Here is a 144,179-nt window from a genome sequence, read left to right as displayed (position 1 = left end):
CATAACCTACCATCCCTCTTTCTTGACCAAAGCATCCATCAAATGTTTTGTTGCCTAAATGCTTGTTATGTTAATATATCTGTTTCCTTAAAATTTCAATATAACCACGCATACTCTTTTGTGGATGTTAATGGGTGCTTAAACATTCAAATTTGATATGTAGATCTGCCCATGCTTACACGTAAAGTGTTGGTAAGTCAAAATCAATTAAAAGTATAAGTTGGTTACCTTCCACTTATTATTTTTCATCTAATAAACGTTTTAAGTTTGACCGATAATTTTTCTTTTTTTATCCTTAATACTTTCTCATTTCTCAACGTATATTTTCCAAAATAAATTGCTAATTTTTCTCAACTCCATATCCATCGTTCCTCATTTCCGTATGAAAAAATACTTTTAAATTTAAAAAAATTGTAAAAAAGTTCAAGATATTTTAGCCGTTTAACTAAAGAACATTGATTCATTCTTTTACCAAATTTAAAAGTTTGTTATCAGTTTCAGCACTCTAAACATATATGTAATTGCTTATTAAAAAAATACAATTTCAACCAAACCCACCCAAACGGGCTCTTATTAAGGTGACATTGCCTTCTAAATTTTGAGTGTTCATAAAGCTACATCTAAAAGGGGAAAATTGCACTAATACTTGACCAAATCAAATTGCAATTGCATCAACATTGCCTTTTAAAAGAATTTATACTCAATAGTCGAAACTCAATTCAAAAATAAAAAAGAAGCTAGTCAGAATATTATAAATTTGATAAAAAACTGTATTTTTGTTCATAACTATTCAGTAATTCCTTAGTTGAGTCTTCAGGATCTTTTTTCGTTTTCATTATAAGTAGAGAACTTGAAGTGTTTACATTAAGAATTTTATAGTAAACCACATGTTTGAAGTACAATGCAACTAATTTTTAGTTTAGAAGAGAAAACAACATATATTTTACTAGAACAAGTGCATAGATAGTCGATCCTGGTACCGATATTTAAGCTTTGACCTAAGTTCATAAATTTTTATAAATTTAGCCATTTCAAAAACAACTTCAGACGTACAAGACTGAATAAAAACTACATCTAAAGTTACAAAATTTTGTGTGATCGGCATATTGATTGTGCAAGCAAACTTTCAACTTATACGTCTAAAAGTTGGTGTCAAGGACAAACTTCTCACATTTTTTTGTGAAATTGTTGGTCACATATATGAGTTTATGCATCTTATGTCTCTGAAATATCCTTCTTCCTCTTGTACGAAATTTTCTAGTTTGCGAAATACCAGAGTAGTTTATATAGCTAGTCTTTACCTTTCCAACAATATCATTTAATTTAAAACTTACTTTTCATATTCAAAATTCAAGACCCACTTCTTCAAAGTATTATACTTTAATTGTTATAAATTCAGATATATTATTATCCAACAATCTTTATATATATATATATATATATATATATATATATATATATATATATATATATATATATATATATATATAGAGAGAGAGAGAGCTTTGATTTCATTTACTCCATGGAATCTTGTATATAAGATATAGAAGAAGAAAACAAACTGTTCAATAACAGTCAAATGATTTAAACTCACTTTTCATATTGAAAATTCCATCCAGTTATTTAGTCTTACAATAGGGATGATTTTAATGCTGGTAACCTTTAATTGGTTGCGGATATAAAAAAATTTCAAAACAATTGCGCTTCAAATGGTGTTATGCAACTAGTTGCCCCGCAAAATTATTACAATTGTGCACTGCAAAGTGCTAGGGTAAACAAGTTCAAATATAAGTAGACACTCGGCGTAGTTTAAGCTCGTCAATGGCAGGAAAGAAGTAACGCGGACGTCCTAAGAAGCAACAAATCAAGGTAGATGACAAAATCCCAAAACTAAAAAACACAGGAGGCAGTTCATCAGCTTTCATGGAGTTCATTTCCGGAGCTTCAAAAACCCATTTAGGACCTGGAATCCTCACCCAGATCCCTTATGTTGGAGCTTTTGCATCGGCTAGTCAACAACAAAAGAGAGCAAATCAGAGTCTTATTCCCCTGCATGTCGACCTAAGGGGCAGTGTCACACTTCCACCTTCTCGTGATGCTACTGTTCCATTGAAGGTTAAAGAGCAGGAGGTTGGAAACCAAGCCCAAGTACCAGTTAATGTTCCATTGCCGGAAGTGACCAAGGAGTCCACTTGGGCTGGAGTACTCAATGGCAATCGATTAGCTGCTAATGGTTTGGCTTTGAACTACATCACCCCTGAGATTGTAAAAGGTAATCTAGTAGCTAATCCTGAGAAATCATAACTTGAGACATAAACTATGAAATGGAAGTGTGCCCTAATTATCTATGTGATTGGGGAAAAGCCAGGGTATAACTATATGCATAGATACATAAATCAAATGTGGAATACTGTGATTATGCCAGATCGTTACTCACACGATGATGGTTACTTCATAGTCAGGTTCCATTCCATAGCAGATATGAAGAAAATTTTGTGTGATGGACTTTACACGGTTAATAACAGGCCTATGATAATGAAACACTGGAGTCCATAGTTTGATTTTGACTCTGAATTCTTAACTGAGATCCCACTGCGGGTAAGGTTTCCTAAACTCTCAATGAACTGCTGGGGAGGTAACTCTTTGAGTCGTATTGCAAGTACAAAGAATTCCACTGTTTGTAGATGAGTGCACTGCTAAACAATTTAGAATCTCCTTTGCTAGAATACTCATTGAAGTGAATGTTGCCAAATCTCTCCCCAACAAGGTGTCAGTCATGGAAAACTCATGCAGAATATTTGAACAGACAGTTGAATATGACCAGAAACCAGATTTTTGTGAAAAATATTTAAAACTTGGGCATGACTGTGCAAAAACCAGCAAAGAAGAGGTCAAGGAGGACCATTAGCCCGGAAACACGAAACCTCAACCAGTGAGAAGACTTTCTACCACTGGTTGAAGGAGTTTGGAAGGAACAACTGCATTCAGATACTATGAAAGATATTTGGTACAAACCGAAGGCACTTAGTGTCATGACCCAAAAATCTCACCCGTCGTGATGGCGCCTATCTCAATACTAGGCAAGCCGACAATCTCAATAAACTCCCATATCTTTTAAGTTTAAAAACGTAATGATTAAATTCAGCGGAAGAAAATTCATAAATACATATATAAACACTCCCAAAACCCGGTGTCACTGAGTACATAAGCATCTAATATGAATACAAGTCTGAAAAATACGGTCCATAATAGTCTGAGACCAAATGCAGTAACTAAGAAGATAGGGAAGGAGAGGCAAGGTCTGCGAAACACGGCAACTACCTTAGAATCTCCGGAAAATCAACTGTACGAAAGAATCAACACCCGCTATGTCCGGGAACACCTGGATCTGCACACGAAGTGCAGGGTGTAGTATGAGTACAACTAACTCAGTAAGTAACAATAATAAATAAATAACTGAAGATAATGACTAGCTAAACAGTTATAGTTCACTTTTAGTAATTCCAGCAAAGAATAGACATGCTTTCAAATCCAGCAGTTTAAGTCAAATCAATTTTATACAGTTCAAGTTCATGTATTCCAGATATAAAATCTTTTAGAAAATTTCATAACAATGACAGATAGCAACTAAGTGCAACAACAAATGAAAAGCAAGTACAGCCTCTCAAGGCAACAGTCACTCAACTTGTCACAACAACTCAACCACTCGGCTCTCAGCCCTCAGCACTCACACTCGATGGGTACCCGCGCTTACTGGGGGTGTACAGACTCCGGAGGGGCTCCTACAGCCCAAGCGCTATAATCCGCACGGACAATTCATGTGTTGCACGGACAACTCACGTGCTATAATATCCTGCACGGACAACTCACGTGTTGCACGGACAACTCACGTGCTATAGTATCCTTACCTCACCGGCAGGCCCTCGGCCTTACTCAGTCCTCAACCTCTCTAGTCCCTCGGCTCTCAGAAATCACAAAGATCAACCCAAACAAAGATAACATAGTGTATCAACAAAAATCAAGAAGGACTGAGGTATGATACGCAAGTAAAATCATGACTGGGTACAAGACAGTAATTAGCAAATAATTTAATAAGTACGCGACCTCTGCGGGTCCCAACGATACTATCACATAGCCTAAGCAAGTTTTCTAACATGATTTACAGTCAAATTTCTTCAACACATAGAAAGCATATAGCTAACAACAAGTTAGTCAACTTTTCAGTTTCACGAGACGGACCAAGTCACAATCCCCTCGGTGCACGCCCACATCCCGTCACCTAGCATGTGCGTCACCTCAAAAACAATCACATGATACAAAATCAGTGGTTTCATACCCTCAGGACAAGATTTAAAACTGTTACTTACCTCAAACCGTGAAATTCTTATTCCGCTAAGCCTTTGCCTCGTGAATTGGCGTCCAAACGCCTCGAATCTAGCCACAAATAATTCGATTCAGTCAATAAAATTTATTGAAATTAATTCCATAAGAAAATGCTAATTTTCCATAAAAATCCGAAATTTAGCTCAAAAATCGCTCGTAGGGCCCACGTCTCGGAACCCGACAAAAGTTACAAAATTCGGAAGCCCATTCAACCACGAGTCTAACCATACCAATTTTACCAAAATCCGACCTCAACTCGATCTCCAAATCTTCAAATCTTATTTTCAAATCCCTAAGTTCAAATCCCCGATTTACACCTCAAAAATATGTAATCTAGTCGGATTATTCGATGATAATTCAATATTATGAAGTAGAAATGATCACAAGTGACTTACCTCAAGATTTTCCGTGAAAACCTCGCTCAAAATTGCCCAACCCGAGCTTGAAATGCCCAAAAATGGCAAAAGCTCGGAACCCCTCTGTTTTTGTACTGCCCAGGGGTTTCCGCTTCTGCGAGATTTTGTGCTCATCTGCAAACACGCTTCTGCGAGGAGCTGTCCGCTTCTGCGAAGCTGCCTCACCAAGCGCCCTTGCGCTTTTGCGATCAAACGCCCGCAGGTGCGGGGATGCTTCTGCGGCTACCTGCCGCTTCTGCGATCGAAGCCCCAACCACGCCTGGACGCATCTGCGATGGAAGGCTCGCTTCTGCGAGCTCGCACATGCGATGGAAGTTCCGCAGGTGCGATTACATCAGATGGCAGAAACCTTCAGATTTTCTTCCAAGTCCAAATTCGATCCGTTAACCCTCCGAAACTCGCCCGAGGCCCCCAGGGATCTCAACCAAATATACCATCAAGTCCTAAAACACCTTACAAACTTAGTCGAACCCTCAAATTACCTCAAACAATGCTAAAACCACGAATCATACCCCAATTCAAGCCTAATAAACTTTGAAATTTCAAGTTTCCACAAACGAAGCCGAAACCTATCAAATCAAGTCAGATTGACCTCAGATTTTGCACACAAGTCATAAATGACATAACGGAGCTATGAAAATTTTCAGAATTGGATTCCGACCCCAATATCAAAAAGTCAACCCCCCGGTCAAACTTCCCAAAAATTCAACTTTCGCCATTTCAAGCCTAATTCCACTACGGACCTCCAAATAATTTTCCGGATACGCTCCTAAGTCCAAAATCACCATATGGAGCTATTGGAATCATCAAAACTCTATTTCGGGGTCGTTTATACATAAGTCAACATCCGGTCAACTATTTCAACTTAAGCTTCCAACATGAAATTTATTCTTCCAAGCTAACTCCGAAATATCTTAAAACCAAAACCGACAATTCACACGAGTCATAATACATCGTAGGAAGTTATTCAAGAATTCAAATAGTTGAAAGGAGCGTAAATGCTCAAAACGACCGATCAGGTCGTTACACTTAGGTTATTGTTAAAGCAACTTAATACTGTTGAGTTAGAGGAATAATAACTAAGATGGAGTTAATCAGGCATAAGCTACAAGATACACAAGATCATTTGAACATGTGCTACTCTGATGAATTAGTAATTGAGGAGAAAATACTGCTAGAAAGTTTGGAAAATGGTCATTGATAGAAGAAAGTATCCTTCAGCAGAAATCCATAGCAAAATGGATAAGACTTGGAGATTCAAACTCCAAGTACTTCTCAGCTGTTATGAAGGAAAGAAAGCAAAGAAAAGTAATTGCAGAATTGACTAATGCCTATGGAGACAGACTCACTGATCAGCACCAGATCCAAGAAGAAGTAATTGCTTTCTATAAGTCTTTGATGGGCTCTACTACAGTTCGATTTCCAGCGGTGAATAGGCAGGTGATGAAATCGGGACCTGTACTTATGCATATGCAGCATGTGAGCCTATGTGCAGAGATCACTGATCAGGAAATATATGAAGGACTATGTGCTATTGGAGATGACAAAGCACCAGGAGTTGATGGTTATAATGCACTATTCTATAAGAAAACCTGGTCACTAATCAGTTTTGAGGTTTGTCAAGTAGTTAAGGAATACTTTCATTCTGGCAAGCTATTTAGAGCAATTAATTGCACAGCTATTATACTGATCCCAAAGGTTCCTAATCATATTAAAGAATACAGACATATTGCTTGTTACATAGTCCTGTATAATCTAATAGTTAAAGTACTTGCTAACAGGTTACAAAAAGTCATTGCTTCAATTGTTTCTGATACTCAGGCAGGTTTTATACCATGCAGAAAGGTTGCAGATAATGTCCTACTGGCTCAAGAGTTAGTTAAAGCCTATTCTAGGAAAAATATATCTCCAAGGTGCCTCATCAAGGTAGACATTAAGAAGTCTTATGATACAGTTGATTAAGGTACTTGCATCAAGTTGTAGAAGTACTGGGCTTTCCAGACCAATTCATTAAATGGATCTTAGAGTGTGTGTAAACTGTGAATTATACTATCCTCATCAATGGGGAGACTATCAAACCATTTGATGCAGCTAGAGGACTCAGGCAAGGAGACCCCACGTATCCCTTTCTCTTTGCCATATCAATAGAATATCTGAGTATGAATTTAAAGACACTCAAGCAGGAGAAGGCTTTTCACTATTACCCAATGTACTCAAAGCTAGATCTGACTCATTTGAGCTTTGCTGATGATCTCCTCTTATTCACAAGAGGGGATGCTACGTCTGTTGCTCTTCTACACACCAAATTTAAACTTTTTCAGAAGCTTCTAGACTTAAAGCAAACCTGGCCAAAAGATCAATCTACTATGGATGGGTTAACACTGAATTGAAGCAAGAAATATAACAAACTTTGGGATACAATCAAGGGTCTCTGCCTTTCAAATATTTAGGCATACTTCTTACCAGTAAGAAGCTTTTAGTGATGCAATGGCAACCACTTATTGACAAAATAGTGGCCAAAATATGTTCATGGACAGCAAATAAACTCTCTTATGCCGGTAGATTCCAATTGGTTCAAACTGTGATCTTTGGCATACAAGCTTACTAGGCTCAAATTTTTATTATTTCTGCTAAAGTCATTTAATCAATTGAAGCCTATTGTAGAAGCTATGTTTGGTCAGGGGTAAATACAATAACCAAAAAATCCTTGGTTGCTTGGGATATGATGTGTTCTCCAAGAGCTGCAGGGGGCTAAATCTGATCAACCTGGCTCTGTGGAACAAGGCTGTTATAACCAAGACCTGCTGGGAGCTGGTAAACAAAAAAGACAAGCTCTGGATCGAATAGATCCATAGCTATTATAGAACAGGTTTTTACTAGCATGGGAGTACCAAAATAAGCTTGCTGGATTGTTAGAAAAATATTTGAGGCAAGAAGCAATCAGAGACTTATTAGCAATAGGTAGGATCAACACAACACTCTTATCAAAGAAATGTATCTGCAATTACTAGGGACCCTGCCTAAAGTGCCATGGAAAGGCTTGATGTACCAGAATCAAGCAAGACCAAAAGCAATCTTTATTATGTGGCTTCAGGTCCAAGGAAGAATTCTTATAGCAGATAGACTACAGAATTGGGGTATCCAAATAGATGATACATGCTGCTTTTGCCAACAAATGCCTGAAATAAAGGACCACATTTTTGTTGAATGTGGATATGGCAGAAATCTATGGAACAGGCTCATGCATTGGCTTCAAATTCAGCATCCTTCTACAGGATCTTGGCCTGTCAGACAACAATGGATAGTAATGAAGACCAATGGCAGATCAAAGATGGCCAGGCTGCTCAAGCTAGTCTATACAGAATACCACACAACGTAGATCGAGCGAAATTCAAGGATCTTTGAACAATAAGCTACTGCATGGGAGGTCCTAGATAGGAGGGTGACCTGTATGTGCTATATTAGAGCTAAAGGCTATTCACTTGTTCTGCTAAGTAAATGTAAATATTAGTCATTAGCACTTTGAGAACAATTGTGTAAAAGAGGCTAGGAGTATAGGAAGTCCAGGTTTATGTGATGTTTTTTCAGCTTTTCTTCGAAGCAGGTCGTGCTGATCTACTCTGCTTTGTAAATATTTACATTGGTGGTTAATACAAAAGGTTTAATTACCAAAAAAAAAAAAGTAGACACACACTAATTATGCAAACGAATATTCTACATCAATTCTATTGCTAAATTATATGTTCATAGACGTTGTCTAAATATCTTTAAATATAGCAGCATACACAGAAATTTTGTAAGCAGTGTCAATATTTGAAGAAGTGAACAAATGAATAAATTACTGTCAAGGCAAGCAATGTCATTTTTTGTATTTTTATTCAATATTTTAATTTTATCTATTATTTATACATACAGTTTATGAAAAAATTCTGACGAAGCGATGTCACGTGGCACTGCTTCAAGCAAGGTGCGTACGCCCCTATGTAAGTATGGACTGAGTTATATCTTTTGTTTTTTTGGTAATGGGGGATTGTATATATATTAATAATAATTACACTGCAGAATACTGATTGTTAGGGGGATATTGTTACCCCCTATGTCAGACAAGTTTTATTACAAACCAAAATATTTCTAGTTACTTCAGTTCCTAAGATGTCTTCCCAAAATAATTCATTTGCAAACACCGGAGGAACTAGCAGCATTGTTGTTTTTCTGCTCCTTGCTTTGCTCATGCATCCACCACCCTATTATGTTCCTTGTAGTTGTGCTTCACCACTACCCTAGCCATCATTGGATAAACAAACTGCATTCACAAATAATAGAATCATAAGTGTTATTTCCTGTGATTAACATTCTTATTACCTCTGATGAGTCTGTGGCTACTTCCAGCGATGTTAGTCCATTCTATTATGCAATTTGAATGCCTTCAAGCAATGCAGTCAGTTCTTTAAGGGTGTTGGTTGTGTGTGGAATGTTCTCCAAATACCCAATGATCCAATCACCACTGAGTGTCCTAAAAATCCCACCAATTCCCCCTACCCCTGGGTTACCTTTAGCTGCCCTATCAGTATTTAGCTTGTAGTGCCCCCTTAGGGGAGGCTCCCACTTGACATTGATAGGGACTGTATCTTTAATGTTCCATGTGCATGCTATTGTGTAGAATTCAGTGGTTTTAGCAATGGTGTTCACAGTGGAGATGGGATATTTTCTATTGTTGAATATGTTATGATTACTAGTTAACCAAATGTGCCAAAAGCAGAATAGAAGGATAGCCTCCCAGAATATAGTATTATTGAAAGGCATTTTCCTAAGCTTGTTCCTTGTAGTGGGCGAGAGCTGGGCTGTGAAGGTTAGGTTCATTTGTTGGCTTTCATATGTGCTTTTTGAGGTTAGATCATGACATAACTGGATGGCATTTGGACAGTCAAAGAAAATATGGTTGCTTGTTTATAGAAAATGTGGAGCAGAAGCAGCATGCAAGGTTACGGTTAACCCCAATTTTGTGCAGGAAAACTCTTGTTGGAAGCCTTTCCTGGGTAAGCAGCCAGATGAAAGTTTAATTTTATTGGGTACCTTTAACATCCATATCCAACCGAAATTATCCCCTCCCCATTCTTCAGAGGCTTACTGTTGTTGCTAAGGAAGATGTAGGCTGATTTGGTGGTAAAGGAGCTGTCACGCCCTAAAATCACGTGACTGACACTCGGTACTCTATCCGCCCCAGTGAACCATCCCATAAATTAATACTCATCTATATGCTTAATAGAAGGATGCGAAAGCCTCTTCAAATATAATTATTTTAAGATATAAAACAAAACATGAATAATGTCTTTAAGTAAATATTTTTATTTAAAAGAAAACCTCATAAAGATAAAAGAAAGTTTCATTCATGCATGCCATATGAGTAACCATAGGATTACAACCCCAAAAATGAATACTACTATTGTCTATGGAATCTCTATGACACGGAATGAAATAGCCAACCAAGGCATAACCCGGAGGCTCAAAAGAATAATAATACAATAAAGTCATCCACGAATACAAGTGTGGAGTCTCGCCAAAAAGTGTCAACAGAAAATGTAGAGTTGTCCTAACCTCGCGACCCAAACTGCTCAGGTTCAGTCCCTGAAAATAAAAAAATAGAAATGTGGCCAAAAGGCCTAGGCTCCACATGCCTAGTACGAATCATGAACCGCTTCCCAAAAAAATAAGACAAGGCTTAAGAAGATATAAGATATCCAATAACAACTAATATAGGAAAGAAGCAGTTATATCAATTAACAAATTAGCAAATAAAATAAAATAATAAGGTAAAACATATTTCAAAGTCTTCCTTTAGCATTAATCATTACAAAATTATGTTAGATTTTTCATTTACCGGAAGCACTATACCATTACCGATACGGAAGAAAGTTAACTAGGTTATGTACCTAACGACAAGTATCATGTACCCCTACTTGCTCAGGTCGTCTCATCGTTGTGCCGCACGAATAGACTCAACCATGCTAATCGACCCCCTCATGGGAAGTACTCTGCCATAGTTCTCAACCGTAAGGTAGGTTCTACGCTTACATCGAAACGTGTAGTTTCATGACCTAACGAGGAAAAGTATCCAAGGTCAATTTAGGTGAACTTAAGTAACTCCCAAATCCTTTACATTTATCAATGATGATGTTCATAGCCAAATCAATTATTTGAGAATAGTTAAATCTAAGATATTTCACAACTCATGAATTTTCATTTCAAAAATATTACAAGTGTTATTCCTCCTTCATTTAGTTTTAAAATAAAAATAAAATATTTCAAGAAAATAATATTTATAGAACTTAAATATTTTATGATGCAAGAAATGGTACAATCTCAACTCGCTCGTCCCCACAAACTAGGACTCACATTTATAATTTCTATTTATTCCTGTTTCGATATGAGTTTGGAGAAAAGCTCCGAGGGTAGTAAGTTTCAACGTACCTCAAATTTCTTCCAACCTTACCCCAAATGATCCAATAATGCCAATGAGTCACAATCTACATATATGAACTCACATGATTTAATAACGCGTCACAACAATACTAACTAAGTGCCTAACACTTACGTCCAATTTCATAAGTTTAGCAAAAATCCCCCTTTCATCATTTGAAGGTCAATCCTTGAATTTTTGACTCCAACTCATTCATTAAACTTGTTATGGGATCTAGTCGTTCCACTAAAAACTCAAAATAACATCGTTCAAGCACGACCCAACACTATTAATCATCCCTACCAACCAACTCTTCAATTTCAAGACTAGCTTCTAGGGTTTCATGAATAGATGTTTAAATACAAGTCTATCTTCATAAATATACTCTACTACGTCTATGGAGTATAGTACATAAGATTGAAGTGAAGACATTACCTCTTTGTCAAACCCTATAACTTTGAAGATTTGAGTTCTTAAGATATTCTTCAAAAAATCTATAATTTCCATGTAATTGAAGAGTTAAGAGATGTATTTAATGGATCAAATCTACCAAGAATGGCATTAAATTCTTACCTTAAAGATGTATTAATGGTAGAGAGCTCCTTCTTCTCTCTAACCCTCAAGACAAAGTCCCAAATAAAAGTGATACTCTCTCCCCGAAATTGCCTTTAAAAAAAGGCTTTAGTTGTGGCATGCTGGGACCGGCGCTACTTTGGCACTTCACTGCCTTGTGCCTTAGCTCCTTCCATTACTTTCTTTATTCCCTTAGGTAATCAACGATAATCGTTGTTCCTTTGTTCCATTATTTTATTCTCTAGTTTCTCCACATAATTTCAGCATTTAACCAATTGTTTTACAATCAGTTCTTAAGAATCTTAGTCCAAGTATTCACTCCTTTGAAATTTAAATATTTTCCAAGTTATTATCTTATTTTCCCCAACTTCCTCTCGTGTGCATTAGTCCATGCACTTTAATAACTATAACTTAGTATTTTCCAATTGTTTGAGATGGCCTTGCTACACTCGTTTGGGTCCCTTTGACTCGAGATGATATAAATTATATTTTTAAGCTCAAATTTTGCTTGAATTAATTGTAAAAATTTATGAAACTTTATATTTTCCCTCACTTAAAAACATTCGTTCTCGAATGTCAAATTTTGGTTGTGTTAAAGTCCAAAAGCATAATCTCCAAGTCTTTTCTTAATCCTCAACACTTTACGGCTTGTAGAGTTTTCTGTAGAGTTTCCTTTGTTAATAGGCTTATCCTAAAATTTCAACCTGACAGCGAGCCATAAGAATATAATATAAAAAGGCCCACACGTCTCTACTCATCACAATTATATCAATAAATGTCTCCACGACTTCATATACATCCAAACACCATCACATAGTCTCTCTCGGCATCACAACAATAAAATCTATTAACATGAGACGAGTCTAATAACCATGAGAAATAGATGAATCAATTACATCATAAAATCGTACCGAATCCCAACGCATAAGTAAGATAAATAAATTGCTTACTCGCTCCATGGAACTAAAGCATGATAAACTCCAAAGTCAAAATTTCAAGGAAATAGTCATACCTGAAGTCGCGAACAAGTGAGGGTATTGGATTTTCATTGTTACACTTTGTGCGTCCTAAGGTGACGTAATGAATATGAGACTTGTTAATTATGATTTAAATAATTTTAAAGTCATAATATGGCTATATATGACGTTTGGATAGAAAATATGAAGTTTGGAAAAAATCAGATTAAAGTTGCGGAAAAACCGACTAAGGATTTGCCCTGTAACAGAGCTTTTTGAGAAATAACTTCAGTGTGCTATATGAGGTCTTTTAGGACATATTATATACAAAATTGAAGGTCTTGGAATATAGTTTCCAACGCACTTAATCGTTCATTCATATGACATCCGAGTAAAAAGATATAAGCGTCGGAATATGGGCGAATGAGAGGGTGTCAAGCTAGCACCTTTTGACTTTTCAAACGTTGATATATATGTCTTAACTCGTCTCTCTCTACATTTATACATAGAACCTGACCAGAGAACACCATAAAACTTATCCTTGAGCTCTCTAATAGTGTTTCAAATAAGATTATCATCCCGGGCACGAAATCAAGAAGCGATAACATTAAAACGATCCCTAAGACGTAAGTATCGCTATATCGCCTCTCTTTTTCTTTATAGTTTGAATTTTGGAAGGTACTTCATAGTTAAGAAAATATGTACTTTCTGTATTTAAGTGCTTAAATATCAAGAGAGGTTGATAAATTCATTTTGTAATAGTTAGAACTCACGGGACGGTGATCGGAAGCCGTGAGTTCGAGTTATTTGACTTGTAGTAGACTGTTTTGTGGGTTATTTCGTGTTGCCTTTGGGCTGTCTATTTTTCTACTGTTTAATGGAGTTTTGGAGGATAAATGGTGTGTAGAAACACCACATAATGATGGAATAGTGGGCTGGTCGTTCGTCGTTATATTTTTTAAAGTTGTTTGGCACTACTTTGGTTGTCGTTTTATGTATGAAGTGATTATGGCGTGTGGGCTATTTTGTGATATATTGTGATGGAGATAAGGTTGTAAAATGATGCTTACATGTTGTTATTGTTATGTTCTTGTTGTTGTTGGTATATGGTATTGGAGGAAGAGGGCCTAGTTACATGGGAGATGCTGCCCAAATTTACGTAAACGAGCTACTAGTTTAAGTTGAGGACTTAGCCTTTACTCAGCACTGATTTTGAATCTCCTTATGATGTGGTAGATTGGATTGAGTTGTTTGGAGAATTTCTTGGAAGGTATTAAGGACTCAACGGAGTTAAGGTATGTTAAGGCTATCCCTTCTTTCTTTTAGGCATGATCCAAATGATACAAACGAAACAAGCAAAATATGCAACTTTCATAAATGGCTCTATTCATAGAAATACTAGGGTTTCTATATTCTTGATTCCCCATGTGAATTATTATTATATCCTCTATTCATGGGTCTCAGAAATATACGTATTTGATAAAGTTTGTCCGAAAGGCATATTGATTTTATGATATTCGAGAAATCTTATTAACGTATTTCTTATGCATTTCATGCATTTATACGTGTACATTGACCCATGACCAGAAGGCGTTATATACGCGTATATTATATGTATATGGGATATGGGAAAAGGTTACGGCGTTATATACACACCACCACCTGATCAGCTGGTATACGTTGATGATTTTATCCACAGTGGCCGAGATGATATGATAGGATGCCCTTATAGGCTTGATGATGTTATGTACACATATACCTATGCATGGTATGGTATTTTATACGCACATGCATGGCATTATAAATTTTCATGATTCACAGAGCTATTCAAAATTTCAGGTTGAGTTCTTTACTCCATGTTTCTTTTATATCTTTTAAATACTACTGCCATGCCTTACATACTCGGTACTTTATTTGTACTGACGTCCCTTTTACCTAGGGACACTGCGTTTCATGCCCGCAGGTCCCGATAGTCAGGTTGAGAGTTCTCCTAGTAAGCTATCAGCTCAGCAGAAGGTGCTTGTGCACTCCACTTGCTCCGGAGTTGCCTATTTGGTCAGTATAATTTGAATATGTATTGTTTGGTATGGCGGGGCTCTGTCCCGACCTTTATGATATTTATGTACTCTTAGAGGCTTGTAGACAGATGTCATGTATGCGGATACTGGTATGTACTTATAGGCTAGTAGTAATATGTATAAGTCGGTATATCAAGTTGGGTCACCCTATATTGAGTATTTCCTCATGTTTTATTCTACTTATCTCACGACAGCCTCTCCGACTCAATTACCTATGACAGTATGATATGAAAGATACGTTACGTTGGTACTCGGTTGAGTAAGGTGCCGGGTGCCCGTCGTGGCCCATCGGTTTGGGTCGTGACAAAAGTGGTATCAGAGCGGTTCTGTCCTAGGGAGTCTACAAGTTGTGTCTAGTAGAGTCTTATTTATGGGTGTGTTGTGCACCACACTTATAAGAAGGAGGATACAGGGCATTTAGGACTGTCACTCTTTCTTCTTACTCTAGATCGTGTGGTAAAGCTAAGTTGTAAGAAATTCAAATTCCTAAATTTTATTTTATTCATTATACAATGACATTTACATTTAGAAAGACAGTTGGTAAGAGATTGAATGTGAATGTGAAAGAGTTTAGTCAGAGGAACTCGATTTTGGGTCATACTTATGATGAGTAAATGTAAGGCCTTCGGTAGATATGTGTGTACTATGACGCGTGAGCCTCTTGATAAGGAGCCCTAAGGCATAAATATCTATCTACCCTTATGATAAAAATCAACGAGAGAATCAGAAGGTAGATACAAGTTTCAACAAGTAAAAGAAGCTAGGTGAAGAAGGATATGAGGTACCCAGTTAGTGAATATTATCTATATTTACAATTCAAGCAGAGAAATATAAGCATTCTGAGTTACTTTCAACAATAACAAAGATATATTCACTTGACAATACCTATTTCAGTTATGCCCTGTGGAAGCTAACATATATAATTTAAGAGAAGGATGGGATATCACCATCCAACTGAGGTTAGAGTAACCCAAAATTGTGGATGGATTATTATCATTAGCTCACATTTCCGAGGGATATTGAAAATATGGTAATGGTTCTCCTTGTGAGACACCCAGATGGTGCACTCTAGAATAGTACAATCAGATATGAATACTAGAATGTTTAGAAATTTCAGAAGATTGGCATTGGAATCCTAGAAGGGATAAATATTTACCTTTGTATGGCTCTTGTCCCTAGTAAAGAGAGAGTGTTAGGTGACCCGAAGAGCTAGTGGGTTGAATCAAGGGGGATAAAAGTGAAAGAATGTTTTGAAGAAGTTTTCATAATGAGGTGATAGACATAAATATTATCCGAAAAATAAGAAGAGAGTAAATGAAGTATCATGAGTAAGATGTGATATATGGGTGATAACGGTAAATAAAAATATGACAGGACTACAGATTCTATAGTCAAGTGAAGGAAACGACAAGAAATTATAGGCCTTGAGACAATAAAAGAGTATAAGCCATAAAGTCATGTCCCCATTTCGATAAATGAGTTGGTGACTCAAACGTGATTACCAGAAAGAAAGGTTAGACCCCTGGAGTAATAGAAATTAGTATGGGCTAGTGAATTAAGATAAACTGAACATGAATTCGGGACCGAAGGATTTAATAATAGTTGACATCGTGAGAATTTCAGAGGTCGCATTCCGATGATAATTGAATGGACAACAGAATAATAACCTTTAAAGGTCATTCAGGAAGACGCTTCCCTAAAACAAGCACCGTGAGCAGAGTTAAGCTTAATGGACTAAGTGTGACAGTTACACTAGGTGTCACCTTTGTGTGTAAGGAATTAAATTATCCCTGGTACAGAAGGGTTACCGCAAGGCAAGTAAGAGTCCGTGAAGATGTGAAAAGATGCCAAATATGAAGAAGTGAAACATTTATAGGTAAATCTTCATAGCAATAAATGTTAGTACTCCCCTAAAGGGGGAAGATGGTGTGATATGGTATTAAGTCGAAGTTATGTGGTTAAGGTAACTATGAAATAGTAAAGGAAGAATGTGGTAGAAAGGTGAAAGGAATGAGATTGCATTTATTCATATCCTACAGATATAATACGACTCCAGAACATTATATAAGCATGACGACGGGGAGATGCAGAAAGGGTTCCATCACTAGATGTTATTGATAAATAAGTGCAAATGAACACCGGATACATAAGGAGCCAGTGTGCGGGGTAATTTAAGACAAAGGATATAACCCACAAGAGATTACACAGAATATAGATATGATAATGGACTAACATGTAGTTACTAGTTGATTCAAGAAGAGCCTAGCCATGGCTAAACAAGAGGGCACCGACAAATCAGCAGGTTGTGCAAGATAAACATAGCGAAACCTAACATAGGGAATCCAGTCTCGCAAATATGATGATATCGTAATCCTTGAGAAATATTCAAATAGGAGTTGGGGTTGTTTAAGGCACCGTATAAGTGTTACGAAAAAAACAAACGGTGCCACTGAGAAGACAGTCAAAATTTTCAGTTAAGAATCAACTTTATGAGCACAAGGGCGCAGAGGTAAGTAATTAAGGATAATTATAGGCGAGTAAGAACGTCAAAAAAATTCTTTCGGGTATACGATGTAATAAGCTCGCAGCTTTACAATATCAAAGGGTCTCTCTTAAGTACTACAAAGAAATACTAACTGAGGAAATAAAGAAGAAGGCTTCAACTTAAGAATAGTGATATAAGGAAGAATTGGTCTTGTAACAACAACCTCACAACAACATTGTATGCACTCCATAAGAAAGTGGCCCCTATCGTGGCTAATGAACAGTAAAAATAAAATCAAAAGATTATATTTGAGATCATATGAGTTACAGGAATTTTCAGTATTTGTGGGCAATGAGATAAGCCATGTATTCATGCAACAAGTGGCAGAACGACCATGAAAAGTAATCGCTTATGTTTAAAGACAACTAAGGAAGCACGAGAAGAATTATCCGACCCACGATTTAGAGTTAGCTGCGGTGATTCATGCACTAAAGATGTGGAGGCACTATTTGTATGACATTTATGTTGATATCTATATATATATATATACACATATACATATCATAAGAGCCTTCAATATATCTTCAATAAAAAAGAATTGAATGTACGCCAAAGGCGATGGTTGGAGCTACTAAAAGACTATGATGTTGATATTTTATACCATCTAGAAAAGGCAAATGTAGTAGCTGACGCCCTCAACCGTAGATCTATGGGTAGCATGTCATATTTACAGCTAGAGAAGTGTGGGATAGCCCATGAGATTCATCAGCTAGCTAGTCTTGGAGTTCGATTACTGGACTCAGGTGATACCGGCGTTACTATTCAGGACACGACAACATCCTCTTTAGTAACTGAAGCGAAGGAACGCCAGTATGAGGATCATGTGCTAGCTCATTACAGAGATACATCCCCTCAAAAGGAGAATACACCATTTGAGATTACAGGAGATGGAGTCCTCAGATATTGAGGTCGATTATATGTTCTTGTGATGACCCAAAATGTTATCTTTAAATTTAATAATTAATTATGTATTTTAAGATATCAAAAAGTACTATTTATCATTTCTCGACTTGCGTGCGTAGCACGTAAAATTTTTCGGTAAGTTTTCAGGTGAAAATGGATTAAAATGTGAATTAGATTTTAAAACACAACTGAGTTGACTTTGGTCAACATTTTAAGCAAACGAACTCGGATTAGTATTTTGACAGTTCTGTTAGGTCTGTATCGTGAATTGGGACTTGGGCGTATGCCCAGAATCAAATTCCGAGGTCCCTAGCCCGAGATATGTAATTCTTTTTAAAAATTTAAAGTTTAAGTTCAAATAGTGACCGGATGTCGAATTATGTGCAAATGACCCCGGAATAGACTTTTGATGATTCCAACAGCTCCGTATGGTGATTTTGAACTTAGGAGCATGATCAGAATTTTATTTGGAAGTCCGTAGTGGAATTAGACTTGAAATGCCGAAAGTTAAATTTTTGGGAAGTTTGACCGAGGGGTTGACTTTTTGATATCAGGGTCGAAATACGATTCTGAAAATTTTCATAGCTCTGTTATGTCATTTATGACTTGCGTACAAAATTTGAGGTCAATCGAACTTGATTTGATAGGTTCCGGTGTTGTTTGTAGAAATTGAAAGTTTCAAAGTTCATTAGGCTTGAATCTATGTGTGATTCGTAATTTTAGCATTGTTTGATGTGATTTGAGGTTTCAAATAAGTTCGTATGATGTTTTAGGACTTGTTGGTGTATTGGGTTGTGGTCCCGAGGGCCTCGGGTGAGTTTCAGATGGTTAACGAATCAAAAGTGGGACTTAGCTTCTGCAAAAGCTGCTGCAATTTTTCTGCTGGAAATGCTGTCAAAATCGGGCTGCCTGTCAAAATCGAACTCCCTGACAAAATCGAACTCCCTGACAAAATTGAGCTCCCTGACAAAATCGAGCTCCCTGTCAAAATCGAGCTCCCTCACAAAATCGAGCTCCCTCACAAATCTGTAAGTTATAAAAATAGGGGACTTCGTCCCATTTGCCTTTTTGACGAATTGGAGCTTGAGGAGAGGCGATTTTGATATATTTTCAAGGAAAAACATTCGGGTAAGTGATTCTAACTTGGATTTGGTCAATATACACGAATATATCATTATTTTCACCATTTAATTAGTATTTTGAGATTGAAATTTGAAAAATTTTAGAAATCTCATAGAAACGAATTTTTGAGATTTCGGTGTCGATCCGGAGTCGGATTTGAGTGAAACTGGTATAGTTTGACTCGTAATTGAATGGGTTACCGGATTTTATAAGTTTCGCCGGATTCCGAGATGTGGGCCCCACGAGCAATTTTTGAGCTAATTTCGGATTTCATTGAAAAATATAATATTTTCTTATGAAATTGATTTTTATAATTTTTGTTGACTGTATCGAATTAATTATGACTAGATACGAGTCGATCAGAGTCGAAAAATCGAGGAAAAAGCATAATACTTCATTAAATTGGAGCAAGTCGAGGTAAGTGACTTGTCTAACCTTGTGTGGGGGAAATTTCCCCTAGAATTGATATTAATGTGATTATTGAAATGTGTTGAAAGTCATGTACATGAGGTGACGAGTGTGTACACGGGCTAAATGTGAAAGATTATATTTTTAAATTGTGTAGATCATTGTTGCGCATTTATTAAATTATTTTATCTTGTTATATTCTTCATCATTGATCTGAGATATATATTTTAAATTTGTTTGACCTTTTCCTGCTAATTGTTTTACCTGTTTAATTGAAACTTGGTTTCTTTTATACTGTGCATTATTTAAAGGTTGATTTTCTTTAAATTAAATATTATTAATACGAAGTATTTGACATTTTTAAATTTGATATTGAAGCAACGTATTAAAAATTTGAAATATTATTTTTCTGAATTATTTATTCTTGAATATTTTCGTAAGATTTTTTGGTACTCATTGTGATGGAGCCGTGAGCTCTTTATTGTGGAAAAATATTATTGTTGGATTATTCTGGCATGAGCCGTGAGCACTTTATTATTGAAAAATATTGTTGTTGATTTATTGTGAAAAATTGAAATATTGGACAATTGAGGTACAAATTGTGATATATTATGATATTAATATGCATGCGGTGGTATAAGGTCTGGGTATTGAAACGCATGCGGTGAGATAAGGGTAGCTTGATACGCGTGGCTAGTAGGGGTGACTACTAGAAGTCATGCGGTGTGATAAGAGTGGCTAAAACGCGGGATGCTATTTCGGAAAAAATATTTTCTTTAAATAAATCGTGAAGGCTCCCGCGGTGATATAAGGAAATGAGATATTGTGAAATTATTTATAATTTGGGACTACGAGGCGGTACCTCGGTAGTGCCCTTGTTGATATTGATTTTTGGCCATAGTTGCCTTCGATTAATTGTTGTGATTTTCATAAAGTTGAAGGAAATTCTGTTTTGATTCCACGAGATATTATTTGCAATTATTTGGTGTCATTAAATGTGATATACTATTTGATTCATTTTCAATGTTATTTTATTTTACTATATTGTTAAATATTTTACCATGCCATTATTATATTCTAGTAGGGCCTCACCTGACCTCGTCACTACTCTACCGAGGTTAGGCTTGGCACTTACTGGGTACCGTTGTGGTGTACTCATACTACGCTTCTGCACATCTTTTTGTGCAAATTCAGGTACATCTTACCAGCCTAGACGTCAGTGAGTTACCTGCGCATGGAGACTTCGAGGTATATCTGCCAGCGTCCGCAGACTCCGAAGTCCCCTTCTATCTATCATTTTATGTTGCTTCCTTATATTTTATTTAGACCTTGATATATAGAGACATTGAGAATAAATTCTTAGAAGCTTGTGATTTATTTCTACCGGGTTTTGGGAGTTGAAATTATTTGAATTGTAGTTTATTTATTTGAGATATTTATTATTATTCCGCATTATTAGGCTTACCTAGTTTTAGAGACTAGGTGCCATCACGATATCCTCCGGAGGGAATTTGGGGTCGTGACAAGTTGTTATTAGAGCACTAGGTTCATAGGTGTTATGAGTCACAAGAAGGTTTAATAGAGTCTTGCGGATCGGTACGGAGACGACTGTACTTATCTTCGAAAGGCTATGGAACTGTTAGGAAATATTCACTTCTTTGATTCCTTATCGTGCGCCTTTGTTGATTTCAAAGTTCTAAACAATTGTCTTTCTATTCTCTCACAGATGGTGAGGACACGCACAACTGGATCTGATGATCAGACACCCGCGCCTCTTGTTGGAGCCGCAAGAGGCCGGGGTCGGGGCAGTGGACGAGCCAGAGGCCGAGGAAGACCATGTGGTGCAGCCAGAGCACCTACACGAACTACTGCACCAGAGCCACCAGTAGCTCCAGTTGGAGAGCAGGCACCTGAGATGCCTGTTACTACTCCTACACTTCAGTAGACTCTTGCCCAGTTTTTGAGCATGTTTGGCACTTTAGCTCAGGCAGGATTAATTCCACTTGCTCCTGCCACATCTCAGGCTGGGGGAGGAGCGCAGACGCCCGTCGCCTGTACTCCAGCGCCACGTGCCCAAGTTGACCATGACCCAGAGGTTATACCAGTGCAACCAGTTGTCCCAGCTCGGCATGATATAAGGACAGTAGTTTCAGAGGGGGAGCAGCTCAGGCTCGAGAGGTATAAAAAGTACCACCCTTCCACTTTCAGCGGTTTAGCTTCAGAGGATGCTCAGGGTTTTCTGGAGGAATGTCACCGTATCCTTCATACTATGGGTATTGTGGATTCCAGTGGGGTTTCTTTCACGGCATTCCAGTTTAGAGGAGCAGCCTACCAGTGGTGGCAGGCATATGAGTTGGATAGGCCCGCTAAGGCATCTTCACTCATTTGGACTCAATTTTCGGATATGTTCTTAAGGGAGTATGTTCCTCAGAGTCTTAGGGATGCATGGCGCGCAGAGTTTGAGCAGTTGCTCCGGGGTTCTATGACCGTGTCAGAGTATGCGGTTCGATTCAGTGATTTGGCTAGGCATACACCAGCCTTAGTTGCTACTGTTCGAGAGCGGGTTCGTAGATTTATTAAGGGTCTTCACCCTAGTATCAGATACAATATGGCCTGAGAGCTAGAGATGGACATCACATACCAACATGTGGTGTCAATTGCTAGAAGATTGGAAGGTATGCATACTCGGGAGAGGGAAGAGAGGGAAGCTAAGAGACCCCAAGATTCTGGAACATATAATAATTCTCGTGCCCCAGTTGCAACCCGTCATGGTAGAGGTTATGTGAGCCGCCCTATTCATTCAGCACTTCCAGCTTCTAGTGGTATTCCGGCTACTCCCAGACCTCAGGTTCCATATTATGCACCACCAGTGTCTTCTGTACCTCCTGTATAGGGTGCTTTCAGTAGACAGTCTAGTCGACAGGCCCGAGCCAATCCCAACAGCTACATCCTCTGAGGGCTTGTTTTGAGTGTGGTGTCACTCGTCATATTATGAGAGATTGCCCCAGATTTAGGAGGGGTGCATCTCCACAGATTTCTCAAGCCCCACCTATTCCACAGGGTCCTCAGGCTTCTCAGGCCATGATTACTGCACCAGTTGCCACTCCACCTACACAGCCAGCTAGAGCTGGAGGTCGGGCAGGTAGAGGTCGCCCTAGAGGGGGAGGCCAGGCCAAATATTATGCCCTTCCTGCTAGGACAGATGCCGTTGCATCCGATTCTGTTATCATATGTATTATTCCGGTCTGTCATAGAGATGCATCAGTTTTATTTGATCCAGGCTCCACTTATTCTTATGTGTCATCTTATTTTGCCCCGTATTTGGGCGTATCACGTGATTACTTGAGTTCTTCTATTTATGTATCTACATCTGTGGGTGAATCCATTATTGTGGACCGTGTGTATCAGTTGTGTTTAATTGTTATCAGTGGTTTTGAGACCAGAGTTGATTTATTATTGCTCAGTATGGTGGATTTCGATATTATTTTGGGCATGGACTGGTTGTCACCCTATCACTCTATTCTTGATTGTTACGCCAAGATGGTGACGTTGGCTATGCTAGGTCTACCGCGGCTAGAGTGGAGAGGTACCTCGGATCATGTTCCTAGCAGGGTTGTTTCATTTCTTAAAGCTCAACGAATGGTTGAGAAGGGGTGTGATGCGTATCTGGCCCATGTGAGAGATGTTAGTATTGATACTCCTACTATAAGAGTTAGTTCCTCTAGTAATGTATTTCCAGCAGATCTTCTGGGTATGCCACCCGACATGGATATTAATTTTGGTATTGATTTATTACCGGGTACTCAGCCCATTTCTATTCCACCATACCGTATGGCCCCAACAGAGTTGAAAGAATAAAAGGAACAGTTACAGGAATTGCTTGATAAGGGTTTCATTCGGCCTAGTGTATCGCTGTGGGGTGCTCCTATTTTATTTGTAAAGAAGAAGGATGGTTCTATGCGGATGTGTATTGATTATCGCCAGTTGAACAAGGTTACAGTGAAGAACAGGTATCCATTGCCACATATTGATGACTTATTTGATCAGCTTCAGGGTGCTAGGGTATTCTCTAAAATTGACTTACGTTCAGGCTATCATCAGTTGAAGATTCGGGAGCCAGATATTCCGAAGACTGCTTTCAGGACTCAGTACGGTCATTACGAGTTTCTTGTGATGTCTTTTGGGCTGACCAACACCCCAGCAACATTTATGCATTTAATGAATAGTGTATTTCAGCCCTATCTTGATTCCTTCATCATTGTGTTTATTGACGACATTCTGGTGTATTCCCGGAGTCGGGAAGATCATGAACAACACCTGAGGACTGTGCTTCAGATTTTGAGAGAAAGGAAGTTATATGCAAAATTTTCATAGTGTGAATTCTGGCTTGATTCAGTGGGATTTTTGGGTCATATAGTTTCGTGCGAGGGGATCAAGGTAGATCCAAAGAATATTGAAGCAGTGCAGAGTTGGTCCAGACCGTCCTCAGTTACGAAAATCCGGAGTTTCCTTGGTTTGGCTGGGTATTATCGTCGATTTGTAAATGGTTTCTCTTCTATTGCTGCATCTATGACCAAATTGACCCAGAAGGGTGCTCCGTTCAGGTGGACCGAGGAATGTGAGGAGAGCTTCCAAAAGCTCAAGACAGCTTTGACTACAGCCCCAGTATTGGTATTACCTACAGGTACAGGATCTTATACTGTGTATTGTGACGCATCGTGTATTGGTCTCGGCGCAGTGTTGATGCAAGACGGTAGGGTGATTGACTACGCATCCAGACAGTTAAAGGTGCATGAGAAGAATTATCATGTACATGACCTAGAGTTAGCAGCTATTGTTCATGCCTTAAAATTTTGGCGGCATTATTTGTACGGTGTCCATTGTGAGATCTACACCGATCACCGGAGTCTACAACATCTGTTTAAACAGAAGGATCTTAATTTACGGCAGCGGAGGTGGTTGGAGTTGCTTAAGGATTATGATGTCACCATTCTCTATCATCCTGGGAAGGCCAATGTGGTGGCCGATACCTTGAGTCGTAAGGCGAAGAGTTTGGGTAGCTTAGCATATTTACCGGTAGCAGAGAGGCCTTTGGCCTTGGATGTTCAGGCCTTGGCCAACTAGTTTGTTAGATTGGATATTTCCGAGCCGAGTTGAGTTTTGGCTTGCGTGGTTTCTCAGTCTTCTCTTTATGATCGTATCAGGGAACGCCAGTATGATGACCCCCATCTGCTTGTCCTTAAGGATACAGTTCAGCACGGTGATGCCAAGGAAGTCACTATTGGAGATGACGATGTATTACGGATGCAGGGGCAGGCTGTGTGTGCCTAATGTGGATGGCTTGCATGAGTTGATTCTCTAGGAAGCTCACAGTTCGCGGTACTCCATTCATCCGGGTGCTGCAAAGATGTATCAGGACTTGAGACAATACTATTGGTGGAGGCGGATGAAGAAAGACATAGTGAGGTATGTATCTCGATGTCTAAATTGTCAACAGGTGAAATATGAGCATCAACGACCAGGTGGATTACTTCAGAAGTTAGAGATTGCAGAATGGAAATGGGAGCGGATCACTATGAATTTCGTTGTTGGGCTCCCACGGACTCAGCGGAAGTTTGATGCAGTTTGGGTGATTATGGATAGGCTGGCCAAATTAGCTCATTTTATTCCTGTGATTACTACATACTCTTCAGAGCAGCTGGCTCAGGTATATATTCGCGAGATTGTCAGACTTCATGGTGTATCGGTATCTATCATCTCTGACCGGGGTACACAGTTTACCTCACGATTTTGGAGGGCAGTACAACGTGAGTTGTGTACTCGGGTAGAGTTGAGTACATCATTTCACCCTCAGACGGACGGGCAGTCCGAACGCACTATTTAGATACTAGAGGATATGCTTCGTGCATGTGTGATAGATTTGGGGGGTGCTTGGGATCAGTTCTTACCACTTATGGAGTTTGCTTACAACAACAGTTACCAGTCAAGCATTCAGATGGCTCCGTATGAGGCCTTGTATGGTAGGCGGTGCGGGTCTCCAGTGGGTTGGTTCTAACCGGGCGAGGCTAGACAATTGGGTACAGACTTGGTTCAGGATGCCCTGGAAAAGGTTAAGATGATTTAGGATCGACTTCGTACAACCCAATCTAGACAGAAGAGTTATGCGGATCGGAAGGTTCGCGATGTTGCATTCATGGTTGGTGAGCGGGTATTGCTCTGGGTTTCGCCTATGAAGGGTGTGATGAGGTTCGGAAAGAAGGGCAAGTTGAGCCCTAGGTATATTGGGTCTTTTCAGATTCTTGAAAGAGTTGGAGAGGTGGCTTAAAGACTTGCGCTACCACCCAGTCTCTCTGCAGTTCATCCGGTATTCCATGTTTCTATGCTTCGAAAATATCACGGGGATCCGTCTCATGTGTTAGACTTCAGTTCGGTTCAGTTGGATAAGGATCTATCTTATGTTGAGGAACCAGTGGCTATTTTAGATAGGTAGGTTCGAAAGCTGAGGTCAAAGAACATTGCTTCCGTGAAGGTTCAGTGGAGGGGTCATCCGGTCGAGGAGGCGACTTGGGAGACTGAGCATGATATACGCAGCCATTATCCACACTTATTCACCAGCTCAGGTACTTTTTCTAACTCCGTTCGAGGATGAACGTTTGTTTTAGAGGTGGAGAATGTGATTACCCAAAATATTATCTTTAAATTTAATAATTAATTATGTGTTCAAAGACCTCGAAAAGTACTATTTATCATTCCTCGACTTGTGTGCGCAGTCCGTAAAATTTTCTGGAAAGTTTTCAGGTGAAAATGGATTAAAATGTGAATTAGATGTTTAAAACACAATTGAGTTGACTTTGATCAACATTTTGAGCAAACGGACTCGGATGAGTGTTTTGACAATTCCGGTAGGTCCGTATCGTGAATTGGGACTTGGGCGTATGCCTGAAATCAAATTCTGAGGTCCCTAGCCCGAGATATGAAATTTTGATGAAAGTTTTAAAGTTAAAGTTCAAATAGTGATTGGATGTCGAATTATGTGCAAATGACCCCGGAATAGACTTTTGGTAATTCCAACAGCTCCGTATGGTGATTTTGGACTTAGGAGCATGATCGGAATTTTATTTGGAAGTCCGTAGTGGAATTAGACTTGAAATGCCAAAAGTTGAATTTTTGGGAGGTTTGACCGAGGGGTTGACTTTTTGATATCGGGGTCGAAATTCGATTCTGAAAATTTTCATAGCTCTGTTATGTCATTTATGACTTGTGTACAAAATTTGAGGTCAATCGGACTTGATTTGGTAGGCTCCGGTGTTGTTTGTAGAAATTGAAAGTTTCAAAGTTGATTAGGTTTGAATCTATGTGTGATTCGTGCTTTTAGCGTTGTTTGATGTGATTTAAGGTTTCAAATAAGTTCGTATGATATTTTAGGACTTGTCGGTGTATTAGTTGAGGTCCCGAGGGCCTCGGGTGAGTTTCGGATGGTTAACAGATCAAAAGTGGGACTTAGCTGCTGTAATTTTTCTGCTGAAAATGCTGTTAAAATTGGACTGCCTGCCAAAATCGGGCTGCCTGTCAAAATCGAGCTCTCTGTAAAAATCGAGCTCCCTGTCAAAATCGAGCTCCCTGACAAAATCGAGCTTCCTGACAAAATCGAGCTCCCTGTCAAAATCGAGCTCCCTGATAAATCGAGTTCCTTGACAAAATCGAGCTCCCTGGCAAATCTGTAAGTTATAAAAACAGGGGACTTCGTCCCATTTGCCTCTTTGACGAATTAAAGCTTGAGGAGAGGCGATTTTGATATATTTTCAAGGAAAAACATTTGAGTAAGTGATTCTAACTTGGATTTGGTCAATATACACGAATATATCATTGTTTTCACCATTTAATTAGTGTTTTGAGATTGAAATTTGGGAAATTTTAGAAATCTCATAGAAACGAATTTTTGAGATTTCGGTGTCGATCCGGAGTCGAATTTGAGTGAAACTGGTATGGTTGGACTCGTAATTGAATGGGTTGTCAGATTTTGTAAGTTTCGCCGGATTCCGAGATGTGGGCCCCACGGGAAATTTTTGAGCTAATTTCGGATTTCATTGAAAACTGTAATATTTTCTTATGAAATTGATTTCTATAATTTTTGTTGACTGTATCGAATTAATTATGACTAGATACGAGTCGATCGGAGTCGGAAAATCGAGGAAAAAGCATAATACTTGGTTAAATTGGAGCAAGTCGAGGTAAGTGACTTGTCTAACCTTGTGGGGGGGGAATTTTCCTAGAATTGATATTAATGTGATTATTGAAATATGTTGAAAGTCGTGTACACAAGGTGATGAGTGTGTACACGGGCTAAATGTAAAAGATTATATTTTTAAATTATGTCTATCATTGTTGCGCATTTATTAAATTATTTTATCTTGTTATATTCTTCATCATTGATCTAAGATATATATTTTAAATTTGTTTGACCTTTTCCTGCTAATTGTTTTACCTGTTTAATTAAAATTTGGTTTCTTTTATACTGTGCATTATTTGAAGGTTGATTTTCTTTAAATTAAATATTATTAATACGAAGTATTTGACATTTTTAAATTTGATATTGAAGCAACGTATTAAAAATTTAAAATATTATTTTTCTGAATTATTTATTCTTGAATGTTTTCGTAAGATTTTTTAGTACTCATTGTGATGGAGCCGTGAGCCCTTTATTGTGGAAAAATATTATTGTTGGATTATTCTGGCATGAGTCGTGAGCACTTTATTATTGAAAAATATTGTTGTTGATTTGTTGTGAAAAATTAAAATATTGGGCACTTGAGGTGCAAATTGTGATATATTGTGATATTAATACGTATGCGGTGGTATAAGGTCTTGGTATTAAAACGCATGCGGTGAGATAAGGGTGATTTGATACGCGTGACTAGTAGGGGTGACTACTAGAAGTCATGCGGTGTGATAAGGGTGGCTAAAACACGGGATGCTATTTCGGAAAAAATATTTTCTTTAAATAAATCGTGAAGGCTCCCGCGGTGATATAAGAAAATGAGATATTGTGAAATTATTTATAATTTGGGACTACGAGGCGGTACCTCAGTAGTGCCCTTGTTGATATTTATTTATGGCCATAGTTGCCTTCGATTAATTGTTGTGATTTTCATAAAGTTGAAGGAAATTCTGTTTTGATTCCACGAGATATTATTTGCAATTATTTGGTGTCATTAAATGTGACATACTATTTGATTCATTTCCAATGTCATTTTATTTTACTATATTGTTAAACATTTTACCATGCCATTATTATATTCCAGCAGGGCCTCACTTGACCTCGCCACTACTCTACCAAGGTTAGGCTTGGCACTTACTGGGTACCGTTGTGGTGTACTCATACTACGCTTCTGCACATCATTTTGTGCAGATCGAGGTACATATTACCAGCCTAGACGTCAGTGAGTTTACCTTCGCACGGAGACTTCGAGGTATATCTGCCAGCGTCCGCAGACTCCGGAGTCCCCTTCTATCATTTTATGTTGCTTCCTTATATTTTATTTAGACCTTGATATATAGAGACATTGAGAATAAATTCTTAGAAGCTTGTAATTTATTTCTACCGGGTTTTGGGAGTTGAAATTATTTGAATTGTAGTTTATTTATTTCAGATATTTATTATTATTCCGCATTGTTAGGCTTACCTAGTTTTAGAGACTAGGTGCCATCACGACATCCTACGGAGGAAATTTGGGGTCGTGACAGTTCTAATGTGGCAAGGTTGCGTCAACAGGTTATGGGAGAATCTCACTATTCTCGTTATTCTATTCATGTAGGAGAGACGAAGATGTATCATGATATCAGGGGAATATACTGGTGGGACAGAATGAAGAAGGATATAGCAGAGTTTGTTCCTTAGTTCCCTAATTGTCAGCAGGTTAAGATTGAGAAACAGAAACCCGGTGGATTATTATAGGCTATAGAGATTCCGACTTGGAAATGGGAAGTGATTAATATGGATTTCATCATAGGCTTACCTCGTACCCAACGTAACTTCGATTCTATATGGGTTATTATGATAGACTTACAAAAGCAGCCCATTTTCTGTCTGTCGGGACTACTTATTCATCAGAGGATTATGCAAGGCTTTACATTAGAGAGATAGTACAACTTCATGGTGTCCCTATATATATTATCTCAGATAGAGGCGCTCAGTTTATAGCTAATTTCTGGAGGTCCTTACAAAAGGACTGGGGACTCAGGTAAGTCTTAGCACAACATTTTATCCCCAGACAGACGGTCAGGCTGAACGTACTATTCATACACTGGAGGATATGCTAAGGGCTTGTGTGATGGACTTCAGGGGTAGCTGGGATGATAATTTTCCACTTACTGAGTTTGCAGATAATAATAGTTATCATTCCAGCATTAAGATAGCTCCACACGAAGCTCTTTACAGACGGAAGTGTAGGTCACCTATCGGATGGTTCGAGGTTGGGGAAACTAAGTTAGTAGGCCCAGAGTTGGTACAACAGGCAGTTGAGAAGATTAAGCTTATACGAGAAAGGCTATTAGCAACTCAGAGTCGTCAGAAGTCCTATGCAGATAATCGACGACGAGACTTGGAGTTTCAGGTAGATGATTGGGTATTCCTAAAGTATCACCAATGAAAGGCGTTATGAGATTCGGTAAGGAAGGAAAGCTTAGCTCTCGGTAAAATGATTCTTACATGTTGTTATTGTTATGTTCTTTTTGTTGTTGGTATATGGTATTGGAGGAGGAGGGCTTAGTTACAAGGGAGATGCTGCCAAAATTTATGTAAACGAGCTACTAGTTTAAGTTGAGGACTTAGCCTTTACTCAGCACTGATTTTGAATATCCTTATGATGTGATAGATTGGATTGAGTTGTTTGAAGAATTTCTTGGAAGGTATTAAGGACTCAACGAAGTTAAGGTATGTTAAGGCTATCTCTTCTTTCTTTTTGGCATGATCCAAATGATAAAAACGAAACGAGCAAAATATGCAACTTTCATAAATGACTTTATTCATAGAAATACTAGGGTTTCTATATTCTTGATTCCCCATGTGAATTATAATTATATCCTCTATTCATGGGTCTCAGAAAAATACATATTTGATAAAGTTTGTCCAAAAGGCATATTGATTTTATGATGTTCGAGAAATCTTATTAACGTATTTCTTATGCATTTCATGCATTTATACATGTACAATGACCCATGACCAGAAAGCTTTATATATGCATATATTATATGTATATGGGATATGGGAAAAGGTTACAGCTTTATATACGCACCACCACCTGATCAGCTGGTATACGTTGATGATTTTGCCTACAGTGGCTGTGATGATATGATGGGATGCCCTCAAAGGCTTGATGATGTTATGTACACATATACCTATGCATGGTATGGCATTTATACGCACATGCATGACATTATAATTTTTCATGATTCACAGAGCTATTCAGAATTTTAGGTTGAGTTATTTACTCCATGTTTCTTTCATATCTTTTAAATACTACTGTCATGCCTTACATACTCGGTACTTTATTTGTACTGATGTTCCTTTTGCCTCGGGACGCTATGTTTCATGCCCGCAGGTCCCGATAGACAGGTTGAGAGTTCTCCTAGTAAGCTATCAGCTCAGGAGAAGGTGTTTGTGCACTCCACTTGCTCCGGAGTTGCCTATTTGGTCAGTATAATTTGAATATGTATTGTTTGGTATGGCGGGGCTCTATCCCGACCTTTATGATATTTATGTACTCTTAGAGGGTTGTAGACAGATGTCATGTATACGGATACTGGTATGGACTCATAGGCCAGTACGTAATATGTATAAGTCGGTATATCAAGTTGGGTCACCCTATATTGAGTATTTCCTCATATTGTTTTCTACTTATCTCACGACAGCCTCTCCGGCTCAATTACCTATGATAGTATAATACGAAAGATATGTTACATTGGTACTCGGTTGAGTAAGGTGTCGGGTGCCCGTCGTGGCTCATCGGTTTGGGCCGTGACATTCATATCTTCCTCGGCCTCTCAAGTAGCCTCCTCGACATCATGATTATGCCATAACACTTTAACTAAAGCTATGTCTTTAGTCCTCCACATACAAACTTGTCTATCAAGAACTCAACCGATTCTTCTTCATAAGTTAAACCATTATTTATTTCTACTACCTCCGGTGAGATGATGTGAGCAGCATCGGGCATATACCCCCGTAGCATCGATACATGAAAAATATGATGAATCAAAGTCATCGGTGCAGGTAACTCTATCTTGTAGGCTACTTCACCAATCCTTTTCAAGATTCGGTATGGACCAATGAATCTAGGACTTATCTTATCTTTCTTCCCAAATATCATGTCGCCCTTCATTGGCGATACTTTCAAGAACACTTGATCACTCTCTTTAAATTCCAACTGACGTCGACGTACATCTGTATAGCACTTTTGTCGGCTCTGAGCAGTCTTAAGCCATTGTTGAAATAAGCCACCTTTTCAAAGGCATCATGTACAAGATCGGGACCAAGTAGCCCTACCTCAGTTGGCTCAAACCATCCAATAGGTGATCTACAACGCCGTCCGTACAAAGCCTCATAGGGAGCCATCTGGATACTAGCTTGATAGCTATTATTATAGGCAAATTCAACTAGAGGTAAATGTCCATCCCAATTCCCATCAAAGTCAAGGACACAAGCTCTCAACATATCCTCAAGCGTCTGAATAGTTCTCTCAGCATATCCGTCAGTATGTGGATGAAAAACGGTACTCAAATTGAGACTTGTACCCAATCCTTCTTGAAAGGAGTGCCAAAAATAAGCAGTAAACTAGGTCCATCTATCGGATATAATAGAAACTGGAACACCGTGAAGCCTGACAATTTTTTCAAGTACAACTTAGCATAGTAGCATACTATGGTGTCGTGTCAGTCATCTTTACCGGTAAGAAATACACCGACTTCGTAAGTCGGTCTACAATTAGCCAAATAGAGTCATGCTTCAAGCGAGTGCGAGATAAACCCACCACAAAGTCCATATTAATCATCTCCCACTTCCAAAGTATAATCTCAATATTCTGAGCCAACCCACCGGGTTTTTGATGCTCAGCTTATACTTGTTGGCAATTTAAACATCTGGCCACGAAGTCCGAAATGTTTTCCTTCATTCGATTCCACCAATATATCTCCCGCAAGTCTTTGTACATTTTTGTGAACCTTGGATGAATAAAATATCTCGAGCTATGTGCCTTGGCCATAATTTCATTACGAAGTCCATCAACATCTGGCACGTATAAACAGCCGTTCATCTTCAACACCCCATCCTCATCAAGAGAAAAAGCAAGGATATCTTTAGATTGTATACCATTTCGAATATTCACCAAATTTGGATCTTCAAATTGCTTAGCCTTTACACGCTCAATAAAAGAAGAATGTGCTATGGCACAAGCGGTAATCTCTTTAGCTATCAGTAAATGTGCCAAAGTACCTCCTGACTTTCAACTTAGCGTGGCAGCTACCACATTCGCCTTTCCCGGATGGTAATAAATGCTTAAATCATAATCCTTCAATAGTTCTAACCATCTCATTTGCCTCAAGTTTAATTCCCTATGCTTGAATATATATTGCAAGCTTTTATGGTTGGTGTATAATTCACAATGCTCACCGTACAAGTAATGCCGCTAAATTTTCAAAGCAAACACAACCGCGGAAAGTTCCAAGTCATGGGTCGGATAATTATTCTCATGGATCTTCAACTATCTAGAAGCATAAGCGATGACCTTACCTTTCTGCATCAAGACACAACCCAACCCAACTCTAGAGGCATCATAGTAAACCACAAAGTCACCCAAACATGTTGGCAACATCAACACTGACGTCGTAGTCAATCTAGCTTTCAACTCTTTAAAACTTTTCTCACAAGCATCCGACCACTGAAACTTTGCAATTTTCTGCGTCAACTTGGTTAACGGAGATGCAAGAGTAGAAAAACTTTCAACAAAATGCCGATAGTAGCCTACTAATCCAAAGAAACTACGGATCTCTATCGGTGTAGTTGTTCAGGCCAACTCTTAACCGCTTCAATATTTTGAGGATCAACTTTAATACCTTCACGAGATACCACATGACCCAAGAATGCTACGGATTTTGGCCAAAATTCACACTTAGAGAATTTGGCATATAACTCATGCTCCAAAAGCGTCTGCAACGCTATTCTCAAATGATTGACATGCTCCTCTTGACTTCGCGAATAGACTAATATGTCATCAATGAGAACAATCACGAACCTATCAAGAAATGGTTTAAAACCCTGATTCATTAGATCCATAAAGGCTGCGGGTGCATTTGTTAACCCAAATTTCATCACCAAAAATTCATAATGCCTGTAGGAGGTCCGAAAAGCCGTTTTGGGAATATCCTTCTCTCGAATTTTCAACTGATGATACCCCGACCTTAAGTCAATCTTCGAGAAGTACTTCGCCCTTTGCAGCTGGTTAAACAAGTCATCTATTCGACATAATGGATAATTATTCTTGATGGTCAGCTTGTTAAATTGCATGTCGTCAATCCACATCCTTAGAGAACCATCTTTCTTTTTCACAAACAATATCGGTGCACCCTAAGGCGATACAATAGGTCTAATAAATCCTTCATCCAATAAATCTTTCAGTTTCTCCTTCAATTCTCTTAACTCAGCTGGAGCCATTCGGTACAGGGGAGTAGATATCGGCTGCGTATCTGGCACCACATCTATCCCAAAGTTGATGACCCGATCTGGTGGAATACCTGGAAGCTCATTAGGAAAAATATCGGGAAACATATTAACAACTGGCACAAACTGAATGCTAACTACCTCCGCAGTTATGTTAGTGACTCTGAATAAATGATAAAGACATCCCTTCGTGATCATCTTTTTCGCCTTAAGGTATGAAATAAACTTACCTCGAGGCTCAACAATATTGCCTTTTCATTCACGAACTGACTCATTAGGAAACTCAAACTTGACCACTTTAGCACGACAATCAAGAATGGCGTAACACTTGTATAACTAATCCATCCCCATGATCACATAAAAGTCAACCATTTCTAGCTCAATAAGGTCTGTTGTAGTCTCTCGATCTTAAATTATAATCACACAGATCCTATAGACACGGTAGGCAATAACAAAATCTCCCACCGGAGTCGACACATAAAATGGTTCAAGTAGTTGTTCTTGATCTATCCCAAAATCTAAAGCAAAATACGGAGTAACATAGGAAAAGGTAAATCCAGGATCCATAAGAGCATAAGCATCTAGAGCACAAACAGTAAGTATACATGTGACGACGACATCTGAAATCTCTACAGTAGGGCGAGTAGGCATGGCATAGAAACGAGGATGAGTCCCCTGAGAAGTAACAGTTGTTTGCGGCAACTTTCCTGCATTGCGCCCACTATGGGACCTATTACCCTTAGGTGGGGGCGGTGCAACCGAAGTAATAACCATAGAAGGTGTCGGGTGAGCTCTCGAACCCTGTTGTCCATTAGGGAAAAACTTTTGGATATGACCCATCAACCCGCAACCATAGCACGGACCACGGGGTACCCTGGTAACACTAGACTGACGCTGATGAGAACCTATACCACTCTATGCCTGCTGTGAAGTACGGTGGTCAGTCTAAACGGGCCTAGACTGGTCTCCCTATATATGGAACTGTATGCCACTGGAGGGCTACTGAAAGTTGTTTGCATCCTAGACTGCGGTGGGCCAGATGGCCCTCTGCTGCTCTACCTCTTGCCCGAACTAGGCATTACGCTGAAAGTACCAAAAGTTCGGGCCTTTTTGTTCTACTCCCTGTTGGCCCTCTCCTCCTGATAAATCCTCTCGAGATCCATTGCTAGATCCACAAAGTCAGTAAAGGTCTTGTTTCTTTTCCACTAGCTGTATCTTTTTTTATGCTCATAATCAAGCCATGAGCAAAACGATTAATCTTCTTATCCTCGGTAGGAATGAGGTGGGGAGCATAACGAGATAACTTCTCAAATTTGATATTATACTCTAGGACAGTCATGTTATCCTGCTTTAAGGTATCAAACAATATCACAAGGGCGGCTCTCACTCCCAGTGGTAACCACTTCTTAATGAAGATCTTCTTAAACTCCCCCCAAATCATTGGAGGTGTATCCTCCGGTCGACTTTTCTCTACCCCTTTGAACCAAAGGTCAATAATGTATTTCAACTGGTAGGCTGCCAATCAAACCACTCGGTAGTCTTTAACTCCTAGCAAAGTAGTAGCTTTCTCAACTTCCTCCAAGAAGTCCTGAGGGTCTGCAGTAGGATCTGTACCAGTGAAAACTGGCGGCTCAATTCTTACAAATTTCATGGCCAATTACGCCATGTCCTCAACCCGATGGTGCTCTCAAACCTCTTTGTTGGAGTGCCTGAATACCCACTTGAAAGTTCTGTTGGGTCTGCATAGCCATGAGATCAACAAAAGTATCCATAACTTTTCTAATGTCAGTGAGGGTCTTCTCCAAGTGATTTGGTTTTGGAGGTGGAGCAGGTGCCTCATCAACTTCTTCCTCGTCCTCCTGGACCATCCTTGGAGCCATTAATTTTGGCATAGTCTGTGCTCCTGCAGCCTTCAGAGGTCAGCCCCTAGGTCTAACGGGTACTCCTCCCGAAGCCGCGTCGGTATAGAAGCAACTTCCCGGTTCATATTACTACCACGCATGTTCGCCATAGCCTGCAAATTGATATAGTGCACGAGTTAAAAAATATTTCTTAGATTCTGCTCTATTGCACAATTTCTAGAATAAGAAGAAGTGACAAAAAATTCTTATAATGTTCATGTTGTGGTGCACAACACACCAATAAGGAGAACTCTGTCAGACACGATTCCATAGACTTCCTAGGGCTTGAATCAGAACCTGGCTTTGATACCAAGTTTGTCACGCCCTAAAACCACATGACCAACACTCGGTACTCTACTAGACCCGAGTGAACCATCCCATAAATTAATACTCATCTATATGCCTAATAGAAGGATGCGAAAGCCTCTTCAAATATAATTATTTTAAGATATAAAACAAAACATGAATAATGTCTTTATGTAAATATTTTCATTTAAAAGAAAACCTCATAAAGATAAAAGAAAGTTTCATTCATGCATGCCATATGAGTAACCATAGGATTACAACCCCAAAAATGAATACTACTATTGCCTATGGAATCTCTATGACACGGAATGAAATAGCCAACCAAGGCATAACCTGGTGGCTCAAAAGAATAATAATACAATAAAGTCCTCCATGAATACAAGTGTGGAGTCTCACCAAAAAGTGTCAACGGAAAATGTAGAGTTGTCCTAACCTCGCGGCCCAAGTTGCTCAGGTCCAATCCCTGAAAATAAAAAAATAAAAATGTGGCCAAAAGCCCTAAGCTCCACATACCTAGTACGAATCATAAACCGCTTCCCAAAAAGAAATAGGACAAGGCTTAAGAAGATATAAGATAAGCAATAACAATTGATATAAGAAATAAGAATTTATATCAATTAACAATTTAGAAAATAAAATAAAATAAAATAATAAAGTAAAACATATTTCAAAATCTTGCTTTAGCATTAATCTTTACAAAATCATGTTAGATTTTTCATTTATCGGAGCGCTATACCATCACCGATACGGAAGAAAATTAACTAGGTTATGTACCTAGCGGCAAGTATCATGTACCCTATTTGCCTAGGTCGTCTCATCGTTGTGCCGCACGAATCGACTCTGCCATGCTAATAAAGTAGCACAATAGTACCCCCCTCATGGGAAGTACTCTGCCTTAGTTCCAAAACGTAAGGTAGGTTCTACGCCTACACCAACACGTGTAGTTTCATGACTTAATGAGAAAAAGTATCGAAGGTCAATCTCGGTGAACTTAAGTAACTCCAAGAACCTTTACATTTGTTACAACCCAAATTCGCATACCATAGATCACGCCGTAAGTTAGTCGACGTAAATCCAAGAATAGATTATCTTTCAGATGATAAGAAGTTAATCCTATTGGTCTTAAACGATACAAGGGTGTATAAGAGTGGTTAACAAGTATTAGAAGTTAAACGAATCAAGGATGTTGTAACCCGTATTTTCGAGTAACACTAGAGGTGATTAACTGTCCCAAGAGGTCTTGTTTTAATGTATTTGAATCATATAATATCTGTATCATAAGTCTTGAAGTCAAGCGGGTTATGAAACAAAAGTCGATAAAAGTTGTCGCAACTTAGGTTTATAATTTTACTTAAACTTTAGGTCAAATGTTACTGCATTTTTCTCCCAATGTGCTTGGAATTATGGGGTGATCTACCTATCAAATTGAAGATCTATGAGTCTAGTTTCCAACGTATTAAACCGTTTGTCGATACGATCTCGGAATAGAGAGATATTCGCGTTTTCGCGAGAGTGCGCCAAGCTGCTCTCTATGGGGCCCACAAAGGCGGTTTAAGACATATGGACATATATAAGATACCTCAACCCCGTTTTAAGTCATTATTTTTCAGTATATTCAGACTTTATAACCCTAAAAACAGTCTCTCAAGGTTCTCTCATGATCCAAAACCCAAACAAAGAGCAAACAACACAAATCAAATGTCGGAAATCCCGTGGCGCTAGTAAGTTTCTTATTCTTCTTGTTGTTGCTGATTTTTGTGTTGTTCCAGCTCGTGTGGGAGGTTGTTTTAAGTGTTTTATGTTCTGTGAATACACCTTCAAGTTTTTAATATCAACCCTAGGTGATTTCAAGTCTTCTAAAGTAATTCTAGTGCCGAAAAACCCGAATTAATTGCTAGTTTCGCTTCCTTGTTCTTGTGGAAGAATTGAAGGGATATTTCGTGGAAAATTAAGGTAAAATTGGAGTTGTTCTTTTTGTTTAAAGTTAAGGAACCTCTTACTCTATATATATATTTAAGATTATCGAAGTTGTGGCTAAGTCGTTGATGCTAGAACTTGTGAAATATATATCGAAAGGCTTGGTAGTAATGTTGTTAGTTGGTGGACTGTTTTGGAGGCTCAATATGATTATTAATGATGTTGTTTGGGCTGTTTGGTGATTTTATTGACTTGTGGGAAGTCATATAAATAGGGGAGGTGCTGTCCGTTTCATCGTAAAATAGGTTGCGGTCGATACATAATAGTTACGATGCTTAAACGATAATGATAGTGTCATTTCTCTTATTGTAGACTAAGGAGTCGTGACATTTGCATAGCTTGAGGTTGGGCAGTATATACAAGGTATGTGAGGCTATCCCCTTCATTCTTTTGCACGACTCCGATTGTACATAATGTAATGAACGAGCTCCCAAAGATACTCTACTCTTAGAAGCTAGCAGTACTTACATTGCTGCCCTTCTTATGAAACGATTGATATTGATGTTACTTCTCTTATTCTTATATTATCAATGTTGTTGGTAGTTTCTGATTCTTATAAGATTCTTGATGAAGAGTTAATCCTAATAACGTGTACGAAGGATACCGACCTTACGTCACTCCGAAAGGTTAAAAATGTGATTCCAATGAGTCCAGCATGTATCTATTTTACTCTATCGAGCCGCGCTATAGTCGGCCGGGTATGGCACCTATTGTGCAACCACTGATCAGTTGGGTTTTACCGAGCTCCACGTGGCCGGGTACGATTCTACCGAGCCCTATGATGGCCGGGTACGTTTTACCGAGCCTATTACGGCCGGGTACGATATGATGATGATGATGCCCACAAAGGCGTATGTTTTAAAAGTTTATGTATATATATATGTATGTATCATGTATTTCATGTCAGTAGCCCTCAGAGGTACCCAGATGTCACAGGTTGTATATTCCCTATCACTGTTTACATTATTGTTCTTACTTATGCTTTCCTGCCTTACATACTCAGTACTTTATTCGTACTGACGTCCTTTTTATTTGTGGACGCTGCATGTCGTGCTGCAGGTCCTGATAGACGGGTAGACGCAGCTCCCCCATCACAGTAGGCTATCCGGTTCAGCGGTTATTGGCAAGATCCCTTCTCCGGACTTGCCGTGGTCTTGGTATGCATTTTTGTTATAGACATTATGGGTATGTCGGGGCCCTGTTCCGGAAATGTTGTAGCACTTATGTTCTTTTAGAGGCTCATAGACAGGTGTCGACTCATGTATGGTTTGGAATGCCTTGTCGGCTGATTTTTGTTGTATAGTCTTTCATGGCACCATGGTAGCTCGTACCTTATATATAGTTTCTTGACAGTCTTGTCGTCCCATGTTACGTATGTTCATGACATTATCTTTCATTGTTGGATGTTCATGATCCATGTTTACCATTTATATTGGTCTTGTCGGCCCTTAAAGATAATAAGGAAGGTTAGATAAAATGTACGTTGGTGCTCGGCAAGTATGGCCCGGGTTCTAGTCATGACCTTCCAGTTGGGTCGTGACAAACTTGGTATCAGAGCAAGTCTGTCCTAGGGGATGTCTATGAGCCGTGTCTAGTAGAGTTTTGATTATGGATGTGTAGCGCGCCACATTTATAATCAGGAGGCTACGTGACATCTAGGGTTGTTACCTTCTTCCTGAATCTAGATCGTGCGTAGAGTTGAGTCGTAAGTGTTCATATCTAATATTCATCTTGTTTTCTTTCAACGATGCCTTCAACTAGGAAGCAAGCGATTAGTAAACGGCTTGATACAGTTGTGGGAGAGGGTAACATTCAGGTGCCTCCAGCCAGAGCAGGGCAAAGTGAGGCTCAGAGTAAGATGCCGTCTCATACCTCTCCGTCTCATCCAGAGGATATTAGGAGGCACCCAGTACATCCAGTTCCTCCGTCTGGCACTACAGACCATGATTTGCACAGTGCGGTGCAGTTGTTGACTAGCTTGGTTGCTGCTCAGGCTCAGAGGCAGAATACCGGTGCTGCTGATAAACCGGTTAGTGCGAGAGTTCGTGATTTTATTAATCTAGACCCTCCAGTGTTTACCGGATCAGACCCCAAGGAGGACCCACAAACATTTATTGATCAGGTTCATCATACATTGCGGGTTATGCATGCTAGTGATACGGAGGCAGTAGAGTTGGCTTCTTATCGGTTACGGGATTTAGCGGGTTTCTGGTATGATAGTTGGGAGAGATCTAGGGGTCCGAACGCTCCTCCGGCCGTGTGGAAGGAATTTTCTGAGGCCTTTCTTCGTCACTACTTGCCAGTTGAGATACGACGAGCTAGAGCTGATAAGTTCTTGAACCTTCGACAGGGTAATATGAGTGTACGAGAGTATAGTATACAGTTTGATTCTTTAGCAAGGTATGCTCCCCATATGGTGGCCGAGATGAGTGATAGGGCGCATTTATTCGTGAACGGGTTAGGACCACATCTAATAAATGAGTGCACAACAGCCTCCTTGGTAGAGGGCATGGATATTTCCCGTATTCAGGCTTATGCCCAGACCCTAGAGGATCGTAAGCGCCAGCAAAGGACAGATAGGGAGCAGGATAGGGGCCAGCATAAGAGGGCGAGATTTGCAGGGTATTCTGATTAGTTCAGAGGCAGTATCAGGCCCCAATCTTCGAGGAGTTCGGCGCCACCTGTAGCTAGTGCTCCTCCACAGTTTCAGAGGCCTCGGTATGATCGATTTACCTATTCTGGTTCAGGTCAGAGTTTGAGGGCATCAGGCTCACAATTTCATAGAGATACTAGTCAGACGAGACCCCCAACACCTCGTTGTGATCAGTGCGGCAAGGCCCACTTTGGACTGTGCCGTCGAGGTTCCGATGCGTGCTATTCTTGCGGACAGCGTGGCCATATGATGCGGGATTGTCCTAACAGAGGAGGTGGTGGTATGGCTCAACCGACTGGATCTGTGTCTGGTTCTTCCTCATCAGTTCGACCTCCAGCACAAGGTTTTCAACAGTCGACAGGTCGTGATAGAGGTAGAGGTTCAGTGCCGAGTTCGAGTGGTGCTCAAAATCGAACCTATGCTCTAGTAGGTCGACAAGATCTCGAGTCGTCTCCGGATGTTGTTACCGGTATATTGTCTGTGTTTTCTTATGATGTATATGCGCTAATTGATCCAGGATCTACCTTATCATATGTTACACCCTTTGTGGCTAATAAGTTTGGCATTGAACCTGAATTGATAAGTAAACCATTTGTGGTATCCACTCCGATAGGAGATTCTGTGATTGCTAGAAGGGTATATAAAGGTTGCACTGTGATGATTTGTAGTCGTCAAACCTCGGCAAATTTATTTGAGTTAGAAATGGTTGATTTTGATGTGATAATGGGAATGGACTGGTTGGCCTCATGCTATGCAAATGTTGACTGTCGTACGAAGATGGTTAGGTTTCAGTTTCCGGGTGAACCCGCCATTGAATGGAAGGGGAACATTGCTACGCCGAAAGGTAGGTTTATTTCCTATCTTAAGGCAAGGAAGATGATCTCAAAAGGTTACATTTATCATCTTGTTCGCGTTAGGGATGCGGAGGCGAAGCCGCCTACTCTACAATCAATCCCTATGGTTAATGAATTTCCAGATATTTTCCCAGATGAACTCCCAGGCCTTCCTCCTGAAAGGGAGATTGAGTTTAGCATTGATGCGTTGCCTGACACTCAACCGATCTCTATCCCTCCATACAGGATGGCCCCGGCAGAGTTGCGAGAGTGGAAGGCGCAGTTGAAGGACTTGCTGGATAAGGGTTTCATTAGGCCTAGCACTTCACCTTGGGGTGCACCAGTCTTGTTCGTGCGGAAGAAAGATGGGTCGTTAAGGATGTGTATTGATTATCGACAGTTGAATAAGTTTACAATAAAGAACAAGTATCCACTTCCAAGGATTGATGACCTGTTTGACCAACTCCAGGGTGCCAAGTATTTCTCCAAAATTGACTTGCGTTCAGGGTATCATCAAGTGAGGGTTAAGGAGAAGGATATTCCAAAGACGGCCTTCCGGACAAGATATGGGCATTTTGAGTTCTTGGTGATGTCGTTCGGGTTAACAAATGCCCCAGCAGCTTTTATGGATCTCATGAATAGTGTATTCAGGCCCTATCTTGATGTGTTCGTGATCGTATTCATTGATGACATTCTGGTGTATTCTCGTTCGGAGGCAGAACATGCGGGCCACTTGCGGATAGTATTACAGACACTTCAGGATCATAAGTTATATGCTAAGCTCTCTAAATGTGAATTCTGGCTGAACTCAGTAGCATTCCTTGGCCATGTGATATCCGATGATGGTATTAGTGTCGACACTCAGAAGATCGATGCAGTGAAGAATTGGCCGAGACCTACAACACCATCAGAAGTCCGCAGCTTCCTGGGGCTAGCAGGATATTATAGGCGGTTTGTAGAAGGGTTTTCCTCTATATCAGCACCATTGACTAAGTTAACACAGAAAGCTACCAAGTTCCAGTGGTCTGATGCTTGTGAACATAGTTTTCAGGAGCTAAAGAATCGATTGACATCTGCGCCAGTGCTCACTCTCCCAGAAGGAACAGAAGGTTATGTGGTATATTGTGATGCCTCAGGTATAGGTTTGGGGTGCGTATTGATGCAATGTGGGAAGGTGATTGCTTATGCATCAAGACAATTGAAGAAGCATGAAAAGAATTACCCGACTCATGATTTGGAATTGGCTGCAGTAATATATGCTTTGAAGATATGGCGGCACTACTTATACGGCGTCCATGTTGACATCTACACAGATCACAAGAGTTTACAATACATCTTCAAGCAGAAGGAGTTGAATTTGAGGCAGCGTAGGTGGCTTGAATTACTGAAAGACTATGACGTCGAGATATTGTACCATCCCGGTAAAGCCAATGTTATGGCAAGACGCTCTCAGCCGTAAGTCAATGGGAAGCTTAATACATATTGAGGCAGGTAGACAAGGGTTGACCAAAGAGCTTCACCAGCTGGCCAATATGAGAATCAGATTGTTGGACTCTGATGACGGAGGTGTTACTGTACAGAATACAGCAGAATCATCTTTGGTAGCCGAGGTAAAAGCACGGTAATATGAAGATCCTACCTTAGTAAGATTGAGAGAGGGAATTCAGCAGTGTAAGATTACAGCTTTCAAGGTCGGAGGAGATGGGACACTGAGATACCAGGGCCGATTATGTGTGCCTAGTGTGGCAGGGTTGCGAGAGAAGATTATGATTGAGATTCATCAGTCCCGATATTCTATCCATCCTGGCTCGACAAAGATGTATCATGACGTTAAGGAGCAATATTTGTGGGATAACATGAAGAAGTCTATTGCAGAATTTGTAGCCCAGTGTCCTAATTGTCAACAAGTAAAGATCGAGCATCAGAAACCCAGTGGATTGATTCAGAATATAGAGATTCCGACCTGGAAATGGGAGGTGATTAATATGGACTTCATTATTGGATTACCTCGCTCTTATCATAAGTTTGACTCCATCTGGGTGATAGTTGATCGACTTACAAAATCTGCCCATTTTCTACCAGTTAAGACAACTTACACGGCTGAAGATTATGTGAAGTTGTATATCAAGGAGATTGTTAGGCTTCATGGTGTGCCGGTATCTATTATATCAGACCGAGGAGCTCAATTTACGTCTAACTTTTGGAGGTCTTTTCAAAAAGGTTTAGGCACACAAGTAAATCTCAGCACTGCATTCCATCCGCAGACTGATGGACAGGCTGAACGTACCATCCAGACGCTTGAAGATATGCTACGAGCATGTGTTCTAGATTTCAAGGGGAATTGGGATGACCATCTGGCACTTATAGAATTTGCCTACAATAATAGCTACCATTCCAGTATTAAAATGGCCCTGTATGAGGCACTGTACGGGAGGAGATGTAGATCACCAGTTGGATGGTTCGAAGTCGATGAGACAGAATTATATGGGCCAGATTTGATTCACCAAGCCATTGAGAAGGTGAAAGTGATACAAGAGCGACTGAGGACGGCACAAAGCAGGCAAAAGTCTTATTCCGATGTCCGACATCGTGATCAGGAATTTGAGGTTGGTGATTGGGTTTTCCTGAAGATCTCGCCGATGAAGGGTGTTTATGCGTTTTGGGAAGAAGGGTAAGTTGAGTCCGCGGTATATTGGGCCGTACAAAATTCTTCGACGAATTGGACAGGTTGCTTACGAGTTAGAATTGCCATCTGAATTGGAATTTGTCCACCCGGTATTCCATGTATCTATGTTGAGGAAATGTATTGGAGACCCTTCTCGGGTCGTCCCTATCAAAGATGTACAAGTTACAAAGGATCTATCATATGATGAAGTGCCAGTGGCTATATTAGATCGACAAGTCCGCAAGCTGAGAACAAAGGATGTAGCTTCCGTGAAAGTATTATGGAGGAACAAGAATATAGAAGAAATGACATGGGAAGCAGAAGAGGAGATGAAGTCTAAATACCCTTACCTATTCCAGAGTGAAGATAACGAGGATGCCGGGGGAAAGAAGGACGCATTATAAGGTGAAACAGCTCCTATGAGGTAAGCAATAGCTTGTGAATACTCTTTTTTTAATACAAAATGGTGATATGCAGATAATGTACATATCCATAATGCTTTGTATAGTCTTGTAAGGCCATAGGTTGGGTTTAACTGCTTGCAAGTTTGGCTAGTGTCCATTTTATAGGGGAAACTCAGCCGGAAATCTCCGTCGGAATCCACGATGAGTTAGACACCCCATAAACCCTTACATTCGAGGACGAATGTTCCTAAGGGGGAGAGGGTGTTACAACCCAAATTCGCATACCATAGATCACGCCGTAAGTTAGTCGACGTAAATCCAAGAAGAGATTATCTTTGAGATGATAAGAAGTTAATCCTATTGGTCTTAAACGATACAAGGGTGTATAAGAGTGGTTAATAAGTATTAGAAGTTAAACGAATCAAGGATGTTGTAACCCGTATTTTCGAGTAACACTAGAGGTGATTAACTGTCCCAAGAGGTCTTGTTTTAATGTATTTGAATCATATAATATCCGTATCATAAGTCTTGAAGTCAAGCGGGTTATGAAACAAAAGTCGATAAAAGTTGTCGCAACTTAGGTTTATAATTTTACTTAAACTTTAGGTCAAATGTTACTGAATTTTTATCCCAATGTGCTTGGAATTATGGGGTGATCTACCTATCAAATTGAAGATCTATGAGTCTAGTTTCCAATACATTAAACCGTTTGTCGATACGATCTCGGAATAGAGAGATATTCACGTTTTCGCGAGAGTGCGCCAAGCTGCTCTCTATGGGGCCCACAAAGGCGGTTTAAGACATATGGACATATATAAGATACCTCAACCCCATTTTAAGTCATTATTTTTCAGTATATTCAGACTTTATAACCCTAAAAACAGTCTCTCAAGGTTCTCTCATGATCCAAAACCCAAACAAAGGGCAAACAACACAAATCAAATGTCGGAAATCCCGTGGCGCTAGTAAGTTTCTTATTCTTCTTGTTGTTGCTGATTTTTGTGTTGTTCCAGCTCGTGTGGGAGGTTGTTTTAAGTGTTTTATGTTCTGTGAATATACCTTCAAGTTTTTAATATCAACCCTAGGTGATTTCAAGTCTTCTAAAGTAATTCTAGTGCCGAAAAACCCGAATTAATTGCTAGTTTCGCTTCCTTGTTCTTGTGGCAGAATTGAAGGGATATTTCGTGGAAAATTAAGGTAAAATTGGAGTTGTTCTTTCTGTTTAAAGTTAAGGAACCTCTTACTCTATATATATTTAAGATTATCCAAGTTGTGGCTAAGTCGTTGATGCTAGAACTTGTGAAATATATATCGAAAGGCTTGGTAGTAATGTTGTTAGTTGGTGGACTGTTTTGGAGGCTCAATATGATTATTAATGATGTTGTTTGGGCTGTTTGGTGATTGTATTGACTTGTGGGAAGTCATATAAATAGGGGAGGTACTGTCCGTTTCATCGTAAAATAGGTTGCGGTCGATACATAATAGTTATGACGCTTAAACGATAATGATAGTGTCATTTCTCTTATTGTAGACTAAGGAGTCGTGACATTTGCATAGCTTGAGGTTGGGCAGTATATACAAGGTATGTGAGGCTATCCCCTTCATTCTTTTGCACGACTCTGATTGTACATAATGTAATGAATGAGCTCCCAAAGATACTCTACTCTTAGAAGCTAGCAGTACTTACATTGCTGCCCTTCTTATGAAACGATTGATATTGATGTTACTTCTCTTATTCTTATATTATCAATATTGTTGGTAGTTCCTGATTCTTATAAGATTCTTGATGAAGAGTTAATCCTAATAACGTGTACGAAGGATACTGACCTTACGTCACTCCGAAAGGTTCAAAATGTGATTCCAATGAGTCCAGCATGCATCATATATATGTATCTATTTTACTCTACTGAGCCGCGCTATAGTCGGCCGGGTATGGCACCTATTGTGCAACCACTGATCAGTTGGGTTTTACCGAGCTCCACGTGGCCGGGTACGATTCTACCGAGCCCTATGATGGCCGGGTATGTTTTACCGAGCCTATTACGGCCGGGTACGATATGATGATGATGATGCCCACAAAGGCGTATGTTTTAAAAGTTTATGTATATATATATATATATATATGTATGTATCATGTATTTCATGTCAGTAGCCCTCAGAGGTACCCAGATGTCATAGGTTGTATATTCCCTATCACTGTTTACATTATTGTTCTTACTTATGCTTTCCTGCCTTACATACTCAGTACTTTATTCGTACTGACGTCCTTTTTATTTGTGGACGCTGCATGTCGTGCTGCAGGTCCTGATAGACGGGTAGACGCAGCTCCCCCATCACAGTAGGCTATCCGGTTCAGCGGTTATTGGCAAGATCCCTTCTCCGGACTTGCCGTGGTCTTGGTATGCATTTTTGTTATAGACATTATGGGTATGTCGGGGCCCTGTTCCGACAATGTTGTAGCACTTATGTTCTTTTAGAGGCTCATAGACAGGTGTCGACTCATATATGGTTTGGAATGCCTTGTCGGCTGATTTTTGTTGTATAGTCTTTCATGGCACCATGGTAGCTCGTACCTTATATATAGTTTCTTGACAGTCTTGTCGTCCCATGTTATGTATGTTCATGACATTATCTTTCATTGTTGGATGTTCATGATCCATGTCTACCATTTATATTGATCTTGTCGGCCCTTAAAGATAATAAGGAAGGTTAGATAAAATGTACGTTGGTGCTCGGCAAGTATGGCCCGGGTTCTAGTCATGACCTTCCAGTTGGGTCGTGACAAACTTTATCAGTGATGATGTTCATATCCAAACCAACTATTTGAGAATAGTTAAATCTAAGATATTTCACAACTCATGAATTTTCATTTCAAAAATATTACAAGTGTTATTCGTCCTTCATTTAGTTTTAAATTAAAATAAAATATTTCAAGAAAACAATATTCATAACACTTAAATCTTTTATGATGCAAGAAATGGTACAATCCCAACTCGCTCGTCCCACAAGCTAAGACTCATATTTAGAATTTCTATTTAATCGCATTTCGATATGAGTTTGGAAAAAAGCTCTGAGGGTAGTAAGTTTCAACGTACCTCAAATTTCTTCCAACCTTACTCCAAATGATCAAATAATTCCAACGAGTCACAATCTACATATATAAACTCACATAATTTAATAACGCGTCACAACAATACCAACTAAGTGTCTAAATCTTACGTCCAATTTCACAAGTTTAGCAAAAATCCCCCTTTCATCATTTGGAGGTCAATCCTTGAATTTTTAACTCCAACTCATTCATTAAACTTGTTGTGGGATCTAGTTGTTCCACTAAAAATGCAAAATAACATCGTTCAAGCAAGACCCAACACTATTAATCATCCCTATCAACCAACTCTTCAATTTCAAGACTAGCTTATAGGGTTTCATGAGTAGATGTTTAAATACAAATTCATCTTCATAAATATACTATACTACATCCCTGGAGTATAGTACATAAGATTGAAATTAAGACATTACCTCTTTGTCAAACCCTAGAACTTTGAAGATTTGAGTTCTTAAGATATTCTTCAAAAAATCTATAATTTTCATGTAATTGAAGAGTTAAGAGATGTATTTAATGGATCAAATCTACCAAGAAGGGCATTAAATTCTTACCATAAAGATGTATTAATGGTAGAGAGATCCTCTTTCTCTCTAACCCTCAAGACAAAGTCTCAAATAAAAGTGACTCTCTCTCCCCGAAATTGCCTTTAAAAACGGCTTTAGTTGTGGCTAAGGGTGTTAATCGGGTCGGGCTGGCCCACTAACAACCCGGTTCGACCCGGTTCGGTAAGGGTGGGTCGAGTTGGCTAAGGTAGGGGTGTGTAGGACGGGGTCGGGGCTTTTTTGGCTACCGGTGCACCAGAACTAGCCCGCTAACCGTTCCAGCCCGGTCCAACCCAATTTATGTTTTAATTTTATTTTTTTTAAATTCTGACCAGTCAAAATAAAAAATGACCGTTGGGCAACGGTCATTGTTTGCACTTTTGACCATTTCGGTCTATTCCCTTACTAAAATAGCCCTTCCACCCCCTAATAATTAATAAATTATATTCTTAGCCTTTTAATGACTATAAATAGCCCCTCCCCCCCCCCCCACCCCCTTCTTTATCATTTTTTTCACAACTTGGTCTCTTTTTCTACTCTAATTCTCTCTTAATTTCCTTTTGATTATTGAATTGCTTATTTCTCTCAAGTTTTCAATTAATTAATATTTCAAGTTTTATCAATTATTTACGGTAGCCACTACAAATTACAATTATCAAGTAAAGTGTGGTTATCATTTTTGTTAGGTTCAAGTTAAATCATGCACCGTACTTTTAGAGTGGGTTCACATATTTGGGAATACTTTGAGGTGGTAGAAGAAAATGAAGAAGTTCGCAAAGTAGAGTGCAAGAACTGAAGTCGAGTCTTTAATGTTCATCGAAAGTGGGAGGGCCCAACTGATTTAAGGAGGCATATAAAGGGTTGTCGTGTGCGTCCTTTAGGACTTCGTATTTAAGTTGATTTGAGACAATTTGGGTTATTTTGAATTTGTTAGACTTATTTAAGTTTAATGTGTTAGTTTATAAGATAAGTTAATTTGAAGTATTATTATGCAATGAAAATATGAAATGAAAGCCTTTGAAATTTGATCCTTACATATTGGTCTTATTAAATAATTTTATGTAGCCACTTAATTTCAATTTTTAATTTTTTTGAAGCAAATATACCACTAGGTTGGTTGCCTAGTGGTGTTTTTATTAATAATCAAATAAAACAACGATGAGTCTGGAGGTCTCACAAAATAAAAGTGCGTAAAAAATGAAAGTACATGAAGCCTAATATCAAAGTCATGTGTAAAACACTCCTTTGATAGTACAAAAAGAATTAAGACCCATGATCCTTGAAAAGGCCTATCTGCACATGACTCGCAAAATATTCTTGAATAGTTGTCTCTCATTGCTTTCGATTGTGGGCATTGCACTTGTTATCTTGAGGATTAGGCAGCTCCACCTGATCTCTTTGAAAGAAATATAAGCTTGATAAGGATTGCTTTGTAAGCCGATTGCACGCAAAACCTTCCAAAATGCAAGTCCAGGTCAAGACAGTAATGGTGTTGTTGCGATTTTGGCTCCTTGTTACGCGTTCATGCCTGCTCCTTCTTGTTATGATCATATTGTTGGTAGCTTCCTCATGTGTGATAGATGTCCATTGTAGCTGATAGCTCCTCCAAATATTACTAAAATGATCCGCATAAAGCTATTTTCAAATTTTAAATTTAAAACTTTAAAGTTTAAAAGTTTGATTTTATGCCTTAAAATACTTATTTTATTATTTAAAAGTTTGCAAACACTTAAGTAACAATTACATTGAACAAGAAAATACAATATGTTAAAAAAAAAATTAACTCGGCCCGGTCCAGACCGATAAGCCCGAACCCGGACGGCCCACCAAAACCCTAAATATCCTTGCCCATTACCAGCCCGGAATCTCAGCCCGCCATACTAACCGGACAGGCTATTTTTTTCCATGTCCAGCCCGGTCCAGCCCACCCCATAAACACCCATAGTTGTGGCATGCTGGGACATGCGCGACCTGTCGCCTTCGATTTATCATGGACGCCAAGTTGGGCTCTACTTTGGCACTTCACTACCTTGTGCCTTAGCTCGTTCCATTACTTTCTTTATTCCCTTAGGTAATCAACAATAATCCTTTTTTCCTTTGTTCCATTATTTTATTCTCTTGTCTCCCCACATAATTTCAGCATTTAACCAATTATTTTACAATCAGTTCTTAAAAATCTTAGTCTAAGTATTCACTCATTTGAAATTTAAATATTTTTCAAGTTAATATCTTATTTTTCCCAAACTTCCTCTCGTGTGCATTAGTCCATGCACTTTAATAACTATAACTTAGTATTTTCCAATTGTTTGAGATGGCCTTGCTACACTCGTTTGGGTCCCTTTGACTCGAGATGATATAAATTATATTTTTAAACTCGAATTTTGCCGGAATTAATTGTAAAAATTATTGGAACTTTACAGGAGCCATTATGTGTCAGCCCCCAAATTAACTTGTAGTCCTTGACAGTGTTTGTAAGGATGAAGGTGAATTTGATCAAATTTATGATACTATCAGGGAGATTCAGGGAGATAGAAGAGATATTGCATGCCCCATAATTGTAGATAGTATCCACCTTGGCATTAAGGTAATTTTGAGTTAGGGGACCCTCAATCATGTCCTTGATGGTTGGATTGTTTGGAATCTAAGCATCATTAAGGAAGCTTACCCTGTTTCCTTTATGAACCACCCATCTGCTAGCCTTACTATATGTATCCCAACCCTTGAGGATACATTGCTAGATTAGAGATTTAGATTTTTTAGGAGTATGATTCCAGATACAGTGCTTGGAGATAAGGACTCTTGCCCAAAGGCTAGAAGTGTTATAGAAAATTCTCCAGGCAAGGCCAGCATGAGAGTCCTTGGTTTTGCAATCCACTTTCTGTAGACCCATCCCCCCATGGTATTTGTGAGTAATGACTCTATCCAAGTTAACCAGGTGGCTTCTTATTTGGAGTATTACCCCAAATAAAATTCCTTTGGATTCTGTCCATTAGCTTGATTGTTTTAATAGGTAGCTTGATGAATTGCATGACATGGCTTGATATGCTACTTAGGGAAACTTTGGCCAGAGTTACCCTTCCAGTCATGTTTAGATAATTTATTTTCCAGCCAGCCAGCTTAGATTGCATATTGTCAATTATGAACTGAAAATCACTACTGGAAGGTCTCTTGTGGAACATTGAGAAGCCCAGATATTTTCCAAAAGAGGTTGTAGCTTGAATGGAAAGTGCACTTGTAAGGTTCTCCATGGTGTCAGGTTTGCAGTTAGAGGATAAGAGCGCCCTAGACTTTGTGAGGTTGACTTGTTTCCCAGATGCTTCATTAAAGGACTGCAGAATTGTGGTAGTTGTTTTGCAGTTTCTGGTGTTTGCCTTTGCAAAAAGGGTCAGGTCAGCAGCAAAGACGAGATGGGATATCTTATGGTCATACCTACTGATGTTGATGGAAAGCCATTGCTTATCATAAATTGCACTGTCAATTAGCCTAGAGAGTCTCTCCGTGCACACGATGAATAGATATGGAGAGATGGGGTCCCCTTGCCTAATTCCTTTAGTTGGTTTGAAGGTGTCAGTTTTTCCACCATTTACCAGAATAAATATGGAGGAAGAATTGATGCATGATAGGATTAGCTTGGTTAGGCCATGTGGAAAATTGAAAGTCTGGAGAGTATCTCTAATGAAATACCACTACAGTCTGTCAAAGGCTTTATCCAAATCTATTTTGAGGATCATGTTGGCCTGATTCCCTCTCATCTTATCAAAGCGAGTGATGTATTCTTGGACAATAATGGCATTATCAGTTGCCCTCCTATTGGATAAGAAGCTGGCCTGGATAGGGCCAATTATATCAGGGAGGAGTGGTTTAATCCTATTGGCAATGACCTTTGTGACAGTTTTGTAGATGGTATTGCAAAGTCATATAGGTCTGAAGTTTTTTAGCATAGTGGCATGGGGGCACTAAGGGATGAGGCATAACAGGGTCTCATTCATGGTTTCATGCATAATATGGGTGTCAAAATATATTTACATAAGTCAATCACTAACTTCCCACTATGTTTAAGTATTTTTGATAGAATAAAGGATGTAACCCATCTTGCCCATGTGCTTTGAAGGCTTGAAGGAGAAAATAGCCATTTTAATCTCAATTTCCCTTAAGGGTGTGTCCAGGTTATCTCTTTGAAAGTTGAAAAGTATGTGGGGCTGTCCAACATGACTGGTTGTGTTGAGAGGGGCTTGAGTATGGGATGATGTATAGATGGATCTGAAATAGTTCAGGATGGATTCTTTTATTTCCTCATGTTCATATTGCAAATTCCCACTATCATATTTTAAGGACAAGATTTTATTTCTCCTTCTCCTATTGAGAGTAGAAGTGTGAAAGAACCTAGTGTTGACATCACCCTCAAGTAGTCAACTGACTCTTGATTTCAGTTTCCAGAAATCTTCCTCCTTTTTGAGGATTGAGTCAAGTTCTTTGATCAGTCTACCTTCTAGATTCAAAAGGAAGTCACTAAACTGATAGCTGGGAGATTTGTGGATTCCAGCTAATTTGGCCAAAATTCTTTTTTTTTGGAAGATATTGCCAAAAGTGTGTCTATTCCACTGGGTGACTATGTTATTGAAGGTCTGGGTTAATTGAATTAGAGGAGAGTTTGGAGGAAAAGCCTCAGTGATGATATTGGGGAAAGATGGGTAGCTAATCCACATGGATTCAAACCTAAAGACTTTGTTGGTGGTATTGACATAATTCTCTTGTAGCTTTATTTGCAATGAGCAGTGATCAGAGTGGGTCCTAAGGAGGTGGGATACACATGCCTCTAGGGTACTGAGATATCCAACAGTCATTAGCAAAGCATCTATCAACTCTCTCTAAAATTAGACTGCTCTTGTTTTTATATCTTTTATTTGTCCATGTGTATTTACTACCTTTGTATCATAGGTCTACCAGTTTTGCATTCATTGAGAAAGTTTCAAAAAAGGTTACTTCTATTAGGGTTGATGGTATTACCCCCAAACTTATCTCTAGCTTTCAAAACTTTATTAAAGTCATCTCCTACAAACCAGTTCCCAGATAATTCCTAGAGATAACAACTAAGTTTTCCCACAATAGTCTTATTTCAGTTAACAAATTGCTAGCATAAATAGATGAAAAAAGCCAGGGAGTATGAGAGGGTAATACCTTAACCATGGCATGAATACCTTGGGGAGCAGTGGACACATCAGCTACTTGCACACAGTCTGCCTTCCATATCAAAACTATCCAACTAGAGAAGCCTACTGTTAGGGACTGAATTAACAAGTCAAAATGCATTTCTTCAGTTAGCTTCTTGGGATCTGCCATTCTAATTTCTAGCAGCACCAGCATGGCTGGTTTATGCATTTGAATCATGGCAAGACAGTGCCTCTTGAAGTCAACACTGTTCCCATTCCTAATATTCCATATGATGTAATTTATGAGGGGGGTTGGTTTGGTGGGGAATTTTGTTCTCTGTGCCTTCTCTGTCCCATGAGGAGCCATCACAGTATTCTTCTTTTCCTTGATTTCTCATGCTCAGCACAGGGGTTAATGTCAACAGAGGCTTGATCACTCTAGGACTTTGGCGACATCCCAGACCCACTCCATACTTGGTCAAGGTCCTAGGGCATAGGAGAACTAGGATCTCGCTGCTCTCCACACTAAACTCTATCACGCTGATAGAGTCTAGTAGGAGTGAGTCCGTTCAGAGTGGTCCATACTTACACCTCCATGGTTATTTTTCCTTTTAATATTTATGATATGTGGATATAATTCCATAGTTTCGTACATTATGTGCCTTGTATTTTATATGCTTTAATGATAAATTACACTTTATTTATGCATAATGGAGTCTATTTTATGTGTAGGTAAATTGGAGATGAAAGTAGAGCAAAAGAGATACTTAACGTTGAAAGTGTGCTAGAGAACAGTGAAAATGAGAGACTTGGCAAGGCCAGCCAAAAGCCAGGCTGAACCAGGCGAGGCCAGCCAAAAGCCAGGCTGAACCAGGCGAGGCCAGCCAAAGGCCAGGCTGAACCAGGCTTTAGCCTGGCGAGGCCAGCCAAATTCCAGGCGTTAGGCTGGCGATGCCAGGCCTGAGGCCAAGTCCAATCAGAGTTTTGAAGACTTAATTCGTTCCGGGTTTGACTAGGACTCGGCCCACACATTTAGGATTTTTTTTACACATATAAATAGACCTAAAAACACCACTTGGAGGACGTTTTTTGCAGCCAGAGGCAAGAAGAGCTGGTGGAATCACCCCTTGGGAGTTAGAATCATCATTTCTACATCTTTACTATGTATTTTAATTATGCAAAATATTTAGGATATTGTTACCATGAGTATGAGTAGCTAACTTCCTAATCTAGTGTTTTGATGGAACCTATTGAAGGATGATTTTCTTGTTATGTTAATATAAATTTGCCGTAGTATTTTCTCTATTTGTTCAACTATATTATTCTTGTGGTTGATTGAAGGGCCCTCAATTAGCTGTGCCTATTTAGTATGTATTACTCGGGAGAGAGTGCATATTTAGGTAGTTGTTGAACAACATCACTCCTAAATGTATATGAGGGATCAATACAGAGGTTTAAAGGTGGATTTAGGGATAACGAAACCTTGATGTGATCTGAGTGAGCTGTACTTAATGCCAACTAGCGTAATTTGGGAGAATATTCCTAGTAAATTATGGCAATTACTTGAGAGAGAGTTACAACAGTTAGATTGCTCATGGTCGATAGGGAAGACTTAGGCAAATTTGTAGAAAACGTAGAAGAAAAGATTCCGACAATAGGGGAAATCACAACCTTAGATCATTCCAATTCTTGTTTACAACTCGTTCGTAGTTAGTTGTTAATTATTATATTTTCATTACGTAATATTTAGTTAATAAAACCCAATCTGTTACTTAAATATTTCTGAAGATTGATTGTGTGAATTTGTGCGAGTCTAGTAGCTGTGTTTGATAGATTAATTCCCTGTGGGATTTGACTCCGGACTTACTAGCCGGAATATATTTGCAACGACCGCTTAGTCCTTTTTATAAGGCATAGTTGGGCGTGATCAAATTTTGGCGCCGTTGCCAGGGAATTAATGGTGTTATTAATTGCAGCTAAAAAAAAGTGCTAGAATTCTTAGTGTAGTCAATTTTCTCCATTCTAAACCAAATACATTGAAATTTTAACATTTGTAGTCTTGGGTGTTACAGGTGCATGCCTAGGAATTCCTCAAGAACTGGTGAATTGCTTGAATCGATATCAAATCCTGAGAAAGTTTTCAATGTACTAAATCGTGCAAACAAGAGAAGCAAACAACAACGAAACTCGAGAGAATAAATCGAACCAAACATGGTTGACGGAATAGAAAATCCAATAAACAACAGAAACAATGAGAATGAACCAAACATTTGGGGTGTGATGCCTCTTGTACCAGAAACAACATTATATGATTGGGCACAACCCACCGCCGACAATCTGGCAACCGCAATTGCAGTCCCTCAGATACAAGCAGAATCATTCCAAATCACAAATAACATGATACATTTGTTGCAGAACAAGGGACTGTTCTCAGGGTCACACATTGAAGATCCTCAGCAGCACCTAAAGAATTTCCTGTTAATATGTTTAACGCAAAGGCAACCTAACGTAATACCAGATGCAATAAAGCTTTTGATGTTCCCATTCTCACCGACAGGAGAAGCTCACACTTTGCTTAATTCACTTCCCATAAATTCCATCACTACTTGGGAGGAATTAGTCAAGCAATTTTTGAACAAATTCTACCCACCAAATAAAACTGCCCAACAGATTGATGATATATTGAGCTACAGGTAGAGACCAATAGAAACACTACAAAAAATGTGGGAGAGGTTCAAGGGCATACTGGTTAAGTGTCCACATCATGGTATTCTAGATCATATGTTGGGGCAGAGATTCTACATGGGACTGGCTGACAGCTTAAAGGCCAATGTTGATGCTTCAGCAGGTGGAGCATTTCTGAGTAAAACATTCGCCGAATGCAAGATCCTACTTGATAAGATGGCACAAAACTCAGGATGGATGACAAGAGCATCCACGATCACTCCGGTAGTTTACTCAGTGGCGTTGGACCCAAACAACTCTATAGCTGAGAATGTGGCCACTCTAATGGCACAAATGAGTATCCTCACCAAAAAGATTGATGAATCAGGCCAGAAGCAGCAGGTTCACATAGTTGACACAACTAATAAGGGATTATGTACACCATGCATTAACCAACCATATGTTTGCTCGTGGAGTGCGGAAGGTGACAACTACCAATATCATGAAGAATTGAATTATGTAGCCAACTATGGGGGACAGAGACAAGGTGGTCTGAATTGGGGTCAACATAATCAACAATATAGACCAGCGCAGCAGCAGTACAATAACAACAACAATCCTGGAGCTATGCGACCAATGGGTCAAGTTGCGCCTTACCAAAGGCAACAGGGCTACATCCAGCAAAATCAGCAGCTGGCTTATCAACAACCTCAACAACAACAGATTATGAGACCAAATGATGGGTTTACTAAACTTGAGGGAATTCTAGACAGCAACAACAGAATGCTGCAACAATTGATTGGGTCCACGGGAAAAATGCAATAGAGGGTAGACTCGCATGAATCAGCGATAAAGGGTATTGAGATTCAATTAGGACAGATTTCTATGGCCTTAAACAATCGTCCCCAAGGGACATTACCTACAGATACACAAGTTAATCCAAAAGAATAGGTCCCGAAATAGCTTATGGCAGTGAGTCTACGAAATGTTAGAGACCTAGATCTGGAGCAAAGGATGGCTCGCGAAAGCCGGCCTACTAAAACACTTGTGCCAGTACCCATCGAGATAGATGACTCAACAAGGCTAACAGAGGTGACGGTACAATATGTGCCAACTGAAACAATCAAAGAAAAAGAAGTCGCGATGGAAACTGAGTCAGAGCAAAAGAAGGCAGCAGATACAGTGCCAGAGCAGGTTTAAAATCAAATCACAGGAAAGAAGTGGCCTCCAGCACCCTTCCCCCAAAGATTGGCCAAATATCAAAAAGATGAGCAATATAAGAATTTCTTGGAGATGTTGAAGCAAATTCAGGTAAACATTCCATTGATTGACGCCTTAAAGGAAATGCCTGGTTATGCAAAAAATGATGAAGGACTTGATGTCTCGTAAGTTCGACTTTCAAGACTTAGCCATGGTTACACTGACTCAGACATGTAGTGTTGTTGTGATAAGACCCATAACTGAGAAGTTATCTAATCCAGGGAGTTTCACAATCACATGCACAATAGGCAACTATGCATTTGCTAAGGCACTTTGTGATTTGGGGGCAAGCATAAACTTGATGCCCTTGACTATCTACAAAAGGTTAGGCATTGGAAGAGCTAGACCCACGTCTATGTTATTACAGCTGGCCGCCTGGATAGTGAAGAGGCCCTCTGGTATACTTGATGATGTATTAGTACAGGTGGGGAAGTTTGTTTTCCCAGCAGATTTTGTCATTTTAGACTGCCGGGTTGACGAGGAGATTCCCATAATTTTGGGAAGGCCATTCTTGGCCACTGGGAGAGCCCTAATTGATGGTGAAACTAGAGAGCTAAAGATGAGATTGAACGATGAAGAGATAACGTTTAACGTGCAGAAATCTATGCGGCGACCCAGTAAGTTTGCTAACTGCTCTCTGATAGAAGTTGTTGATATGATCTTGGAGGAGGAAGATGAGACTCTGAATGCAAAAGACCCTCTAGTAGCATGCCTCATGAACTTAGAAGAAATGAATGGTGAAAACTTGGCAGAGTGGATTTTGGCCCTTGAAGGGCGATGGTACTGGAAAAGAGAACTCGAATTCGAGCCCTTACACTTAGAAGAAAAAAAAACACCTCCAGTTAAGCCGTCAATTGAAGAGCCACCACAGTTGGAACTAAAACCGTTACCGTCTCACCTCAGGTACGCTTTCTTGGGACCTAAATCCACTTTACCTGTTATTATCTCATCTAGTTTGTTAGATGTGCAGGTAGAACAACTTTTGTAGGTGTTAATGGAATGCAAGACTGCAATTGGCTAGACCATTACAAATATTAGGGGGATCAGCCCGACATTTTGTATGCATAAGATTCTACTGGAAGATGGGCACAAACCTTCCATAGAACATCAAAGAAGGCTAAACCCCAACATGAAAGAAGTGGTGAAGAAAGAAGTGATCAAGTGGTTAGATGCGGGAATCATCTTCCCAATCTCTGACAGTAACTGGCTTAGCCCAGTTCAGTGTGTTCCAAAGAAGGGTGGAAATGACTGTAGTGTCCAATGAGAATAATGAATTGATCTCAACTCGTACAGTTACGGGTTGGCGAATTTGTATGGATTATAGAAAACTGAACATAGCCACCCGAAAAGACCATTTTCCTTTACCATTCATTGACCAAATGTTGGATAGACTGGCATGGAGGTCTCACTTTTGCTTTTTGGATGGGTATTCGGGGTACAATCAGATTTCCATAGCCCCTGAGGATAGAGAGAAGACATCATTCACTTATTCGTATGGTATCTTTGCCTTTCGAAGAATGCCGTTTGGCTTATGCAATGCACCGGCCACCTTTCAAAGGTGTATGTTAGCCATTTTCACTGACATGGTTGAAGATATTATGGAAGTCTTTATGGATGATTTCTTTGTGGTGGGGGATTCGTTCGAAGACTATTTGCACAATTTAAGAAGAGTGTTGAAAAGATGTGTGGAGATAAATTTAGTGCTGAACTGGGAGAAGTGCCATTTTATGGTACAAGAAGGCACAGTGCCGGGGCATCGAGTGCCCAGTAAGGGTATTGAAGTTGACCATGATAAGGTTTAGGTGATTGAGAAGTTGCCACCACCCACTTCAGTTAAGGCATTAAGAAGTTTCCTTGGGCATGCCGGGTTCTACAGGCGATTTATAAAAGATTTCTCTAAAATTGCTAATCCTTTATGTAAACTCCTTGAAAAGGATCATTCTTTTGTGTTTTCTAATGACTGCAGGTTAGCATTTGAGGAGCTGAAAAGGAGACTGGTGACTGCACCAATCATCGTTGGGAGCAATCATTTGAGCTCATGTGTGATACGAGTGACTATGCTATAGGAGCAGTCCTGGGGCAGCGGAAGGACAAACTGGTGCACTCAATTTACTATGCAAGCAGAACGCTAAGCGATGCACAACTCAATTGTACCATGACTGAGAAAGAAATGTTGGGTGTGGTGTTTGCATTCGACAAATTCAGATCTTATTTGATTGGTTCAAAAGTGATTGTTTATACTGACCATGCAGCACTTAGGTACCTGATAGCAAAGAAGGAGTCAAAGCCACGCTTGATCCGTTGGGTTCTTTTGCTATAAGAATTTGATTTGGAGATCCGCGATAGAAAAGGGGCAGAGAACCAAGTGACAGACCACCTTTCAAGGTTGGAGGGAGCTGAAAAGAAAGTCAAGGTAGAAGATATAACTGAGACATTCCCAGATGAACAATTGCTAGCAGTGACATTGGAGGAAGTGCCATGGTATGCAGACATTGCAAACTACCTGGCAAGCGGTATTGTCCCCTATGATCTTTCCTCTATTCAAAAGAAAAAGTTATTTCGTGACTGTCACATGTATTATTGGGATGAGCCTTACCGGTTCAGGATTTGTGTTGATAACATGATCTGGAGATGTATCCCCGAGATAGACCAATCTTCTGTTTTGCAGGCTTGTCATGCATCACCATATGGTGGCCACTTCGGGGGAGTAAGGACCGCCACCAAAGTGCTGGAATCGGGCTTCTACTGGCCGACAGTATTCAAAGATGCACACTTATGGGTGAAAGGTTGTGACGAATGCCAACGAACAGGGAATATTTCCCGCCGACATGAGATGCCTATGAACCCAATTCAAGAGGTAGAAGTGTTTGACGTGTGGGGAATCTATTTCATGGGGCCTTTCGTCAGCTCATATAGCAACAAATACATACTCGTAGCTGTGGACTATGTGTCAAAATGGGTGGAGGCTGCAGCGCTCCCGACAAATAATGTTAAGGGAGTATTTGGCTTTTTGAGAAAGAATATATTCACCCGATTTGGCACTCCAAGGGCGATAATCAGTGACGGAGGCACTCACTTCTGTAATCGAGCCTTTGCAAAGCTGTTAGAAAAGTATGGTGTACATCACAAAGTTGCCACCCCATATCATCCACAAATGAGTGGGCAAGTAGAAGTGTCTAACAGAGAGATAAAGAGTCTTTTGACAAAGACTGTGAATGCTACAAGAATGGATTGGGCAAGAAAGTTAGATGATGCACTCTGGGCCTATCATACCACTTTCAAAACTCTGATTGGTATGACGCCATATAAATTGGTATTTGGGAAGGCATGTCACCTACCAGTGGAGTTGGAGCATAGAGCTTTATGGACACTACGACAGTTGAATCTTGATATAGAAGCTGTGGGCACAAGTAGAGTCACAGAGTTGCACGAGCTTGATGAATTTCGTTACCACGCTTTTGAGAGCACAATATTATACAAGGAGAGAATGAAAATAATGCACGATAAAAATATTCTTGAGCGGAGTTTTAAACTCGGAGATAAGGTATTACTATACAACTCGAGGTAGAGGTTATTCCCGGGTAAGTTAAAGTCTGGATGGTCGGGACCATTTAGTGTGGTGGAGATTCACCCCACCGGAGCCATAGAGATTGCTACATCAAATGAATCTCGCACGTTTAGAGTCAATGGGCACAGATTAAAACATTATTTGGGCATGGAAGATGCGAAGGTAGTGTTGGTGACTCATTTGCTCGAGCCACCAAGGTTAAGCGAGCATTAAGTGCAATTATCTGCGTCATGCCACGTCATTAAATCAGGCGCTTGTTGGGAGGCAACCCAATTCGTAGTTGATTTTTAGTGTAGTTAGAATTTTTCCTTTTTTTGTTTTGTTTTTAGGTACTAACAAGTTTGCAGGCGAGTTGGGCAAGTCGAACAGGGTTTCAGCATCACCTGACGTACACCAGGCACTGGGGCTGGCAACGCCTGGATCTGCTTGGCCTTAGGCTGGCGACGCCTGGCTAACGCCGGGTTCTGCTTGGCTTTAGGCTGGCGACGCGTGGCTAACGCCAGGGTCTGCTTGGCCTTAGGCTGGCGACGCCTGGCTAACGCCAGGGTCTGCTTAGCCTTAAGCTGGTAACGCCGGGCTAATGCTAGGTACTGGGCCAGGCGATGCCAGGTAAGTTATTTCGGCCCAGTTTTAGTTATTTTAGTCGAACCTCCTCACATTACATGCCCTAAACACTGAACACAATACAAACAACCCTAACCTCACTTAAACCAAAAACACATCAAGCTTTAGAAAAGAAATTCACAAGCACACACATCTTCTCATCATCGTTGCTCTCAACCAAACACACTGCATGAATTGCCCTCACCCACAAACACTCAACAACACATTGCCATAGTGGTCTCCCCCATCACCATTGAAGTCAAGTTTAGTCTTGCTATTCTTTTACACTAATCAGAAATTCTCAGGCAGCTTCCTCCTCTCAAAAGCTTCAAAGGTATGATTTAATCTCTTTCCTTTGTAATTTCGAGAGAGGTACAGGTATACAATTACACAAAAACATTGGTGGTTGTTCTTCATTGTGGTATTGAGTTTGTGTGCCCCAACCCCATGAAACCTCATAGGAATGGTGCTGCGATTATGAAAACATGTGGTAGTACAGAACCCCCAAGCCGATTTGGGAGGATGAGGCAATCCCTCATGTCCATAAGAAATCCCATGGCACTAATGCATGTTAAGTGTTTGATATAATGCCTCAATAGCATTCATTGTCCCCATTGGAGCCCGAGTCTCCGGGATTAATACACTAGTGTTATGAAGTCATACACCACGATAAAATCTTAAGTGTGGGGTGGCTCGCGGGTATCCCATGTATTGTTCTTTGATTCTAATATTAAAAAAAGACGAGGTGAAGTCTGAGTAACCTCGGAAAGTCGGGAAAAATTATATGTGTAGTGTGTAATGCAGTTTTATCTGACTATTGCTTATTTGTGTAGGAACAACGATGCCTCCCAGAAAAGACACAGGCAAAGCCAAGGCTACTTCCACTGCGCCGGCTAAAGTAAAGGTGACCTCAGCACCTCCCCCAAATAAGAGAAGGGGGGGAGGGGGGAGATACCTCCAATCTAAGTGGAGTACAAGCTATGGCAGCTATAGCAGCCATGCGTCAACAACCACAAGGCCAACGGGAGTTTGGCATCAACAGCATACCACCGCATACTAAGGATTGGTACAGGCGTTGTAGGCCTAAACATGTGCACCCGGAAGCAACTATCAATGAACGCAGCTTGAAAGTGAAGTATCAAGCAATTTGGAGGGGCATTTAGGATATAGGGTTGAGCTATGTATTCAAGAATTCTATGTAGGGTTTGATCCACAGAGTACTGAATAGTTGGTGCCGATTCGTGGACGATTGATAGATTTTTCACCCACGGCCATATGTAACTTTTTAGGTTCTCCGGATGTTCCTGTGGAGCCATTGGACCACTTCATTCGCCGGCATACATACAGAGAGTTGAGACACATGCTTTGTGGTGCCGATTCTACGGCAGCATGGGTCCGGGATAAGATAACTAATCGGCACAAGAGGTTTCCGAAGAAGAAGATGAGGGTGGAGGCTCAAGTGTGGCTTAAACTGATAAATGCACGGCTCCTGCCGTGCAATCATGACACACTCATTAGCCGTGAGAGGACCTATGTACTCTACTTCCTCATGACGGGTCAAAGGGTAAATGTGGGTCATCTGATCCGCTACCAGATGTTTATAGTCAGAACGAGTAAAAAGATCGATCGTATGCCATTTGCCAATTTTCTAACTCAGTTTTTAAGACACGAGGAGGTTGAGGAGGAGCCAGAGTTTGACCACACCATCGATCAGCCCCTACGACAAACGGACATCACTAGCCTCCGGCTGAAAGAAGAGACTGCCATGACATTGTTGACAAGTACCGAGCGCAATGCTCGGGATGATAGTTTTATGGCACATCTCTATGGGATGATGGATTTGTAGCTAAGGATAGGAGGTCGACAGGCCACATCTGAGGAAAGGACTGAATTGGAGCACCGGTACCCTCTCAATGCTCATGCCCAGCAACTGGTTGGGTTAGGAGATGGATACGGACTCCCCAATGATGAGGATATCAACACACCGGAGCAGTCTGAAGCTGAGCCAGAGCAGTCAGATGGTGAGGGAGATGATGAGGAGGAGGAGGAGGACGAACATGATGAGGAGTGGAGAGCGTCAGAGGATGAAGACGTTGCTTGATCAAGGAGTTTCTTTACACCCTACTCATTTTTCATGTTTTGTCATTTTGTGCATGCACTGAGGACAATGCATGATCTAAGTGTGGGGTGGGGACTTGTACATGGTTAATTTTAGTCATTTAGTTATTTAGTGTTAATTGTTTTAGTATGTGTTTTAGTAGTTTAGTAATTGATTTGGCTATGTGTTTTAGTTATTTATTGCCGTTAAAAGAGAAAAAAAAAAGTTGGACTCATCCCGACGATGGATCTCCCAGACACTTTTCTTGAGGGAAGTAAGTCAAAAGAAAATACCAAAAAGATTTTTTGTGTGCAGATAGTGTAGTAATTCCCCCTTGATTTTTCTTTGGGTCGCGGTTCTTTTCCAGGGGCTTTTAGTTGAACTAGGCGTAGTTAGTTTTGATTTTTAGGAGTAGGAACTACGAATCTATGCATTTAATTGTAGCAATATCTCTTAGCTTTGTTATGCCTTAAAAATAGTTAGTACTATAGTTGTGACGCTTAGGCTCGGTTTTTTACTCTCACATAAGTACCTTAAATCATAGATTCCTAATTTTGCTTAACTGCTTTGACTGGAGTGTCGATATGAAACCAATCATGAGTGAGTTATGCGCCATGCGTGTGTGAGTTTTGTATGTATTCTCTGCATTGCATTTGATGTCTAGAACTTGCCCTGTGTGTGTGCAAAGCGAAATAGTAGTCTTGTTCAGTCTGAGAAGTGATATAGGCATTTCTTTGTTAAGCCAGATATATATAGTTTACCCGCCTAAAAGTTATGTAACGTAGTTAACACCTTTGAGCCTGTAATCATATTTCTTTGGCAACCACACTACAAGCCTTACCCAATTGTTTGAATTAACCATCTATTTGAACCTTTTCACCTCTAATGAGCACTTGAATTGTTATGAACTTTGTAAAAGTTAAAGTATGGGGTGGTTAATTTGGTTTTTGAGTGAAACTAATGAAATAAGGAGAAAGGTGAATTGTTTTGAAAAAGTAAGAGCCGCTTGAATTGAAAAAAAAATAGTTGTATTGCTGGGAAAAAGAATATTCTTTGATAAGTAGCGACTCTTATTGTAATTATGCTTAAAGAAATATAGGGTAATATAAATTGAAGTGAAGGTGGAATGTTTGGTTGGGCATAAGTATGGGATGTGTGTTAAAGTATATTTATTAAAGTGCTTAAGGGAGGTGTAGTCACTCATATCCAAATGTATCCTACCCGACCCGCAGCCTACATTACAACCAATGAAAGTCCTATTTGATCTTAGACTAAATGAACTCAATTAGTAGAGTATTACACTACGGGCAAGCCTATGGTGCATCATTTGTGGCATATGAATGTTATTTCTGAGAGCGAGTGAATTTTGTCTATCTTGAGTTCCTATGTTCTTAAAATTCATGGTGTGTGGAACTAAGCTATTTGATTGGGTGAGGGCACATGATTCATAAAGGAAAGGTAATGTTGTTGACATCCATGTTAGAGTAAGTAAGTGAATTGTGAATAAGGCATGGTATTTGTGAGTCGAATCTTGAAGCGAGGATGTCACACTTGTGTGCTTAAACTATTTTAAAAATTCTTGGTGTAATGAGTTAGGAGAATTGCTTAAAAAAGTCGTATCTATAAGTATAGTTTGATTGCTCGAGGACGAGCAATGTTTAAGTGTGGGGTATTGATGTGTGGCTATAATTCCATAGTTTCGTACATTATGTGCCTTGCATTTTATATGCTTTAATGATAAATTACACTTTATTTGTGCATAATGAGGTATATTTTATGTGTAGGTGAATTGGAGATGAAAGTAGAGCAAAAGGGATACTTAAACGTTAAAAGTATGCTCGAGAACAGTGAAAATGAGAGACTTGGTGAGGCCAGCCAAAGGCCAGGCTTTAGCCTGGCGAGGCCAGACAAATTCCAGGCGTTAGGCTAGCGATGCCAGGCTTGAGGCCAAGTCCAATCCGAGTTTTGAAGACTTAATTCGTTCCGGATTTGACTAGGACTCGGCCCACACGTTTAGGGTTTCTTCTACACATATAAATAGACCTAAAAACACCACTTGGAGGACGTTTTTTGTAGCCAGAGGCAAGAAGAGCTGGTGGAATCACTCCTTGGGAGTTAGAATCATCATTTCTACATCTTTTCATCTTTACTCTGTATTTTAATTATGCAGAATATTTGGGATATTGTTACTATCAGTATGAGTATCTAACTTCCTAATCTAGGGTTTTGATGGAACCTATTGAAGGATGATTTTCTTATTACGTTAATATAAATTTGCCGCAGTATTTTCTCTATTTGTTCAACTATATTATTCTTGTGGTTGATTGAAGGGCCCTCAATTAGCTGTGCCTATTTAGTATGTATTACTCGGGAGAGAGTGCATATTTAGGTATTTGTTGAACAACATTACTCCTAAACGTATATGAGGGATCAATACAAATATTTAAAAGTGTGTTTAGGGATAACGAAACCTTGATGCGATCTGAGTGAGCTGTACTTAATGCCAGCTAGCGTAATTCGGGAGAATATACCTAGTAAATTGTGGTAATTACTCTGGAAAGAGTTACGATAGTTAGAGTGCTCATGGTCGATAGAGAAGACGACAGTTAGGCAAATTTGTAGAAAACGTAGCGGAAAAGATTCCGACAATAGGGGAAATCACAACCTTAAATCATTTCAATTCTTGTTTACAACTCGTTCGTAGTTAGTTGTTAATTATTACATTTTCATTACATAATATTTAGTTAATAAAACCCAATCTGTTACTTAAATATTTCTGAAGATTGATTGTGTGAATTTGTGCGAGTCTAGTAGTTGTGTTTGATAGGTTAATTTCCTGTGGGATTCGACTCTGGACTTACTAGCCGGAACATATTCGCAACGATCGCTTAGTCCTTTTTATAAGACATAGTTGGGCGTGATCAATTTACAGCGCTCTGTTGATCTCTTTTGTTATGTTCCCTAGCGGTGGTGCTTACTTTTCCCTGTTGGAGTCGAAAACGATGAAATTTCTTGGGATGATGGTTGAATAGTCACAAATTATAGAGTCGTCGTTGGGTCTTCCGCTATTGGGTCTGCGAAGAAGGTAATCGATTGTTAAGAGATGAAGTTGTTGATCAATGGGGGATCTAGGTTGGGATGCATGCTGCCACTGAGGGTTATCAATTGCCAGAGGTTTGGGCCAAAGGCTACCAAGGCCCTTTTCAGGGCCTCCACTGTTACCCTTGCTAGGTGCGCAGGGTTTTGGACGATTAGGGTCACCTACTGGTTCCTTATAGTGAAATTATAGGCAAGTCCCTGACCCTATAGTGCCACTTCCTGCCACGATGTCGGTGTGTGGTCTAGCGGCAATGGGATGTAGGTCATGATGGTGGGTGATTTTTGGGAGTTTTTCATTTTTGTGCTTCCTGGCCTTACCTCTTTAGGTAAAATTAAGGATTAGGTTAGGCGTTTGGTACATAATGGGTAATTGGAGTTACAAGTCAAATCAGATTCAGCAAATTGAGCGTTGGTATTTGCATCTAATACCGTGGATTTGTAATTAATTGTGAATCTGTTTGAGTGGACGAAAGGTGTCATGTCACTTGAGTTTGAGTGATTTCTCAAGTGAGGCACTTGAGTATCCATGAATTGTGGTGAAGATGATTATGTAGAGATCTCTGTTAGGGGATGAGTTGGGGGCGTGTATGTATTGGGATAGGTAGAATCATTTGGGCTCGTAAACTCCGATTAGGTATGGTTCAAGTAGTGGATTTGGTTGGGAGGTGGTGGCCCAATCCAATTTTGCTTGTCAGGTCAATACCTGATTTTGGGTTAGTGATGGGGCCCTCATTGTGTACAACTTGGGCGGGTCGATTAGTTGTATCCATGGCCGCCTCTTCAGACTCCGGTCCTGTTTTTCTTTTTGCGTTTGACTTGGATGAGACCTTGTGGATTGGACTATCGGAGTTTAAGAAATGGGTTTTTGTTTGTTATTCAGATTATTGAGCCGATTATTAATTTTAGAATTATATTGAAAAGTTTGAGTTTCCAGAAACTTACCAGAATTTGCATCGAACATTTTTACGTGTATCTTTTGTGATTTTTATTCAGGATGGTTTGCAATTTCTGCTTCACTACTTTGTGCCTACATGGGTTTTTTATTTGGTTTCCTTCTTCGTGGGAAGGTTACCGTCATCCATTCGTCCTTATCTTCTTTAGGACTACGCGTTTCAGAGCATTTTTGGACTTATTGTGATGGTGTTTTCCTTTCTTGCGTGTAATTGTAAGATTTAAAGGTGTGGCCAATTTTGTCACAACTTTTGCACAAGGTTCATTCCCTTTCATAGATCACTGCCTGTTTGTAGTCTCTGGTAATGACTAATATTTCCACCGAAATTTCAAGTGGAACCTGTATACATATGCGGGCATACCTCACTTTAGAGTGGAGGATGTGCAAGTATCAATTTTAAGTAATTTGCCAAGATTTCGACCTACCTTTTCCAGAATTTCTTTATCATAGAATTCTATTGGCAACTGTAGTAGGCGAATCCATGTGGCAGTGGAAAATAGTGTAGCTTCCTGTGGAACGAATTTTGGTTCCCATTTACGTACTAATAGGAAGTTCTCAGAGATAAACCATGGACCCAGGTGTAGTGCCTTAGCCGTGTTTTCCTCTAAACTAATCTTGACTATGAAGAAGTCCCAACCTAAATCAATCAAGATTAACTGTTCAGAAGGTTTTCAGAGGTGAGATAGCTTAGATCGGAAGTAATAGTGGGACATTCTATGACCAACGACCTTTATGATTACTGAAAATCGCCATGGATGGTATAGACGTTTCTTGTCTTCCTGGGATAAGGCTATTGGACCATCAACTACTTTGCCCCTATCATCTTTACTGTTTGAGGGGAGTTCCTCTTCATAATACTCGGCTTGGCTTGTTGCTTATTTATCTAGTAACATTTCTTTGTAGGAGTGCATTGTGGTTTCTTGCACGTCCATTTGGTTAATTTTATCTGGTGGTTCCGGTGGGATAATTGGCGGTGTTTGTATCCATAATAGATATTATAGAGGGAGGTGAGAGATTCTCTCTCTAGCTAAAAAAAATAGTACCACGGAGTATGGAGTGAGTTATATACTTAGAAGAATAGAAAAGACAGGAAAGAAAAATGTGTAACCTACAAAAATTGAAACATGTAAATATATTTTATGTTTAGTTTGATTTGATTTATATGTTTAACAAACAATTTGGTAAGGGTTGATTTTTTTAAATGTAAAAAATCAAATTAAAGAAAAACAAAATACTCATTTTAAGTTTCTTCTCTTTAACTGAAACTAAATTAAAGAACAACTCTCAAAATACACGTGGACACAAGGAATAATTAAAGAATTATTTCATGCATTTTTTGTCAATTTTTTTGAAAAAAATAACAATGTTTTATTTCAAAGTTCAAAACAAAAATAAGAATATTAAAATTCCACAACTTCAAATTTTAAGTTTATATACTACTATTTTGAAAACAAAACTAAATAGCGTGCTTCGGCAAGCTCCAAAATACACTTATTTTGAAAAAAATAGTTTTGGAGAATAATAATTTGTACTTGATTAATATCTTATTTTACTTTTTTAACTTCTGAAAGCACATTATTATGCCATTAAAATATTTTTTTTACAAGCTTGGACAAATACCTAACTCTGTAAAATAAGCAATTGTTAAATTAAAAAACATAATCACTTTTGGCTTCCTTGGCCAAACAGGCTATAAACATGCAATCGGATCACAATGATCAGATTTAGCATCAATTCACAGGGAGTTCTCAGTCGAATTAGTTAGCAGACGAAGAACACTGCCATAGCGTTTGAAAGAATTCACTGTCAAATTCTGAAAGATTTGAAAGAAAAAATGGGGGAAGACGATGTGCCGCTGGACGATAAATCAAAGAGAATGAGAGACCTGTTATCAAGCTTCTATTCTCCTGATCATCCTAATTCTAATTCAATGTCGCCCAAAGCTACGTCCCGATTCGCTACATTGGATACCATCAACACCACCCCATTCGACGCCGATCAATACATGAACCTTCTTGTATGTCTCTCATCCTTCGCATTGTTTTTCCCAATAATACTCTGTACGTTCCATTTTATATGATTGTTAATGAGTTTAAGATTGTAACTTGACGTATGCATTATGTTAGTGGTAATGGATGAAAATATTAAAGTAAAAGAATATATTACCCCTATTAATATAGAATATCTAAGAACATCCCAAACTGGAAGAGTGATATATAAATTTTAATGGAGGGAGTAATATGAGAGATGTTTTTTTTATGGTGACACATTTCTCCATTGTCTGTATTCTATTTGTGTAATCACAATGGTATAATTCCCTATACTACTATGTTTATGATCCCATGTAGAGTCCACTATATTATGATTCACAATACGTCTTTCTTTCGATGCACCAGGCTTCTGAAATGGAAGGGTGTCATACAAATAGGAACGGAGTAAGTACTACGAGAGGTGGTTTATGGTGACCCATTTTAGGTAGTATGTATCCCCTTTTTGTAATAGCAGGGTTAGAGTTCTCCGTACTACTTTGTGAGCATGTTATGATCTCATGTCGAGTCCATTTATCGCGATTCACAGTATGCCTTTAGTTGTACTAATCTGCCAAAATGAATGAGTGCCATATAAATTTGAATGGAAGGAGTAATGTGAAAGGTGGTTTGTACTGACCCTAATCACTATGGTATAGTTCCCTGTACTACTATGCGACCATGTTATGAGCCAATGTTTAATCCCTTTATTACGATTCACAAGAAGTCTTTCAATGTACCTATCTGCATCTAAGTGTAGCATACATGTAACCTTATCCAAAAAAGAAAAAAGGAAAAAGAAAAAAGGAAAAGAAAAGAAAGAGAATGTAAAATATATGTTTGGAAATAAAACTGTTGTAACTCTTTAAAGAAATGACATAAAACTTTATGTGAGAGCATGATTATTTTCCTTAACTTAATGTGCTCTTCTGAAAGACTTCCGGCGTAACATATGAAATGCTTATGCTATATTTTATCAGAGAGATTGTCACTAGTCTTTTTCTTTGTCCAGGAGTTAGCTATTCTCTTAATGATACCATCGTCCTTGAAAGGATGATTGACTAGATAATGTGATTTTTCTGCATATATAGGTGCAGAAGTCCAATTTGGAAGGTTTGCTTCAGAGGCATGTTGAAATGGCTGCTGAGATTAAGAATCTTGATACTGACCTGCAGATGTTGGTATATGAAAATTACAACAAGTTTGTAAGTGCCACAGACGCTATTAAAAGGTAAACCTTTTCTTTGGAAGTAGCTTTAAGATGTGAGCTATTTCATCATGTTAGTGGCAGATACTTGGGTACAATTGCAGCTGAATTCTAACTTAGTGCGTCGAGCTTTTTATGACATTATCGGCTGTGCCATGGTTCCTGAATAATTGAGAAGAAATAAGTAGCTTCGTCAGTTTCTTGCGTTGTTATGCTATCCTCAGATCGGATGTTGATATCACGATTGGCAGGGTTTTATTTTTTGTATTCTCTTTTGGCATGTTGGTGCAGAAGTTATTTAATGATTGCTTTTCAGGATGAATAACAATATTGTTGGCATGGAAACAAATATGGAACAGCTGCTTGAAAAGGTTTTTATTTTCTTTCTTTCCTTTCTTTTAATCGTCCAAAGAATTATTTGCTTTATTTGGTTTTACTTTTGACCCAGGAAATAAAAGATGAAAAGGAATTGTGTGTGAAGTATTAGATTTCTTTCAATTGTTTGCAGATAATGTCCGTTCAATCTAGAAGTGATGGGGTTAATACTTCTCTTTTTGAGAAGAGAGAACACATTGAGAAATTGCATCGGACCCGCAATCTTCTACGAAAAGTTCAGGTACTAAAGTGAGGTATTAAGCTTGAAGATTTGATTTGATGCATCTCTAGGGGTGTTCATATAGCACTCTTCAGAACTAAATGAATCTTGCTCTTTCTGAATATGGAAAAAAGAAGAAGCCATTTCGATTTCTACCCTCCTGATTTACGAGCTGGTTAATTATCGGATGTTTATGATTAAAGTAAGGGCATGATGGTGATTGGCAGCGAATCTGTATGTTAGTGTCCCACATTGGTTGAAAGAATTGAATGTTGTCTTCTCGTATGCTCATGGACAATCCTCAATTCCTCACTCCATGAGCTAGCTTGTCAGTTGAGTTAGACCAAGCCCATCTTTTTAACGTGGTATTAGAGCCAACCCATCTACATTGTTGTGTTTCCCAATGTTGGGCTCACATTTTTTTAAATAATATTTTTCATTACATAGGGGATAGGGAAGGGGAAGGGGGAAGGGGTGGCGAGAATCGTACGCACCCTGATTGTATGGAAGATTTTTCTATGTTCCACTTGTCCAGACTTGGGCATGCCGCATATTGGGGGGGGGATCGTACCCGCACCGATTGTATGGAAAATTTCCCTAAATTCCAGTTGTCCAGACCTGTGCATGCCGCATGGGTGGGTGGGTGGGGGGGGGGGGTGTTCCCACATTAGTTGAGGAAATGTGCTCCTTATATGGTCTTGAACAATTCTCACCCCATGAACTAGCTTTTGGAGTTGAGTTAGGCTCAAAGTCCATTTTTCTTAACATTGTAATTAGATTAAGATATTAATTGAAGAACAAAGGAATAAGCCATTTCGTACCCTGATGAAAAGTGGAACAAAATAGTCAGCCATTTCATATTTACCGCCTGATCTTTGGAGCTGGTTAATTGTTCATTCTATGTGATGACATGATTGTATGACGGGCATGAGAAGGTGATTGCCAATGAAAAGATTGACGAAGTTGTAAACTATACCTGATGTTAATGGAAATACAAAATACTCTCTCGGATCTTATTTTATATGACTCTATTTGACCGGAGTATAAAGGGCAGCCCGGTGCACTAAGCTCCCGCTATGTGCGGGGTCCGGGGAGTATAAGATGTTAAATTCACTTAGTTATTCTATTAGTATTAGTACAATGGAAGAAACAATAAGTTTGAGAGAAATTATCATATCACAATTAACATTTGTATAGTGAAATGTACTTGAATTCTTATTAGTTGTGAAAGGTGTATAGAAATAGTATGGTGTCAAATGTGTTGTGGCATCCCAAAATTTAAAGAATGTCATATAAATTGGGATGGAGAGAGTGCATTATTATTTGGCAGCAGAATAGACTTTTGATTCAGTCTCATCATATCACTTTCTTTGGTGAGATAGATAAATTTCAGTTTTATGTTTATGCTGCTATAATGTAAGTATTAGTCTGGCCATGACTGAGTGACACAGATTTCCTCTTTTTTGGAAAAGAGCAGTTCATATACGATCTACCTGCTAGGTTAGCGAAGTGCATCAAATCAGAAGCCTATGCTGATGCAGTAAAATACTATACAGGAGCCATGCCCATTTTCAAGGTTTGCAGTGATCCTTGGGTCCACATCTTTATCCTTTTCATGATATCATTGCATTTAAAAATCTTAGTTTTGCTGATGTTACTTATTTGTACTAGGCTTATGGGAACTCTTCATTCCAGGACTGCAAACGAGCCTCAGAAGAAGCAATCGCTATCATTATTAAAGCCTTGCAGGTCTGTAAGTGATCCAATTTCTTGGCTGGGAGTGGCCAGTTTATTCGGTGGAGGTAGTTGTAGTGTTTGTATAATTCCCATGCACCAAGTAGATCCCTGCGACTACTTTTGAAGGAGCATAGGGTAAACATAAAGTAGGAAAAGCAATTTTCTGGACATATACCCTGCTTATTTGGTTTTACTGTTAAGAAAAAACAGTTGGACTTCATGATGCATATTACTTTTTGTTTGCTTTTCAGGGCAAGGTATTCTCGGATTCCGAATCCATACAAGCCAGGGCAGAGGCTGTTATGCTCCTTAAGCAATTAGATTTTCCGGTCTGTATCACGCCTCCTCCTTTTCCTGCCGTGTCCATCTACTTCTTGTCTTCTGGTGCATGGTTCACTTTGGTCTTGAACTAATTTGAGATGAATTCTTTGATTTTTCATAAGAATCTCCATCTCTTTCCGTAGAAGCAAAATTTGTAACTACAAAGTTCCCTCATTCCCATTTTGTGTCACAGTCACTTTACCTTTTCGAAAATTTAATTTCTTTGATTATGACATTCACAAGCATTTTACAGTATCGACAAATAAATTTTTGGGTCTGTGTCATGCCTCATCCAGTAATTAATTGTGGATGATTAACCACAATATTCAGAGGGTGATTAACCACCCTGATATTCAGAGGGTAGTGGCGTCAACATTTTACCGTTATTTATTGTGGCAGTAATAAATTAGAGAAGCCAGCCTAAAAGTATTGATTAACCACTCTTCGACACCTCAAAGGGGTAGCGTGATGCACTTAGCTCCGGTAGCATGGGATCCCGGGAAGGGCCATATCATATTGGGTCTATTGTGCGCAACTTTACCTAACAATCTAGAATTTCGGCAAGAGGTTGTTGCCACAGCTTGAACCTGTCACCTTTTGGTCACACTGTGACTACTCTTGCTGTTGCACCTATGCTCCCCTTCAGTCTTCAACACCTAAAAAATTAGAATATGCTTTCTTTGTGTAATATACCACAAATGACTGCATTTCTTTTTTTGTTTTGTCTTTTCCAAGTAAAGGTTGGAGAATGTGAAGAATGTCTCAAATAATAGTAAAGGACATATCAGAACTTCTCAATTTATTTTGAGGCCTATTACTATGGTTAGAGACTTGAGATCAGGGAAAACACAACCATTTTGTATGCCGGTCTCATAACATGGAACATGTTGCAGGCTTCTGATAAATATAAATACTCCAATGGTAAAAGGGAGAAATAAAAAGAAGAGTAAACTCGCCCAGGTTCGGTCTTCAAGCTAGTGGGGACAGCTTGAGAATAACTATCCAAGTTTGTGTAAATATAAAGATTGAGGGCCATAAAATTAAGTGCATCCCTCTAGATTTAACAACTCTGCTATCCTATAATCTTCAAACGTGCAGTGCAATAAAGTGGATTGGAAGTTCAAACGTCTTGTTGTTGTGACTTTGCCTTTGGAATTATATGTCTATGTTGCAGGTTAATAATTTGAAGGTGCAACTCTTTGGAAAGTTAGAAGAGTTCCTTGTGGATCTCCATCTAGAATCTAAGGAAATAAGACATTCTTCATCAGACCTTGGTGGGATTCCGTTATCGCCTTCTTCTTGTGCTCATGAGGTATGTCAAAGCAATATAACTAATATTCTTGGAATTTTTCCACTTTAAACCTATCAAAAGAAAAAGAGAAGGAATGTAAGATAAAGAGTGCGTTTAGTACTTAAAAGAGAACTTCTAACATCTATAAACAATTAATAAACTTCATCTGGCATGACCGTCACATTTGTATGAAAGAGAATACACGTCACTGAGAGAGACGGCATCTGCTCATGCCGCTATCACATATTTCCGCTCAAAAAAAGAAATGTTATGTTTCTTTCAGCGTGTGTCAATACCAAAGAAAACAGATATGGTAGCTTAAATATGCTTCTGCCAGAAACCTTTGGAGTATCACTTATTTTTCTCCTTTCCAGTTCTCGTACTGTACTTGATAAATTGTCCTCTTTACAACTTTAGGCTTCCATTCGTGAATTTGCTGAGGCTGTCCGCGCTTATCGAGTTATTTTCCCTAATTCCGAACAACAGCTCTTTAGACTTGCAAAAAACTTAGCTACAAAGTATGGGTGCACTTCTCTTTTCCTCCACTTTGCTTCGTGGCTGAAATTGATCTTGCTTTCTGGATATTGTTTGTGCATAAATTTCTATATCTGAACAGTATAACAGAGCAACTCTGTTGAAAACTTTAGGCACTTGAAGCCACACAACAGCACATCAAGAAGCAGCTCGCTTCAGCAGACCTTGTCACCATGTTGCGTAAGTTCCAGTCGCCATTACTTCATCGTCACATTTAGTGTTGGTCTTTACTTTGTTTTCCATGTTAGATGCTTCTCTTCCGCCTTTCTCCAGGGATTCATAGCCATCATTATCTTTCACCATTTGCCATCTGCTATTTATGTAGCACTTGAGAAAAACACATCATTTCAACTCGCTCTATGCTTGGTTAGGTTTAGCCATATAGGACAGCAGGCTGAAGGTTTTAAATTCTCGATATCCTTCTTTGCTTTTTGTCAAAAAACGAACCGTTGTTGCTTTTCTCATATTACCATAAATGATACTGCCTTACAGGCCATCTTATGATCTTCCAACTTGCAAGGCAGCTCAGTCCTATTTGACGTGTACTTGTTATTATTGTTCTATCTTAGGCAAAGTCCTGTCCACTTGTCATCTCAGAAGGAGAATGATGTTTATGCAAGCTTTGTGCTCAAGAGCTCTTCTGGAAATGTTGATCCATACATGGCTGAAACACAATGTCTCTAGGGAGGATATTGTCTTCTTTTTCTTGGTTAATTTCATGCATGGTCACTAAACTTTATATGTTGTATCAGTAAAGTCACAAACTAATTTTTGTCTCATTAAAGTCACTGAACTATGTGTTAGTTGCGCAGAAAATACAATTTACTGAAGTATTTTTTGTGACTTTACTGATACAACAGGTAAAACTTAGTGACCATGTGTGAAATTACCTGGGGTTTGGTTGTTGGGATTGGAAATATTATCATATGCTAATGCAGAAGGACAATAAGAGAAGCTAATACCAAGAGGGACACACACTCATATTTTGAAGAGTTTGTGATTATCCTTTTTAGTTGATACTTTCTGTGTTTCTCACTTGATTTTGAGGATCATTTAAGCCTCAATTAACTCTTGATTCTTTTAGTCGGTTTTGTCTTATGCAAGTATTTAGCTTTTCAACTGTCACAAAAAAAAATTCTAGTGAAATGCTACTGTAACCTAGCTATTCAGTTTTGTCGAAGGTGTGCTTGCACCCCAAAGTGTGGTGCAATGCAAGATAGGGTCTTGCCTTAGCTTAGGTGGTGTTCAGCAAAGATGCCAAGGTGTTACAGGGTGCGCCTCAGCAAACCCTGTCAACGGCTACTTTTTTTGAAAGGTCAAAGTTTTATCAGGCTCATGTTCATGAAAAGGCAACACTAAACTATAAATATAGCCAAGAAAGCGAGTTCTTGATTGATTAAGAACATTGTGGATGAATATGATTGTAATTACTAAATAAGGTATATGTAATAAAAAATTTAGTACAAGAAAATCAGTCCACAAATCTTTATTTGTCCCCCTAAAAAATAATCTGAATCAGAATGCATCTTTGCATTTACATCAGAAATTTAAGGTGGTTTCCGAATTTGATTGACTCGGTTTTTAACTTCATTTATTTCTCTTAATTACAGTCTTCCAGTTCTTCTACCCTTATAATTGTTGTTTGTTCGCATGGTTATTGAGTGACATGCGTGTGTGTGTATAACTATTAGTTTTTCTTTATTCTGGACCTTTATTCACTGACTGTGCTTTATTTAAGCTTTGCACTCAAAACCTTCTACACCTCGCTTTTCTACCTTTGTCTTTGATCGCACTGGCTCTTTGTAGACACCACTTATGCACGTAGTGACTGCTAATTGATGCAAATTGTTCTTTTACACATATTTTTCCTCAGGGGTAATTTGGACAAATGTGCTTCTGATGGATGAAGTGCTGCCAGAGGCTGGTCTGCGTGATTTTACATTTGAGGTTGCTTATAATAGAAATGAACGTTATAGATTCATCTTGTTCGGCTGGGTCTGTTGTTACAGTAATGGGTTTGGTATATCTGATAACCCCTGTGTGGTTTCAGGCTGCTCATGTTGCTATCAAACAATATTTTGCTTGCAGATTTGGTCATCTTCTGCTAGATATTTCAGGTATATCTTTTTAAACTGGCACTGCTGGATAAAAAATCTAAAACTTGACTCATACTAAATATGTTAGGTTTTAGGTTTAAGAGTTATACCGGCATCTTTAAGAAGGATGTGTAAAATGGAAAACTATTAATTTGCACAAAGTAATCCAGAACCTCATTATTTCTTCTTAGATAGCTACTCTGTCCTATATTGAATCTTGTGAATCGTGATGTGATTTAGCAAAGTTTATTAAGAAGATAACTAAAAATAATAGATTATCATAAGTCTTTCAGAGGATAAAAACTGTTGAATATTCTTCAAAAAAAGTCTGAGGTCCATCTTATATGTTGTATCGTCTCAGATTCAGAACTTAATGCACAATTTATGACTATCTTTTTCTTCCTTTTTTTTATATTATTTGGGTTATTCCAAAATCTTAACTGCCCTTAGATGGTAAATAAGTTCTATCAAAGAAAATGACCTTTAATACGAAACCACTTATTTGACATGAGCTCTAAATTAGTCCGAGTTTGACTGTCGCTTTACTTTCTTTTAAATTGGCAGGTACTCTTGTAAAAGTCCATGATAATCAAAAGGGTGTAATTGAAGAAGAGTATCCTTTGCAGGCTGCCCTTGAGATCAGCAAAAATGCATTAGTTCAAGGCAGCATGGATGCCTTACTGGTAAAAAGTAGTTCTGTGGCTTTATATGAATTAAGAAGTTATCGTGAATCTCTGTATCAAAAAATTCATAAGTTGGTTCAAAGATCAAAGCTGCTGACCTTTTAGTTTTCAGTGGGACTGGTTCTTAAAGTAGTTGGTTTCTGATGATTGGTTTCGTTCCCTAGCCTCCATATTTCTTTTCTTTCACCATTTGATTCTACCCAGAGAATGGTTTAAGTAAGAATTGTAGAAAACATGTGGAATTGATAGATCAAAGAGGATTTCCGCCAAACCTGTGAATGGAGCTAAAGTGTTGGTGAATCCCTTGGGAACTAAACTGATTTTTATTTACAAGGTATAGGTAAGAATCATGTACCAGTAACACCGAGTGAGTTCTTTTTCACGTGGATTATTCTGTGATATGCATCTAGAGCTTCTTGAATAGTGGAGTACTGTGAACCAAAGTCTTTTACTGATGAAGTTATGTTACTACATGAAATGAGGGTGCATTAAAATTTTCTGCCGCTATAACTACTGACCTACTTCGGTCTTTGCTGTTATAAAGGGTCATTCTAAGTTTGATCTCAAGTAACAGACAAACAGTTTTTATTATGCCAAAATTGTCAGGAAGGTGACTCAACTGAACAAAAGACTTGTTGCGAAAATTACTGAGCATACCTCCGATTTTTATTTTTTTTGAAAAAAGCTATAAGATCAGAAAGTAGAAATGGGTAAAACTAGCACCTTGATTTCAGATACACTCTATCAGAGTGCAGCTTCTAGATTTCCAGTCAATTGTGTATTTTATTGTACTTTTACTTTGATTTTTCATATAACAGGATTTCCGTCGACTTCTTGATGAGAACTTGGAAGTGCTATCAGCGTTGACAGACTTGATCATTGATTGGGTGCAAGAAGGATTTCAGGAATTCTTCAGGAAGCTTAGTGATCAATTTCTCGTGCTTTCGCGAAAGAAATATTCAGCTAATCAGGACCTTATCTTTTGGGAGGGAATGCAGGGTGATAAAGTACTTCCTGGGCTTGTTCTTTTGCTGGCTCAACTCTCTGTTTTTATTGAGCAAAATGCCATTACCAGAATTAGTGAGGCAAGGAGTTGTCTAATCATTGCCTCAGTATAGTTCCCTTATCTGCCCCATCTAAATGAGCTTTTTGAATTTTTCAAATTTTCAGGAAATATCTCCTTTTTCTGGCAGTGGGTATCGGGGCCATGACAATGGTCCAGCTTTTGTTCCTGCAGAAATTTGTCGTATCTTTCAATCAGCTGGTGAAGAACTCTTGCAGCATGTATGTATCTGAATTCTGAACATTTTCGTACTTCTACAAACATCTCACTGTTATTTGTTTTACTGGTTGACTTTGCCAGAGGTGTATGGATTAATTTATTTGATCTATAGAGGAAGTTTACCATGTCTAGTCTTTGCTGTTTTCATGCTTGTATTTAGTAGCTTTGATACCCATTTAGGCCTTCGATGATAAACTTATGCCATATAAAAGGAAAACTGCCAGTCTTTTATTGGGACGGAGAGGTTATTGCAGTATACAAAAACAGCATTTCCTTTGTTTTTGTTTTTCTGATAAGTTGCAAAACCGTTATTCTTATTTCATTGGATTAATCACAAAAACAATATTTTTTTTGTTTCGGATTTATAAATTTTTTTCTGGGAATCAATTTTATGTCTAGCCTGCAAACTTTGTCAGTCATTTCCATTTAAATTGCTATTCTCCATTTTATTGTGAAAATTGGAGCATCTGAATCATTGAGCATACGATGCTAAATTTTTCTTATGAATTATGTTATTCATATTAAGGAAAATGAAGCTTGTGATATTTGTTTTATTTCCTTCGTTGGTAGATAGCTAATAGAGTTTAATCTTTTTTTTTTAATTTATAAATTTGAATTTAATTAGAGTTTAATTAAAAAAAAACTGAGTTTTAATTCTATTTCAATCTCCTGTTTCAGTATATAAGCTTGAAAACACGGAAGATACTGATTCTGTTGAAGAAGAGGTTTATAACCCCCAATTGGGTTAAGGTAAGCAGACATGGTCAGCTAGCACTAATCACTTGTAAGCGCATTACGATGATGGCTTGTGCTAATTTTTGCCCTACCTTCCTATTTCTATTCCCTCTTTGTATAGCATAAAGAGCCCAGGGAAGTTCATATGTTCATTGATCTGCTTCTCCAAGAGGTAAGTTCTGCGCGTTTCGTCTTCTCTTCCTGTTCCAAGATCAGGTTTTTGTAATAGGATATTGAAGCACAGAGGAGTGAAAAGTAGCACCTTTTAACTTATTTGACATACACTATAGTTTCTTCTCCAATAATAGTCAATATGACAATAGTTTAGTTGAAAACTTAACCTTTTTCCTGTTTGATCTCATTTCCAGCTGGATACAATCCTTAATGAAGTAAAGCAAATATTGCCTGAAGGGCTCCACCGTAAGCATCGGCGTACAGACAGCAACGGGAGTAATACATCTTCTCGTAGTAATCCATTGAGAGATGATAAATTGGTACGTTCAAATACCCAAAAGGCCAGGAGTCAGCTTCTTGAGTCCCATTTAGCAAAATTGTTCAAGCAGAAGATGGAAATTTTTACTAAAGTTGAACACACACAGGTTTGGTTCTAGTGTTTCTAACTCAAAAACCTGCACTAATTTTGGAAATCAATGAAATAAGGATCACGTCATGTGCAGGAATCCGTCATAACTACTATTATAAAACTTTTCTTGAAGAGTTTACAAGAATTTGTCCGACTTCAGACTTTTAACCGAAGTGGATTTCAACAAATTCAGTTGGACATTCATTTTCTTAAGACCACTCTTAAGGATACTGCTGAAGATGAAGCTGCAGTTGATTTTTTGCTTGATGAGGTAAAGACGGAATCTCCTAATACTTAACAGCTACTCTGTCAATGACTTGTACCTGTTTTGCCTTCTTTAGTGACCATCCCATCCTAGCTCCCTTCCCGACCTCTCCCCCCCCGTATATTTGACTTTGTAAATTGTAGTATAAATCATCCAGTTGCTTGTCACTGCATATACTGGAAGTAGCATGCTCCAACCGTTTTTATCTAGCAACAAATGATAAAGGGTGTTTCTTGCTGAACAGGTGATTGTTGCTGCTGCTGAACGCTGTCTTGATCCCATTCCTTTGGAACCTGCTATCGTAGACAGGCTTACCCAAGCAAAGTTGGCAAAAAATTCTGAACAGAGTCCTACTTCATAATAATGTGGGGGGCCTGGGAGCTCAAATGCATCGTGCCGCGACTGATGACCTTGCTGTAATCAGAAAGCATGCACCTGATGCTAAGTACATATTGGAAGGAACATCCACCCTGCTTTGAAGTTTTTGCGGGTAGAGTTGAATTCAAGATTTAAAGTTAAATGGGTTCAGAATGGATATGATCTGTCATATCTTTACATTTTTTATTTTTTTTAAATATTTGTATAAGTGATTCGAGCAGAAGATAGTGGTTTTAGTTGAACCCCAAAATTTGCTCTAGATTTGCCTCTATTTACAGGCAACATGGCGTATACATCTCTTTTATAGAGAATAGAAGCATTGCCAATTTGCCAGTCAGCTCTGGTTCTTTGACGAATCACGTTGCAACTGAGTTTATGTGCATCACTAATTTGTTGAGGAGCCGGCTATTAACGTGGTTGCAGAATTTTCCAAATGGAAGTAGGCGTAGAGTGAATTTCGAAATTTGTAAATTCATTTTATTTAATCAGTTAATCAATGAGTCATTTGTTTTGTTTAATCCCTAAATTCCAATTTAACTGGCTAGGTTGACTTTCACTATCAACATTGCCAAATTTAACCATCAAATTATTATTAACATCTTTAGTCTTTTTGCAGCAAGAAGTTAAATCGTATTCTATACTTCCCCTGTTAAGACTTTCAAATTTTTTGTCTTAATTCAGACATCAATTACTCGTTTTAAAAAAAAATACGTAATTAGAACCTAGATTAAAAAAAAGGATTAGTATAAATCACAACTTGTTATAACAAGATATTTAAATATATATTATGAAAAAAATTGTTTGAATAACTAAATAATAATGTTATATGAAGAGGAAGATGTGGAGTGATACTTTTGTTATCGTTTAATAATTGGCCCCTACTGCAACGAAATTGGTCAAAGTGATAACCATCAAATTACACTTAATGTATGACAAATGGACTAATTAAATTGGTTTGAGTTAGGGTGGGCATTCGGGCTTGGTTTGAGTTAGGGTGGGCATTCGGGCTGCTCGGATTGCATATAAAAATTTCGGTTTGGATTTTCGATTTTCGGATTGAAGAAAGAAAAAATGACCCTCTATAGTCCCTGAAAATTTTCTTAACCCATATTTTCCCCCATAGACCTGAAATAGCCATTAGGCCTGATTTAATGACAAATTATAGCCACTATTCCCAATGCACTTCTTTCCTTTTCGGTCTCCTACTCCCTTCTCTCTCTCTCTCTTCTCATCTTCTCCCTTCTTCAATCTTCTTCAATCTACCAATGACTTCCATGTTTCCCTCTCTTCTTATCTTTTCCCTTCTTCATTCCCTCCTTTTTTTTCTTTTTTCTTTTCTTCTCCTATAGCGACATCAACATATATCTTTTTAAAACTTCTCTTTTTTTCTTTGAGATCTCCTCCTCCTTTACTTAGATGCAAAAATATCTACCTTCTTTGAGTAATTTCCGGCAAAAGCCTAGCGGTGGTTGCCGCTTTCTTCGCTTTTTGTCCACTTTCAGATATAATATTGCATGATATTTTTTCGGAAGAATTTTGCAAGAAGATGAAAAATGGAGAAAATAAACGACCGGAGAAAAGTTTTTTTCCGGCCAAGTTCACTATCCTCCATTACTGTCAGTGCTCCTTTATTTATACATTGTGTAATCAGTGTATAATAATGGTATAATATGCTGTATAATCAGTATGTATATATTTTACACTAATGATACATTTATTATACACGTATTATACAAAACTGGACATGACAGATTAAAATGGCTACATCGAGTGTTGAGAATATTGTATATAATGTGTATATATTATGTATGCACATTTATATGAAAGGTGTATCTACACTTATATAGTACATGTACACTTTTTATACAAATTCAATGTTGATATAATTTAGTATATAAAATATATAATAGTATACATATACATTTATTATACACGTATTATACAAAACTGGGCGTGAAAGATTACAGTGACTACATTAAGTGTTAAGAATATTGTATATAATGTGTATATATTATATATGCATATTTATATGAAAGGTGTATCTACACTTATATAATACATATACATTTTTTTATACAAATTCAATATTCATATAATTTTGTATATAAAGTATATAGTGTATATATGCAGTGCACATAGAATTTATAATTGTATATAAAGTAAATAATTAATATATCTTCTATATATAAACTGTATAATTTTTCTCTCGCAAATACTCAATCTTTCTTTCTTTTCCTCTTTTAGATCTTATTTCTTTAAGTTCAATTTGTCTGTTTATACTGCATTTTATTTTTTCTTCTTCTCACTCCCCCACCCCCACCCTCTTTTAGTCCTTAATTCTTTAGGTTTGGTGGTGGAATTGGGGTGGATGAGGCTGGTTCAGGAGTGCGTGAGTCTACTTGTTGATGATCTATCATTTTTGGGGTGTGGGGTAGGGCAGTGCGGTGGCAGCAGTGCGTGGAGGTGGTAGCGGCGGCGGTGCAATAGTGGCAGGGCGATGGTGGAGCTTTTTTGTGTGGATGTATGATAGATGGTAGAAAATAAAAGATAGATGTGGTGGGTTTGGTGGAATTTGGGTTGACCATTCTAATATCTTTTAGACTACTAAATGTATCTGCAATTTTGTGGCTACCAAATGATATAAGTTTGCAGCGAGTGGCTACAAATGAATTTTGCTCTTGAAGAAATGACAATCCAAATCCAATCCAAATAAGTTCGAATTGGATCGGACTTTTTAAGTTCTGTTTCAGATTAATGGGTTTGGATATTTTGGATTTTCGGTTTTGAGCTTATAAGTTGAGATGTCTCTTCATTTTACAAAAATGAGTATCCAAATGAAGTACTCGTGTTAAATTGCTGGAAAAGTTTCTCATTCTCACCACATCACCCAAATGAGTATTCAAGTAATGAAATTATTATCAAAACAATACAATAGAAACATTAATACGGCCGATAAAATACCTGTCATAAATATAAGTGCACACTTTAGAAAGAGAAACTCTCCCTTCTCTCTAAGAATACCTACATGGACATAACTACTACATCGCCAATTATACCAACGGAACCAGCAGACAAAAATAACCAAATGGATGTGGATGAAACAACAACACACTACAAGGATCAAAGATGATAAAGAAAAAAGTATTGAAGGCTCAATTGCCCTTTCACAAGAAGATAAGAAACGCCTATACCAACCATGGCCCTTCTCAGTAATCATAAGGGTCTTTGCTCATAGAATGTTTCACTGTTACCTTCGATCTAAACTGATTGACCTATGAAAACCATCCGAAAAGTTAATTTTGATTGACTTAGGATGGTACTTCTTCATTGTCAAATTTGTTTTAGAGGAAAATAGCTAAGGCACTACACCTAGGGCCATGGTTCGTCATTGGGAATTTCCTATCAATGCGTAAATGGGAACCAAAATTCGTCCCATAAGATGTTACATTATCTTCATGACCGTATGGATTTGCTGATCCCAACTACCAACAAAATTCTATGACAAAGAAATACTGGAAAAAGTTGGTAGAAAACTTGGTAAACTACTCAAAATCGACTCATGCACACCATCCACGTTGAGAGGAAGGTATGCACGCATCTGTATCCAAGTACCACTTGAAAACCCGGTGAAAACATCAGTAGTCATTAGTGATCACAAGCAAGCAGTGATTTATGAATGTGAAGGTACGTTATGTACAACGTGTGAAAGAATTGGCCACACAATAAAAAATTACAAATTCAAAAATTTTCAACCATCACTGTCACAAGAAGCCCCTGAAAATCCGGGAATACACACCAAAGAGGGTGAGGACGATGGATGGAAGACAGTCACTTTCCCTATCTAAAGAAACCAAGCTAACAACCTATGAAGGGAAGGAACAACGGAAACGAAAGCGATCAGCATCATGCACAAAAAACACAAAAGATCCAGGTAAAAATATTCGATGCAAACTCTGGTAAGTTTCTCGAAACCAAAACTTTTCAATATAATCCTAAGCCAGTAATATGCAGTCCAAGAATTACAATAGGTCAGTGGACCTGTGAATAAAAAAAATATCATCCCCCACTCCCCAACAGCCCATCACACGAGGCCCCAGTTCAAGTACAATGCCAAACGTAAAGCGGGATCGAGGCCCAATGAAGCTGATATCGAAAAATTAGTTGGGCCTGTTAATGATGCCTACCATGAGGCCCTCATCAATAGCCCAACCCTAGACCTATACCCAACTAGCGATGAGGCCTTGGGCTACCACGCCACTACCCAATCAACCAATGGGGTCCATACCCAATTGGAACCACCCAACCCAAATAATTACCTCTACCCAAATACCTACGTGCCCCCTACACCCCTCCTATCGGAGTACTCTAATGGGAAAAACTCACCATACTCCATAAACACTCAAGTGCCTCACCTGAGAATCCTCTCAATCTCATGTGACATGAAACCTTCCGTCCACTCCAACAGATACCACATTAATTTCAAATCCAACTCTCCAGATGCAATAACCGATGACATTTTAACTGATCTAGATTTGACACCAAACGACGCTATTACGAGTCGACTCCTTAACATAACCCTCACCCTTACCCGAGGAGGTAAAACAAAACAAAAAAAAATAAAAAATGGAAAAAACCCATCCGTCACCCACTATTGTGACGTATCTTCCATTGTCACCGAACCAGTCACTGGCATCGTGGTTGGAAGTGTCACTTCAAGGATAAGGCCCAGCCTACAATTTCACCATAGGAAATCAACCAGTAACCCTAATTGTCCAAAACCCTGCACATTTGGAGAGGGTAACGGTGGAGGCCCTAAATAGGGCATTGGCAGCCTTTGGCCCAAGCCTGTGGCAGGTGATGACAAGCAATGGCAACATGCAACCCAGTCAGGATCCATCATTGATCAACACCCTCATCCCCCAAGCGTTCCAATCAATCCCATTATTCCGAGACCCGGGAATGGTTGACCCATCAGCGTCTTTAGTATTTGTGACTATCGAGCCCCAATCCTATCAAACTCCATCACCTTCTGATCCAGTTGAGAAGAACCAGTCCCTGCCACTGGGAAACATTACAAAGAAAATCAACAAAGCCCTAACACTTCTGAAAAGGAAAAGCCCACCGAAAATGGAGGGAACAACCTACGACCCTCTTCGCACAGACTCTCTCTTATTGGACTCAGTCAGAGCAATCGAGTTTAATGTGGATAGCAGTGAGTTTCTTGTGTTGATGTGTCCCAGATCCCTGACCAACTGTGGTCTGAGCTTGGTCTCTCACCACAGTCAGGGTGTGACCAAACTACTCCTCAATCTGATCCCAGTTCTAAGCATGACGAGCAGGGAACCAAAAGAAATCAGTGAGGTCTCCTCGGGGAAAGGATAAGTCTCACAAAAACCAGTCCCTCAACCGCCAACCACCCTCAATGAACTACATCATATAAAGTGTTATGGGTGGAAACAACGTGGAGTTTAGGAGACACTGCCTCGACATGGTGCAACTTCACAAGCCAGCTCTACTGGTTCTGTTAGAAACTAAGATGGCTGACCATAAGAAACCGACTGAGGAGCTATACTTTAATATGCTTATCCAGTCTCCGCATTAGGGTTGTCTGGTGGGATTATTATGATGTGGAAAGAGGATTGTATCACTGTTGATGAGGTATCTACTACCCCTCATGGCATCCATGCCACGGTAAAGGTACTCCCATCCCATACTCCTTGGTTATTTTCAGCCATCTATGCTAGCAACATATTAGCTGATAGGAAATTGTTATGGGAAAGTCTTGTTACTATTTCTAAAAGCAATATTGGAACTACTTTGTAGGTGGAGACTTCAATGAAGTCTTAAAAGCTAGGGATAAGTTTGGGGGTAACCCCACTAACTCAAGCCGTAGCAACCTCTTTTTGGATTTGCCTCAATGAATGCATGCTAGTTCACTTAGGTTACAAAGGCAGTAAATACATCTGGACTAACAAAAAATACAAAAATAGGAGTAGTCTAATCTTAAAAAGGATAGATAGGTGCTTTGCTAACGACTGTTGGATTTCTCAGTACCCTGAGGCTAGTGTTAACCGTCTTCCTAGGACTCACTCAGATCATTGCTCTATTCAAATAATGCTAAAGGGGGGTTCTTTCAATAATTCGAACATACATTTCAGGTCTGAATCAACGTGGATTGGCCGACCCTCCTTCCCTAGTATCACCAATGAGGCATTCATCAATAGCTCCCCTTAATCCAATCAACTAACACCTTCAAAAATCATGTAATCCAGTGGAACAGATATACCTCTGCTAACATCTTTCACAAAAAGAGATGGATCCTGGCCAGAATTGATGGGATCCAAAAATTACCTAATTACCAGTTCAGCAACTACCTACTGAATCTGGAAAGTAATCCGAGCAGAGAACTTGACTTCATCCTCAAGAATGATGAAGACTTCTGTAAACTCAAGTCAAGGGTCAATTGGCTAACTGAAAGTGATGCCAACACTAGATTTTTCCACACCTCCACCCTCAATAGGAGAAGAAGGAACAAGATCCTGTCCCCTAAAGAGGATAGTGGAAACTGACTCTATGACCAAGGGGACATTAAGGCCTTTATAATGCACTTCTTCAGGGGCCTCTACACTTCCTCCCATACCCAAGCACCTATTTCCACTACCAGTCATCTGGACATGACCCATATCCTCTCAGACTGTCAAAGAGACATCTTGGATAGGCCCCTAGAGATAGAGAAATCAAAATAGTCATCTTATCCTTTAAACATTTCAAGGCACCTGGCCCTGATGGACTTTACCCATTCTTTTACCAAAGATACGGGAGCATTGTGGGGAATTTAGTAGTTGACTTCTGCAAGTTATGTTCCGACACACACTCCATAGATGAGACCATGAACCAAACTCTTCTTTGTCTCATCCCAAGTGTCCCCAGGACACTATGCTCAAAAACTTCAGACTAATAGGGCTTTGTAACACCATCTACAAAACCATCATTAAGATCATTGTCAATGGGATCAAGCCACTTTTCCCTGCTATAATTGGCCATAGCTATGCCAGTTTCCTATCTAATAGATTGGCCTCTGACAATTCCATAATTGTCCAAGAATACATTATCTATTTTAGGAAAATGAAAGGGAATCAAGCTCATATGATTCTCAAAATTAACTTAGAGAAAGCTTTTGACAGGCTGGAGTGGTCCTTCATTAGAGACACACTGCATGACTTCAACTTCTCACCTGGCTAACTAAGTTAATCTTATCCTGTATTAGCTCATCAAACATCTCCATCCTAGTGAATGGTGACAAAATTGATACATTCAAGCCTTCTGGGGGTATCACACAAGGGGACCCAATCTCCCATAACATGTTCATTATGTGCATGGAGAGGCTCTCCGGGTCAATTGATAAAGTTTCCCAGGATAAACAATGGCTCCATATCAGTGTCAGTAGGTCTGGCCCAAATATTTCCCATCTCTTCTTTGCTGATGACCTTACTCTGTTTGCAAAAGTAAATATTAGGAAGTGCACCACAATCCACTCTATTATGCAGTCATTCAATGAGGCTTCCAGGCAAAAGATCAACCTCACCAAGTCCAGGGTTCTCTTCTCCTCTAACACAAAGCCTGACACAATGGAATACCTCACAAATACCTTTTCAATCCAAGCTACTACATTATTTGGGAAGTACCTTGGATTCCATATGATATGTAGGAGACCCACAAGTAGTGACTTATTATTCATGTTAGACAATATGCAATCCAAACTAGCTGGTTGGAAAACAAATTGTCTAAATATGACTGGAAGAATCATCCTTGACAAAGCCTCTCTCGGCAACATCCCAAGCCATGTTATGCAATACATCAAATTGCCCACCAAGATTACAAACTAAATTGATAGAATTCAAAGAAACTTTATCTGGGCACCACTCCAAATAAGAAAAAAATCTACATGGTTAGCTGAGACAAAGTCACTAGGCAGAAGTCTCATTGTGGGTTGGGTTTGCAGAAAGCTGAGTATAAAAATAAAGCCTCCAATGCTGGTTTGGTCTGGAGGATCTGCCATAACACCTCCAGTTTATGGGCCAGAGTACTAATCTCTAAGCACTGTAACTGGAACCATACACCCACGAAACCCAATCTCCAACCTGGCAATGTATTCTCAAATGTTGGGATACATGCAACAAGGCCAATAGATGGTTTGTCCACAAGGGGACACATGGTGAGCTTCATCAATGATGCATGGATCCCAAACCAACCAGCAATTAGGGACATGATTGAGGGCCCTTTAACCCCAAATGACATAGCTACCAAAGTGGACAATATCTATAATTCTGGAAATTGGAATACCCCATCCATCTCCATAGACATCATTGAGAACATTACTAACTTGGTCAAATCAACCGTCATCTCTCTTAACTCGATCAAGAAAGACAAGCTAATATGTGGGTTGACTTCAAACGGGTCTTTCACCACCAAATCAGCCTATACCTTCCTTAACAACAATAAAAAGATTTTGTTGAAAGAGGAGGAAGGTAACTTCAATTGGATATGGAAGTTAAAAGTTCCTAACGAAATAGAAAACCTCATCTGGCTGCTTGCTTACGATAGGTTGCCCACTAGAGCTTTCCTGTAAAAAATTAGGGTTAATTGCAACCCTCAATACTGTTTTTCTCAACAATGCCTGAAATCAATGACCGCATCTTCTTTGAATGCCCCAATGCAACCTAATTCTGGCTTGGAATACTAATCAAGGGAACTACTGAAAGTCAGCAATTGAATCCCATCTTCTCAGCACAGCTTTGGCCAACAACATGGAACAAGTTAAATAAGTTATCTTTTAACAATATTATCCCTTAGGATAACATCCTTCCTTTTTTGCTTCTCGCATATCTGGCTAGCAATAAACCACAACCTTTTAAATAATAAGAAAGATAACATCTCAGCAAAAAATACCATCTCTAAATCAACAGAGTACTATATGTTGGCATATAAAGGTGTAATCAAGAAGCCATTCCATATTAGTGTTAAATGGGAGCCCCCCTTGAGGGAGCACTATAAACTCAACACGGATAGGGCTGGCAAGGGCAACCCAGGCGTTAGGGGTATTGGTGGGGTATTCCGGAATCATAATGTGGATTGGATTTTGGGGTATATCGAAAATATACCACATATCACCAACACCACGACAGAACTAAAAGCAATACTAAAGGGCTTCCAAATAGCATAACAAACTGGATGGGTTCTTCTAGACATAGCTACAAATTCAACTGAAGTAATAAAAATGCTACTCACACGCAATATAACTTATGATCCTATGATTTGTGAATGCAAGTTATTGATGCAAAGGATGGACAGGGTGGTGGTGAGACACAACTATAGGGAGCATAATAGAGTGTTGACGCACTGGCAAAGGAGGCAGCAAATTCTAATTTTTTGGGTAGAACTATCATACTAGCAGCTCCTCCGATGTTTGCAAATGATGTATTTTGGACTTGGATTTTCGGCTTTGAGCTTATAAATTGAGATATTTCTGCTTTTTACAAAAATAAATATCCAAATGAGGTACTCATGTTAAATTGCCTGAAAAGTTCCTCATTGTCACCACAATCATTCAAATGAAGTATTCAAGTAACGAAATTATTATCAAAAAATAAAATAGAGGCATTAATACAGTCGATAAGAAGTAGAAATAGTAAAACCATGTCCAAATAAAAAGTATTCACACAGTAACTTAGTAATTAATACCGAATATATGAGATAATAACTAATGGGGTAGGGTATTGAACTTATTACTATTGACATATGGATAATTGATTAAATATAAAGTATAAGAATTTCGGATTTTCGGATATCCAAAAATTCGAAGTACCAAATTCAATATTCAATCCGAAATAAAAAAAATTTAAAAATTAAATCCAAAATTCAATATGTAATCCGAAAATCCAAACAAAAAATCCAAAAAATTCGAATTTCGATTTGGATTTCGGGTTTGCCCAAACTATGCCCACCCCTAGTTTGAGTTACCTTTATAAAAATATAAAATTAGTCTTTGCTTTAATTCATTCTAGTTTCTATTTTTACAATTCATCATATTGAAGTTATCAAATGATGGTCCATCCGTATTCTATATATTAATATAAAAGAGGGATTATGAATGCCTACGTGGCACCCCTCTTAGGCTTGGAAAGACATTTATTTTTTTTGTTATTTTTTTACTTTTCTCTCTCATTTATCTACTTTAAACATCTATTTTTTCCAATGTGATCGTTCCAACACTCAAGACATACAATTCGGTTACAATTTACAATTATATTATGCTATGATTAAACTTGAATTCTTTTGCAATTCTTGCACAAATTTTAGTTATAATTCCATAATCCATTTAATTTTATTTTTCTATTCAAATTCCATACATAAATTTTCAGTTATAAAACAAGTTATCATCTTACTGAGTCTTCTTTTTACCCTTGACCCATCTTTCTTTTTTGCTCATTTTCCTCTTAAATCCTTTACTAACCAAGTCTTTCTTTCAAATTTCTTCTTCGGCCATGGTGACAAGCCATATGTTATTGATTTGTCATTTTCATCTCTCTTTGCTATCCATTTTAGTTTATTCTTATGCCAGATTTGCGTGAATAAAAACCTGGATCACTAAAAGGGAAAAAGTTTTTGAATTTTCTTCAACAATTCATTTTTCCTTTGAGGTTAATAATTTTCTTTATGAAGTTAAAATTTATATTACTGATTTTAGTGCTTTAATTTACTAATTTTGAAGTTTTCATTATCTTTGATAGTTGTCTTACTTTTGGGGATATATATAAAATATTGTGATGGAGAAATGCTCTATGAGAATTTGATTGCTTGTTAGTAGTTTTATTATAGTTTGCTTTGTTTTTGGAGCTAGATCATACAATATATTTCATTGGCATTTTAATTTATTCATGGCAATTGTGTTCGTCTCCATGAATAATTTATCGATATTGTAATTTTTTCATGATATTTTGGCCAGTTATTGTTGAGTTTATTTATATTTCATCTTTTAATTCGATGTTTTAATATTTTTTACCAAAATACCAAGCAACTTTCTTGAAACCCCTTTATGGATAAGGTATGAAGATTTGTGCATTTTTCTTGCTCTATTTCTAAGATTAAACTTTTTTTTTTTTGAAAATTTTTTGTGCTATAAATTCTTTATCTATTTCATATTAAGTAAATTTTAAAAAATGAATTATCTTACCGCGCGAAGCGCGGATCAATTAACTAGTTAAAAATAATTTCATGTTACATGTGGTTTTTGCTCTTAATTGTTTGAAGGTACTAAAGAAGTTAAGAAAATGTCATAGTATTAAATTTAAAATAACGTAACACAGTACTTGTAGTTATTGTTGCATGTTGTAACAATTTATCACTTTTTCGCATTTGAACATTAATTACATTATAGATCGATTAAATGTTAATTATAAGATGAAAATGTCCCTTGGGATATATAGATTTTCCATAAGAGTCAACTTAATTAGTAATCACCAATAGCATTTCGTCTGGTCTCTTCTTTAATTTTGTCTGGTGTGGACGTACACCATAGGCCGTAGCGCAGACGAGCATAACCTAGCTCGGTCTTTCCCGCCAAAACACCTCCACAATTTTACCGCCAAAATCCCTTTATGTCTATCAATTTTCCCCAAAACCCTACCCTCAACCTCAAACCCTCATTTTGTCCAACTGCTCTCGCTTCTCTCTCTGCGTCCCTCCAAACACCATGGACTTTGACTACAACCGCGACAAAGGTGTGTGTGTATGTGAGAGAGACTGCATCGAGTGGTTTCAAATTCTGGATCTGCCTTTAGATTCTGATCAAATTATCTTTTGCTGTTACTAATTATTTTTCAATTATAGATCTGGCGAAAGATTTTCTGTCAAACTTTGCTGATTCTAATGGTGAAGCCAAATACTTGAACATTCTGGTGAGTTCCTTTCATTTTCAGTCCATCGGTGTTTTTCAGTTGAAAAACTCCGCTTCCTATACGTTGTTTTAGTGAATATATTCATCCAAGAAATGTGCTTTTCTTTTTTGCCTCAATGGAACACTTGCTAATTGTTACAATTTCTGTTTTTACTTAGCAAGATGTTGCTAATCGTAAAATCAAAGCTATTGAGATTGAGCTCGAAGACTTGGCTGATGTAAGTTCCACTACCTCTGTAATAATCTTTGTTGTAGATTTTTGGACTTTACACTTTTTGTCTTTTCTTTTGAAGTACGTAGCTCTAAAAGTGTGCATTTCTCACTTCTCTTTCAGTACAAGGATTTGGATGAAGAGTTTCTTCGTAGAATCGCTGAGAACACTCGACGATATATTGAAATATTAGCAAGTGCCATTGATGAGCTCATGCCAGAGCCAACGGAGGCCATTCCAGACGATGATCATGATATTTTGATGACCCAGCGATCAGAGGAAGGAACTGAGAACACAGATGGTTCTGATCCAAAACAAAAGATGCCCCCTGAGATCAAGCGATTCTAGTAAGCAGCATAAAATTATCCTCAAGGATCTAACTTTATGGATTAATTTGCTATCTCTTTTCTCTGTATGTATAAATATCTGTTGTTCTCTCTCTCAACATTGTTAAGAGTACAAGTTTTGTTAATTGTATGCCATGAATTAGATGGCTTGTTTAGTTCATCTCGAAACAACATGATGATATGCATGATCATTATTTGTTTTAGTATACTAGGCAGTCAAGTTCCCAGGCGAAAACAGCTTGTCCTTTAACTTAAGCTTAAAGACAGCTCGTGGGTGGAAATTCAGAATGAGGTATACACCTAACTGTTTGTCTTTGTTGAATCCAGTGAAGTGTACGTCAAAGCATCTCCAAAAGGTCGGCCATTTACAATTCGGGAAGTCAAGGCTTCATATATTGGACAGCTTGTCAGGACATCTGGTATTGTGACACGCTGTTCAGATGTCAAGCCGCTGATGCAGGTGGCTGTATATACATGTGAAGAATGTGGTTTTGAAATCTATCAGGTATGAATTTTATTTAAGCTTGTCTGTTACTTGGTTTCTCAATATTTTGACATGCTAAATGCAACTGCGCCACAATGCTAACCTTAAATTGAGCCACGACAATGTTAATTAACACGTCAAAGCTACATTGTTTTAGATCTAATGCGCCTATCTTAATTCACTTGATGAACAGGAAGTAACTGCTAGAGTATTCATGCCTCTGTTTGAGTGCCCATCCAAACGCTGTGACGTAAATAAAGCAAAAGGGAACCTCATCCTTCAACTTAGGGCATCAAAGTTTTTGAAGTTTCAAGAGGTTTGTTTTTTGCATTAATGTTTGATCACAATGTCAAACCGGTAGCACAGTTGTTTTACATTCTTGAAATTGAATCAGGCCAAAATTCAAGAGTTGGCTGAACATGTCCCCAAAGGTCACATTCCCAGAACAATGACTGTGCATTTCAGAGGAGAACTTACAAGGAAGGTTGGTGATCTTTGCTGTTTTTTTCTTCTTCTAAAGTTGTATTTGAAAGGAGCTTGTCTAGACGTATGTCTCGGTGCAGTAAATGATAAGAACAGTGAACTGCTTTTTAGATTGAGTTAATCTGTGATATCAAATAATTACTACAAACCTAAAGCTCACTGTGAGCATCTTCTTATAGGGGCTCTCTAAAGCTTTTACTACCAACTTGAGTGTAACATGCTGCCGCTTTTCTAAAAATTGCAGGTATCTCCTGGTGATGTTGTGGAAATGTCAGGCATTTTTCTGCCTATGCCTTACACTGGATTTAGAGCTATGCGAGCTGGCTTAATTGCAGATACTTACTTGGAAGCGATGTCTGTTACCCACTTCAAGAAAAAATATGAAGAGTAAGCTATTGTTATTTTTCTCCTCTTCTACTGAACTTCTTCATCTTCTTGTTCTGCTAGTAGTCCTTTTCGAGATGAATTCTGTCTTGTACTAGCAACTGGAAAAGCTTAACTGTATGCAAATTGTATCAGATTTTTCTTGAAAGGATCAAAGTCTGCTTTTGGCACATTGAGGAGTCAAACTTTGATTCCAGATTCAGCTTAAATTCAAAATTTGAAATCTCTTGTAATTTAGCCTGTTTCTTTATTACTTTTTCTCTTTAAATGTTGTTGATATATTATGTTTGGAATAGATTCAGACTACTTCAGATCAAATTTATCTCTTTTCTGGTTTCCTATTTAGAATGTTAGGGTACTAACTTGCTACACATAACCCTTTTCTCAGAAAGATACATTTACTTGTTCACTACTGAAATGGAAAATTAAAGTTTTTATACTTGCTAAATTTTTTTTAATAAGGAAGATATGATCAATATGTTTTGAATGCAGTTATGAACTTAGAGGAGATGAGGAAGAGCAGATTGCACGGTTAGCTGAGGATGGGGATATATATAACAAGTTGTCTTGTTCCTTGGCTCCAGAAATTTTTGGGCATGAGGATATTAAGAAAGCTCTTCTTCTTCTTCTAGTAGGTGCTCCTCATCGGAAGTTGAAGGATGGTATGAAGGTAACTGCCCCAGCCTGCCTAAATTGAAATTCATCTTCTGACTATCTCCTGAGATTAAGAAAATATGATAATCTTCTATGATAAAAAATCAGATCAGAGGAGATTTGCATATATGTTTGATGGGTGATCCTGGGGTAGCAAAAAGTCAGCTTCTCAAACACATAATCAATGTTGCACCAAGAGGTGTCTACACAACTGGTAAGGGAAGTAGTGGAGTTGGTCTAACTGCTGCTGTTCAGAAAGATCCAGTAACTAATGAGATGGTTCTTGAAGGCGGAGCACTGGTGAGAACAAATTACTTTTTTTCCTCACTGCATCTAGTTTTGTACAACATCATAGTATGAGCAATGTGCATTAGGAGTTCGGACTGTATCAGGTATCTTTCAGTGATGCAGTATCCTCACATAGTTGATCTCAAAATCATCTATTTCCTAAGTGTTCTGGGACAATGTTTCTTCTCAGGTATTGGCAGATATGGGTATATGTGCTATTGATGAATTCGACAAGATGGATGAGTCTGATAGAACAGCTATTCACGAAGTAATGGAGCAACAGACTGTTAGCATTGCAAAGGCTGGGATCACTACATCTCTGAATGCAAGGACTGCAGTGCTTGCTGCTGCTAATCCTGCCTGGTAAACATTTACTTTCCCCTAATTTGAAGTGTGACCTTCCCTGTATGTAAAACTATGCTAAATTTTGAACAGATGGTCATCCAATTTATTTTTGGTGGCAGCTGGCTGTGGTAATTCACAAACTTTAAAAACACTCACGATTCTTGTTCAAAATATTTTTAGGGGAAGATATGATATGAGAAGGACGCCAGCTGAAAATATTAATCTTCCTCCAGCTCTTCTATCAAGGTTTGATCTTTTATGGCTAATCTTAGATCGAGCAGATATGGATGCCGATCTTGAAATGGCTAGACACATTGTTTATGTGCATCAGAACAGAGAATCTCCTGCTCTCGGGTTCACTCCACTTGAACCATCTGTGCTTCGGTAAATACAAGAATACCTTTCTGCTGTTTTAACCTCTGAGAAAATCTCTCTTAACTAGTTATTAGTGAGACTTAGAATTGACTACATCCTTTTTTTTTTCAGGGCTTATATTTCAGCTGCTAGGAGGTTGTCTCCCTCTTGCCCAGAGGAGCTAGGGGATTATATTGCTGGTGCATATTCTAGTATTAGGCAAGAAGAAGCAAAATCCAACACTCCTCACTCTTATACAACGGTCAGAACACTGCTAAGCATCCTGAGGATATCAGCTGTAAGTTTCTGCATCAATTTCCAGAGTAAAGTATCTAATTGCATCATAGTAAGAGTTGGAACTATTTTTCTTTCTTCAACTCTCACTTGAAAATGGGAACTTTTACTGAATCAAGTGTGACAGTTGGCAAGTGCCAGGTGGAAGAAAAAGAGGGATGAAGCTTTCTTGTTCTCCCTAGGCTAAAAAGCAGAAATTGGGGCTAGCTATCAGTAGGACAATATGGGTCCTTGAAAATATAAGGCTTTACTTTCCAAGACAATTCTGGACCTACCTGTCCTGATCGTAGGTTCTACAAACTCAAGTGGTGATAATAAGTTGTAAATATAGTTTGGTCTCCTTATAATTATAAGGTCAAATAGACAATGATAATGAGGAATTAATCAAATGAATTTCATAACATCACCTCCTCTTTAATTGCTGCCTTTTACACTTTGTTGATGACATTTTACTTTGTTAAAATAGGCACTAGCTAGACTACGTTTCTCAGAAAAAGTTGCTCAAAGTGATGTGGATGAGGCGCTTCGGCTAATGCAGATGTCGAAGTTCTCCTTGTATTCAGAAGATAGGCAAAAATCTGGTCTGGATGCAATATCTGACATTTATTCAATTTTGCGTGATGAGGCTGCTAGGATGAACAGGCTGGAACTAAGCTACTCCCAGGCTCTGAACTGGATTTCCAGAAAGGTTAGTTTGTGGGTAATTTATGCAGATCAGGCTGGAAGCACTACCCTTGTTGGTAGCTTGATATATACTTGGATCTAATGTACATGTTACATTTCACACATGCACATATCTGATGATATAGCTGAATAAAAAAAATGGTGGATAATTGTGATTAAAACGGAGAAAAGAACATGATCTGTTAAGCTTTTAAAAATTGTTTGTGCTATGATTTCTCAATGAAGTGGTGGTACCACTGCATTGACTTTCATACTTTTGGGAAGGAAGCATGCAGAATGATAAATACGGTGCCTTTGTTAGAACATTCTTTGCTATTTGCAAAAGTTTTGCTTGGTGCAAATTCAAAGTATGCTAGTTTATCTTATTGCTGCTGAACTTCCCTCCAGCCACCGTCATTCCCCCATACAAAAGAGAAGGAAAGAACATATCAGATTAAATAGCTCAATCTGGCAAGTGCTATAGTACCAGTATATTCCCAGAATTATTCACAGTGAGTCCTCTTATGGTGAACAAAGAGATTGACGTAGCTTCTTTTACTTTTACTCAGGTCCGCACATGTTTTTAACCAACTGAATCAGTTTTCAACTGATCAGTTACTGCATGTACTGGCAATTAGCTAAAGATTAGTTGGGATGTATGTCTAGCTTTATCAATACTTTTGAGGCTACCTCACTTCATTCTTTGTTTTTTCCTTTGACTTTGTTTTGATCTGTTTGCTTTGAATTGGTGACAATCTTCTTTAGGCATGGCAATGATGTTTTGCTATGGGTTTTCTCACCTCTGATATGATGATTATCTTGGAACAGGGATACACTGAAGCTCAACTAAAGGAATGTTTGGAAGAATATGCAGCCTTAAATGTGTGGCAGATTCACCCCGATAGCTTTAATATCAGATTCATTGATGCATGATAGGCAATGGAAACATATCTAGATGCATGATAGGCAATGGAAATATGTACTGATGCATGATTGGCAATGGAACAGTGTGAAACCAGTACTTAATTCACGGTGTCTTCCCTGCTATTAGGTTAACCATTTCTTGTTTGTAAGGAATTTGCTAGTGTATTATTTTCTAAGAAGTTTCTATGCCCCTCAGTGTACCTTGGTCATGACAATGTAGAGCAAATTCTTCCTGTTAACAGAAACATTGTTAGCAGAAGAAAAACTTGGCACGATCAATTTTACTCTTCTAAAGGACTTAAACGTAGATCTTGTTCAAGATGCAAACTAAAATTATCTTGTGACATAGTGAAATCATTTAATTGGTAGCAAAATTCTACGAACTTCTCAAGTCAGCGATTTGCATTGTTTCAGACTTGAGAAATGCTGCAACATTATAATGTGAATGTATATAAGTATATTGATGTTTTTGCTTAAAATAATTCAGTTCTCAATATTGTTTTTATCATAAATGACCACCAGAAATTAAACATATTAAAGTAAACAGGAAAATTCTAAAATTACATTGAGAAACGTTATCTCAAAGAATTTATGTCTCTGTGAATTAATATTGAATTAGCTAAAAAATAAACACATTCAATGCAAATTATCTTTTGCTAAAAAAGACAAATGACCTATAAATAAGCCATGCAAATTAATTGAACTTATGGCAAAAATATAAGTGGAAAAACTTTTAATTTGCCTTATAATTACAAATTGGATGAAATGCCCAAATATAGCGGAATATAAATAATTTTATTAAAAAAGAGAACAAAATATTTAAATAATTTATATCATCAATCTAAACTAGTTTGAAATTAAAGTATAATTGATTGAATTAGTATAATTTTAGAGCAGAGTTTAACTATTCAATAGACTGCTTCTTAAAGAAATCGACAAATACGATTTGATTTTTAGATAAAAGGGAAGTTTATATAAGGAGACTTTCGGAATAAAAAGAATTATAAAAAATGCAATAGAAAAAATAAATGCAATGAAAATAATCGCACTCTCAAATTGGTCTGATAGCTACCAATATAATTTTTTTTTTTGTGATAACTCTGCAGTTAATCTAATAGGAGTTGTACTTTTATTTTGTGCATTCTAATAAAATATGAAAGTCCAATTTCAAAAAAAAAAAAAACTTAAAATAAAGAAAAGGAAAAGACAAGGTTTTAACTTTTTACCAACAAAGTAGGGGAATTGCGGCGTCAAACGGAATTGCGTTTTTTCCAAATTTTGGATTGGCCATATCGCCAGAATTCATAGTACCACTGTATTGTCTTTTCTATTTTCCTTAAAAAACATTTCTCCTTCGTTGTCCCCAAAAAAGAGCTAACTTTCCATTTCCTTTGGAAACAGTTTCTGTGATTTGGAGGCTGAGGGCGAACATCTGCATCTGAATTTACCGCAAAGTAAGTGCACTGTTTAAATCAGAACCCCTTTTAGCTCGTCAGTTTCTTGCCTATAAAATCATCAGCTCTTCTGGGGATAAGCTTGCTCTATTTTTCTTAGGTCAATCATAACAAACTACTTCTTTCTTTTACTTTGACAAATTTGGTCTCTAAATTGCACATACTTTGCTGCATGTTTTCTGTTTTTTTATTTTTTGGTGATAAAAAATTTAAACTAGGGGAGGAAAAGAGATGCTAATCTAATATTAGTTCCTATTAATTTTTTTCATTTGAAAATTTCTGACTAAGAAAATCCCAGCTTACTGTGCTTTGGGTTTTTAGGCTGATTTATTATTTGTCTTTAGAGGATTCTTGATATTATATATGACTAGTTATGCAGCTCATCTTTAATCTAGCTAGAGAATTGCATGTTAATTTTTTAATAAAAAAGTGTGAGATTTAGAGAATATTCGGAGAACCCTAATTTGCCTTAAAAGGCAAATTATTGATCATAACTGGAATGAAATGGGTCAACTAGAGCGGAATTGATATAGAGGATTCATACACTATAGGGTCCAGTTAGAGAATTCTTGTTAGTTTACGAATAAGTGTGAGATTTAGAGAATCTCGAGAGAACCCTAATTTGCCTTAGAAAACAATTATTGTATCGCAATTGGAATGGAATGGGTCAACTAGAGCGGAATTGATATAGAGGATTCATACACGTCATTTTTAATCTAGTTAGAGAATTGCTTGTTAACTTACAAATAAGTATGAGATTTAGGGAATCTCTAGAGAACCCGAAATTGCCTTAAAAGACAAATTATTGATCGTAATTGGAATGAAATGGGTCAGCTAGAGTGAAATGGAAATAGAGGATTCGTAGAGTCAATCACAACTAGCCTCGGATTATGACATAGCTTAGTCATTAACATGATTGGCTGAATGTTGTGTTGTTTCTGTAGTTTAATTTTTTTCTTTTTTCTTGCGTCCTATTCATTATCTTGTTAGAGAATTTTGATACCAAATTTGTGTGAGGGATCTTTTGTAGCTTATGGTTTGAGTAATTTTCACTTATTGGGTTTAACAGGGGACTTTGAATATTTCTAGAAAACATCAAACGGTTTCTTAGTTTATTACTTGTTCAATAAATGAATCTTTATGGCCCTGTTCAAGAAAAGATTAAATATTTATGGTTTAATAACTTAAAAAGTATTTAACTTCCTCCTGCATAAACTTTTCTGAGGTTTATTAAATTCGTATATGTTAATGTTTGCAAAGTTTTTGGTAGTTAATGGTTAAGCCAAATAACCATAGATTATGATCCTGAGGCGGATACAATGAGGGATTTATTGTGGATCTGCTATCTGTCCAGAGCTGTGTGGGATGTATGAAAAGGAGAAAATGGAAGGACGTAAAATGAAGATGTCATGTCCATCTTCTTTATATCTGCAAGGGGTTAATGACTAATGAGTGGATTATAATCCCATGCCCTCCTCTAGGGCAATTTTATCTTGTCAATCATTCCGACGCATTAATTCTACCAAAATTGTCTGCTTTCCTGCTTTGTTCAGTCCGATAAAGGTTTCAGAGCAAGCCTAACTTTTTTTTGGCTCCCAGTATCTGTGCCTTTTGAAGCTTAAACAAGAACAATGCTAATGATCTTCTAACAATGGAAAAGCTTGGTTTCACAAAGAAATTAGTACCTTTTGATGGATCCATAGTGTGTGACAGGCACATTCAACCTTGCCATATTAGCTCAGGGAAGAGATCATGTTCTCATAGTAAGTACTAATGATGCTAAAGGAAGAGGAGAGTTACAATTAAAATGATGACCTCCAACACCAGCGGTGATTAAATTTATGGAATACAATAGTTGCACCATTCTGGTATATCAGTTATAAACCCTGACTTTCTAGCGAGTAAATTATTCCTCAGCTGCTGTAGGTTAAGTAACTGAATTCGTGCTTTCCCACCATTAGATAACAAACAATATAAGTCAAAGGGAAAAAATAAGAGGAAAAAATCGTGATTAAGCTTTAAATTAGACTAATAGGAAATACATATCACATCAATACTTTTGCACTTCAAAAATAGTGTATCATTAAGCTCAAATTATCAGATAATGATAAGGTTGTCCATATCGTCCATTAGCTGGTTGGTTTGGGTGAATTGTATGTATCAAGCAATTTTTGACCTGCCACACAGGCCATTAATTGTTCTGTTTTTACTGTGATCTATTTCTACCAAGTTGCTGGCCTTTTTTTTGGGAACAATTCCTACCAAGTTACTGACTTCTTTGGCAAGATGTCTTCCGGGGACTAAGGATGTAAGAGAAGAGGTAAAGCTCGAGGATACTGAGTTGTATGCATGATTGATTCATAATTACGCTCTATTTGATGTCAGTTTGATTTTGAATCTTTGGAAATTCTCTATCCATCTATGCTGAGGACATGTGGGTATGCTTAGCAACCTGCTTTTATGTGCTTTATAAAGCTCTTCACTTTCCTCTCCCATTCCGATGTGGGATTCGCCTAAGGTGTTATGTGCACCCCTTTTTCTGAAGTTTGCCAGCTTAGAAGCTTGCCAATCTTTCTCTTGGACCCGCCGTCATCGGCCCGCCCTCCGTCATGGGCATCATATAACTTGCAAATTCTCTTTTAATAATTAAAAAGAACAGTTACAAGCAAGAAACAGGTGCTTGAAGTGTATTGCATATTATCCAGATTTTTCTTGCCTTTTGTGTCCAATGTGGATTGAATTTGGAGTGATTTTTTCCATTGAAGAGTGAACCAATTAACTCTTTCCTTGTTTGGTTGGTGGAAAATTGTGTGTTATTGAGTTGCCGGTACTCAATTAGGATGATGTAGGCATACCTGTTCTTCAGTGTCTACTGCAGTGGGAGAAAGATGGAGAGCCCTCCTCCCCCTAACCTATAAAGAGTTCTTATGTGGTTAAGAAATTGCAAGCTAGTCCTATGCAGTATGGAATTACCCGTGTTAAGTTATTCTACTAATCAAAATGAAAACACACCAGTTCCTGTTAAGGAAATATCATGTGTAACTAACAATAAAAAAAAATCATGTGTAACTCTAAAACGTTATTTCCTATTCAGTTGATGTAACGTGCTTTGTGCACCTCTCCTCGTTCCTGTCCCCCTCCCCCCTCCTGTTTCCATTCATTGAATGATAAAATTTTGGAATTCATGCATTAACTTGTTCGCGACATATTCTCCTACGTTGTTGGTTGAAGTCTCATACAAATCCTAGAGTTCTTTCAGGTTAATTTTTTCTACTCCCCTAAAATAGGTGTGAAATTGCTAAAGATTTTTTTCTAGTTGGTTTGCCACTATCCTGATTTCATTATTTTTCTTGCTGCTAGTGTGCAAATGTGTTAATTCTGTAGTGTGATACTTGTGATTAGAGATGTAACATTAGTATTATAATAACTTCCATGCAGCTGTAATGTGAAGGTGAAATGAAAAAGGAAGGAAGGGGTTTGGGGGGGGGTTATTGTCTTGTCATATATTCATTGCATGAGAATAACATGTTTGGAAGAATCATATTTAAGTGCTTCTTTGACCTTGTATAGTGACCTTTGTGCGCCCTGTTTCGTGGTGGTTAAAATATGTTTCATGAAGTGTTTATGAGAACTTCTGCATTTACTTCCGAGAAAATTGATTTTGAAGAGGAATACACAGAGTGGACAATTTATTCGCTAACAAAGGATGGATTCAGGGAAGTGTACATCTAGAAATGGCGCTACATTATCAAGTATGGCACCTACAAGTTTCCTGAATAGGGTATACACAAAATCTCAATTTGAAGAAGAATCGAGATTTGCTGAACATACCCTAATGAAGGATGTAAATATTGACCTTAGAGAAGTTTATTTTCTGATTATGCATTTTTTGTCATCTGGGCCATGCCGAAAAACGCTTGGGATACTCCGTGATGAACTTTTGGAATATGAGCTTCTACCTAGGAGATATCATACTTGGTATTCAAGAAAAGATGTACCCAGTGGAGATGACGATGACAATGGTGTTTCTTTCCCTCTAAATTATGAAGATCTGGTGCTAAGGTGTGCCTCGTAAAAATATTTTTATGTGTTTGTACACGAGATGTGATCTAGGGAATAGTTGCTTCAAATTGAATTCTCCCTGGATACATTTGTTCAATTCTTTTATGAATTTATTTCAAATATATGATAAATGAATTGTGGTAAAGAATTTCAACCTATTCTGATTAAGTCCTATAGATTTTAAACTTTCTTTTTACAAATTAATTATGAGCTACTTTTCTATTATACTATATATTGCTTTCGCAGTAGATCTTTTGCTTATATAGATATGAATTCTTCATACTTAGTGACGCTTTCAAAATGATTATAATGTTGCGTGCTGGGTCCTTAGGAAAGTTGACCTGGTTAACATGCCACTCTCCATCTATTTCTGCTTATTTTCTTGCAAAGGTAAATAATTTTATTATAAGTAGGGGAAAACCCCGTATATTATCCATCTGTTTCTGCTAAAACAGTTAATTCACATTCCTGATCTTTTGTCATTTAAACCTTTAGTTTGCTGATGATAGGTATCCTCATGTTGAAAAGGATCACTTAGTAAAGTTGCTTAAACAACTGCTGCTGAGTTTGGGTCCTCCATTGCAATGTGGTGGGGGAGATGCCCCGGGTGCTGCTGATGTCCCCACGCTACTTGGATCTGGGCCTTTTTCTCTTTTGGCTTGTAAGTAATTTTATGATGGTTTAAGATCTAATAAATATTCTTTTGTAAAACGACCTACACATGTCTCAATTTTCTCTTTTTCACTATCTTTTTTTTTGGTTTAAACAACTCCTTTCATCCTTAATTAATTTCTCTACTCTCCTTTCGGGCATGTGCCGTGTATATGTCCACCTTTCTGAAATATAAACCTCTTCCCTGCACTATCCAACATTTCTTCAGATTCATGTCACTGGATAGTGAACCTATATACTAACTGGAGTCCAAGCATATTACAAGATTAACTTTATCTCTCTACTCTTGGACTGACATACACTATCACTATTCACTTCAACTATAGCTTCGGTACTCGTTTTGGCCAACAGAGGATAAGCCAGAAGAAGAATACCACAATTTACTGAGTAGAATTTTGGGGATTGTATTGCATTTGAATTTGTGTGTTTCTTTGGCTTTATAAGGTGTCTCACTCTAAAGCAGCTTATAGGTGCTTTCTTCCTATAAAAAAAATTCTTTTGGCAAGTATTCTGCATCTTTGATTGTGAACGATGTACTATCATCAATTTGTTTTGGTGAGCTAAGTTATCCAGGAAAGCTTTCCAAACTACTATATCTTCAAAAACTAGCTTTATTATTTGCACTGTGATCTTATTGTACATTGTTCCTCTCCCTTTTCTGCTCTCTCTCTTAAGTAGCATGATATTTATGTTCTGTTGGCAGTCTAGGTTTTTCTGTTTATATAAGTTTTAATATGTGATGGACAGGTGAGAGAAACGGAGTAAATAAGCAGGCTCAATCCCTTCCTTCATACCTCCGTTGGCCACACATGCAGGCTAATCAGGTGCATGGTCTAAGTTTGAGAGAGATTGGAGGTGGTTTCCCAAAACATCACCGTGCTCCATCTATTCGTCTTGCAAGTTATGCTATTGCAAAGCCGTCAACTATGGTTCAGAAGATGCAAACCATAAAGAAACTAAGGGGACATAGGGATGCTGTTTATTGTGGTATGAGTTTTAAACTTTCTAGTTTGCTTCTGCATCTAGACACTTGAAAGTTTTTTCTCAAATGGGTTTTCATTCTGGGCACGTCATAAAACACACAACTTCGTCTGCTATACATGATATTCCAGAAATTGAATGCTACTAGTAGTTTTAAAGATAGCTGCTGTTTTTCTATTGTAGAGACATTTAGCAGTCTTTAAGGCTTATCATATTAGAGATATAATGGATTGTCAGTCAAAATGACATGCGAACCTTCAACTCAATTTCTCTGCCTTTTTTCTGTATCGTCTAGCAATATTTGACCGCTCAGGAAGATATGTGATTACTGGATCTGATGATCGCCTTGTCAAGATTTGGTCAATGGAAACTGGATTTTGCCTGGCTAGTTGCCGAGGACATGAAGTAAGTTCACGGAAGTTTCAACTTCAGTTCTTCCTTATGAAATGCGTTTTTGCCTTTTTCCACTTATTTGCTTGTCATTCTATTAGGGTGACATCACTGATTTGGCTGTCAGTTCAAACAATGCTTTAGTGGCGTCTGCATCAAATGACTACAGCATTCGAGTTGTAAGATTCTCCTCCCACTTGACAGACATCTTCTTGCTTTCTTTGAAGAGTAATAATTTTGGGCAAGAAGATCTTCTGTTGAAGAGTGAGCGGCTTATCTACTTTCTCTGTACTTCAGTGGCGTTTGCCAGATGGGTTACCTATTTCAGTTTTGCGTGGACACACTGGAGCTGTCACTGCTATCGCATTTACTCCAAGGCCTAGCTCTGTGTATCAGCTTCTATCGTAAGCCACCTCTAAGACTTGATCCTTATTGTTGCTCCTTCTCTTTGAAGTGGCATGATGCATCATTATGCGTAAGAGATCTAGCCCTATTTGATTAAACCAAACAGATTAACTGTGACTTATGGAAATAACAAATTTGCAAATTTCTGAATTTGGAAATTGTTGGAGTATCTTTTTTTTTTCTGAGACACGAGGGCCGCATGGGTGATTGTGGTCTTGTATCTTTCTATTTTTACAACTAATATTTCAACTTAAAAATGATGCATCAATCTCACCATTTTTATCTCCTTTTGCTAGTTTTTTTAGTCAAACAATTAGTGACAATGCATCTGTAAAATTTATTATAGCAAATTGTTTGATACGAAACACATACTGACTTGAAGTAGAAAAAGTAAAAAGAATAGCACATTGTTGAAGAGAGAAGTTATACATCCTTAAACTGACATAAACAGCTTCATTTCTTTCTCTTCACTGGCTCCAATTTTTCACACCCAAAGGTTAAAAAAAAAGCTATAGCTCACTGGTTTTCCAGATTTTGGCATTTGATTTCTCTGATATATCAATTATATACGGCATTGCACACTGTCTAGATGGTTTCAACAGCCAAATTGATATGTTAAAAGTTTCTATAGCTTCATCCTAATCATCATCAGAATTAGAATACTACTTCTTAACTGAAGTCGATTCATCACCTAGTGATTAGCCTCCTTACCTTCTAGAAAATCATTCCTCATGTTTTAATTTTTTTTTTTTTGATAAGGTAAGATGTATTGTCTAAGCTTTGGTGAATAGAGTTACCTGGTACTTGTACTGGTAGGAGGTAGTAGGTACCCGTTAGAATAGTCGAGGTGCGTGCAAGCTGGCACGGACACCATCATTATGAGAAAAATAATCTTTTCAAACGTTCTTCTGTGAAACCTCTGCATTGGATCAAATTGGCTATCTATTTTATAATGGAGGGAGTAATACGATGGAAGAAACTAACATGATAGCAGAAGAAATGGAAGGAATATTTGTGGACTAATCCATCACTGCAATTAAGTAGGGCTGAGTGCCTACAGTAAGCTAGTAAGATTAAGACTCAACTTATTGTTCTTTTTTTGATTAGTTTTAATTCTTTCGTTGTTTGTCCTAGTTTTAAGAGATTTTACGAAGTTCAAATTTTAATGATGTGATGGGAAATCCCACTTTTTAGGCCTGCACAAAAAGTACTTCTACATAATCTTGTAACAAAGCTTGACTCTACAAATTCATCTGGTCATCAACAATAACTCATGAAAAAACATCAACGATAACTGGAATATCAAAATAACTCAAAGAATTCACAGAATAAACATGTTCCACTAATTAATTCAAAAGAGTATTCTACTCCCTCAGATGCGCTCCTATTTCTCTCTTGCCATATTGTCCACGTAAGCTCTAAAGGAGCTACTTTACCTTTACTTATCAAAAAGGCTCAAAAGGATCGCATGCTCTCCTTGTCCTTCTCTCCCTTCTCTTATTCCATCCCATAAGCACCTCTCATGCGCATCCCCAGTTCCAATCTGAACATGCTCCGCACCAAGGTCCTGTATTCGTTGCTTTATTTCCTCTTTTATCCATGTGGCATTGTATATTTATAAATACAGAGACTTATCTGGAGGTCTCAGTTGATCTCAGACAGCCCTCAAATATACACAAATTGTGTTTTTGTCTGTACTGCAACTCTATACTAAGCTGTTTGGTTCTCATAATGTAGGAATTTTTACATCACAATATGTTGTTTTAAGAAACTCTTGAACATATATGTCTAGCTGTATGCCAGGTAGTGCATGTTTTTGTATTTATGTTAAAGCAACAGATAAAATGTAGTTTTTCTTATTATTTATTTTTAAATTCCTCTATAAAAATTCCTTCTAAAAAATTCCTCTATAAAACTTCCTTTGAGTTAGCGGACTACTGAAAGCATTAGATGGAGGATATGGGAGCCTTAGACTAAACACACAAGAAAGCTAGTAAACATTTTACACTAGGCTATACAATCGACAGAGAAATCACTTTAATCTGTATTCATGTCTATTAAAGTTTCTTGTTAAGTAACATGGGGTTTAGGATGACTTACTTCATGGATGTGTGAGTTACTTCTCTTGTGTTTTTGTTTCCTATCGGTAGGTCATCAGATGACGGAACTTGTCGCATTTGGGATGCTAGGTATTCCCAGTGTGTTCCACGCGTTTACTCGCCGAGGCCAAAGGATAACGTTTCTGGTTAGCTGAGAACACGTTATTTGTCTGATAATGTTTAGTGTTGGTTAGCAAGCTTGTTAATGGATTTTTGTTTTATGCAGTGAAGAGCAGTGCTCCCGCAATAACCAACATTCAGTCCTCAAGTAATACATCACATAACCATCAAATTTTGTGTTGTGCATACAATGCCAATGGAACTGTCTTTGTCACTGGCAGCTCTGATACTTTAGCGAGGGTATGCACAAGCATAAAATGTTATGCTCTACTATAACCCTGTCAAATCTCCATTATTAAGATAAACAGGGATACGAGAAATTTTCGTTATTAGTCAATAAGCTCTTAGTGTAATTTACCTTTTCTTTTGATAAGGTAATATTTTATTAATCTCTTAGTATAGTTTACCTGACAGATATAATAGATCTTCTGAGCTTTCTTTATCAAAGTCCTCTAATTAATGTCTGACCTAAGGAGTATTATTTAACCTATTTATGGCAAAACCCATGTTTGAGTGGTTGTTACCCGGCAATATGAAACTTTCGGTAACACTTAAACATGGAGTTTACCGTGTGAAGTATGCAAGAAATGTTAAGAATGTGAACGATGTGAAAGTTTTTGGTGTACTCAAGACTTATTTTCGTTGTTTTTTCTATTACTGGGATGATGATATTGTATGGATTCACAAAAATGATTCATCGTCAGGTCTGGAGTGCTTGTAAATTCTCCCCAGATCGCCCCGAGGAACTAAATCATGAAATAGATACATTATCTGGTCATGAAAATGATGTCAACTATGTACAGTTCAGGTTGGTGCAGCCATGTTGTCTCCCTTAAAAACGTCATCACTATCTTACTTGCAATTCTTTTATGCAGTGGCTGTGCAGTTGCTTCACGATCTTCAACTTCTGATTCATTTGTGGAGGACTGCATTCCAAAATTTAGGAACTCTTGGTTTGTGAATGTCTTTTTCCACAGTTCAAATGATCTCATTATGTTCCTAATATCCTTTTTATCAGCTATAGTTAACTCGTGGTTAAACATAAAATAGAGTTTGGTCTGTCAAATTGACTGATGGGAGAAGTTGCATTAATTTGTGTAATTGTGTTTGTTAAAACTCAATTATTCAGGTTTAGCCATGACAACATAGTCACTTGTTCTCGGGATGGAAGTGCAATTATTTGGACCACAAAACCACGCAAGTCGTCCCATGTGAGTTCTTGGCTGCATCAATTTGATTTCTTTCGTGGAATAAGTTGAGATAATTGGTGTTCAACTTCTAGATTTCTCGTGGATTTATTTATGAGAAATAAGAGAAAGAATACAGGCCTAAAATTATGCATGTATTCTTTTATAGGCATACTACAGAATGTATGCAGTACTTAACCTGATGTGTGGGACTAATATACACATCATTACATCTGTAAATTGGGACTAAGTCTAACTGCCCTAGTGTATCATCATTAAGTGTACATATTTCTCTGTGCTGGTGCTTTCTGACTATTAATGTTCTAATCCTTTCAGGGAAAACTTGGACGTTCTTGGGGTAAGGCATATCATCTTAAAGTTCCTCCCCCGCCAATGCCACCACAGCCTCCTCGAGGAGGGCCACGACAGAGATTTCGCCCTACTCCTCGTGGTGTTAACATGATAGTATGGAGCCTGGATAATCGCTTTGTACTGGCTGCTATAATGGGTATCTTATCTTAATTGCATATTCAGTTCAAAAGTTTCGCATTGGAACATACTTTTATTTCATCAAAGCTTATGTTGCTCGGACTCGGGTGCGGGTATCGATACGGGTGCGGACCTACAGATCGGATTCTTGATCACATAAAGTTTAGGATTGGGGGGTATGCATTCGAGTGCGGATACGGGTGCTGGGATACGGTAAATAAATGTAACATATAAAGTATATACTTCGATTAGTTAAAGTTATTGAACTAAAACTAATAACAATTAATTCTTTATAGACACCTAATATTTTATTCATAAGATATCTCGCATAATAGAAAAACATAATATAACTATGTTTATATATTTGACATAAACCCAAATATCAAACCAACTACCCAATCAATTTATACTTCTCGGTCATGGAATGTAGTCAAAGTACCCAAGGTAAGTAAATCTGGTGTGGATCCACACCTTTCGTGTCGACACAGGTGCGGCAAGGGTTTTGAAGAGTCCGAACAACATAGAATTCAAAACTATTTTAAATATGATTATGGGATGAAAATTTCATTTCTTTCCTATTAAAGTTTGGTGTTTGTGAAGTGAAGCATCTAGTTGTTGACCCGTTATACCATATACAAAGTTGATTCTTAACAGGCATGAATGCACATTCACAAGCTTGTTAGTAGGAGTATGTCGTGACACTAACGAGCAATGCATGTTGATAATGAGTAAATAGATGACTTTTTTAATGTTATAATGGACCCAAATCATATCAGGAATTCAGAATGATATTGACAGGTATACTGGAGCTATGGATACTTTATTACTTTCCGTTGGTTACTGATTTATTGTCGCCTTTAATAATACAATCTTGCTCTACTGCTGTAGAGCACCCGCCAATTTTTGCCCTTGTTTCACACACGTTATCAGACATCTAGTTCTAGCAAGTATGGAGTAGATACTGTGTAACGTTCAACTTCATGTTAAATCTTTATTTCTGGTTTGCATACAGGGATGTCTGTTGGAATAGGTAATAGCTAGTTGAAAATTTTTGGTTGACAAATGTTTTATTGAAGTTGCATTTGAGGTATTTTCAAGATTTTAAACATTGGAAACCGATATCAAGTTGATACTATTATAGGACATGTTGGTGCCTGGCATGGGCTTAAGTTTACACCCATCAGAGTAATGCAGGCAAATGAAGCTTATGGAAAAAAATGCTGGGATAGGAACTTATTTCTTTCAGCAAGTAGATAAATGTGTGAGCTGAGAATAATCGAGGTGCATTATGGAGGATAATTCCTCATGGTCTTTTAAGTATAGCACGGTACTAACACGTCTGCAAAGTAATAGAATGACTTCCTAGTAAATTTGTCATGATTAAAAGAGCTGCGAACTATGTCTCTTAAGAGTTCTCTGAGAGTCGTGTCCGGTCATATCCGACATGGGCTTTGTGCTATATGTGTGCAACTAGTGATGTAAATAAGAACTGAGTAGTGATGTAGAATCTTTGCTAGATGATGTGTTAGAAGGGTTACTGATGTGAGAGCGGAAATATCTTGTAAATATTCAAGCACATTTTGTGCTACATATATAATACTTACCCTTTCTCAAAACAACTAGGCAACCCCTTAGAAACTGGACTCTTAGAAGTGCGGCTCTTTGCCTAAGCACCTGCAAGGATAGCAAAACAAAATTGATACTTATTCGTCGAGAGTCAAATTTAAACTTCGTAGAATATGAAATCATGGTCATCTTGGTTCCTGTTAGAAAGAAAAACACCTCCACTTGGGTTGTTGATTCATATTATGCTCTTATTTCAAAGCAGAAGATTTCTTGTGCTTGAATTTGTAATTTTCGATCCTCATAAGGTGAACTTATGCAGATTGCCGAATTTGCGTTTGGAATGCTATTGATGGTAGCTTGGTGCACTCCTTGACTGGTCACACACAGTCTGTAAGTTATTTTTGACTATGATTAGGCTGATATTTCTGAATTCTGCTTAGGTTTTTATTACATTTTCCTGTGTCATCTTGGGTATACATTTTTGAGAAACTTTCACTTTAGCTCCATGTAGCAGCATGTGTTCACTGGTTACTTTTTTCTCAGCTTGCGTCCACCATTTTCTAATTTCTTGGTTGGGTAGTGTAGAAGAGTCATGCAATTCTTAATGGCGGTTTATTTCACTTTCTTGGTTGTAATAAACTTTAAATAATTATGTTGTTCGCCCAACTCTGGAACGAATTCCTGATACCGTTCCTCAACCCCAACGCCCCACCCACACCCATTATAAAAGCTCTATCTGGTGTAATTAATGCTAACTGTTTGCCTCTTGTAGACTTATGTTCTGGATGTTCATCCTTTCAACCCCAGAATCGCAATGAGTGCTGGTTATGATGGGAAAACCATCCTGTGGGATGTAGGTTTCTGGTTCTTGTGTTTGATTGTATTACATCCTTTTACACAAGTAGCTCATTTGTTGAACTCTTGCTATATCTATTTCCAGATATGGGAGGGGATCCCCATCCGCACATATGATATAGGACGCTTTAAGTTGGTTGATGGAAAGTTTTCACAGTAAGTATTTTAAAGAGGAGCTCGTAATTTTTCCTACATCTCTGATATTTGACTTGTAAAGTTTCTTTGCCTATATATATGGTGATTCCTTCATGTGCTACTAATTTTAGACATCATGAGAGCTTTCTGCTTTTGGGCCATAAAAGAACGCCAATCCTATCCTGACTTCAGAATTAATAACTTATTCAGTTCCATTTCAGATTAGATTTGCTAACTTGTGCAAATGCTCTTTGCTTTATTTGAAATGCAAAGTTACTGATTGTGTGGAGATCTGCTGTTTCTTTGTGAAAAGGGATGGAACATCAATTGTTCTTTCTGATGATGTTGGACAAATATATTTATTAAATACAGGCCAAGGCGAGTCTCAAAAGGACGCTAAATATGATCAGGTATATGAGGCGTTCTTTTTCATTCTCATCATAGTTTTAAGCATTTAACAGTTACTGTATGTTATCGTGAGGCTGTAACTTTTCAACAGTTCTTCCTTGGGGATTACCGACCCCTCATCCAGGATGCGCAGGGGAACGTTCTTGATCAGGTACCTTTAGTTTTGACATACTAGTTCACTCCTTCGATTCCTGAATTATGACCTATTTTTCTTTTTTGTCCTTTGACAAATTTCTTTCCTTAATGTTATTCTTTTCTCCACCCATCCCATTAGAACTAATATTACTTGACATTACTTAGAACTTAGCGGGCGTTTGGACATAAGAATTGTAAAATTTCAAAAAAAAAGTGACAAAGTTTTTCAAGTGAAAATGGTATTTGAAAATTAGAGTTGTGTTTGGACATGAATATAATTTTGGGTTGGTTTTGAAGTTTTGTGAGTGATCTAAGTGAAAATTTTGAAAAACAACTTTTTGGAGTTTTTCAAATTTTCGAAAAATTTCAAAATTCATCCTCAAGTGAAAATTAAAAATTTTATGGCCAAACATTGATTTCGGAAAAAGTGAATTTTTTTCGAAAAAAGTGAAAAAATTCTTATGGCCAAACGGGTTCTTAGTATGAAATCTTTTTAAATGACTAATCCAAGTTTGGACATTGGAAACTATTATTTTATACACTCTGTATTTAAATCCATTTAATTATCTTTCCAAACAATTTACAATTAATCTCTGTAGTCAATGTGGGCCATGTTTATAGTGACGAAGTGAGTAAAAGGTTTATAGTTTTACCATTTTTAAGTTCTGCCGTTTGATTTTACTACTTAATAGAAAGAGTATCAAATTTCTTTCCTTAATGTCATTCTTTTCTCCACCCATCCTATTAGAACTAATATTACTTGACATTACTTAAAACTTGGTATGAAATCTTTTTAAATGACTAATCCAAGTTTGGACATTGGAAACTACAGTATTATTTTATACACTCTGTATTTAATCCATTTAATTATCTTTCCAAACAATTTAGAATTAATCTCTGTAGTCAATGTGGGTCATGTTTATAGTGACGAATTGATTAAAAGGTTTGTTGTTTTACCATATTTAAGTTCTGCCATTTGATTTTACTACTTGGAGTTTTGGTGTAACTTATCTGAGTAATACATGCAATGATCTAATCTGTCAGCTGAACCCTACAGCTGTTGCATCTTGTATAAGTTTGCTAAGTTTCCTGAAGTATTAACAGCAGGCATTTGTTCACCTGTTGCAGGAGACACAGCTAGCTCCGTATCGGAGGAACATGCAAGATCTTCTTTGTGACGCAAGTAGATATTAATTGCTTTCATCATTCGATCTCATTTTTGTTAGTTTCAAGATGATGGTAATGAATGCCTTTTTGTTTTGTTTTTCCAAACATGAAATAATTGGAATACTAGGTATGCTTCCATATCCTGAACCATACCAGAGTATGTACCAGCGACGCCGCTTGGGAGCTCTGGGTACTGAGTGGCGTCCTCCTTCAGTTAAATTTTCTGTAGGCACAGACGCTAATTTGAGCCTAGGGTACCATGTTTTGCCCGTGGCTGACTTGGACATAATAGCTGAACCTCTGCCAGAGTTTATCGATACCCTTTTCTGGGAGCCAGATAATGATATTCTAAATGATGAGACTGATTCAGAATACAATATGAATGAAGAGGTTTCTACTGAAGGAGAACATGAATGTGTAAGAGACAGCTCTTCTAGCGCTTCAGTGTGTAGTGAAGAAGAGAAGATGAGACGGAGTCATAAAGATAGCCTGCGCAGATCAAAAAGGAAAAAATCTGTATCAGAAGTAAGCGCTGACTTTCACAAACACAAACAGAATACCTATTTATTTACCCTGGCTGAGCAACATTTGCATCTTTTTTCAGGTGGAAGTCACATCATCTGGAAGACGTCTTAGGAAGAAAGTTAAGGATGACGATGTTGGCACTTCATCTAGAAGTCTTAGAACTAGGAAATCAAAAAATGGGCGAAAAGCTACCACTAAAAGGAAGTCAACTAAACTAAAGTCATTAAGACCTCAGCGAGGAGCTGCACATCCTGCTATTGTCCGTTATCATTCTGACAGCTCTTCAGATGAAGAAGATGAAGGTAGCTCTGAGGATGATTCATTGGAAACTGAGTCACCAGAATGTTGGTCAAGTGATCAGAGCATTGAATCTGATGACAAGCTGCCGAGCAAACAACAGAACTATTCAACAGGTGGATCTGTGGATGTACCTCCTAAATCTGCTGAACCTCAAACAAACGGTGAGAACAAAAGGAGATTAGTCCTGAAATTGAAAATTCGTGATGCTAAGAAGCTTGAGTTATCAAAAGACACTGCAACTCAGTGTGGTGACCAAGCTGATAAGTCACGTTCTTCTCAAGCTAGTGAAGAGATAATTGAAGATAATCTGGTTAACCTTAGATTAAAGGAGCCAGGATCATACTCTGCAGATGAAATTGGCATGGAACTGTCTGAGAAATACAATAAAACTGGTATTATGGTTAATGACAAGGAACACAAAGGTGTTCTGGGTGAGCATGCCAATTTTTCTGCCAGTGTAGATATCCAAAGTCTGGCCGATAATTTAATAACTGAGGCTCAAACAAATCGGGGACAGCTTGAAGCTAGCAGATCGACTGCTGGAAATGGTCCACGAGATGCAGCATGTTCCTCAGGAGGTGGTAAAAGTTCATTATTTCAGTTGTCATCGTCACCTAGTCATCAGCCACAGCAAATAGGCATCGGTCCAGGATCAAACAAGCTGACTACCACCAACGACAATCCTGAAGTAAACCCAAAACCTAGAGTGAAGACAACCATAATAAAGATAAAAGCAAAGAAAGTTTCCAGGGATTCTCAAGCTCATTGTGAATTTAATCGTCCTACAGATGCTTATTGTGGAGATGAATCAACATCTAAAATCTTTTCCCATTTGGAACAAAACCAAGTTCCGGAAGTGCCAGAAACAGACAATGGCCCTGATAGATTCGGTCAGAAATTGCATTGGGGTGTACTGACGGACGATACTGTTGACAGAAGCAAGTCTCATGGATCTAGAAGGCGCTTACTTCGCAGTCATGATATTAGTGGAAGTACTTCCGATGCTTGTATTGATCATGATGAATCAGGTTCTGAATTCCCTCATGCCGCTACTGATGCAGCACGTAGAAAGAGATCCTTAAGATTTACTGCAATGTCAAGAGATACAGCATTCAGGAAAGATGACGTAAAGATAAGAGAGAACCATGTAGCTGTAGGTTCATCAAGAAATGCAGAAAAGCTGACCAAGAGGGCTACGGGTTTTCTGCCATTAGGAAGGACTTCAGCTAATGTGTCCAACCGGTCATCTACAGACAATAAAGAGCATTCTTCCAGGGCGGAAAATGTTTTCTCAGCTGGAATGAGCTTGAATAAGGCAGTAAAAAAAATGAATTGGCTGCTATTGTCAGAGCATGAAGAGGGTTACCGCTACATTCCTCAGATAGGCGATGAAGTAGTATACTTCCGACAGGTGCATTACATAATTTCTATTGGTTAATCGTAGCCCCTTCTTTCCTGTTTTTCCCATTTTGGTTTTTTTATGATAATGTCACTTGGTATTCCTTGAATTCAGGGGCATCAAGAATATATAGAATATAGCGATTCATTGGAGCCTGGTCCTTGGACAAAGAATGCAGCTGTATTCCGAGCTGTGGAATTTTGTTTGGTTGAGAATCTTAATTACGCAACTCTTCCTGGCTCTGGTGAGAGTTGCTGTAAAGTTACACTTCAGTTCATAGATAGCACTTCCCCCGTCTTTGGACAGAAGTTTAAGCTAAAACTGTCTGAACTAGTTAACTTCCCTGACTTCATTATTGAGAGATCTCGGTATGAGACTGCAATGGAGAGAAATTGGTCATACAGAGACAAATGTCTTGTTTGGTGGAGGGATGAGAGTGATCAAGGTGGTAGGTGGTGGGAAGGTCGGGTAGTTTCTGTAAAAGCCAAATCTGACCAGTTTCCTGACAGTCCATGGGAAAGATGCGGTATCCTATACAAAGACGAATCAGAACCCCATCCTCATAGTCCTTGGGAACTACATGATATAGATAGTTCATGGGAGCAACCTCATATTGACTTGGAAAGCAAAAACAGAGTTTTGTCTTCTATCACCGAGCTACTGCATTCAGCAAGCAGAAATCAGGTTTTAATCTTTTCAATTGTCTATGCCTTGAAGTAATAACTGAACTTTGTAGTTCATAGCATCAGAGCTGACCCTGTTGTGTGCATGTTACAGGATTTCTTTGGGATTCTAAAATTGAAACAAGTTGCTGGAAAACTGGATTTTGTGAATAGGTACTCTTTTTACATTGTTTGTGTTGCTTTGCAGAAGTTGAAGAATTTCAATAAGAAACCCTATATCATCCTCAGAACCCCCCCCCCCCTCCCCAAAAAAAAAAAACCCCGTTTACTCACAAAAAAAGGAGTAAAACTAGCCTCTTTCGATACTATATTCTCATTTAACTTTGCAGGGGTGTCTATGTTCTTTCTTTTTTCTTTTTCTTTTGGGGGGGGGGGGGGTGAGTTTTGCAATAATTGTTTTTTCAATCTTTGGACATATGTTTGTTGCACGGTTGCTTGGCATACACAATTAATGGACCCAATGCGATAAATGATTTCCTCTTTGCAGGTTCCCTGTTCCTCTATCACCTGATATAATCCAGTTAAGGTTAGAGAACAACTATTATAGAAGCTTGGAAGCAATGAAGCATGATTTCTCTGTGATGCTAGCAAATGGTGAGGCTTACTTTGCCAAAAATAGAGAGCTTTCAGTGAAAATGAAGCGTCTTTCAGATTGGTTTAGTGAGACATTGTCAGATTTGTGAGGTCATGCTTTCCCGTAGCTTGTTATTTTTCCTCCCTTCATCCAACTGCCCGGAGATCCAATTTTGTGGATAGGATCTTCTGTACCTACACTCGAGAAATGTTGGCCTAGAGTGTTCTGTTGTATGATTAAGGTTTTAACGGAGTTGCTTTAACATGATAGTATATGGTGGGTTTGGAGTACAATTTTCACAAGTACAATATGGACATTCTTTAATTTGCTACCTGACCAGAGCTTGATGTAGTTATGTTTCTTCTTGAGAATGTCACAGTAACCAAACTTTCTTACGTTTAGATATAGTCTGTTGTTGTTCCGATTCGAATGTACGAACTTCATATGGGAAATTGAATGTAAGTAGTCAACTTTCTTCTATATATAAGCAACTAGTCCGTTCAGCAAATTGTCTATAAAATAGATATGCTTTAATGGTTTAACTTTTAAGGCAATGTTGTTATTTTATCCGAGTAAAACCCTATATCATATTATTAAAGTCTAAGATCACTTGCGAAAACACTTGTAAAATTTAAGTTACCCACTTCGATCCATGTATTATGAATTTTCCTATCATGTTACTGGCTATTCATAAAATTAATTACTTGGTCAACGTTTGTTGATATTGGAAGTAAACAAGTTCTACAAATTCAAGGTTCTCAGCTCGTGAAACTTGGAGTCTACCATTCTTTCTCATCAATATCAACTAACTATATAAAAGGGTAGATATTAAACAACTCAATTTCCAACTCTTCTATTAGTAATCTTAGCATGCCAAAAGTGGACATTCAAATTGAGACAGGGAATAGGCCCTATCAACCAAACTGCCAATCCTTTCTTTTCGTCCATCTTCATTCAGTCCGTAACATTAGCAAATCAAAGTAGGAGATTTTAAGTAGAGTTAACAAAAGAAGCACTTTTCACTTTAATAAACAAAAAAGAAACCTTTCCGCTTTCAGCTTTTCATTTACCAGCCAAGAAATAATAGTGATTACAATGATTATGATACGGAGCTAATGAAACACATTGAAGATTGTGATTTAGCATTCAATAAAGTGGGGGGAAAATCACAAGATAGTTTAAATATTATTAGAGACAAAAACTTTAAAGGATATTGATTCATATGCTAGTTATATTGTTTTTGCAGAGATTAATAATGAAGAGATTGTTAAGAAGTGATTGAGATGAGTTACACATGAATTATTTACTTTTTTTTTGTCTTTGAATATCTTTATCGCATATACTAAAATAATTTATAAATTCTCGCTTAACTTAGTACAAGTATTATCTAATACTGCTAACCAACCATTGCATTAGTTATGCAACTATTACTCCTTCCATTCAAGTTTACTTGTCCACTATTGACTTGGCACATCTTATGAGAAATAATAAATAACATGATAATTTACTATATGACTCTTATTTATTATATGTTTGGAAAATATATTGAAAATAAGTAGTAGGAGTATTCAATAAGAAGGGTAAAATAGGTATAATATGGTAAATTACCTATTGATTTTTCAATATGGACAAGTAAAAATGATTTTCTATTTTAATACGGTGAATAAGTAAACTTGGACGGAAGGAGTATTTTTTAGTATGAGTCGTATGTTATGCGGGAATTTATGCTGTAATTAACGCTTCCAAATCATTACCAAACAACTCCTAATATGTGACTTTTTCACAGACTGTTGCTATAGTGACATTGCAGGTGGGGGAGCAGAATCAGAAAAATAAATAAAATAAAATAAAAATATGCAGCGGAATATAGAGTTGCACTCGCTAGTGAATCAGTAGGAAGAAGGGCTTAGTGGAGGCTTCCCGCCACTCAACGTTCACTCTTCCCGCCATTTGCCAGGACCACTATATATACCGTCTCCGCTTCCACAGAGTTTATTCTTCTCATTCATTCCCACATATACTCTATTTGCCACTGGCCACCATTCTCTTCTCCATTTACAGTCGCCATAAATGGCTTCTTCTCGCCGCTCCAGCAATGGCAGATCTCCGCTAGTCAATCAACAGAGCCAAATCACTTCTTTCTTCTCTAAAGCGACTTCTCCTTCCCCATCACCTCTTGTCCCTAAAAAAGTTCCAATCAAATCTAACCCTAACCCTAATACAAAACCTAAACTTAAATCTAGTCCTAGTACCAGTCCTTGTGCCAGTCCTACGACACCTTTGCCTCTACAGGTGAAACGGAAGATAACTGCACCTATTTCTGCCATCGTTGACCTTAAGCCATCGTACGGGCAAGAGATAGTGGGCAAAAGAGTTAAGGTTTACTGGCCATTGGATAAAACTTGGTACGAAGGCTGTGTAAAGTCTTTCGACAGTGCTTCTGGCGAGCATTTGGTTAAGTATGATGATGACGATGAGGAAATGATCGATTTAGCTGAAGAAAAGATCGAATGGGTAGTCGAGGCACCCACGAAAAAGTTGAGACGGTTGCGGAAGTCTTTGGTGGTGGAAGAAGCTGAGGAGGAGGAAGAGAAATTGGAGGATTTGGAGAGCGTTGAGGATGATTCTGAGGATGAAGATTGGGGAAAAAATGCGGATAAACAAGTGTCTGAAGACGAGGATGTTGATGAGGATATGGACTTGGAGGTTGAGGAAGATGCTGCTGCTGGATCGAGAAGCAGGAAAGCGAGTGCGGATAAGGTGGTGGTGTCGAGGAAGCGGAAGAGTGGTGAAGGGGTGAAGTTAAGTTCGAGTTCGAGCAAGAAGAGTAAGACTGTTGCAGATAAGAGGAGTGCTAATAGCAAGGTGGACAATGCAGTGAATGGAGTAAATGGGAAAGAGCTTGTTAAAACCAATGAGGATTGTAAGTGATTGAACCTGCATTTTTTGTGTTCCTCTTGAGTTCTGTTTATTTGTTGAATGCTTCAGAATATTTGGCGGTTGTGACATTGTTCTATGATAATCACTATCATAAAAGTATTCGCTCTTTGAATTTGTATTTGACGGTTGACCTGTTATGAGTATATATCTTATCCATAACATGAGCATATTAAACCATGAATATATTTGTCCCCGAGTATGTATGACTTATTGTGACTCTTTGAATTTGTATTGAGGAAAAAGAACTGTTTGCTGATCTTACTAAAGATGGCCGTTTCTGCAAGGGAAATGTAAAATGGTTGGAGCAAGGACCTGACAGGAAAGATCGGAAATGAAGGAAAGATTTCTACTTGTAGAAAAAAAAGAAGGAAAAATCTGGACTACATTTTGATGGTTGGATCCAAACTGAAAATGTAGACTTGTAGTAAGCTATCCGAGGTTGCCTAATTCGGCAATAGCATTAGATTTGCAGTTGTTACTGTGTTAATTTAAAATTTATTCCCTCGGTGGTAAGGTTGGCAAGAAAAAAATTAAGGCTTAAATGTAATATGGAATGAAATTGAGCTGGCTCTGTTGCCTTGCAGGTGTCAGGCCAATCAACAATGATAATGTACTGCTGTGTGGTGCAGTAGATAGATTTGGACAACGTGAAGCAGAGAAATTTCCTTTCCTTGGGAAGTAAGTTATTCTTGCAATATTTGCTGCAGTTCACTATTTATTTTGTTTTATTTGATCTATGTGGAGATTGGTGATGTTTTACCATTTGCTTGTTGTGGCCTGTTTTCTGAATTTTCCTTGTGTGCCGAAACAGAAATAGGAAGGACGCTAATAGGAGATCCCCTGGAGATGCCAATTATGATCCAAAGACTCTTTACCTACCTCCTAATTTTTTGAAAGGTTTAACTGGTGGTCAGGTAATTGGATTCTCCTGGGTTGATATCTTTGGAGTTCTCTTCCCTATTAGAATGAGTACTTAAATGGTGTAAATGATGCTCAGAGACAATGGTGGGAGTTCAAGTCGAATCACATGGATAAAGTTCTGTTTTTTAAGGTAATGATGGTGGCATCATATTGATGGCTCAATCTATTTGCCAATGAAGTTGCTGTGCAGCTTTCTCATTTCATCTTCTTCAGTTTGCCCTTTATGTGATGATTTTTAATTATCCTGTGATTTGTGAATCAGATGGGAAAGTTCTATGAGCTTTATGAGATGGATGCACATATTGGAACCAAGGAACTTCATTTGCAGTACATGAAGGTAACTTGAGTCTATGCCCCAGAAATAGAAATATGAAAGAAAAGAAAAGATTAAAAAACAATTTGGTCGTCAGCATGTGTAGATATGCCTAAAAGAGAAAAAAATGGTCTCAACATCACCTTTTACTTTTCTCTGTTCAGAAAGTGCGTGTTTTATACTCTTTATCACTTTGTGATTAAATTGCATGTTTCTGTTTTAAGGTAGTACCTTATTTTCCTTTGCAATAGGATGGTTCGGTTTCATTCTTCAGTTCCTGAGCATCTGAGCTGACTGTTGCCTTGTATCTCCAGGGAGAACAACCCCATTGTGGATTTCCAGAAAAGAACTTCTCAATGAATGTAGAGAAGTTGGCGCGAAAGGTCGTAATTGCTAATTGCACAATGTTCAGCGTTTGCTTTATGGTTCAAATGTTAGCTGGACTGCCTGGTCTTTCATGGCAGGGTTCTTATTCTTAATTGCTTTGATGGGGCAGGGTTATAGGGTTCTTGTGGTTGAGCAAACAGAGACACCTGAACAGCTTGAGACTCGTCGAAGAGAGAAGGGATCTAAAGATAAGGTCATCATTATGCTACATAAGGGCAGTCACAGTGATGACAATTTTACTTCCTTCAGTTCTTTCTGCAGCTAACACATCATAATATATCCCAGGTTGTCAGACGTGAAATATGTGCAGTGGTCACTAAAGGAACATTAACTGAGGGAGAAATGCTCGCGGCAAACCCTGATGTTTCATATATGATGGCAGTGACTGAAAGCTCTCAAACCGCTGTATTGCAAGGGAAGCGTACTTATGGTGTCTGTATGGTGGATATCACCACAAGCAAGGTTATTATTGGACAGGTACTGGGAAATAGCTTATGAATTTCTGTAGTTTTCTTGGTAAAAAATTTTGTGCCATCTTTTCCTAGTCATGTGTAGTGTGTTTGCTGTCAATCGGTCTGATTCTACAAGGTTGCTCTCTGTGGGTGATAGTTTTTCACAAATGCTCTCTCAGAATGCAATTTGATTAGCTTAATGTGAATGTTCACATACCTGAATTAGTTTTCATCAGCCTTCCCATATAGTGATGTGTTCTTCACAGACTAAGGGCATATAACTGGCTAATCAATCATATCGATAGGTTGCAAAATTCAATTGTCAACGATTGTTAATTATAAGCTCAAACCATGTCTCTTGAATAATTGAAAGTAAGAGCACAAAGAAAATTTCATGACGTATTTATTAAATCTGCAAAAATTGAGCAATTTCTTCTCATATTCAGCTCAACAACAACAACAACAACCCACTATAATCCCACTAGTGGGGTCTGCGGAGGGTAGGTGTACGCAGACCTTACCCCTACCCTGGGTTAGAGAGGCTGTTTCCGATAGACCCTCGGCACAACAGTATCTAATACATCTTCAGAAACATGAAATGCTACTAAACAGGAGCTTCTTTTACATCTTTAGGTCTAAGTTCCACTAGTGATGATGTTGATATTCCAACCAATTTGGCACCTTTCGATATCTGGTTTCTGCATTAATTGACCTCACTCTTTCATCTTGTACATTAACACGCATATCCATCTGTTTTGATTTTTGGTTCTGCCATCCTTATAACCTCATTACGACCACACATTCATTTAGGTTTCTAGCATCACCTTCTTCTTATTTTCTTTATCAGTGATCTCTTCTAAGCTATTTTTACCCAAGTCTTCAACATGTTTTCTGGATAAAAAAATAATGATCTTTTACTAAAAGAATTTGTTATGTTGACAACTCATTAATTTAATGTGATTCTCTGTTTGTTTGGAAACAACTTGTTTTGTTTGGTTATGAAAGTAAGTGCAAGAACATTCAAGTGTAGCATGCACGAGATGATTAGCTGTGCCATAAGCCTGTTCTATCTGCTTGTCTACTGTCTGGAATCAATCTTGTCTTGGGATTCTGTTGCCAGTAGACTGAATGACACTTGGTATAGCAGAGCTTCTAAATTTGTATTTATTTAAAAATTCTTAATTTCTGAAGGAACCTTGTCATCATCTCTGTGCTGTATTCCATCTCTATATTGGCTTATCTTCATTTTGTACTGAAATGAAAAGTTAGTAATTTGATGTATTTCTTTGCCAGTTTGAGGATGATTCAGATTGTAGTGCCTTGTGTTGTCTGCTTTCTGAGTTAAGACCGGTGGAAATAATAAAGCCAGCTAAATTGCTTAGTCTTGAGACTGAGAGAGTACTGCTGCGGCATACACGAAATCCTCTGGTAAATGAGTTGGTTCCTGTCTCTGAATTTTGGGATGCTGAGAGAACCATTTGTGAGGTGAAGGCAATCTATAGGAACATGAGCAGTCCACAGCTGTCATCATCTCCAAATGAAATGGAATCACATGAAAGCACTACCTCAGAGGAATATGGTGAAAGGAACCTTCTACCAGATGTTTTATGTGAGCTTGTAAATCTTGGTGGGAATGGGAGTTATGCACTCTCAGCACTTGGAGGAGCTCTATACTACTTGAAGCAAGCTTTTCTGGACGAATCCCTGCTCAAATTTGCAACATTTGAACCGCTTCCCCTTTCTGGTTTTTGTGACAGTACTCAAAAACCTAATATGGTTCTTGATGCAGCTGCGCTTGAGAATCTTGAGATATTTGAGAACAGTCGAAATGGAGATTCTTCAGGGTATATCTAGCTTACTTTCATTTAGTTGATTATATTGTCGTCAAACTTAGAGGTGATTCGTTCGTTAATATAGGACATTATACGCTCAAATCAACCATTGTATCACAGCATTTGGGAAAAGGATGCTCAGATCATGGCTTGCAAGACCCTTATATCATCCAGAGTCCATAAGAGAACGTCAGGATGCTGTAGCCGGATTAAAGGTACATTCAGGGTCCTAAGGTTCTGTGTTTGTACTGTCTCTTTTTAGAAAGGTAACAATTTTATATAATTGTTTAGCAAAAGGCTGTGGTAGGAGTCATCTTTACAACTTTCAAAAAGCAAAAGACCCAAGTTCTGTGTTTGTACTAGTGATGGTGAACTTTTGCACTCTTTGGTTATGGTCCTTTGCTTGTGGCATTTTGTTATCTCTTTTTGGCTGGGTAGGGTGAAAATTATTAATCCATCTATCAAGTAAAGTACTGTCTAAAGGTTGGATATATCGAATGAAGAAGGCATCACAAGAATTGGACTGACCAGGTTGAAAGCATTCATTGTTCGACGATTTCACAGGTGATTATGTTCACTCGTTTGCTGACAGCATGATTGCATCTATCCTGTTACTTGTGATTGCTGATGGAAGGTTTTTGGAGCCTTCATTTGCAGTAAGCAATTGCTTGGTGCTGGACCCTTCCGTCCATCTTCACAAAGTGAAACTGATACATTAGATCTACTCAAATACAGACTGAATGATATTATAAAGAATTGGTTTATTGGATTTATTGTGGCTTTAGCAGAATCTTGTTGCTGAATGTTTTTGTTCTGGACCATATTTATAATTATACCTGAATTTGCTTGTCCTTTTGCCTTTTCAACTTTCTTGTTCCTTTTTTATTTTGCCCTTGCATATATTGTGGTAGCTTCTTAATGAGCTGCTATGACAAATGAGATGCTATAATGTGCTCAATGCTTTTCTAGGGGCTCAATCTACCTTTTGTTCTTGAGTTTAGAAAAGAGTTGTCAAGGCTTCCTGATATGGAACGGTTGCTTGCACGCCTCTTTGGTAGCAGGTAAAGATCGATAATTATCAGATTCAATACTCTTTTTCCATTAGAGGTAGTCACCTCTTAAGTATGTTTCTCTTTAATTTGCATAAATGCAGTGAAGCAAATGGAAGAAATGCAAATAAAGTGATTTTATACGAGGATGCAGCAAAGAAACAACTGCAAGAGTTTGTGTCTGCTTTACGTGGATGTGAATCAATGGTGCATGCATGCTCTTCACTTGGGGTGATCTTGGAAAACACAGACTCAAAGCTACTATGTCATCTATTAACACCAGGTATATAAATTGTATTGTTCAATCATGCTGTATGTTCTGGTGGCATCTGATTGATTAATTGGATTTATAGGTAAAGGTCTTCCAGATGTAGATTCAATTCTCAAGCATTTCAAGGATGCTTTTGATTGGGTAGAAGCAAATAACTCGGGCCGAATTATACCTCATGAGGGGGTTGATGAGGAGTATGATGCTGCATGTAAACAAGTGCAGGAGATTGAACTTAAATTATCCAAGCACTTGAAGGAACAGAGGAAACTGCTTGGAGACTCATCAGTAAGAACATAGATTTAATGTGCAATAGGAGGTTATTCAGAACCAAATCTTATATTTGTGAACTTTGCAGATAGATTACGTGACTGTAGGAAAAGATGCATACCTTTTGGAAGTACCAGAATGTTTGTGCAGGAGCATTCCGAAGGAGTATGAATTACAGTCATCGAAAAAGGTTAGTTGGCATACTTCTACATTTTCAGTGCTAAACATACCAAGGGTTGTAAATTGTGTTCATGAGATTTCTTGCTACGTGAAGTCAAAGTTTACCTATTGCTAATGAGATGCTTGAGTCAACCTAGATGATTGTTTCAAAACCGTTATTTAGAAGATTGCTACTTTTAATCAAACTGTTTAACACATGTTTCATTATTCTATTGAGCTGTGCATGCATGCAGTTGATGCTGCAGCTTAACAACAGCTAATTGCAGTGTTTCTAGTTTGTTATGAGTTTTATTGCCCTCATTGCAAACTCAGACAATCTTTGACAGATTCTCTCCCTTCCTTTTATGTGGTTATCTGTATTGGGTTGGATGAGGAGCATGAAGATTCATTTAATCTTTTTAAAGCTGTGGCGATTCTAGAAACAAAGGAACGATACTAGGAAATTTACCATGTGGTATATTGGAATTCGTACTAGATTTAAACAAGTATATCATCACCCAGTAACTGTAGTTTAATTACCTGGTTTGTTGGTTAGTAGTAGCTGTGCACCTGCTTTCTTTTTAGAAGAACTGGCTGTTAATCGGTCGTAGAAGCAATAATTCCAGCCACGTGCCACTACTGATCTTCTACTTTCCCCTATAAAATATCTGGCATGCAGGGTTATTTCAGGTACTGGAATCCAGTCTTAAAGAAATTAATCGGAGAGCTCTCACAAGCTGATTCAGAGAAGGAATCTAAGCTAAAAAGCATTTTGCAGAGGTTGATAGGACGGTTCTGTGAACATCATAATAAGTGGAGAGAATTAGTTAGTATCACTGCAGGTATTGTTGACCCTTAATTTGGACATGGAATCAGATATTGCTCTAAGTCTCTCTTTCCCCCTCTATTCATTTTGGAGCAGTAATATCATTAGTGCTCTATGGTGAATCTAGTCAAGTCTTCTGGGGAAAAAAATCATACTTGTGGTGGAAAAATAATAGATTACTTCCAGGTTCTCCGTTTTCTTTGCATGCTTTTGGGCAGCGACATGATGTTCCATGGAAGTTACTTGTGCTCCTTTTCATGCATACTTGATTGTATTCTTTCGTTAAGAAAATTTGGAGCTGGAAAACTTATTTATCATTCTTTTGTCCGCTCTGTCCTCCTGGTGACAGCTTATTCAGTCTGCCCACTCAAAAAAAAATGCTCTGCCCCAGCTGAACAGTGGATTTGGAAACATAAAAATCTCTAATTAAGGCAAAAAGAAGTCTCTCTTTGCTTTTGTCTCTCTCCTCTGTATGCAAAGAAACAAGGGAAGTAAAGGTTGGGGAAATATAAGAAACCATAAATAGTGTATTCTGAAGTAAAAAGCAAGATAAAAAGCTGGTGATTCTTTTTTGATAAGGGAAGAAAAATAGATTACTCTTTTCTTAATTTCATAAGATTCTTTTAAGCAACAGTTAACGCAAGGGCGTCGACATTCCAGAAAAGTGGAAAGGTCTCTGTGATTTTAACAAACTAGGAGGGAGGTTCCCTAATTTGTAACAACTTTTTCCAAGTTAAAAAATATCTTGGTTATTATCCTCATTTGAATTCAAATTAGAGGAAAATTGGGAGGTTAGTCACTATGTCCAAACTCCAAACCAAGTCCTGGTAAATAGCACTGTGTTGAACATAACTAATAACCTCTTGCTTTAGAAAGAGCTTTTTGCTCGTGAAGTTTAAATCTATACTTGGTAGAACTTTGATTCAAGAGCATCTGCTATATTATCAGGTATTTAAACAAAAGAAGCTTAATGATACACAATTAGGATCTTTAATACAAGAAATGTGGCTGTTATCTCTTGCAGAATTGGATGTTTTAATCAGTTTATCAATTGCGAGTGATTACTATGAGGGACCAACATGTCGTCCAAACATCAAGTCAGTGCCAAGTGAAGATGATGTGCCAGTTCTTCATGCTGAAAATTTAGGACATCCTGTTCTTAAAAGTGATTCTCTAGATAAGGGAACCTTTGTTTCCAACAATGTTTCCCTTGGCGGTCCTCCAAATGCAAGCTTTATCCTTCTTACTGGTCCTAACATGGGAGGGAAATCCACTCTTTTGCGCCAAGTTTGCATGGCTGTAATTTTGGCCCAGGTGAGTTACATCCAGTAGAAAATTAGTGTTTCCTCATCAATCGATGGCTAAAAGATTTTGATGCTTTTTAGATAGGAGCTGATGTACCAGCATCATCCTTTGACTTATCACCCGTTGATCGTATATTTGTAAGAATGGGGGCCAAAGATCATATTATGGCAGGCCAGAGTACATTCTTGACAGAACTCTTGGAAACTGCTTCAATGCTGGTGAGATTTTATTGTTTCTAAAGGCTGTTATCAATTTATTGCTTGACTACCATCTGATTTTGTTAGATATATACCATCTGGCTGAGAGTGGGAGGGATAGAGAATTATGTAAACAAATACATGCTAATATATTGTACCTGCTTAGACATAGTCATTATTAAGAGCAAAATGGGGTTGATATTAATTTCAACTAAAAGGCTGTTATCAATTCATTGCTTGACTACCATTCAGTTGTTTTAGATATAATACTATTTAATTGAGAGTGAAGGGGAGAGAATTATGTAAACAAATAAATAAATAAATAAATAAATAAATAATTGACTTGTATTATGGTGTCTGCTAAGATGGCCTTAGACATGGTCATTATTAAGAGCTAAATTGGGAGATCATTATTGGGTTATTGATATTAATTTCGCACTCGTCTCCATTTAGTAATCTGAACATTTGTTTGTTTGGACTAATTATCAATGATTGTAGTCTTTGGCGAGCCGTAATTCACTCGTCGCACTCGATGAACTTGGTCGCGGTACATCAACTTCCGATGGACAAGCAATAGCGTATGTGCCAATTATACAAAAAACATTATTGATTATTTGTTACATTGTAGATTTTATTTTCTTTCCCTTATTTGCTCAAACATTTTCACTAAAGATCATTATGTTATGTTTCTGGTTCTGTTGGCAGTGAATCAGTTCTCGAACACTTTGTCCACAAGGTGCAATGCCGAGGAATGTTTTCTACCCACTATCATCGATTATCTATTGACTATCAGAAAGATTCCAGAGTACTGTCTTCCAATCTTTCACTTCCCTTTTAATTGTCGTATTTTATATGCATTGCTTTAAAGATCAAGCATTTGGCCTGAACATTTTGATGCAATAGCTAGCAGAATAATAAAATCAGACAGTTAATAAGCGGATGCCTTTTGGTTGATACTCATTAGCTTGTTTTGATTTTGACTATTAACCTGTTAAAATCAGATGCTCAGTAGATCACATGGAATTTTATGTTTTGGTTGTGCAGGTGTCACTGTGCCATATGGCATGCCAAGTTGGGAAAGGGTCCGGAGGTCTTGCGGACGTTACTTTCCTATACAGGTTGACACCAGGTGCATGTCCTAAAAGTTATGGTGTCAATGTGGCACGGCTGGCTGGTATGTCGTATAAGTTTTTCTACTGCACCATGAACTCTTGCTTTATGTATCTTTTCCGTTCCACCTCATAAAGGTTTAGGGGACTCGATATCTCTTTTTTCATCCAATGAGAACATTTCGGGTTGGTTTGCAACCTTAGTTTGTGAACTTAGGCCTCGATTTTATTTTCACTTTTAGCTTGTTGAACCACACTCTTTAATCTCAGAACTCTCTTTTCAGGACTTCCTGATGGTGTGCTTCAGAGAGCTGCTGCTAAATCTGAAGAGTTTGAAATTAATGGCCACAATAAGCAATTTGAAGAGAACTCGTATGGGAATTTGACAAGAAAGGCAGCAGCACTTGTGCAGAATTTGATGAATTTCGTTATTACTGAGAAATGTGAAGACAATGAAGGTGTGGTTCTTTCTGAGTTGAATGGATTGCAAAGGAGAGCAAGAATACTCCTTGAACAAAATTGAAAAAGAAATCTTAATGTACAGCTTCTAATCCTGTATGGGCATTCTTATTCCCTAGTGTTCTGGACCACTCTATTGCAACTATTTTCCGTTGCCAATTTTGTATAGAAACATGCTATGGCAATGTTTCCTCCTTGATTAAGGTTGCTATTAGAGTTTTACAAAAGAAAAGATGTTACTAAGCCAGTTTTTTTCTCTATACTATGCCAAATTTTTCCCACATGGATATTTAGGTAGCAGACTTCACATGGTCAAAGGCAGTAGTTGGCATAGGGGTGTGGAGGGGAAAGGTTGTCTCCATCCAGTTTGTAATTTCCTATAGTGAAACATCAAAACAACCTAGTTTGTTGGCAATATCTAACCGTTTTAATAAGGTTGGTTTCTCTTCCATTTGACTTGGATCGCAAGAGGAGTTTGGCCAGGGTCGTTGGCCTAACTGAAATATATAAGTATTTCTATTTCGCATTTGTCTTTGTACAAGCTAATAGCGTAAGTTGTAGTAGTTATTCATAAGAAGCAATGGAATTGTATCAATAATCAATCTAACTGCCAAGGAATCTATTGTGAAACTTTCATTGCTCTCCACGTGTATGGGAAAAACCAATTAGATAAAGCATCAGGGTGATGCTTAGAAAATACAAATTACACTGTTAATGAAAAGAATAAACAATTAGGGAGGACTCTCGTATTAGTTGTGTTAGTCAGAGTTGGATAACCTGTCTTCTGTATCCTGAATAAAGAAACAAACAAAATATTTAGATTGTATTTATGGAGCTAACGAACATGTTAGAAAATGATTGGACTTGAAATTGGATTGAGTTGACTAAAAATAAAGAAATGAGATTACCAGATACTGCTGTCTAATGATAATCTGAATTCTTGTGATCAACAGGACTATAATGTACATAGGCAAGAGTATTCCAGTGGATTTTATAATAAGCAGCTGCAAGTAAAATGACAAATAAGGTTGGTAAGAACTATTTATTAGTTGTTAAGACAGTTAAATTGGTACCAAATTATCTTTTTATTATATACATCACAATCAGATAAGTTGGTACACTTACTGTAGGAAGTGTAAAGGGATAGTTTCTTGGTCCTCCATTGAGCACCTCTAACAAATGTCTCATCATAAGCAGAATTGTGAACTGCAAAATTAAATTAATACCACAATGTTAAAGCAAAAATGAAAAATCTATGGATATTAATAAATACCATATTAATAATCAATTAATGAGATAATGAAGTTAATTAATGTCCACGCAGGATCACGAACTAGTGCATAATGCTTCGGTTCATGTCTTTGGGAGCAAATCACAAGAAGAAAGTTAATTAATAGTAACTTAAATGTTGGTTTCCATAATAAAATATGAAGCAGCATTGAAGCACATGTGTTTTTGGGCTGTTAACTATGTTTGGTTATTACGTTTCCAAAGAGACAATTTAAATGGTTAAGATGTCACAATTCAAATAGTCAGTATAATTACAAGTTTTAATTTCTCATCTTGACCATTAATTATTGTTGAGTTGGACGTTCTCTATTTCGTTGTTAACTACTTATATAAAAGGCAAAAACAATTACACAAAACTCAAGCATTGTTGATTAAAAAAGGAAAAAAAATTCAAGTGCTTACAATGAGAGCAACAGTTCGACAACAAGAGGCACTTCTATCTGCTGCTTGTGAGCATTCAGAATATTGACTCCTCGCCAGCATTTGTCTTTCTTCTTCTGAATCTGACTCCAAAACAACCACTCTTTCCCTTCCATTTTCTATATCTGCTTCTGCACTTCCTCTTAAGTACATGCAAACAATGTTCGTAGAGTTTAAGTTCTATGTACCGATAACATAAAATATTTACACAATTAGGCCTAATCTTACATGCTATTACAAGTAAAACTATATTAATAGCATAAAAAGTATATTATTTAAATAGTCAGAGCAAATAACTTAATTAGATCCATTAACTAACAAGTGCGTTAGTAATGGTAATTAAATATTGCCCCTCATGGCGAAACTGCTTATTAATTTGTTATATCCAGTGTCGGAGTTACTAATATTTATTAGACATCCCTGGCAGTTTCTTTAGGAATGTATTAACTATCTATCAAGTACAATGAAGGAGACAATAGCAATATTAAATTAAATATACAATAAAGGCTAGTCTAAAATTATAGCGTGCCAACTATTCTTCTTTCTTTCTTTCTTTCTTTTGTAAACATAAATTTAATTCCAGGAGGAAAATTGGTCGAATATATACCTAATTGTCCCAGCTGTATTATCAACTGAGTGGACTTTCTTAGGAGGTGGAGCCGTGTATCCAGGTTCAAATTTCTGCAACGTTAAAAATGTCATCAACTTTATAGATTATTCGGATACAGAGTACATAAAAGAAACTTTTAATTTGGTCAGCAACTCTAAAAGAAGAAGATATCTAAAAATGGACGTCACTTATATATTACAATCTTACTGTCTTATTTTTTTCGAGGTAATTAGTTTGACTTATTATTGAAAAAAGTTTATAATTATCCAAGGTGAAAAAATCATTGTATATTATCACTCTATAAAAGTTAACCTCTTTAAAATTAATAGATGAACAATCCAAATAGTTAAAACAAATGGAAAAAAGAGATAGTAACAGAAAATTGCGTAGCTTAAACTGAACGTCAAAGTATAAGCAACCAGTCAAGAAGTAGATAAGCATAGACGATGGTGACATTTTCATTCTTTATATTTATCGAAAGAAAGCGTGTTCTGATTTCTGTCATATGTTAATTATATTTTATCTCTGCCCTTTATTTCCCAAAAATATGTGCTTCCTCCATGTCCTATTTTACGTAAAACTTAATACTAGTATTATTTAGAGGGTCAAATTTAATTGCGATTTTTCCAAATTTGCTTTAAATATTTTGGATTAATACTTACGAACGTATACTACTTCCCACATGATTTTATTAAATGTTATTTTTATTTTGAAAATTTTTATGTATTTTTGTCTGAATTGAACACCAATGTAAATGTTTTGACCTCATACAAAAACACTTAACATTTCAGTAGAAGAAAAAACAGAGGAAGCAAATTTTTGTCTTAAACCTGAAAAAATAGTTTTAGATGACAAGAACAGAATATGTGTTCTGTACGGAAATATAAATTTCCCCACAAAACAAAAAGAGAACCCAACAAGAGTCACTTATGTTAATTTCATTTCTTGGAATTGGAATTATCAAAAAAGAAGAATCGAAATTCGAACCTGTAAACAAATTTCGCAGATTATATTTCCCTTTTCATTGCACCATCTTTGAATACAATCCCTGTGCGCAAACTGAAAAAAACAAAAAGTCCAAATTCAATATGTGATCACCAAAAGATTTTAAAAAAAAAAAATTAAAAATAAGAGGATCAAACCAGCTCAATTAGAAATTTAGTTACCAAAAGAAAATTTAAATGATAAAAATTAATAATCAGTAATTACCTTGACAGTTCCAGAACATGCACAAGGAGCTTCCAAATTTTTACAGCTTTCAAATTCTTCTTCGTGGCAAATTCTACATAAATATGTTGAAGCAGAGATGAATTTATAATCATCTACATATATTATCACTTCTCCCATCTGGTTTTTGCTTTTCATAATCTGTTGAATTAATTACTCTGCAACTTTCTTCTTCTTCTTTTATTCTTTGATATTTTTGTTCTTTCCTTCTTTCTCTGTTTTCTTGGAGTCTCAGAGAGTATAAATATACCAAGAAGATAGAGGGTGAAATTCCAAGATTGCCCTTATTCAGAATTTTCAAATGAATCTACCACATAGGTACAAGTTGTACATAATCAATACGCGCTTAAAGAATTTAAATTAAATCTTTAAGGATCTTCGAAAATAAAAGAAAATTATATACAAAGCTAACCATCTTTTTCCATTTTCCACCTCTATGATTAAGCAATTATCCAAAACTATACAACATGCATGCAGACTCTTAGTATATTTTATTTTTGCCTATTATGCTCCAAATATAACTATTTGGGTGGTTCAGCTATAAATTATACACATAGTATTATTTAACTCTCAAATAATGTTAAGGGATAGCAATAATTTTGTTCTTTTAATGTTTATGAATTTATTTAATTTCTTGTTAGGGCATAATTCGAGATGCCTGAACTTAGCTTTCATTTTAGTGCATAGACAAACATGCAAGGTTAGTAGTAAATGCAACATTATTCGGTGTTTAATTAAATTATATATATATATATATATATATATATATATATATATATATATATATATATATATATATGAAAAATGACTTATATTTACTGATTTAAATTCGTGAATCTATATCTATTTCAATACAAAATTACTTCGATGAGTAACTAATTAAGAATTATTATATATATTGATAAGCGATCATTCGTGTTTAGCTTAAGAAGGAGAAAAATAAAGTTAGTTTACCCACTTTAACCATTATATCTTTGCCACAAACTAACTTACCAACCCTACTTCTCCCTTACTCCTTCCTATAAGAGAGAAACGAAACTTCTCTTTTAATAAAAGGAGCAGAAGAAAATATACACACCAAAAAAAAAAAAAGTGGCAATTTTTTTATAATAAGTAAGGGATGAGGTGCAACATATATGTTTGTCTCCGAGCTCCGACAAATTCTTCTCTTTTGTTATAAATTTACAACAAGCTAAAGTTTGCTAATTTGTTTAATACTAGTATTGTTCAATGAATTAAGTCTATTCACTAATGTTGTAAGTAAATTTTAAATGCTCAAAGTAATTTGTCGGATTACTATACGTTACTTGCTTTTTTTGTTAGGTTATCAATCCTTATTCAGAGTAAATACTTACGTATAATTAACTAGTTTTCAGCAAATATTTTTACAATATATTAGTGGATAAAACTTAATTTCTAGTCGTTTGCTTGAATTAAAAAAATAAAAGGTCAAGTAGGGTCCTACGATTCTGGTATTTGTACGTGGCCACCTAAGTGTGTAACTAACATACGAAAATGAGCTAAGTTTGTAATTAACTAAAAAGGTGGAGGGTATATGATGGAATATTCAAGGTTTTTTTTCCCGTTGTTATTTAATTAAAGGCAACTAATTATACATTATCTAGAAACTAGAGTCCCAAAGAATTCTTAATTAATTTGTAGTTTAATAGTCTACCTGTATTCCATTTTTGAATTTGTGAAGCTCTCTCTTCCAATAGTTTGAATATGAGGTGTCTGATTGTTTGATGAACGGCTATAAGTTGTTCGGCTGCCAACAATTTTTAAAACTTGTGGGACCTATTCGTAAATTATCCAAAAAATTTGCAACGCGCTCCCACCGAAGAAAAAAGAAGAAATGATTCTGTAGGGACCATTTTGACGGCCCATGTTGTCTTGATGATCTCTTAATTTTGTGGTTTTAAATTAATTTTTTAAATGGTACTCTTCCGGTCCATAATAAATGATCTTTTAGTCTTTTTATTTTGATCCAAAATAAGTATCTTTTTACATAATTAAAAAAAATTTATTTTTATTTTTTTAAAATTTGCCTTTATTTAAATATCCCAATATGTCAAGGTAACACTTAATTAAGGGTAATTTAGTGAATATATTTTTTATAAGAGTTCGTATTTTCTTAAGAGGTGTGCAAAGGCTAAAAGATTACTTATTATGGACCGGAGGGAGTGTACTAGTTAATAAGGAAGAAGAAAAGATCTATCCATACAACAATAAAAGATAGGGAACTTTTTAACCGTTGGCAATTACTAAGGCATATGCACACACCAAATCATGAATGCAAGCTGCTACAGATAAATGGATTACCGTTCAAGATATCCTCCTTCTTATGGAGACTGTGGAAAGAGAAAGTGCAAACATATGATATATGGAGACGATAGGGTTACTTAGTTGTCTCCAAGTGTTAGTGCTGTACACCCATGAAACAGGAAACACTTGAGCACATCTTCCTTACAAGTACTATTGCCAGAAGACTGCGGCTACTGTTCTCACAAGCTGCAGGACTGCTCATGAGGTATTGACCATTTATTGAAGTCATAAAATTACATTCTATTTGTGATTTCTTCTTTGTAGAGTTTTTCTAAAACAACACATTTGTAAGCTATGGGGGGGATATTTATTTTTGATAGGAGAATGTTGATTGCTGACATGTATGCTTATCTTCTTCTCGTTCTTATCACGTCTCTCTAATCTCTAATGTCCACTGGCTTGTATGGAGGGTCCCTACAAATACAAATGGAAACATCAGAAAAAGTGGCAAACAGAAGGAAATGAGGAAAAGGAAGTTAATAAAATATAGCTTTTAAATTAAATGCAATTTGGCATATTATATTTGGATGGTATAATTTGACACTAGGAGCTAAAGAAAGCACTATTGACTAAGTCACCCTATTGGTTTTATTAAGGGACATTGTTGTGACTTGTGAGAACGGGCTCTTGCAAATTTGGGGAAAAACTAAGCTATAGTCTGTGACAGAGTGGTCGGCACTATATTGTGATAATTAGAAAATTATTGGCCTATGAAGATTTCTATTTTAATTTCACAAACAAATATTTTATCCACGTCCTAGGTGAATTTTAAAACTTTTGGGCGTGAAAGCAACAATTCTACGTACAGTAACTCATTAATAATGACCGATGAAATTCACAAAGAATTTAAATTATATAAATTGATAGTACAAAAAAGTTTCAAAATTATAGTATTATTTAATCACTAATAACATACTTATATATTGTTTACTTTGAAAATGCTAACTACATACTCACGCACATATAAGGCTATCTTTTCATATATTTCTTTATACGTCTTTCAAAATTCACAAATAAAAATTGGCGAATAGAACTAGCTCGTAACGTATCTCAATTCCAGGTTATATAAGAGAGTCTTTGAAGTTTGCTTATTTTTTATCTGTAAATGCATAAACATGAGAAACTAGGAAAAGACAAACAGTTTCGCCTACACTAAGCGAATAGAAAATATTCGATGAGAAAGAATGGTCAAGAGGTTATTGTGATTCAAACTCGCGAATTATGACTTCTTAACTACTACTTAAATTGTATTTCTGGACTCAATACTTACACAGTTCGGGCATGGGCGGAGCCAAAAGGAGATAAACCTCCTTCGTCCTAAAATTACACTATATATACTAGGTCAAAATTATTTTATATATATATATATATATATATATATATATATATATATATATATATATATATATATATATATATATATATATATAGTTGAATTCATCTTCGTATATTTATTTCTTTATAGTTTGAACCCCTTACTAAAATTCCTGGCTTTCAGATTAGTGATATTGGAGCGGGATGACATTTCCTTCTGTTTACCCTCAAAATTGGATAACAATTGAATTTGTTAGTGGTTATAAGGACATATGGATTAACTTGATACAAAGGGATAAATTAGATTGCAATTAAAATAAATAGCGATAAAATAACTGCAAACCACGAGAATTGGATGATTTCAATTTTAGAATGTTAGACACCCTTGAGTTGAATATACTTTTATTGACAGAAAGATATCAAAGAGTAAGAGCTTGAAAAATGTATTGCTTATGAATGTATGTTACAATGTTCCTAATGAATTGTCAAATCCCCTTTATATATTAGGGGAGATCTACCTATTAAGGTAGTATTATTTTATTGTTCTATTAAAGGCAAAAGTCCTTGATTTGCTGACCGTTGGTTCCCTTTTTGAGTCGTTCCGTGATTTCTGCCATAATGATTGGTTAATGGCGAGAATTACGGACCCTTGTCGGATGAGTCGGCAAAGCTTTTTCCGAGACCCCTAGAAACGGGACCGGTTATACCTTTGGTTAACTCGAGGGAGAATTTGTTAATCTCGATGGCTAGTTTTGATGATGCTTTGGGTTCGATCTCGAATATTATATTATGCCCTTGTCTGACCATGTTGGATGTCAGATCGAACCTCGGACTTCGATTTTTACCCAATTACAGATGTTCTGACCTTGGCCCTCCGTTGCACAAGCTCGATCGAACACCGAGCTCGATTTTACCCGTACACAGATAGTCCCCTCATTTTTCGGAGACTCGGTGACGAGAAATGATATGAGCTCTCGATTCTTACTTCGATCAATCATGACGTAAGCGATAAAATGTAAGCGACAAAAGGTAATTGAACGTCCCGCCGGTCCAGTCTTCAAGGCATTAAATATGTGTCAGTTAACGGTCGGCATTAAGGAACAAGCGAGAAACATGGTGAACCATGCGAGGTGGAAATCCCTAAGGGAGGCCCTCGAGGGAGTCCATGCTCAGAATTTTGACATATTAGCTGAAATTGAGAGTGCCAAGATATACGAAGCCAAGGCCTGGAAGCTGGCTTATCCCGAAGAAGATTCTGAGGGATCTGAAGGATCGGGTGAGTCTGATGGTGGCGAAGACCCCATAGGCGATGACGTGGCCCCCGATGAAGATTTTGCCATCTTTTTGTTGAGGTCGTTCGGCCTTTGTAAAAAATATGTGTAGGGGCTATTCAGCTCTTTGTAAAAAACACTTTTCCCTTTCATCACTTTTGAATTTTTCCTTTGCTTTTTTATTTGTCTTTGCAAAGGTCGAAAATGTCTTAGCATGAAATAATTAGGTTATGTTCGAAGGTTCGAACAAACTTTGCCTTTAACGTTACTTTGTGTTAAGGCATTGTAGGAATTCGGTGTTACTGAAAACTTTTTCCCAAAATAATTTAGGTTTATAGCTTGTCGAGGGTAGCCTTTAGAACCGGTTATAAGAATTTTTTGAATGCCTTGTTTTTGTTACGAGTCTCGGACGTATCCGAGTCGTGTTAATATGGTCGTAGCATTTTTAGTTCGGGCAATGCCAAATAAGTTTCATACCCTCGAGTGTTATTAACGCGGAACGGCCTTAACCTTTTTATTCGGGCAATGCCAAATAAGCTTCATGCCCTCGAGTGTTGTTAACTCGAAACGACCTCAGCCTTTTAATTCAGACAATGCCAAATAAGCTTCATGCCCTCGGATTTTTTTAACCCGGAATGGCCTTAGACTTTAAATTTGGGCATTGCCAAATAAGTTTTGTGCCCTCGGGTTTTGTTAACTCGGATTAAGGTGGCCCTTAGGTTCGATAGTTTTAGCTTCTTGAAAGATGTAAGAAATATTTTAAAGGACAAGATGTTTATGTGCAAGAAAGAATCTTCTTTTATTTTCTTGTGCATAATAGTTGTACATGTATACATGTTTTGTGCCAGGGCTCGAGCGTTCTGTGTGGGCACGGTTCATTTGACCGTTGGCCATTACAATAAATCCTATTGATTGAGGCCCTTTAATCACGAAGTTTCTTTTCTTGTTAGAGTTGATATCCGAGGGTATTTGGTATTTCCCCCAGTATTCGGGGCTTAATGAAGAGTGGCCTCGAATGTTGTTGTGATTATTGTTACCGGTTCGTGGCCGGCCTTCAATTCTAAGTTATCACGATTTACTTGTTGCCTCATTAAAAACCTTGCCGGAAAACCCATTTGGGACAAAGTCGGTTCAAGGAAAAAAAAGAGTGCAGCGCGTGCTTTCAGACCGAGGATCTCGTATCATCCCTTGTTGGTCACCTACTAGTGTTAGTTTAAAATGTAAAAATAAAAGAAAGAATCGGGGTCGTACCTTAGCAGTAATATCGCTTTAAATAAGTTATATTCCAGTTGTTCGGTAATTGCTCGCCGTTGATTGTTCCGAGCTTGTAGGACCCTTTTCCAGTGATCTCGATAATTTGGTATGGTCCTTCCCAATTTGGTCCTAATTTCCCTTCGTTTGGGTTTCGGGTGCTCAATGTAACTTTTCTTAGCACCAAGTCCCTTTTATTGAAGTGTCAAAGGTTGTCCCTTCGATTGTAATATCTTTCGATCCGTTGTTTTTGGGCGGCCAGCTGGACAAGGGCGGCTTCGCGCCTTTCATCTAATAGCTCCAGGCCTGTACTCATAGCATCATCGTTTGATTCCTTTGTTGCATATCGGAATCTGATGCTTGGTTCTCCGACCTCGACCGGTATTAATGCTTCGGTGCCATAAACTAATAAAAATGGAGTGGCCCTGGTACTGGACTTCGAGGTTGTACGGTACGCCCATAGGACCTCAGATAGCATTTCCTTCCATTTTCCTTTGGCGTCTATCAACCTCTTTCTGACGTTTTGGATTATGGTTTTATTGGTGAATTCTGCTTGTCCGTTCCCACTAGGGCGGTAAGGATTGGATAAGATTCTTTTGATCTTATGGTCTTCGAGAATCTTGCTTACTTTGCTGCCAATAAACTGTTTCCCATTGTCGCACACAATCTCGGCCTGTATTCCAAATGGACATATGATATGGTCCCAGATAAAATCGATGACTTTTTTTCTCTGACCTTTTCATATGCCTGTGCTTCCACCCATTTAGAAAAATAGTCAGTCATAAATAAAATAAATTGAGCCTTACCGGGTGCCCGTGGAAGGGGGCCAACGATGTCCATCCCACATTTCATGAACGACCATGGTGACAAGACCGAATGTAGCGGCTCTCCTGCTCGATGAATCGTCAGAGCATGCCTTTGGCATCCATCGTATTTTCAAACGAACTCGTAGTGGCTGATTATTTTTTTAACCAATGATTCGGCGCCTGAATGATTTCCACAGGTATCTTCGTGGATTTCCCTCAAAACGTATTCGATGTCTTCCGGTCCCAAACATATCGCGATCAGTCAATCGAACATTCTTCTGACTAAGGTTCCATCCCCGGCCAAGAAAAATCGAGCTGCCTTCGTTTGTAGTGCCCTCGATTATTTTGGGTCCGAGGGTAATTTTCAGGTCTTGAGATATTCCATGCAGTTATTCCTCTAGTCCTAAGTTAGGCTCGTTGAGTTGATCTCGGCGTGGCCTTGTTCCATCACTGATCTTATAAGCTATACAATTTCTCCCGAGTTGATCTCGTTGTCTTCGACCGACGATCCTAAGTTAGCGAGGGTATCAGCTTCGTTGTTTTGATTTCGAGGTAAATGTTGCAAAGTCCATTCTTTTAACCGATGTAATGTTACCTGTAACTTGTCCAAGTATCTCTGCATTCGTTCTTCCCTAACCTCGAATGTCCCATTAACTTGGTTTACCACAAGGAGTGAGTCGCACATGGCATCGATCACCTTTACCCCCAAGCTTTTTTCTAATTCAAGGCATATAATCATGGCCTCATTGTTAGTAAATTTCACAGTCTTAATAAATTGCCTAATTATTTTACCTGTTGGTGACTTTCGTACGATGGCAAGACCGGACCCTTTTGCGTTTGAGGCGCCGTTCGTAAAGAGGGTTAAGATTCCCGAGGAAGTCCCCGAGTTAATCAATAACTTTCTTTCGACCTCGGGTACTAAGGTCAGTGTAAACTCGGCCACGAAGTCTGCCAAAATTTGGGACTTAATGGTGGTGCGGGGCCGATACTCAATATTGTAACCACTTACTTCCGCGGCCCATTTGGCCAATCGGCCTGAGAGTTCGGGCTTCTGCATCATGTTCCTTAACGGGTAAGTTGTTACGACATATATGGGGTGACATTGAAAGTATGGTTTTAGTTTTCCAGAGGTGCTTAGCAAGGCAAGCGCCAGTTTTCTAGGTGATGGTACCTAGTTTCGGCCTCACCTAAGGTCCTACTAACATAATAAATCGGAAATTGCGTACCTCGTTCCTCCCGAACTAAGACTCCACTTATCGCTATCTCCGAGACTGCCAAGTACAAGTACAGTTGTTCGTCTTTCTTTGGTGTGTGAAGTAGCGGTGGGCTCGATAAATACCTTTTTAGCTCCTCCAAAACTCATTGGCATTCCGGAGTCCATGAAAAGTTATTCTTCTTTTTCAATAGTGCGAAACATCGGTGGCTTTTATCAGACGACCTCGAAATAAATCGCTCGAGGGCGGCTATGCGCCCGATTAGCCTTTGCACAGCCTTTACGTTGTCCACGACCGTGATATCATCGATGGCTTTGATCTTATCGAGGTTGATCTCGATTCCTCGGTTGGATACCATGAACCCGAGAAATTAACCTGATCCAACTCCGAACGCGCATTTTTTGGGTTGAGCTTTATATTGTACTTCTTCAATATGCTGAAGGTTTCCTGCAAATGTTTTAAATGGTCCTCTGTTCGCAGGGACTTAACCAATATATCATCAATGTAAACCTCCATCGATTTTCCTATTTTTTCCTCAAACATCTGGTTTAATAGGCGTTGATAGGTGGCACCAGCATTTTTTAATCCGAATGGCATCACGTTATAACTGTATGTGCCGTATTTAGTGATGAAGGAGGTTTTTTCCTGATCACTCGGGTCCATCCGTATTTGGTTGTACCCAGAATAGGCATCGAGGAAACTGAGGATCTCGTGGCCGGCCGTGGCATCGATCATACGGTCGATGTTGGGCAAAGGAAAAGAATCTTTGGGGCATGCCTAATTCAAATCTTTGTAATCTACACACATTCTTTGTTTATTCTCTTTTTTAGGAACTACAGCTACGTTTGCTAACCAATTCGGGTATTTAACCTCCCGAATGGACCCTATTTTAAGGAGTTTAG

At 38.0% G+C, this 144,179-nt stretch overlaps 5 protein-coding genes and 1 long non-coding RNA gene across 10 annotated transcripts; 5 read left to right on the top strand and 1 right to left on the bottom strand.

Moving 5' to 3' along the window:
• Window position 1: 1 nt before the first annotated feature.
• LOC107769810 (uncharacterized) lies at window positions 2–2,565 on the top strand. The gene is made up of 2 exons (XR_012703122.1): window positions 2–192; window positions 1,829–2,565. It is a non-coding gene; the product is annotated as an uncharacterized LOC107769810 (long non-coding RNA).
• Window positions 2,566–69,993: 67,428 nt separating this feature from the next.
• Window positions 69,994–82,406, top strand: LOC107774667 (vacuolar protein sorting-associated protein 51 homolog). 3 transcript variants are annotated; one of them, XM_075237899.1, is made up of 19 exons: window positions 69,994–70,352; window positions 71,454–71,593; window positions 71,886–71,940; window positions 72,078–72,185; window positions 73,642–73,740; window positions 73,860–73,913; window positions 74,153–74,230; window positions 75,397–75,534; window positions 76,161–76,227; window positions 77,921–77,994; window positions 78,098–78,164; window positions 78,708–78,826; window positions 79,645–79,911; window positions 79,997–80,110; window positions 80,787–80,858; window positions 80,965–81,015; window positions 81,212–81,442; window positions 81,521–81,697; window positions 81,936–82,406. In XM_075237899.1, exons 1-19 carry the CDS (start codon window positions 70,170–70,172, stop codon window positions 82,050–82,052), a joined length of 2,211 nt encoding a protein of 736 aa, XP_075094000.1. In that variant the 5' UTR covers window positions 69,994–70,169; the 3' UTR covers window positions 82,053–82,406. The 3 variants fall into 3 exon arrangements, with proteins under 3 accessions (XP_075094000.1, XP_075093999.1, XP_075094001.1); XM_075237898.1 differs by having other exon boundaries at window positions 69,995–70,352; window positions 73,836–73,913; XM_075237900.1 differs by lacking the exon at window positions 69,994–70,352 and having other exon boundaries at window positions 71,508–71,593; window positions 73,665–73,740; window positions 73,836–73,913.
• Window positions 82,407–93,708: 11,302 nt separating this feature from the next.
• On the top strand, window positions 93,709–99,762 carry LOC107774668 (DNA replication licensing factor MCM7-like). Its single transcript, XM_016594279.2, has 15 exons — window positions 93,709–93,849; window positions 93,959–94,026; window positions 94,184–94,243; window positions 94,360–94,583; window positions 94,911–95,088; window positions 95,261–95,383; window positions 95,462–95,551; window positions 95,795–95,937; window positions 96,427–96,604; window positions 96,697–96,888; window positions 97,067–97,239; window positions 97,402–97,605; window positions 97,708–97,873; window positions 98,336–98,557; window positions 99,361–99,762. The coding sequence occupies exons 1-15, from the start codon at window positions 93,822–93,824 to the stop codon at window positions 99,463–99,465; spliced, it is 2,154 nt and encodes a 717-aa protein (XP_016449765.2). The 5' UTR covers window positions 93,709–93,821; the 3' UTR covers window positions 99,466–99,762.
• A 956-nt stretch (window positions 99,763–100,718) lies between these two features.
• Window positions 100,719–119,546, top strand: LOC107774669 (uncharacterized). Of its 3 annotated transcripts, none has more exons than XM_075237895.1 (24): window positions 100,719–100,910; window positions 104,530–104,972; window positions 105,482–105,633; window positions 106,392–106,631; window positions 106,921–107,030; window positions 107,117–107,194; window positions 107,313–107,419; window positions 109,571–109,665; window positions 109,746–109,879; window positions 110,344–110,447; window positions 110,515–110,592; window positions 110,769–110,850; window positions 111,163–111,334; window positions 113,201–113,271; window positions 113,654–113,734; window positions 113,822–113,892; window positions 114,185–114,281; window positions 114,371–114,430; window positions 115,543–115,597; window positions 115,709–116,106; window positions 116,186–117,817; window positions 117,920–118,489; window positions 118,583–118,641; window positions 118,976–119,546. In XM_075237895.1, the coding sequence occupies exons 2-24, from the start codon at window positions 104,617–104,619 to the stop codon at window positions 119,169–119,171; spliced, it is 4,998 nt and encodes a 1,665-aa protein (XP_075093996.1). In that variant the 5' UTR covers window positions 100,719–100,910; window positions 104,530–104,616; the 3' UTR covers window positions 119,172–119,546. The 3 variants fall into 3 exon arrangements, with proteins under 3 accessions (XP_075093996.1, XP_075093997.1, XP_075093998.1); XM_075237896.1 differs by having other exon boundaries at window positions 100,721–100,910; window positions 104,540–104,972; XM_075237897.1 differs by having other exon boundaries at window positions 100,723–100,914; window positions 104,562–104,972.
• A 1,298-nt stretch (window positions 119,547–120,844) lies between these two features.
• Window positions 120,845–131,781, top strand: LOC107825338 (DNA mismatch repair protein MSH6). The gene is made up of 21 exons (XM_016652185.2): window positions 120,845–121,985; window positions 122,587–122,680; window positions 122,814–122,916; window positions 123,000–123,053; window positions 123,186–123,260; window positions 123,551–123,619; window positions 123,733–123,816; window positions 123,909–124,100; window positions 125,369–125,919; window positions 125,993–126,122; window positions 126,877–126,968; window positions 127,061–127,239; window positions 127,310–127,512; window positions 127,583–127,684; window positions 128,333–128,495; window positions 129,504–129,793; window positions 129,865–130,002; window positions 130,480–130,559; window positions 130,687–130,786; window positions 131,026–131,155; window positions 131,375–131,781. The coding sequence occupies exons 1-21, from the start codon at window positions 121,133–121,135 to the stop codon at window positions 131,611–131,613; spliced, it is 3,921 nt and encodes a 1,306-aa protein (XP_016507671.2). The 5' UTR covers window positions 120,845–121,132; the 3' UTR covers window positions 131,614–131,781.
• A 369-nt stretch (window positions 131,782–132,150) lies between these two features.
• Window positions 132,151–135,328, bottom strand: LOC107825339 (uncharacterized). Its single transcript, XM_016652186.2, has 7 exons — window positions 135,079–135,328; window positions 134,857–134,928; window positions 133,867–133,940; window positions 133,242–133,401; window positions 132,675–132,755; window positions 132,458–132,553; window positions 132,151–132,340 (listed from the first exon to the last, which is right to left on the bottom strand). The coding sequence occupies exons 1-7, from the start codon at window positions 135,232–135,234 to the stop codon at window positions 132,308–132,310; spliced, it is 672 nt and encodes a 223-aa protein (XP_016507672.1). The 5' UTR covers window positions 135,235–135,328; the 3' UTR covers window positions 132,151–132,307.
• Window positions 135,329–144,179: the final 8,851 nt, after the last annotated feature.

The sequence above is a fragment of the Nicotiana tabacum genome, chromosome 19 (assembly GCF_000715075.1).
Source record: "Nicotiana tabacum cultivar K326 chromosome 19, ASM71507v2, whole genome shotgun sequence".
NCBI classification, from domain to species: domain Eukaryota; kingdom Viridiplantae; phylum Streptophyta; class Magnoliopsida; order Solanales; family Solanaceae; genus Nicotiana; species Nicotiana tabacum.
This window is presented reverse-complemented; position numbering and strand designations above follow the sequence as displayed.

Coding starts and splice junctions, on each gene's coding strand:
- LOC107774667 (XM_075237898.1), top strand. CDS start 70,170: ATGGGGGAAGACGATGTGCCGCTGGACGATAAATCAAAGAGAATGAGA. Junction 78,827..79,644: donor GCAGCATGGATGCCTTACTG/GTAAAAAGTAGT, acceptor TTCATATAACAG/GATTTCCGTCGACTTCTTGA. Junction 81,698..81,935: donor TTGATTTTTTGCTTGATGAG/GTAAAGACGGAA, acceptor CTTGCTGAACAG/GTGATTGTTGCTGCTGCTGA.
- LOC107825338 (XM_016652185.2), top strand. CDS start 121,133: ATGGCTTCTTCTCGCCGCTCCAGCAATGGCAGATCTCCGCTAGTCAAT. Junction 126,969..127,060: donor GCACGCCTCTTTGGTAGCAG/GTAAAGATCGAT, acceptor GCATAAATGCAG/TGAAGCAAATGGAAGAAATG. Junction 130,003..130,479: donor TGGAAACTGCTTCAATGCTG/GTGAGATTTTAT, acceptor CAATGATTGTAG/TCTTTGGCGAGCCGTAATTC.
- LOC107825339 (XM_016652186.2), bottom strand. CDS start 135,234: ATGAAAAGCAAAAACCAGATGGGAGAAGTGATAATATATGTAGATGAT. Junction 134,929..135,078: donor CATGTTCTGGAACTGTCAAG/GTAATTACTGAT, acceptor TGTTTTTTTCAG/TTTGCGCACAGGGATTGTAT. Junction 132,756..133,241: donor GTCGAACTGTTGCTCTCATT/GTAAGCACTTGA, acceptor TTAATTTTGCAG/TTCACAATTCTGCTTATGAT.
- LOC107774669 (XM_075237895.1), top strand. CDS start 104,617: ATGGATTCAGGGAAGTGTACATCTAGAAATGGCGCTACATTATCAAGT. Junction 104,973..105,481: donor TATGAAGATCTGGTGCTAAG/GTGTGCCTCGTA, acceptor TGCTGATGATAG/GTATCCTCATGTTGAAAAGG. Junction 113,735..113,821: donor GGAAAACCATCCTGTGGGAT/GTAGGTTTCTGG, acceptor ATCTATTTCCAG/ATATGGGAGGGGATCCCCAT.
- LOC107774668 (XM_016594279.2), top strand. CDS start 93,822: ATGGACTTTGACTACAACCGCGACAAAG. Junction 93,850..93,958: donor TGACTACAACCGCGACAAAG/GTGTGTGTGTAT, acceptor TTTCAATTATAG/ATCTGGCGAAAGATTTTCTG. Junction 95,089..95,260: donor GTGGTTTTGAAATCTATCAG/GTATGAATTTTA, acceptor CTTGATGAACAG/GAAGTAACTGCTAGAGTATT.